This window comes from Anguilla anguilla, chromosome 8 (assembly GCF_013347855.1).
Source record: "Anguilla anguilla isolate fAngAng1 chromosome 8, fAngAng1.pri, whole genome shotgun sequence".
Classification (NCBI taxonomy): domain Eukaryota; kingdom Metazoa; phylum Chordata; class Actinopteri; order Anguilliformes; family Anguillidae; genus Anguilla; species Anguilla anguilla.
In genome coordinates, this window is record NC_049208.1 from 53183484 (window position 1) to 53325740 (window position 142257).

Sequence of the window (142257 nt, forward strand, 5' to 3'; positions counted from 1 at the left end):
TTTTGTCCTAATTTACAGACTCATAATTTCTCTCGCTGGAGCGAGTCTTCAACCCTCTGGGAATCGTAGAGCGTATTCGTTTTCAAAAGGGAAATCTAATTCCTCGTTTATGATTTTCGCGATGTTTTCAGCATGTAATTTGTCACGTTTTTGGTTCGCTGCGCCTCTGGCTCCGTGCTCCGGTTCAGGTTCGCTGGGATTCTCCTCTAATTCCAGACGTAGAAGATCTCCTCCACTTGCAGCTTCAAGGTATGATTTAGCTTCTCTCCTCAGCTTTGCCTCGCGGCAGCAACAGTCCGCCGCTCTGTCTTCCTCCAGCTGTGACGTGTACGTCTCCTCGTGCCAATCTGCAAGTGATCGGCAGCTGCGACGCCAGCACAGGGAGAGGAAGTAACCCGCAGCAAACACAGCTGCTAGAAGGCATCCGCATACCTGTGCAAGAGGGAGGAATCATTTTAAATGCGGTCCAGCAAGTCCAGAGCTGGATGTTTTTCTCAGCTTTTACCCTGTGTAACCATGGATAATTAAGCCCTTAAAAAAATCATGAAGGTTTTTGACGATGTTATTTTATTATTATTATTTTTTAAAAGAAGTTATTTATAATTTTATATAGATATCAGACAAAATAAAGAGCTAGGAGCATCTTGGCATAAGGGTTTCAAGCTGCTCTAGATAGAAATTATGCTTCTAACTGTAGTCTACCTGTACATTAATACAAGTTTTACAGTGGATAAAAAGTAACACAGATGAGAATAATATAGTGTTAACACAGGAATAATCACAATCGTAATCACAAGCAAAATAATAATAATAATAATAATAATGAAAAGGTCACAGGTTTCAGCCCTGGGTTTACATGTTTATTTAAGTATTTGCATGCAAAATTGTGATAAAAATTATATTTAATCCTTTAAAAAAAAAAAGCACAATGCAATTACTTATATATTCCTACTTGAAATTAAAAACACATTTTTCCTAATATTTGAAATGAATTTGGAATACAATCCCTGAAATACTATTTCAAATACAATTTGAACAATTTGAAATACCTGACCTACAACTTGGTCAAATAACAATACCTGAGCTAAAAATGATTTATTATTGAATATTCACTGTTATTAAGTGTTCACTTTGAAGTTATTGTAGGTTTTAGTCCCTGGTCTTTTAAGATCAAAGCATTAGAGGCATGCAAATTTTCGAAGGTCAAGAACTTCGTTTGTTGCCGAACCACCACGTCCATTCTTGCTGGTCATGCACCAGGTTGAATCTTGAGCTCCCCTGTTCCCCCAGGAAGGTGTTAACAAAATGCCATATTAGGACGATGGGCAGAAGATGTTTTCTTTTTTATCCGGTTTTTTTTTTTTTTTTGCTCCAATCGCACTCCAGTGCAGTGTAAACTTCTGACCCACTGGAATTCTGATATAGTGAATTGATTCTGAAATAAATCTGTCTCTAATCGATTGTTTTAAAATTACCTCTGATGTGAACAGAGTAGATGCCCTAATTGACTTGCCAAAAGAAAACGTATGGTAACATGGAATGTGCAGAGTGGTGAAAAACTGAGTTTGAATATCTTTAGCCTAGGTGTATGTAAACTTTTGGCCTCAAATGTACTTCGTGTTTTTTGACCCCGTTGGTCTGAGAATCCTCCCAGGCTCGTGACCCCGGCCTGACCCCGTGTTACCATGGAGCCCGCGAGATCCAAGATTGTGCAGCACTTCATCGTGCTGGAGGAAACCGAACGAAACTTTGAGACGGTTTGCGAACGCTGCAGCAAGAGTGTGTTCACTGTGGGCTCTCTCCAATCTGTATGTCCATATGACGGTAGGGTTGCACTAACATGCCTGTCAGTGCCTTTTTTCTTTTGTAGTTTTTAAACTCTGAACTACAAGAAATGTTAGTATGTCCAGTGTTCATGGCTGGTTTTCTTTGGGCTGGATTTAATCGCTTGGCAATATGCTGGTGATATGCTTGATTGACTGTCTGTCATCACAAGAATGGCAGCAGTTGGGCGGAGTTTCCACTTGATCAATGATCTCAGCCTGACTGATCCCGTTCTGTCGATATCAGGTGATCAATTTTTCAAATTGCAGCAAAGGTACAGATACTATTTTAAAATGCCTTGAGTAATTTTAAATTCTGCTGGCAAAAATTCTGTGTTTCAAACACTTGAAACAAGATCAATTTGAATTCACTTAAAATATTTGCAAATGCTTTCCGAAATACAGTGTCAAATGCATTCAAATACAGTTTTTCCAAATGCCAATTTTCCATTTGCCCTTGCACGCGTTTGGCTAAAAGCAACTGAAGCACTTGAAACAGTATTTTGGCACGGGTCTGAAGGGTTTCTATAAAGGGAAGGAGCTGATATTGATACGCACTTGGGATACTACCATGCCATGCTCCATTTCCAGATCCACTGTGTCCACTGCACGCGTGTCGCTGTTGCATTTGCTGTACAGTAGGCAGGCCACGTACTTTCCGTCAATCAGGAGAATCACGACCCAGCACAGGGCCGCGTACAGCGTCTGCCAGGAAGAGAGAAAAAAACGCCTCGTTTTCTCACAGCGTTCCCCACATCTGCAGCGGGAACACTCGTCTTCGCACCGTTCGCAGCAGGAGCCGCCGTCTGCGCAGCAGGAGCCGCCGTCTGCGCAGCAGGAGCCGCCGTCTGCGCAGCAGGAGCCGCCGTCTGCGCCGCTTTTCTCCTTGACGACGTTGCCCTGCTGAAGGGACAAGTCGAACGCGACGAAGGCAACAGCGGGAACTGAAAAGTACACGCAGACAAAACAAATGCTGTACGCGTTACACCAGCATATAAACATATGCTCCCCCACTTGCTCCGTAATCTGGAGCAAAATCGCCACGGTGATGTTCTGGAGCACGCAGATGATGTTCTTCCTTAAGAGTCTTAAGAAGGACCAATCCATCTTTTATATTTTTATTTTATTCTCTTTTTCGTTGATCTGAGTCCTGTGACTGTAGCTGTCTGCCAGCTCAATGCCTGTACGTTTAACCACCCAATGAGCTTCTTCATGCGCTTTTATGTTCCTTCTGTGTGAGGGGCGTGTCTGAGTGAAGACTCTGCTGAGTCACACCCTTACCACACTCTTACGCTGCAGGTGATTTTTGTGGCTTCTTCTCCTCCTCCAGTGCCTCCAAAAACTGGAAAAGGTCACTGGTCTACAACAGCGCCCCCTACTGGAATATCCCTCCGGTGCCACAATGTTGTGAAACTTTGTCTGAGCAAAGAAGACACAGTAGCCAGTGTATTAGGGGGGACACGGTTTATTCATCCCAAGGATAAGGTAAAAATTGAATGCTGCTCATATGTACTAAAAGAAATAAAAATTACACACAAGAATGCAAAGTGATCTGTCTGCACAATAGAGATGCCAAAATTGCATTTTAAATGGGCCTTTTCATTAAAAAGCTACATAGCATAACATGCTATATGCTGTTATACTGTAACGTAATATACCATAATAAAAATGTAAAATAAAATATTTTTGCTTTCGGTTTGGCTTTTTATTATAATACCATCTTGCACCAGGTGAGTAGCTTGTGTGTCTGCACTCGTGTGTGTGTGTGTGTGTGTAAACTGAAAATAATGGTGTATCCATGACAATGAATTTCGGTGTTCCATTTGGCTGTACAATCAACACTGTGCGACAAAGTATCAAGTTCTGTGACATCACAAAATTCTATGAAGTGCGCAATACTTTTTTCCGTTGAAAAAAACGTCATTTTTGTCATGTGACATTTGTCAAAGGGGTCATGCGATGAATAATAAATCAGGCAAAAGCCACCTTGGACCTCTCAGAAGGAAAATTTGATAGCTAAAGCTTGAATGCTAAAGAGCATTGTGTCATAAAAAAAGACCTTTGCACCTCCCTGGAGTTCTGTGGTAGTGTTCAGGTGGTGGCAGGTGGGGCATACAGATCAACTGGGCTGGGCTGCTTGGAGATACATTGACTGGATGGGGCGTACTGTCAGAGCTATCAATTTTCTGTGCAAGTTTTTTATTTAAATTGTTCTCAGAAAAAATGTCTCTTTTCAGTTTCCCTTTACCCTTGAAAAAGAAATTGTGTGAACTTCCGCATTTGCGTTTGTAGATGACCAAGATGATTTTCCATCCATCCATCCATCCATCCATTATCTATGCCCGTTTATCCTGGGCAGGGTCACAAGGGGCGCTGGAGCCTATCCCAGCGCACATTAGGTTTGAGGCAGGAATACACCCTGGACAGGCCGCCAATCTATCACTGGGCACACACACCATTCACTCACACCTATGGACAATTTAGAGCCTCCAATTAGCCTATACCTGAATGAAACTGGAGTACCCGGCGGAAGCCCACATGGACACGGGGAGAACATGCAAACTCCAAACAGAAAGGCTCAGGCCGGATTCGAACCCAGGACCTTCTTGCTGTGAGGCAAACCACTGCACCACTGTGCTGCCCCCAAGATGAATTTGATAAATAAAAAGATTATTTGAAGAAAGAATTTGTGGAGCAGATGCCAGATTCAATGTGTGTGACACACAAAAAAAATGCAGAAAAAAAGTTGGTAATGCTGGGCAATGTAAAATACTGAAAGAAGTAAAAATACTTATTGATGAAAGCAGTCAAACAATAATGTACATTAAACTGCATTGTAAAACCAACAGGGGGAGATAGAGTTGTGCATCTGACAACAGCTGAGTGACTATGGTGTGCATGTGTAAACTTGAGTATTGCAATCTCCCCCCAAAAAAAAATCCTTATGAGGGAGATTGAATTTGTTGTAACAGAATGAACATTTATCATAATCGACAACTACATGTTTTTTGCGCATAGCATAATTTTATTGCTTCGTATTTTCATTAAAATGTAGAAGAAGTGTTGTGAGGCTGTCACCAGTACATTGCAGTTTTGCATCATCATATCTAAAACAGCATTTACATGCACAGTTGTTGTAAAGACATTGTTTAAATACACAGGTAATTATGATATATATATATATATATCATAATTACCTGTGTATTTAAACAATGTCTTTACAACAATTGTGCATGTAAATGCTGTTTTAGATATGTTATATATATATATATATATATATATATATATATATATAAATATATATATATATATATATATATAACTTGTGTGATTCTCCTAAAATAATCTGGTGTTTATTTCCATCTGTAATTATTGTAAAAGAAGAAGCTGAAACATCAAAGTTAAAGGTTGTACTCTCAAACAAGAAGATTTTGCATTTTCCTTCATAAGCATCTCTGCAATGGGTGATTTTGCGAGCTACAAGCAACAACATTAAACTAGCCTCATTTCTCCATGAAGCATAGTGTAGGTCATGGAATCTATTTCTATGAAAAAGGAAACTGAACAAAACTGCAAAATAAAAAAACCTATTGTTTTTAAATTTTGTTTTATAAAATCAGTATGGCACAAGGGTTCTTGGAATATCATGAATATCAGAAGGTTTGGGCAGGTAATATGGCCGTGTTCATTATGCATGTGTTTATAATGAGCTGCTTTAGCTGTGTGCTACCTGGAGAAGATGTGCAGAACCGTAAACAGGAAGTCAATCACCAGGAAAAGAGCAACAGCCTTGTCATTCATTCTTCAGTCTTAAGTTGGATTTCTCATTCATTTTTGAAAGGAAAAGCAAAGCCCTTCTCTATTATTTTCGCAATTTCTGTTGCATCACATCTAAGATGTCCTCCACCTGGCTGTGTCGCGCTTCTGGCTCCACACTCTGGTTCAGCTCTTTCGAGGATATTCTGTAATTCAACACCCTCAGGATCTCCTCCACCTGCAGCTCCAGGATTTCCTCTGTTCCCAGCTCCATATGGTCTTGGGTTCAACAGTCTGGAGCAGAATTGCCACGGAGATGTTTTCGAATACAAAGATGATGCTCTTGGTGAATTCTGACGTGAAGTCCAAATCCATCATACTCTGTCGGGGATATTCTGTAATTCAGTGCGGGGCCGGCCCTAGGATTTTGGTGGCCCTAAACAATGTTGCTGTGGACCGGGGGTGGGGGGGTGGGATGGTTGATTCTGTCGGCATTACAAACTCTCACCAACAGGGGTTGTGCACAACAGAGTTGTGATCTCACAGTGGTGTGATGACAGTGGGCATGTGCAAAATTGAGAATGGCAATTGCCTCTAAAAACTTACTTGGGAAGTTTGACTTTGTCATAATAGGATAATTTAGCATAATAGAAAACTGCATGTTTTCGTGCACAGATTCTGTAACTTTATTGTATTGTATTTTAGTGAGAATGTCAACATCCAAAGATTACATAGCATTGCATCCAGTGCATCAAGCAATCAAACTTTATTTATGTAGCACCTTTCATACAAGCAAATGCAGTTCAAAATGCTTTCCGTACAAACGCATATGTCATCGACAACAAGGGATGTACGACAAGAATAAAAATGTAAAACAATAAAACAGTGCCCATCAAAATGCAAAATTTAGTTTTAAAAAAAATGCTGAAATAAATGGATGGATTAAAAAAGTAATGAAAGTTCCCAGATACAGAACAGAAAACCTGAAAATAGCCACGCTGAAAAGGTACGTTTTGAGCTCACATTTAAAAATATCAAGACATTCAGCTGCTCTTTGGTCTTCAGGGAGGCTATTCCTGCAACTGTGAGCATAACATCTAACTGCTGCCTCGCCAAAGGTTTTCGTTCTGCAGTTTGGGACAGTTAAAACATAAGAAAAAATGAAACATAAGTCAAATATTTTACTGTCCAACAAGTAAAAAATAAATATATTTAAATAATCAACCCAAACATTCTAAAGAACAGGTATAAATATTTTCAGCCAGTCTCTTCTCCAAAAAGATCCATTTGCAAATGACTCTAAAATTTTCCATTTGCCTTTATATTCTACTCTGCAAGAAATTATCTTGTGATTTAAAAGTAACAACTTTCAAACCTGCTTCATTTCTCTGTGAAATATTGCGATGGTCATGGCATCCATTTCCATGAAAACATACCTAAACCTATCTAAGATTTAAAAAATGTCTTTTAAATTTTGTTTTATAAATTCAGTAAGGCACAGGGGTTCTTGGAATGTCAGGAATATCAGAAAGCTTGGGCTGGTAATATGACCGTATTCATGATGCATGTGTTTATAATGAGCTGCTTTAGCTTTGCTCTACCAGGAAAAGATTTATCTACCTTTTCCGTAAACAGGAAGTCGATCACCAGGAAAAGAGAAACAGCCTTGTCATTCATTCTGAGTCATTCAAGTTGGATTTCCCATTCATTTTTGAAAGGAAAAGCAAAGCCCTTCTCTATTATTGCCACAATTTTTTTAGCACCAAATGTAAGATCCCCACCTACAGCGCCACGCTGTGCTGTGCTCTCTGCTCTAGAGGGTTCTGGGCTTCTGGCTTCAGGTGGTGGTGGGTTCCCGGCTTCAGGTGGTGGTGGATTCCCAGCTTCAGGTGGTGGTGGGTTCCCAGCTTCAGGTGGTGGTGGATTCCCAGCTCCAGGTGGTGGTGGGTTCCCGGCTTCAGGTGGTGGTGGATTCCCAGCTTCAGGTGGTGGTGGGTTCCCGGCTTCAGGTGGTGGTGGGTTCCCAGCTTCAGGTGGTGGTGGGTTCCCAGCTTCAGGTGGTGGTGGATTCCCAGCTTCAGGTGGTGGTGGATTCCCAGCTTCAGGTGGTGGTGGGTTCCCAGCTTCAGGTGGTGGTGGATTCCCAGCTTCAGGTGGTGGTGGATTCCCAGCTTCAGGTGGTGGTGGGTTCCCAGCTTCAGGTGGTGGTGGGTTCCCTGCTCTGGCCTGTGATTCAGCTCTCCTCAACTCTTCCTCACACCATGCATGTCTCCTCTCCGAGCATGTCTTTGCATACGTCCTTGCGAACTTCTCTCTGTCTTCCTTCAGCTGTGACATGTACATCTCCTCGTACCGATCTGCATCGCTTCGGCAGCAGCAAACCAAGTACGGGCTGATGAAATACAACAGCACAGAAAAACCAACCACAGACAATCCGCATATCTGTGTGGGAGGGAGGAACCAGGACAGAAATCATTTAAAATTAGGTAAGACCAGAGCTGTTTGTTTTAATCAGCTATGCCCTGTGTAATCATAAATAAATATCACTGCCAGGACAGCCCCCAAAAGTGCTGTGAGAATCATAGCACTTGGGATTTGAGGTGCTGTAGAAGGAGTATTGAGAAAGTCTGCTTCAGAATTCAGTCTATCTGCATGTTAATACAGGTTTCACAGTGTGCAAAAAGGGAAACAAAACTGGTGTTGCGTTTCCACAGGATCAATCTGAATCAAACACACATTTGAAGAAAAAAGAAAGAACGATGAAAAGGTTACAGGTTTCAGTAAAGGAAAGGGGCTGCTGTTGATACGTACTTTGGATAGCATCATGCCGCGCACCATTTCCGGATCCGTCGTGTTCACCTTCATCATTGTACTGTTGCATTTGCTGTACATTGCACAGCCCAGATACTTTCCATCAATCAGAAGAATCATGCACCAGCAAAAGGCTGGGTACAGTGTCTTGCAGAAAGAGAGAAAACATTTGCAAGAACAGCAATAGCAATTTATACACTTTTTACAGAAGTCTGTAACATCCCCACAGTTTTTGCAGCCCTTGCAGATCTCCATAAAGATGTCGCCCTGCCTGAGGGACAAGGCAAACGCGCTGAAGGCAGAAGCTGGTATTAGGAAGTACACGATGACAAAAGAAACCCTGAACTCGTTACATTCGCAGATAAAAACTGGTTCCATCAGCAGCTCGGTAATCTGGAGCAGAATTGCCACGGTGATGTTCTCGATTAAATACATGAACTTCATACCGAGTTTTAAGAAGGACCAATCCATCTTTATCTTTTTGTTTCAGTTTCCTCTGTATAGCAGATGTTCTGTATCCTGTGTATCTGTCTGCCAGCTCAATGCCAGTAAATCTAAACAACCCGATGAGCTTGTCATGTGCTTTTATGTGTACATTTTTTTTGTTTGAGGGCATGACTAACCAGACTCTGCTGGGACACGCTATCATAGATCAGGCATTTTTGATACTGGCCCCTCCTCCTCTCATGATGGTGCTGTGCTCTCTGCTCCAGATGGTGCTGTGCTCTCTGCTCCAGATGGTTCTGGGCTCTCTGCTCCAGATGGTGCTGTGCTCCCACCTCCAGATGGTGCTGTGCTCTCTGCTCCAGATGGTTCTGGGCTCTCTGCTCCAGATGGTGCTGTGCTCTCACCTCCAGATGGTGCTGTGCTCCCACCTCCAGATGGTGCTGTGCTCTTGCTCCAGATGGTGCTGTGCTCTTGCTCCAGATGGTGCTGTGCTCTCTGCTCCAGATGGTGCTGTGCTCTCAGCTCCAGATGTTTCGGAGCTCTCTGCTCCAGATGGTGCTGTGCTCTCAGCTCCAGATGGTGCTGTGCTCTGTGCTCTCAGCTCCAGATGGTTCTGTGATCTCGGCTCCAGATGGTGCTGTGCTCTGAGCTCCAGATGGTTCTGTGCTCTCAGCTCCAAGAACTTCACATCGAGTTTTAAGAAGGACCAATCCATCTTTATCTTTTTGTTTCAGTTTCCTCTTTATAGCAGATGTTCTGTATCCTGTGTGTCTGTCTGCCAGCTCAATGGAAAAGAGCAACAGCCTTGTCATTCATTCTGAGTCTTTAAGTTGGACATTTCATTCCACGTTAATCTTTCATTTTGATAAATGAAAGGCCCACTCTATGGAAGATGCAACTGCCACTACATCGAACTTGTTACTGGCAGGTTCAGGGTACCTGACTCCAGGGAATGTTTCCTCTCTTCTCAGCTTTTCCTCACACAGTGCTGCCCTGTTCTCTGAGAACTTCGTTGAACACTTCCTTGCAAACTCATCTTTGGCTTCCTCCAGGTGTGACATGCACATCTCCTCGACCCGATGTGCAGGTGATTCTGCCGAAACAGTCCCAGAACAGGTAGATGAAATATAACAGCACAAATCCACCAACCACAGTAAATCCCCATACCTGTGTGAGAGGGAGGAATCAGGTCAGAAATCATTTTAAATGAGGTAAGTCCAGAGCTGTTTATTTTAATCAGCGATACCCTGTATAATCATAAATAATTATCACGGCTAATTCAGCCCTCTACTGTCCTTTTTAGGTTTTGTTTTTTTCTATCCACAATGCTTTTTCCCAATAATATCATTTTTAAATTTTCTGTAGACATCAGACAAACTGAAGTACTATGAGCATCTTAGCATTAGGGTTTCAAGCTGCCCTAGAGGGAGTTTTGAGAAATTCTGCTTCTGATTTTAGTCTACAGTACTGTGGTGTAGGGATGGCTGGCTTAAGCAGCCACACCTGCCCTGGGTCAAGCTAATTAGATAAATAGTTAGATAATTGGCCAGGCTAATTGGACCCAGGAACAGGGGTAGCTGCACCTGTGCGCACTGATTACCTCACTACGCACAGGTGCAGCCACCCCTGTCCCTGGGTCCAATTAGCCTGGCCAATTATCTAACCAATTATCTAATTAGCTTGACCCAGGCTGCTTAAGCCAGCCATCCCCACACCACAAGTACGTTAGTACAAATTTCACCGTGGGAAAAGGGAAACGACCTCTGATGGTACAGTGTTTTCACCGGATCAATCACAATCAATTTTTTAATTAAAAAATTATGAACTATGAAATGGTTGCAGATTTCTATGAAGATGCCATGCACCATTTCCAGATCCTTCGTGTTCACTGTGCTCATGTTACTGTCGCATTTGCTGTACAGTCCACAGGCCAGATACTTTCCATCAATCAGAAGAACTACAACCCAGCACAAGGCTGGATATACAGCCCTCACACAAGAAAGAAAAATGTGTGTTTGTTCATTGTACCATGAAAATCATTGCAGGGACAGTATTTTCTACAGCCTTTCGTCAAAAAGTTATTGTCCCGCTGAAGGGACAAGCCAAGCGTGGTGAAGGCAAAAGCTGGTATTACGAAGTACATCCGGACAAAACAAACCCTGAACTCATCACACCGGCAGGTATAAACTGGTTGCAACAGCTGCTCTGCAATCTGAAGCAGAATCAGAATGGTGATGTTACGGACAAAAAGGATTGTCTTGTTTTCTTGACTTAAGAAGGACCAATCCATCTTCAAATATTCCTTTTAATCTTCTGTTTATCGCTGATGAGCTGTGTCCTGCAACTGTCTAGCAGCTCAATGCCTATGAACTGAAAAACATTTTTTCATCAGTTTTTTTTTTCCAATGCCCTTTCTGTGGTTTTTTGTTCCCATTTTGTTATCAGAACAAAACTTCCAAAATGCAATGCTTGTTTGTTTCTGTTTAGTGCTATGGATATGGCAGATATGTGTGTATGTATTGTTGGATATATAGTTCTGATTATTTCCTTTGAGAGATGGACAATGTAATTTTATCTAGCAAACTTACTCATAGACCACATAATACACTGGCCAGTTAAGTTCTTCCACACCAAATCATTTCTTTGTGGACTTTGCTTTGTGTATGAGGGCGAAAAAAAAATAAAAAAAATTTTTACGTCTAGGTTAGATTACTGTAATGCCCTGCTATCTGGCTGCCCTAATAACTCGTTAAAGAGTCTCCAGTTTGTGCAGAATGCAGCTGCTCATATCTTGACCAGAACTAAGAAGTATGAGCACATTACACCTGTGCTAGCATTGCTTCACTGTCTACCCATTAAGCATAGGATAGATTTCAAGGTTTTGCTCCTGACTTTTAAAGCTCTGCATGGACGTGCACCTGTGTACATTGCCTCCACCCTGCCAACATCAGTCGCCACCTGATGCTCCCCATCACCGCCACCCAGCCCCACCCTTCATCTGAGCCATATCATAAACCTTATAAAACTGACTGACTTGTTGGTCACCAGTCGGCATCCTGAGCCGACCAGAGGAGGATGGGTTTCCCCCTTGAGCCTGGTCCCTTCCAAGGTTTCTTCCCATCTGCCACAGAGAGTTTTTCCTTGCCACTGTTGCCTTAGGCTTGCTCCTGTGGGGGTTTAGGCCAGGGTTGTCTGTAAAGCATATTGTGACAACTGCTGTAAAATACGCTATACAAATAAAATTAGATTTGATTGATTGTCATGGTGAAACAGGAAAGAGACAGCTGGAAAGGTTGCTCCTCCTATCACCCAATTTGGCGATTTCATTATAATTAATATCTTTAATAATAATTACCAAATTAAATCCAATAAATATATTTAATACTTTGGATAAGTGAGAAGTTTCAACTGTTGATGTACTTGTGTTTGTAATTCAGAGAGCCGAATGTTAAGCAAGGGTATCAGCTGTTAACACTGCTGAATTCAAAAATGATTGAATATTTAAACATTTTTATATTTTAAAATAATTATCTTCCCCAACAGAATTTATGTAAGCAGCGCCTTCCAATATTATTTACACCCTCAATAAAGTGACAAAAAGAACTATAAAGAAATGATACATGTACTAGGCTACATTTTAATTCTCAAAAGTGCAAAATAAACTACTTTAATAATGAGTCAATAAGGACTGTGGTACTTGTGGTTTTTTTCTGTGGTTTTTTGTTCCCATTTTGAATTCTGAACAAAACTACCAAAATGCTATGCTTGTTTGTTTCTGTTTAATGGCATGGATATTATACACACACTACATGGCCAAAAGTATGTGGATTCTCGGACATCACACCCGTATGTGCTTCTTGAACATCTCATTCCAAAACCATGGGCATTGAAATGTGGAGTTGTGTCACCTCTTTGATGCTATAACAGCCTCCACTCTTCTGGGAAGGCTTTCCACTAGATTTTTGAACATGGCTGAGGGCAGTTGCTTCCATTCAGCCACAAGAGCATTAGTGAGGTCGGGTACTGATGTTGGGCATGAGGCCTGGCTCACAGTCAACGTTCCAATTCATCCCAAAGGTGTTCAGTGGGGTAGAGGTCAGAGCTCTGTGCAGACCAGTTGAGTTCTTCCACACCAAACTCATCAAACCATGTCTTTATGGACCTTGCTTTGTGCATGGGGGTATTGTCATGCTGAAACAGGAAAGGGTCTTCCCCAAACTGTTGCCACAAAGTTGGAAGCACACTGTAAGCTCATTGTATGCTGTAGCATTAAAATTTCCATTCACTGGAACTAAGTGGTCCAACCCAAACCATGAAAAACAGCCCCATACTATTACGAAACTTTACAGTTGGCGCTATGCATTTGGGCAGTTACAGTTCTCCTGGAATTCTCCAAACTCACATTCAGATTCGTCAGACTGCCAGATAGTGACGCATTATTCATCACTCCAGAGAACATGTTTCCACTGCTCCAGAGTCCAATGGCAGTGTGCTTTACACCACTCCAGCCAACGCTTGGTATTGCGCGTGGTGATCTCAGCCTTGTGTGCTGCTGCTTGGCCATGAAAACCCATTTCATGAAGCTCCCGGCAAACAGTTCTTGTGCTGAAATTTCTTCCAGTGGCAGTCTGGAAGTCAGTAGTAAGTACTGCAGCCGAGGACAGAGTTTTTACGTGCTACACGCTTCAGCACTCGGCAGTCCCATTCTGTGAGCTTGTGTGGCCTACCGCTTCACGGCTGAGCTGTTGTTGCTCCTAGACATTTCCACTTCACAATAACAGCACGTACAGTTGCCCGAGGCAGCTCTGTCTAGCTCTATCTAGTGGAGATTACTACTGACTGGATTTAACCATCATTTGTCTACGGAGTATGGATGCGGAGTATGGATATGGAGTATGATTTAGAGGTGGTGTGAGGTTCAAGTTAGGGTTAGGATTTTGGATGATTAACTGCCTGAACGTTACACATGAAAACTTTGACGAAGACATACTATAACCAACCGTCCTCCATATACGCTTTAATAGGAAGTCTCTTCCTCTGTGTGAATCTCTTTTTTATTCTCTCTCACATATACACATTCCCCTTTCTCCCTCTCTTTGTGTCTTTCTCACACACACCCTTTCTTACACATCTCTTATTTTCTCTCTCCTTCCTCTTTCTTTCCCACATTCCCCTTCCATATTTCCCCTTTCTGGTCATATCTCTCTTCGTATGGTTTTTTTTTTCTCTTGCTGTGCCAGTCAATGATGTGTACATAATTTTCCATCCCACATTGTGTCCTCTCAGTCCCTTTTGCAGTTTCCTGAATTGTATACACCATTTTGGCTCCAAGGTAAGTAAGGCCTGTTTGGAGCCAGATTGAGAGAGGTGGCTATCATAGGTTCAGTTTAATGGCGTATGTATGTGTGTGTGTGTGTGTGTGTGTGTGTGTGTGTGTGCGTGTGTGTGTGTGTGAATCTATGCTTGCGATCATCCTGTGGACAGCTAGAAATTAAGCAGGGTACTGCATCCCAGCAGTAACCATTTTGCCTTCGATTCAGCGTTGGTGTAGGAGGGTCTGTGGCAGCAGGCCGTCTTCCATCTTGGCTCTGGTTTCCAAGTGAACACGTCTTTGCCTGAAGTGTGGAACACAAATGCAGAAGACGTGGGGGCAAATCTCACATGACCCTAACTCTGATCCTGAGGGCTCAAATGTGATGGAGTGAGTGGGAAAGAGGTGTTAGACACCAGAAAGGGGGGAAAAGAAGAAATAAAAAGAACAGTAAGGCACGAGCACTCCACTTGACTTATGCCTTTCGAGCGTTTTGGGCAGAAGCAGAGTATTGCCGTCATGTCTGTGAAGTCATTTTGATGTATTTATATATTTGACAAGATCTGGAAAAAAATAAGGGGGGGGGGGGCGGTGTTGGGGGAAGGGCAGGCTGAGCTAGGAGAGAAGACCCCCCATGGGGAGAGGAACTGAGAACGAGGGAGGGAATAGACTGAATTGATTAGAGAGAAAGAGACTGAGAAAGTAAAAGACGAGTTGATGAACGAGAAGAGACAGAGCACATGAAGGGTGATAGAGAGAGAGAGAGAGAGAGAGAGTGAGAGAGAGAGAGAGAGAGAGAGAGAGAGAGAGAGAGACACACAGGAGAGCGCTTGAGAAAATGTATGAAAGAAAGGTCTCGACTACAGTCTCCTGCAGTCTATCAATATTTGTTATTGTCCTTTGACTAGCAGGTGAATGAAAACTTCACTAGCTCAGTTTGGCAAGTTAATTTTGCCAGCTGCTGAACTCTGCCGAACTGCGCTTGTGAGGAAAAAGAAATCTTGCTTTTTGCAATCTGTAAAAAGTTAAGGACAGACTGATTCACCCCCAGCCAGAGTGGGCGACTGAGTGCGAGAGAAAGAATGAAAGAGGGAGTGAGAGTGGGAGAAAGAAATAGTGCCTTGTAATGAAAAAGGGAGAGAGAAAGAATGAAAAGGTGAGTGATAAGAGCGGGAAATTAAACAAAAAAGTGTGGAAATGACCCTGCGTGTCCCCTGTTGCAGCTCTTAAATTGGGATAACAGCGGAGATCCCCGGACCGGCAGAGACCTACAGTCTTGTGCTTTTTGTTACCATGACGATCCACAGGTACGCGCGCGCTCTGTCTCCAGGAGACGGGGAGAGCAGCGGGTTTCCAAGGGAGGGCTTTCCCACGCAAGGACACAGCAATCCCAAACGGGACCACATCGCCTGAACCCAACCAAACCGGACCGCATCGTCTGTACTGAACCAAACCAGACCACATCGCCTGAACCCAACCAAACCAGACCACATCGCCTGAACCAAACCAAACCAGACCACATCGCCTGAACCCAACCAAACCGGACCGCATTGTCTGTACTGAACCAAACCAGACCACATCGCCTGAACCCAACCAAACCAGACCACATCGCCTGAACCAAACCAAACCAGACCACATCGCCTGAACCCAACCAAACCAGACCACATCGCCTGAACCCAACCAAACCGGACTGCATCGTCTGAACTGAACCAAACCAGACCACATCGTCTGAACTGAACCAAACTGGACCGCATTGTCTGTACTGAACCAAACCAGACCACATCGTCTGAACTGAACCAAACCAGACCACATCGCCTGAACCCAACCAAACCGGACTGGATCGTCTGTACTGAACCCAACCAAACCGGACTGCATCGTCTGTACTGAACCAAACCAAACCGGACTGCATCGCCTGTACTGAACCAAACTGGACCACATCACCTGTACTGAACCAAACCGGACTGCATCGCCTGTACTGAACCAAACCAGACCACATCTCCTGCACTGAACCAAACTGGACCGCATCGCCTGAACCAAACCAAACCGGACCACATTGCCTGAACCCAACCAAACCAGACCAAATCACCAGAACCGACAAACAAGCTGCTAACCAGAGGAAATGTGCGCACACTGTGAGTCATTAGTGAGTGATGTCACACAGGGGAAACGTGGAACTGAGTCTCCTGTCGACCGGAATAACAGAAATATTCCTGAACATATTCAGGAAGGACACAGCTGTTGTGAAATGGGCAAAACATATTTGACATTAATGGAAATGCCATAAGATCTCCCACAGAAACTCTGATTGGCCACTATAAACTCAACACCAATGCAGAGGAATGGAGAGAAACTCAACTAGAACCCACTAATCTGACGGCTGTGTTTCCAGTGAGAGACGCCACCAAATAAAAAGGTTTCCCTTAATGTCCAGGTGTTTAGCTGTGATGGTTTTAACAGACGAAACACATGCACTGAATGCACACACACACGCACACAGGAACACACACATTTGCACACGGAATGACTCAAGTCAACCGTAGTGTAGCCACACACACACCCTTGTAGAGAAATAATCCTGGCACAGGTGCACATACAGGTACCTACCTTATTGAACCTGTGTTTTGTAGTTGTCCAATGACCATGATATGCACTTTTGTACGTCGCTTTGGATAAAAGCGTCTGCTAAATAAATGTAATGTAATGTACATCATGATATTATGTCACTCGTCTTTCGGATGAGATGTTAAACCAAGCTCCTAACCCACTGTGGTCATTAATGATCCCATGACACTTCTTGCAAAGAGTAGGGGGTTCCCCGGTGTCCTGGCTAAATTCCCAACTTGGCTCTCTCAAACTTGCCGCCCAATCATCCCCTGATTTAATTGGCTAAAAAAAAGTTCTCTCCCTCTTCACCTCAGCTAATGTGTGGGGAGCGTTCTGGCGCAAAGTGGCTGCCGTGCATCACCCAGGTGGGTGCTACACATTGGTGGTGGGTGAGGTGAGTTCCCACTCACCACTGTAAAGCACTTTGAGTGTTCAGAAAAAGTACTATATAAATGCAATGATTCATTCATACACTAAACCCATCACATTATATAGTTAACCTTCTCCTGCTCTCAATATGCATGTTTATTTTGAATTTTCTTTGTGCACTGTGTTGCACCCAGAAACATGCACACGCACACACATGCACACACATACACATACACACACACAGATACACACACAAACACAATCACACACATGTGCACACCTGCCCAAGCATACCTATATATATACACACACACACACAGGCCATACACACACACAGATGTACATACAGTAACAAGTGGTGGTACTTTCCCCCTTTACCTTCGGAAGATTTTCATCAGATATAGTTCTGTTTAGGAGACCAGCACCACTGAGTTTTAAATTTTTTTCAGATTTTGCCCGTTGTAACTTTTAGCAGTTATACTAGGGGAGAATTCAACCTGGTAGCCTTGATTGGAAGGCTACACTCTTGCCTCATGGACAACGTAGTGCCGTTTGGCCAGCAGATGGCACTGTAGTGCACACGACAATTCTTGAGTCCAGTTTTCGGTTAAGCTGCACGGTCTGGCATGTCGATCTCTCTTCACCCCAGGCTGGGTTGCCACAGTGTGCTGGGTTTTGGGGTGTGTTTAAGCACAGGCTGATTGAGTTCAGCCTCTGATTGGCTGAACAGACCGCACACCTTACGCCGAGGGCTTTTAGTTAGCAGCCGATTGAAGGGAAAACCCCAAAACCCCTGCTGGCGCTGCCGCCCGCCGGGGCCGGAGTCTGACACCCCTGCTGGCGCTGCCGCCCCCCGGGACCGGAGTCTGACACCCCTGCTGGCGCTGCTGCCCGCCGGGGCCGGAGTCTGACACCCCTGCTGGCGCCCGCCGGGGCCGGAGTCTGACACCCCTGCTGGCGCTGCTGCCCGCCGGGGCCGGAGTCTGACACCCCTGCTGGCGCCCGCCGGGGCCGGAGTCTGACACCCCTGCTGGCGCTGCCGCCCCCCGGGACCGGAGTCTGACACCCCTGATGGTGCTGCCGCCCGCCGGGGCCGGAGTCTGACACCCCTGCTGGCGCTGCCGCCCGCCGGGACCGGAGTCTGACACCCCTGCTGGTGCTGCCGCCCGCCGGGGCCGGAGTCTGACACCCCTGCTGGCGCTGCCGCCCGCCGGGGCCGGAGTCTGACACCCCTGCTGGTGCTGCCGCCCGCCGGGGCCGGAGTCTGACACCCCTGCTGGCGCTGCCGCCCGCCGGGGCCGGAGTCTGACACCCCTGCTGGCGCTGCCGTCCGCCGGGACCGGAGTCTGACACCCCTGCTCAAGAAGATCAAATTTACAAATCAAAGACCCCTGGATTTTTGCCATTTTGGATGATGCATTTGATGATGCTTCACATTTTGAAAATATAAATATGGTCTGGCGTTTGAATTAGGGTTAGGGTAAGGGATTGGGTTAGGAAACCAGGAAGTGTTGGAATTGAGGCAGGATCAGGGTTATGTTGAGGAGCTTGACAAAGCGTAAGGAAAAGTGTTTCTCTTGCTTTTGGATGTTTCAAATGTTTTCACATTTTGGACAATAAGGCTACAGGCTATTGTTAGATTTTTCCAGTTAAATCTATTTTTCAGAATAAATAATTTCAAACACACTCCCGTGAAACTCTCTCATTTAATTGATGAAGTTTAAATTATTTTTCATTCAACTCAAAATGCAAATGACATTTTAATGATTTCTCCTTGGGCCAGAAATATGGTCAAGAGTTTTAATTATGGTTAGAATTAATGTTAGGGTTGTGGTTATGTTTGACGGGTTGGGCTTTTCCCATACAAGGTATTTATTAGGATTCAATTTACACATGATGTACACTATTGCTTTTTCCTAATTTTTTAAAATGTTTTCACTGTGATTAACTTGATATTTCCATGTCTGTTTTGACAAAGCATGTATCTCAAGAATTTAATTCCAAAGCATATCTACCATTAGGATTACATTAGGGAAGACACTTTTCTTTCTCAAAAGGAATAGAAAAATCACATATTTAAGTTTTTTTTTTACTTCTTAGATATAAGACTGGGCACATCTATTGTGCTATTTTCCAGTGACAATTTTAGCATATTTTTTGCTTTTTGAATGTAAGACTATAGGTCTTATGTATTTTGCTGTTGTTACACCCATCCATCCATCCATTATCTATACCCACTTATCCTGAGCAGGGTCACGGGGGGGGGGTGCTGAACCCTATCCCAGCATGCATTTGGCAAGAGGCAGGAATATGGGCAATCCGTCACAGGGCACCCTCTTCATTCGCTCACACACTCATACCTATGGGCAATTTAGAGTTTCCAATTAGTCGGATTCAAACCTAGGACCTTCTTGCTGTGGGGCCACAGTGCACTGCACCACCATGCTGCCCTGGACACTGTAGCCAACCGGTGTGATGCATCGTATTTCACAATTTATGTCCAAGATTACACATGGTCCCCCCGCTGCACCCCGCCCCTCCTCCTGCCCTCCACTGCACCCCACCCCTCCTCCCTCCCCCCACTGCACCCTGCCTTTTTCTCCATCCTTCAACTCTGTCCATCGTTCACTATGAATTTCATAGATTCTATACCTCCTTTTTCACGTTTCTGAATGGTTTCCCTTTCAGTTTTGGGGGAAATTAAAATGTTTTGCTTTTCCACCTCTTACCTCAGCACAATGGCGGCTTTTCACTCCCCCTCCACCCCCCCCCCCCCCCCCCCCAAGGGGGAACAGAACACCGTTTCATGGCTTTACCCCTGCCCGCCCCCCTCCCCCCCACCTCTCTGTGCACCCTGCACATATATGCATACCCTCATTGTATGAATATTTATTTTCATTAATTTTTAAGCTTTCTTGAGATTTAGGATAAATTTAAGCACCTGATCATTACACAGGGGCGAGTAATTCCAGTCCTAGAGGGCCAGTGTGATTACAGGTTTTTATTTCCACCAGCTACACCTGGCTAAGTCAGATAATTTTATTGTGTAAACCCACGCTGGTTCACTTGCAGATTAGACACCAGTAAAATGTTTTTGTGGGAGACACAAGAACAGTCTTCAGCCTATGGAGCTCATCCATTAGTTTTTTTAAAAAAAATTTTAACTTTTGCTAAAATATCAGGTCATACAAATGAGTGGGCTGATTAAATACTCAAGAACTGGCAAGAAATCCAGAAACAGGTACAGCTTTTGTTGTCCACTGCTGTGCAACACCAACCTCAGATGGAACTACAATCACCACTACTGAACTACAATTCCCATCAGTCCCCAGCTCTTTATTCTCAAGTCCAATTTGTGCAAGTGAAGCTGGGAAACTGGAGGACTGAAGGCTCCCAACAATCCAAACATTGTTTCAAAGGTCAAGAATTCATTAAATGTTTTCCGTGCCCAAGCAGCTGTGTCACTTCATAGTGTTTGAAAAACCAAGCATTAATTTTTCCATACACAAGCTAGCCTTCCCGGTCAAAGGTCAGTGTTTTCATTGGGTTAGAATGTGTTCGTAGGGTGACAAGGGTGGCTGCGCCTTGTTCTGTTGAGTCAACCGCTCATCTTCCATCACTCATTCTTTCTCTTTCCCCCTCCTTTTCTGCCTCTCCCCATCTCTCTCCGTCTCCCGCCATTCCTTCCTCCCCTCCTCTCTCTCTCTGAGGAGTGATAGCCACCACACTCGTTCATTTCTTGATGTTCTTCCAATACTGTCCCTGTCTCGTGAAAATGAACAAAACAGAGATGTTCAGAAAGAATCCTCCTGTTCAGTAGCAGTAGCAGTTCATCCTTCCGCTAAAACCGCTGTAGGCAGTGTTAGCGCCGCGCCGCAGCCGGTACAGAACGGTGGTGTAGATACTGTGCTCTACCCAGGGTTGCCAGTTTTTCAAATTATTTGCACAGGTCCGGCTTGTGGACTCAACCGGACAATATCATGTCCGGTACAAGTAACTGATCGAAAAAATGAACGGTAAGTTCTAAATTCTAAATCTGCTCAATCATAAGAAATCACATGCTTAATCATATAAAATCACATGCTTAATCATATAAAATCAAATGCTAGTCCATATGGAATTACATGCTAGTCCGTATGAAGCATATATATATATATATATATATATATATATATATATACACCGATCAGGCACATTAAAACCACCTACCTAATATTGTGTAGGTCCCCCCCGTGCCGCCAAAACAGCACTGACCCTTCGAGGCATGGACTCCACCTCTGAAGGTGTCCTCTGGTATATTTGGAATTCTGTATATATTTGTATCTACTGTATATTTGTATCTGATATTTTGCATCTACTGTAAATTTGTATCTGATTGTGTTACTTTGTTGTCTTTGATGCTGCAACAGTGCAAAATTCCCCCCGGGAATCAATAAAGTACACTACTACTACTTATTACATTATTGGTTTTCATTACATAATTTGAAATGGATTACATTATTGGGAGTTATTACACTAGTGGTAGTTTATTACATTATTAGTTGCTACAGGGCTATAAAAAGCTAACATATTGTTAGAGAGTGAATTATTTTATTAGATTTTAAAAACTCTAGACGGGTCAGAGCTGTTTTGGTGGCACGAGGGGGACCTACACAATACTAGGCAGGTGGTTTTAATGTTCCGGTTGATCGGTGTATATACATACGTATATATATATATATTTATATATATATATTTTTCCAATTATAGACCTAATTTTGAAGAATAAATCCACCTGTCTAGGTAGGCCAATATGTGTTACCATATGGTTCTGTGTGTATATTTAGTATGTGCTTTTGTTTATTTTTAACACATACTTACTGCTCACCTGGCAGATCCCGGTCAACCAGCGGAATGGTGTCAAACAGTCCCGCACTGCACACACTCCTCATAGGCCACTAGAAACCTCAGATTCCATTTCTTCAAACAATGCCATTTTCTCCTTCGTTTTTAAAAAGTCTTCCAAGAATCCCATTCTTCGCTAAACGTCCCGCGTTTTTTTTGTTCAGAAACTGGATCGGAGACGTACGCTTCCAGATGATGACTTTTTTATTTTATTTTGATACATCATCGATGCGCGTGCGTCTGTGGGACATTCCCGCGAGCGCCTCGCCAGCCAGCGCGTGTTTTTCACCAGGTGCATCAGTGTTCCATTTCCTGTAGTTTTCAAAAAACACTTTCCTTTCCCCCAGGAATTCCCCGACGCCAAAATCCAATCTCGCGTATTTTACTTCACAGAGCAACGGAGGACAAAAAATAATCTGTTATGTTCATTTCATGTCGAACTGCGATGAATCTACCAGCTGCGTGAGTGGTCAGTGACAGGGTCCAGATCGTTCCAAACGTGTGGTAAACAACCCCTCCAACTTTGACCCGAATAAAGGTAATTTCTTATTGTTTCCTGGGGTTCACATAAAAAAAAACATATACATAAATATTCATAAACATAGCCATGTACGTACACACACCTGCGTTCACATTCTCATGTACGTACACACAAATATACGCAATACAAAACAAAAATTACAGCAGTAATCCCTTCCCTAAATTAAAACAGCATGATGACGTAAACATAATGATGTAACGTTTACAGTTTAAACCTTGAAATATCAGATATGAATCAGCCAGCAAAACGGTCATTAATAACCAAAGACTCAAACGGTGCAATTTGAAAACCATGCCTATAAATGCTACAACGATCTACTTAAGAAGTCCAAGAGAAATATAATCCAGACTTTTGAGACTCTTGAATTATGGGCTAGGTTACATCAGGTCGTCCTTATTATTATTTTGTTTTTGTTGTTGTTGCTTTAGTCACATATCAGCAGCCTTCAGTGTTTATCAGTTGAATCCTATCAGCCTTTATGGGTGTCATTAATATTGTGATATCAATGTCCGATGCCCTTCAGGGGTCACAAGGTTAGTGAATGACCCAGCCGATTGGCTGGTTACAGTGTGCAATATCAGTCAAAGCGTCTTCAACTTTCTTGGGTCTAAATTCAAGTCGAGTGTTGAACCAAAGCAGAATGACAGTGTTTAACTGATTTGGAACAGAGTCAATTACACCTGACTAACTAATGACCCGGTTAATTTTCAAGACTGAAAACAAGATGCATGTCTTTCACTGGGGAGATAAAGCAGACTGTCCATGAAAGGTGGCAAAATTTACTTCAATCAGCAGCTTCATCAAAACCTCAGTGTATTAAGAGCTGAATTGGATTTTTTTTTTGTTGTCTAAACCCATTAACATAATGGGTATTCCAGGACCAGGAATGAGAAGCAGTGAATGAGGAAAAGAAAAATCATTCATCACACACACAAAAAAAAAAAAAAAAAAAAATATATATATATATATATATACACACAGTATATCACAGTCCAGCCATTTGGGCAGTAAAAAAAAAAAGATTAATTAAGCTTTAAATTATCTCTGCTTGCGACATCATCGTTTTAGTTCAAACTCTGAAAGACAAATTCTGTATATTCTGAAGCTCTATGAATGAGAGGCGTCTTTCAAATGCGCAAAACAAACAATGAGAGAGGCGACGACAAAAAAAGTCTAGCTGTCGTAAATTGTCGGGAGCCGGGGACCAGAAGAGGAGTTCAAAAGATATAGCGATTAAGCGCAGTCCTTCAAAACATATAAAAATTCAGATGTTTTCCATAGTAACACACCACCCATCAGGGAACAGTAAAAACACAGGGAATTACATCAGGGAGAGAGAGAGAGAGTGAGTGAGAGAGAGAGAGAGAAAGAGAGAGAAGGAGAGAGAGAGGGAGGAAAAATTCTTGAAGTATGAGAAAATTTTATAGCTCCCCTCCCCTTTCCTTCCCTCTCTTTCTCTTTCCCTCTCACTTTCTCTCTCACTCTCAGTCAGTCAATCAGAGCCAGAGCAGCCAGACGGACAGACAGACACACTGCCAGGACAGAAGTCACATCATCATTTTTCAGGTATGAACTGTCTTCCTTTCATAACAGGACAGATATTAATAAATATAAATAATTTATTTCAAGTGAAATAAATAATTTATCAATTCCTGCAGATTACTGACAATTAAAAAAGAAATGTCTATTATCACATTATCTATTATAAAAAATATAAAACTTTGCATATGAACATGCAGTTTTAGTAACCAGTTCTCAGGCAAAAGTGTTTCCCAGATTCTACCTAAAGAGTTTAGTAGGATTAATAGAGAGAGATTCACCTGCTGCTCACAAGAGCACTGTCTAATGTATAATAATAATTACTGCTGTATTTATGTATGTGTATGTATAATAGTAATATAATATAAGCTTATTTACACATTGTTGCTCAAATAAAAAAAAGGCATTACATAAAACAAATATGGATGTAAAACCGTTTCGGTGCAATATATTTCCATACAACAGATTGTTGATAGAATACACCTTGTTAATCTGATGCGCTGTAAATCATGTTTGTACACGTATATCTTGCATTTATATCTTGGGCATAGAGTCCGAGGATGAGATCTAACTTGGCTGTTGGATGAGGTCATTGACACCTCCATTTGGACCAGTAGTGCAGGGGGGTTGGAGGCAGGGAGACATATCAACGTTGTAAACAGCCAATATCGGCTCTCTCAGTAATAATAGGATTATTTCGCCATGAGACTTTTGAAAAGCTTTTCTTTTTTTTTAATTCAGAGGGGAAGGTGTTCTTCCCCAATTTCTAACGCTCTAAAAAAAATTCTAACAGAATTCCATCAGCACAGGTGCAACTCCAACCTGTCACAATGAGAAACTGATGCAAAAGGTGTGGGAGGGATGGAGAGAGAGAAGGAAAGGGTACGAGACGTATGGGTCAGATAGGGGAGGGATATCTGCTTTTGTTTGAGGCTTGCGATAGCCTTGGATAGCCAGCCTTCACCTGTGTCTCGATGGTCGCTCACTTTCTGCATGGCAGATACCACCAGAAATATATGAATTCTATTTATTATAAGTTATTTACAATCTGTTATTTATTATTATTTGACAGAGCCTAGTGGTTGTTGATAACAGAGCTAGATATAACAATTATTCAGTTTAATTTACATTCATCTTCTAGTAAGTTTCTGTGGGTACTTTGGCCATATTCACAAGCGTATTTCATCCCAATAAAGCATATTGTATTTGAATTAGAGAGATGGAGAGAGAGAAATAAAAGGAGGGATGTGATTATGAAACTTGGACATGCTTTTCTCTGTTCAGAAGAGATACACTCCGTATGGGACTCTACCTGCAGGTGATTTAGTATACAGCGTGTTTATGAAGATGCGGTTTTGGGTCGGAGCTTTGCCAAAGAGATACTGGGACTCCGGCCCTCCTGTGACTGTGTTCTCCCGGCTGGCGTCTGGGGAGGTCACATACCCGAAACCGCTCCGGAAAATCTCTTATTTAATAATTCAATTAGTGTGATTTCAATTATTATTATTATTGTTATTATTATTATTAGTAGCAGTAGTAATTCCCAGTAATTCTGCACCTTGTCTTCTCTCCGTACATCCCCAGTGAGTTCACCCAGAGCTGTGTTACCTTAGGAGCGCAGAGTGTGAAGAGTGTGAAGAGTGTGAAGAGTGTGAAGAGTGTGAAGAGTGTGAAGAGTGTGAAGAGTGTGAAGAGTGTGAAGCTGGGTCTTTGGCTCGCCGCTGTCTAAGCGGGGGCCGAGCTGATGATAAAAGCGTACGCAGGAAGATATACGGCCTCTGAGGGAAACCCCGCTGGACGCCCCACGCCAGCCAATCCGCGAGCGCCCCTCCGTGTTCCACGCGCTAGGCTTCGGTGGCTTTGCTGTTTGCAATCTTCTCAAACGCCCACACTGCCCGCCCCCCCCCCCCCCCCCCCGAAAATCCGAAGATCGACTTACCTGTCATCTCTTTTCTGAGCTGCTCCTTTGCCCCCTCCCCTCTTTCCCTGTTTTCTGTCCATCTGTTTTCCACACTTAGAACACAAATTTATACCATTTTTTACCCGTTTTCCTATTATTGGCCCAAGTCGGCGACTGAATGGGCCCCTGTGGCCTGCACTGCAGAGTAGACCACGGTCGCATTTAAAAGCCTCCGTCAATAGCACCATGCTGTCTTTGAACAACTTGGCGGTTTTTCAGTAGGAGAATTTCTGAAGTAAACTGCCGTTAATCACCTTTATCTTCATCCCTGTAGACTTAACTGTTGTGGGGGGGGGGGGGGGGGGGGGGGGGGGGGGGGGGGGGGGGCGGGGGGGGATTGTGTGTGTGTTGTTGGATGAACTCTTAACTCTTGAATGACTGATCATAATTTTGAATGGCTGGTTCTACTCTGGAACAAGAGAATCAGCTGCTCCAGTTGTAATCCGGTTTGCCAGTCTAGTGGTGGAAACACAAGGTTGAAACCCCCTTGCGTGGGACCATGGGTGGTAGGGTTGTCAAAAACTTGTCAAAAGTGGACACCATCCATGCACATGGAACCGTTCATGGACCTGTCGGAACCAATCATGGATGGGGGGAGGGGGGTCCAAAAAGTAACAGTGGAGACAGAAAAAATGAATTTCAAACTGGCAGTCAAATTTCAATCAGTTATTCAGACCGGACATTTATATCGACAGGTCGGGGCCACAAACCGGACCTGTGCAAATAACCCTGGCAACCCTAGTGTGTGCCGTTCCACAGACAGAACCCTGCGGAAGCCAGCATTCCGTAGCAGAACCCGGGGGGCAGTGGCACTTCAGTTAGGCAGAGGGATAAAATGTGGTAGGCGATCTGAGCCAAGAGCAGACAGGCCCAGCAGTAATCCACACAAGGCTCACCGGTCGAGGTCGTAGGTTCAAACCGCAGGTGTGAGAACACTGCCCTGCTGTTTGAGTCCTTGGGTTGGCCAGCGGCTCAGTAAGCCCAACGGCTTTGACTGAGACCTGTACCCACATTAAAGAGCTCATTGTAAGAGGGGAGCAAACCTAATGTCAACAGCTCCAAGAGCTCTTTATTAAGATGGAGACTTGAATGTGTGAAGTCAGCAACAGTTGCACCTCTGACCTCTCAAATTTTACCTTTCAACTTGGACGGAAAAAAACACTGATTATATTTTTCATTTCGCTGATATATTTTATGTTCCCACGCAAAGTTTAGTTTTTAATCTTCCTAAATACTGCTAAAGCCTTCCCCCCTTTAGTCATGTGATGCAGGCTCATGTGCTGGTTGGTCCATGGATCAGATTACAATAAATTATCAGGGTCCGTGTACTGATAATCCTATAGCGCTTGAGCGTGTGACACTTTTGTTTCACTTTTGCTTCTTTTTCCTCTGTCTCTCTTTCAGGCCCATCCAAATTGGGCGTGCAGTTGGGCGAAAAGAAGAAGGAGCGCATCAATTTTTCTGTTCGCTTCACTCCTCTGTTCAAGATTCCCCCCTGCACTCCACCACCACCTCCTGAATGAATCCCTGAATGAATCTTCATTTACAATAGGAACCCTGCCCCTCCCCCCACTCCCCCATACTCAAAACGCAAACTAAGGCTGTCACCTCCCATTTAAGAACCATCCTCTTTAAGAACACTTCTCTTTCGTCACTTCCTCCTGATCACAACCTCTTCATTTTCACCCCATCAGAGGTGACCTCACCCCACTACTGCCTCCCCCTTAAAAATGGGCCTCTTCCCAACCCTGGTCCTCCTGCTCCTTCCTTGCCCCGCCCTCCTGACCCCACCCACAGGAAGCAGGCCCTCGGGGGCCCGCAGTCCTCCAGAATCCTCAGAGACAGCCCCAATCCAGTCCCCTCTGACCCCCCCAAAACCTGCCCCTGACCTCCCCTCCTCCGGCAAGCCCTCCCAGGATGTCAAGCCAAGAGCCGCCAGGGATGCAGGCCCCTCCCCCAACTGCACCCAGCAGCAAATCAGAGTCCTGATTTCAGAAACCAGCATCCAGAAGGACACGTCTGGGAAGGGGGAAGGGGATGGTCCCACCCTGGAGCTGGAGCCCGGATCACCCCTGGTTCTGACCCACCGAATCAGCCTGGTGCCGGCGCCGGGGGCCTGCGGGGGAGGGTGCGAGGCGCAGGTCGCCGCGTTGCGGGAGCGCGTGGAGCGGTTGGAGAGAGAGGTGTCTGCCCTGAGGGAGAAATGCGGGGACACAGAGGGGGGCTGCTGCACCTCACAGCAGAGCACCGGTACGACCAAATGACTGATTCACTGATTCACTGATTCAATTACTGATACATTAAATCATTTTCCAACTGGTTGACTGATTCATTTACTGATACATTAAATCATTTTCCAACTGGCTGATTCACTAGCTGACTGATTCATTTACTGATACATTAAATCATTTTCCAACTGGCTGATTCACTGGCTGACTGATTTATTTACTGATACATTAAATCATTTTCCAACTGGCTGACTGATTGACTGATTCATTTACTGATACATTAAATCATTTTCCAACTGGCTAACCGACTGACTAATTCATTTACTGATACACAACATAATTTGCCAACTGACTGATTAATTTACTGATACACTAAATCATTTTCCAACTGAAAGTCTGATTCACTGATAGACTGCTCTATTTACTGTAACACTAAATGATTTCATTCTTTTGACCGACTGATTTCGCTTACGGATATACTAATTGCTTTACTGACTGTGTCACTGACTCATGTACTAATTCATTTAATGATGAACTGCACAACTGATTTACTGGCTTGAGTGACACATATATCAACTGATTTACTGATTGACTGACTGAATGACTGACTCCCTGTCAATCTTTTTTACTTCAAATCCATTGAAAGCGACTTACACAACTTAAATAGCATTAACATTACCATCCATTCATACAACTGGATATATACTGAAGCACTACAACCTTTAGGTTACAAGACCAGTTCCTTACCCATTATACTCCACTGCCACTCCCTTTTACCGTTCTCATTATCTAGGAACTAGAGACGAGTTCCATGCATCCCTCAATTTATCTGTCCACAGTCTTCAGGTGTATTTGTGTTAACATTCATCCCAGTCAGGGGTGTTAGCACAGATTCCCCTTAACATCCATATGGCCAACTACCATATTCCTTCCATGTTCTGTACTTACTTAGTTATGTCCTTATTTCTGGTGCTATGAACTAGTTTATGACAAGACTAAGAACAGAACATACATTGGCAAACCACTGGCAAACTGGAGTGGCAGTCAGTGATTAGACACTGTACTACACTATCAAAACGTATTAAAAACAACACAATGTGTCATTTTTTAAACCCACCTCCATATCTAGTTAAGGACAACACTTTGTGTTACTGTCAACACAGTCGGTGTTAAAAATTGTAATGCGTCAATTCTATATTTTTAACACAAAAGTAGTAACTGTCACAAAATCGGTCTAAAGTAACTCAAAAGTAGTAACGCAGTGTGTTGGATATTAGCACGTCTTTTTTGAGAGTGTAGCCTCTCTCTCTCTCTCTCTTTCTGACTCTCTCCCTTCCTCCCTGCCATTATTTCTCCCTCTATTTTGCTTTATTTTCTCTTTCTAATCATTTCTGTTTGTCTGTCTGTCTCTCGCTCTCATAGGTGTCCACTGCACCATGCAGCCAGGGGATTTGTGTCCGAATGACTGCAGCGATCAGGGCCGTTGCGATCAGGGCAAATGCATCTGTTTCCCAGGATTCAGTGGCCCGGATTGCAGCTCCACCACCTGCCCGTCAAACTGCAACAACCGAGGCACCTGTGTGAATGGCCAATGCGTGTGCGAGACCGGCTTCACAGGTTCAGATTGTTCTGAAAACTCCTGCCCCAATAACTGCAATAACAAGGGACAGTGTGTTAATGGGCAGTGTGTGTGTGACAGTGGATTTATGGGGACCGACTGCTCTGCCAAATCCTGTCCCAACAACTGTAAAAATAACGGCAAGTGTGTGAATGGCAAGTGTGTGTGTAACAGTGGATTTACGGGGACCGACTGCTCTGCCAAATCCTGTCCCAGTAACTGCAGTAACAGAGGTCGATGTGTTAATGGGCAGTGTGTGTGTGATAGTGGATTTATGGGTACCGACTGCTCTGCCAAATCCTGTCCCAACAACTGTAACAATAACGGCAAGTGTGTGAATGGCAAGTGTGTGTGTAACAGTGGATTTACGGGGACCGACTGCTCTGCCAAATCCTGTCCCAGTAACTGCAGTAACAGAGGTCGATGTGTTAATGGGCAGTGTGTGTGTAACAGTGGATTTACAGGGGCCGACTGCTCTGCCAAATCCTGTCCCAACAACTGCAACAATAACGGCAAGTGCGTGAACGGAAAGTGTGTGTGTGACACTGGTTTTACTGGGACCGACTGTTCTGAAAAGTCATGTCCCAACAACTGTAACAATAACGGCAAGTGTGTAAATGGCAAGTGTGTGTGTGACACTGGTTTTACTGGGACCGACTGTTCTGAAAAGTCATGTCCCAACAACTGTAACAATAACGGCAAGTGTGTGAATGGCAAGTGTGTGTGTAACAGTGGATTTACGGGGACCGACTGCTCTGCCAAATCCTGTCCCAGTAACTGCAGTAACAGAGGTCGATGTGTTAATGGGCAGTGTGTGTGTAACAGTGGATTTACAGGGGCCGACTGCTCTGCCAAATCCTGTCCCAACAACTGCAACAATAACGGCAAGTGCGTGAACGGCAAGTGTGTGTGTAACAATGGATTTATGGGGACCGACTGCTCTGCCAAATCCTGTCCCAACAAATGCAGAAACAAAGGACATTGTGTAAATGGTCAATGCATTTGCAATGATGGATTCACAGGTCCAGATTGCTCTGAAAAATCTTGTCCCGACAACTGCAGTGACAATGGAAGGTGTATAAAGGGCAAGTGTGTGTGCAACAGTGGATTTACAGGGACCGACTGCTCCGAAAAGACCTGTCCCAACAAATGCAGGAACAAAGGACATTGTGTAAATGGTCAGTGCATTTGTAACGATGGCTTCACAGGTCCAGATTGTTCTGAAAAGTCCTGTCCCAACAACTGTAGTGACAATGGAAGGTGTGTAAAGGGCAAGTGTGTGTGCAACAGTGGATTTACAGGGACCGACTGCTCAAAAAAATCTTGTCCCAACAACTGTAGGAACAGAGGACGTTGTGTTAACGGAGAGTGTGTGTGTGATACCGGATTTACAGGCACTGACTGTTCCGAAAAATCCTGTCCCAACAACTGCAATAATAATGGCAGGTGTGAGAACGGCAAGTGTGTGTGTAACAGTGGATTTACAGGGACAGACTGCTCTGCCAAATCCTGTCCCAACCACTGCAGTGACCAGGGCAGGTGTGTGGATGGTAAGTGTGTCTGCAATAGCGGTTTCACAGGGCCAGACTGCTCCACCAAATCCTGCCCCAGTGACTGCAGTGACCAGGGCAGGTGCGTGGACGGGAAGTGCGTGTGTGAACCGGGATTTTCAGGGCAGGACTGCTCTGCTAAATCCTGCCCCAACGACTGCAGCGACAAAGGACAGTGTGTGAACGGCAGGTGCGTCTGTCACCGTGGTTTCACAGGCCCTGACTGCAGCCAATGTGAAGAGGGTTTTACAGGAGAGGACTGTAGTACAGGTGAGTCATACTGTAGGTGTTACCACTGGGGTCCCAGTGAGCACAAGCCCAAGCCTGAATATAGACGAAGCGTCTAGGTGATATATACAATGTAGACACTCTGGTGAAAAACCGGCCAGATTTGGTTTAAATGTGAAACCGGCTAAGACGTAAACAGGCTATATCGGGGTGAAACAGGAGCTAAATTAGGGATGAATTGAGCTAACCTAGTCCATTTATGTCAAAACATGTCAACCTAGATTTCCACCTATCTAGACGTCTCGATTCCATCTATATTTGGGCTTGTGCTCACTGGGGTATTATTCCATATTGCTACTATGGGTGTTATGTGTAATCAGTGATTTTTTAAACGAACTGTACTGTGGTTGCATTTTTCTCCACAGTGGAAAAGTAATGGTCTTATTTATCGGTCCACATAAGCTACACTTTATAGTAGTACCACCTCATTGGGGGGGGAGTTGATGAGCTCTGCCCTCCTGTCATTGGTTCACTGCTTGAAATGGAATTGCTTCCTCATTGGTTGAACTGTGACCAGGCCTTCCTCCTTCTCACTCTCTTGTGGTGCACAGCTCTCACTGGCGTGTCCCAGCTTGGTACCAGGAATATAACCGATTCCTCCGTCACCATGTTCTGGACCCCGCCCTCCATTCAGTATGATGTCTACTTCATCACCTTCACCAGTAAGGTAACTCCACTCTCGCTGCTCTCTCCAGTTGGATTTTGTGGCCAGCTGTCACCTGTGGTCACCTGCCTCATTTTGAATCAAGGCACAGATGTCACACGGCCCTGAAGTGTGCACCGTTGCCTGCTGTCACCCTTTCTCTGGTGATGTCATTTCCTGCTTGTGAAACATCAAGTTCAGCCGTCTTAGTCACTGAAGCTGCAGCCAATAACTGCAGCCACGCTCGCCATAATCATGAGCAACCGGGCCTGTACCGCATTTTTATGCATGTCCCTGTGCATTTTTGGATGATGTCTTTTGCTCAATTAATGATCAGCCACACCTGTGTGGTAGCCTCTGCAAGAAGCTAGTAGCCATTTTCTCAGGTGTTTCTATGCTTCCAGTAAGTGAGTTTTTTAAACTCATGAGGCCAATATTCAGTACAGCCCGCAGGGCTCTACACTCCCAGAAGAAAGGGTTCCAAAATGTTCGTTTGTATGTTTACAGAGGAACCCTAGCTAATTTAGGAGGATCTTTGTCAGACCAAATGGTTCAGTCTGGGAGATTTCACACTTTTCACACCTACCGTAGAAGTTTCCATTAAGAACTGAAAAGGGGTCATCATGGAGACAGCCCAAAGAACCGTTTTTTTTTTTTTCCTGAGAGCTTATAGTCCAGCAAGCTGCCCTAGTGTTTACGCTTGGACGTCCAACACTATACGAAAGGATGTTGACCTTTCAAATTCGCTTGAGACACCACAGCTTTTAAGCATGTTTTCTCGATGACTACTTCATTTCATTCTTGGGGATAATATCTCATTTGTTATTTCCTAATGCTAAGAGTCAGAAACTTTTATTCATTGGAAAGCATGGCAGGATATTATTGGGAAGATACCTCCAAAACCAGTTATGCATTCTGTCATCAGGCATCAAGATTTAAGGTTTTTACAGTCCCCCTTTCGACACAGATTTTTATTTCTCTCAACACTATAGGGCCCAGATCTGGGTCAAACACGTATTTGTTTTGGATTCAAATACTTTTCTATGCTTTACTGATCTTGTCTGGTGTATTGAACCAATGAAATACTCTCAAAAAGTGCCAACCCCACCCTTCTGCTCACATTTGCATGCTCAATTACACCAGGCAAGATCAATAGAGCTCAGAAAAGTATTTAAATCCTGTGGGGCACTATGCGAAAATCAGGATGAAGTGGTCTGGCTTTGGCATGTGGGAAAACGTTTTACGAAGGCTGATCATTCAAAACTGACACTGAGCAAAAAGGTGATGCTATAAGTCCAGGTCCTCGCTACAAAAATTACACAAAATATATCCATGTTCTCTCTCACACTCCATTTATTAAATTTTGTTCAAGCTTTAAAGATTTTCACCTTGTGGAACTCCATAGCAGCTTGCGTAGAGGACAACAAAAGCTTTATTGATACTGTAAATGTGGAAAAACGTTGACATTTTGCCAAAGGAAATGTCTGAGGACTTTTGACTATTTTATGTCAAATGAGGGCTAGTGCTCCAACCTCAAACTCTACGAATAGTGGGTCTGTTAAAACTGGAGGGAAAAAATAGCTCCTATGTTTGAATTCAGAGCTTTAGTCACACAGGAGTCGTAATTATAAAGAACACATTGCAAGGAAACTGAACTTGAAATTGCTTGCAATTGAGCTTGCAAAAACTCACTAATAGCAGTAACAGATAAAAATAAAAGCCATCCAGTTGGCCTTGACCTGATTCCTCTTATTACTTGGCTTATGGTTTCAATTAATGTGGAAATATGGGAGATAAAACTCAGGAAATACGTTCATCGTTACGACGGCAATTTACTCATTTGCAATTCAGACATTTGGTGACTCACACTGCTGGACAAAATCAGTAAAACATTTGTTTGATCCCCCCCCCTTTCTCCCCCAATTTTTTCCTCCCATATGTGGAGACTGCAGTTGTACGATACTCTGGCATCACCACTGGCTTTGCTCATCTGGTATCGAGGGCAATGCATCAGTGACAGCAACCTGCATCTAGCAAATTGTAACAATTACATTTTTAAGCCACCATTCACATATAATGCCAAGATTTGGCCATTAAACCCTTGTAGGCCTCTCATTTGCTGATAATGAATGGAGTATCCAGCACTACATCCATCCTGTACTTGCATAAACCTGGATATATTCTTTTAAAAAATACCTCAGTCAGAGCTAATACCTGTACAGTTTCCATGTTGTGACTGGACATTGGTACCTGTCCTTTGGGGTTTTCAGGCTGAACTTAATTCTGTATTTATATACTGTTTAGCTAACATGTGTTCCTAAGCTTTGGAGAGGAGTGATGTGATTATTATGGATAATGAAAACTGTTCACTTATGGTATGCAGTACTGTACTATCAATGTCATACTAGTATGTCTGGGTACACTAATCTAATAGAGAACTAGAATGTGCTAGAATGTGAGCGGACAGAATTCAAATGTTGAATGAGAGAATTTGAATGAGAGCATGTGAGGGAATCAGAATGTAAGAATTAGAATGTCAGCGTGCGGGAGAATTAGAATGGCAGAAGCAAGTTTTTAGTTAACCAGTAACAGTGATGAGAATGTTAGAATTCAAAAACATAAATCAGGTGCTCTCCAGTGGAGTACAGAATCCCACCCAGCATGTGCGTGCGTACACACACACACATACACACACACACGCATGCACACACACATGTACATGCACGCATACACACACACGCACGCATGCACACACGCATATTTCTCCCCTAGGTAAGAGGGTGACAGAGACTTCAAAAAGGGAGCAAGACCAAGAGGCAGAAAGACAGAGTGACAGACATAGGAAGCAGGGAGAGAGTGAGAGAGAGACTGGCAGACAGACAGACACTGGGAGAAAGGAGGGAGAGAGAGTCACAGTAGGTTACAGAGCTGCTCAGTTTGGACTAGGGCTGTTTCCAAGAGCACAGACACAAACAACAACGGACACATTCAAGGAAAGAATTGCAAAAAAGAAAGAAAAAAATGCAAGAAAGAAAGAAAGACAGACAGCAAGCTCAGTTTTTTTCCACCCAATGGGGTGGGTGTGAGAAAAGATCAGGGCAGGGGGGGAGGCATGAGGACAAGAATGTTCGGAAATAACTAGACAATGACAATGGAGAGCTAGTGATGATGAAAACAAAGAGAGATAGACAGAGAGAGAGAGATGGGAGAGACAGGAGAAATAGAAGGAAGAGAGGTAGAGAGAAAAAGAAAGAGAGAGATAGGGTTCTGTCAAAATACAGAAAACTAATGCATACTGGACATTGACAAGTGAGTCAAATTAGGGAAATCACCTTCTTTTATTAATATTACACCCTATACAACACTGGGGTAAGAGACAAATTAAATGTCTAAAATATTAAACTGGCAAGGTTTAAGAGAGAAAGGGTGTGCGTATGTGCGTGTGGTGTGCGTGTGTTTGTATGTGTGTGTGTGTTGGAGATACAGATGTGTGGTGTTAGTTGCTAAGGACAGTGTAAACATGGCCAAAAACATGACTCTGGCCAGGGGGATGACATCATTACAGTGCAGATGGAACCCAGAGAGAAAGAAAGAGAGAGAGAGATAAAAAGAGATGGAGAGAGAGGGAGGAAATTGTCATCTGACAATTTATCTCATTCATCTGACAATTTCAGGAATATTTTGGGGGAGAAATGAGACAGGGGCATCATTCTCAGATCTGTGTGACACAGTATTCAGAGATGAATTACTGTACACTGGACGGTGTCAGGGACCACCAAATTTATGCACAACTTTTCTTACTTTATGAAAGAAAGCGTAATAAAATTTGCATAATTCAAAAGAAAGTCGAAAAGAAAAAAATAGTCTACAGTAACTGAACACAGTGCTCCACAGTTTGAGTTGAGAAAAACACAAAAAAAAGTAACATAGACCTCTCAGTAATATCAATGGAATTTAACACAAAGATTCTGGAGAGATTATTCAGACGACCCCTTATGTTTTCAGATTCCATTACAGCAGGGCTGCCCAGCCCTGTTCCTGGAGATCTACTGCCTGTTGGTTTTCACTCCAACCCTAACAAAGCACACCTCATTCAACAGCTACAGATCCCGTTGAGCTGCTATTTATTTGAGTCAGGTGTGCCAAATTAGGTTTGACGTGAAAACCTACAGGAGGGTAAAATGGCCATGTGCCTCCACCTCCTCTTCTTCACCATTATTCCACATCTATTCTCTTTTCATTTTCTTTTGTAATATACTATGATAGTATGCTTATTTATTTCAATTGAGATAAGAGTTTTAATCCTCTTAGTATCCAAGGTTTTTATATTGTTCACTACAGGAAGATTTGGTAATGTTCATTTGAAAACCATGTTTATAATACACTAATTGTATAATTAAGATGCCATTCAAATTTTAACCAATCAATAGTGTCTGATTAGTAGGCTGCTAAACAGAAGTTGAAATTAGTATCTTTTCTGAATGTTCAAGACCGCCATCTCTCTCATTTAGAAAGGACGTGCTTTTCAAAATTATTTATTATTTACCTGTTTATATGATTTGCTTGTACTGTATTCACTTAGAGAACTACTGAAATGCCAGAAAACAGGGATCACTCTAAAGTAGATATAAACTCAAGACGACAAGAGGACGCAACCGAGTGGCCAGAGTGTGTTTTTTGGGATTATGTTACAAACTGAATGCCCGTGTCTACCGTGTCTCGCTCTCTCTCACTCACACAGAAAGAGGGAAATCAGAAGATAACTTCTAAAGTTGGTGGCCGGCTCACCAGCTACACCCAGACCGGATTGGCTGCCGGGCAGGAGTACGATGTCTCCATCAGGGGAGAGAAAGATGGGAAGATGGGTGCGGAAAGCACCACAGAGTTCATGACCTGTGAGTCTCACTGGAAACTGTAACTTTAGGCTGTACTGTCTGGCAGACATTTTGGCTCTGTTCATTATTCATAATTTCATTAGCTCTCCTAGTTCACAACCTGTGTGTCTGACTGTAAATTTGGGGGGTTTCATGGTTTGGTTCCCTTATCGACAGTCAATAAAATGTATTAACTATGTTTTGCTAAAATCCCCATATATACCTTTTACAAATGCATTAAATGTTTCCCCTGGATGGTAATGATTTCAGCATTTGTTCATTTTTCAATTCTATTGTATTCTAATTTCAGTGATTTCTGGACCCAAAAACCTCCGTGTTGTGAAGACAACTACCACATCAGTTATCGTCCAATGGGAGCCTCCCTTGGCGGATATTGACAGGTACCGCCTCTCCATCTCGGCCAGTCAGAGTGAAGGAGGGGAGCCAGGCAGGCAGGAAATGACCCTACCACCCGAGAGAGACTCCGCCCACATCACCGGTTTGGAGGCGGGCCGTTTGTATGACATCACTCTGGTGTCTGAGAAGGGGATGAGCCAGAGCCAGCCAATCAAAGTGGAGGCTATACCTGGTGAGTCCTTCAGTCACTAATGTCACCAAGGCATGTCAGAATCCACCCATGATGGGGAATCTAATGTAGAGTCAGCCTTTTGCGAGCCAAGAGCAAACACATCGAGTAGTGCAGATGGCGCCCTTGGAAGTTGGCGCATAATTTGCATACGGTGTGGGAAAGTGGAATCAGGGAACCGCCAGTGGTCGGTTATCCAAATCACATCCACTTTCCAAGTGGAATTCTGCTTCAGGTTGCCAGGTTTATACAAAGTCCTGTCTGAGATTTGTCAGGTCATGGGGAGGCTTGCGCACGGATGCGAAAGCGTTCTGGAGTTTCTAATGCACGGCGTATGTGGATACTGTACGGAAGAGCAGGTGTTGTATGGGTGATACACAGGGGTTGGGGCTATATGACGATCCATCTGGGAATGATTTACCCCGACATTTCCTCCCGCCGTCCTGAGCGATGAGCTTACATCACGCATTATGTCTCAATAATCAAGGGGACGGGATGAATGAAAAGAAAAAATTAAATGAAAGAGAGAGGGAATAGAAAGAACAGAGAGATGAATACAGGTGGAAGAAAGCTACAAAAAAAGCTAGTTTTTTTATTTAAAAAAGCATATCAATGTCCAGAATATGTTTTTAATTGAAATCAATTTTTAATTGGTTACTCTTAAGGCTGTCATCATTATTTTAGCAATATAAATAGCCTACTTATAGTTGTAGCATACAGTAGCTATATCATGAGTAGCCTATTAAAAAGGAACGCTGTAACCCACTTTCTTAATATTTGATAAGGTTCAAAATGCATATTATATTTAGCGCCTGTAATGCAGTAAAAACAATTAACTGAAACTGAGAGAGAAAGGAGGTGGGGAGAGGTACTGAGAGATTTTGAACAGATAGAGGAAGCCTGAAGGGAGTGAATGAATGTGAAAATTAAAATGAACAGGAATATTTATGGGGATTTAGACACAGGAAGTCCACGTGGACCACAGACTAATTCCTGGGCAAAAGACAGAAACTTCCCTCTCTGACTGTTCTGTCACTGTGCATATCAATAACCCCCCTTATCCCTCATGAGATCAGGGTTTTTCTGAAGGCTGATTCCGACGTGGGACCTGACTGACTCAACGAAAGAACCTCTCCTTTTCTTCTCCCAGTAGGTCTGAAGAGATTGTGCCTACAACGTTAACGTGCACTAACGTGATTGCCGGTTTTGCAGGGTACACTGTGGACTGTCTGCACTGATTGGCTTGAAGGAGGGGAGAGACCCTTCAGCATCGATGCTGGGATACATGCAAATACAAGCGCACACACTCACTCAAAGGCTTGATTGCTCTCTGTCCCTCTTGCTCTTTCTTACTGGCAAATACCACTACGTCCACACCAAGTATAAAATGAAATAAGTTCACAAATATTTATTTTATAATGTCAACATAATTCAAATGTCAGACTAAACTGACCTTTTTGTTTCAGTGGAGCATTTTTGTGCAGAAACATTATTTGGCAAAATTTTTCCACTATGGCTTTTCTATGCTTATATGTAATTAACTTCTTACATATAGCATATCAATTTTCTTCATAATTATAACCTGTTATAACTGCGTACTTACATTGCATATTTGTACCAGTCGAGTGCCTGAACATAACTATGTTATGAAAGCAAACTATGAAAAACAAAGCTGAAGTTTGCCCTGCACAAACTGCCACAAATGGTATCGACTGTTTATTCTAGGGACAGGAGAATGAGGTTTCCAGAATTCCATTCTGGGCAGAGCTACTGGGTGCTGCCAATCACCAATTTGTATGAACCAATCAAAGGACCTCTCACTCCTTAGCAAAAACAACATGGCTGGTTCAAATCAGCAAGTTGTTGATTTATTTTTGAACCCATTTTGGGATTCATGAAGCACCACTGCCCCTTTACTACCGCATGCCTCGTCAGATACTGTTTATTCATTGCTATTATGTTCATTTCAAATTTTAGCACCTACTGCTGTACTTAATACAAGAAACAGGGTTTCTTTCCACGGGCCAAATAACAGGCTGAAGCTAAATAACTAAACAGCAGGTTTGTCATTCCAGCAGCCCGTCCCCTGCCTACAGGGAAAGCCACCAGCTTAGATACTGATGCGACCGTGGAAACTGTGACCGTGGAAGTAGGGTCGGAGGGGGGCGTGCCAGGGAAGACAAAACCAGGCGAGAATGTGTTCTACAAGAAAACTGAGCAGGAGGATGAGCACAATGCCGATGGGATGAAGGTGTGGAGAGGCCATTTAGAAAGAGACAGGGAAGGAGACGGCGACAGAACCGAGGCGGACCTGCGCCCCATGAGAACTGGTTCCGCAAATCCGCAGGACAAACGCGAAGACGGGGCCAGGCCCAAACTGCCAGGGGGACCACTCGTGGCCAAAAAAACCAAGGTTCCGGGTTGGGCACATTTAAACGGCACCAGGCCAGTTCAGGGCAAGGCTTGGCAGAAGCAGCCAGGAATCAAACGTCCAGTGTTCGGAGCAAAGAAGATGATTCACACAGCTGGACCAAAACCCAGACAACCCACCCTCATCACACATGGGGCAACCTTACAGACTGATGCGGGGAAGAGACCCCTGGAGGAATTAAATGTACCTGAAGTCGGAACCGACCATACCTTACACAATTCTCAGGGAAGGGGTGGGAACCAAACACCCTCAAACCAATCACCAGTTGGCTCTGAAAGTCATGCAAATCCTGAGATAGGCAGAGAAACTGGAGCAAGGAAAGAGGCTGTGAAGCAGACGACTATGCCTAGGGGAAATATCCCCCACATCAACATTAAAAAGAAGGTGAAGGTGGGATACAGGAGAGTGAATGGTACTGTTTGGATGTTGGGAAAAAAACCAGGGTCTGAGGGTGGAGCCAGAGGAGCGGGGCACAGGGAGGGGGATGGGGCGGGGGTGGGTGCAGCCAGTGGACTTGAGAGAGGCGACCATGCAGTTGGGAGTGACATTAACATCACGACAGACATGGCTGGTTCAGACTCGAGGAAAAAAGGCAGGGATGATCATGAACCTCAAGGAGAACCATTAGTCAATGGCAGGGCACAGGGGCAAATGCAGATCACCCAGACCAAAGAGTCTTCTGAGCAGCAGGAAGCTAAGGACAAACAGCAGGAAGCCAAGGACAAGCAGCAAACCCCACTCTCTGCCCTACCCACAGCTTCTTCTCCATCCCTTCTCCCAGCATCAAGACTGTCTGAGGACGAAAGCCAAATCAACCTGCCTGACCAAACTGGAATAGCAAACTCCCAGGAAGGGTCCAAACAATCCCTGGCCCCGCCCAGTCATACCACAGGTCCCAGTACCCCTAAAAGCGAATCAGAGAGTGATTCACAGGTATATTCCAGAAATCCAGAAGACAAAGGGGGTTCCCTGGAGAGTGTGTCCATGAAGACTGATACAGGTACAGACCCTGATGGACCTCGAGATTCACATTCTGGAAACCAAGGGCTGGAAGACAAAGGGGGCTCGCTGAAGAATGTGCCCATGACGACTGGTACAGACACAGACCTTGATGGAACTGCAGATCAACATTCTGGAAGCTTAAGGGAGGAGGACAAAGGGGGCTCCCTGGAGACTGTATCCTTGACAACCAAAGCTGACATGACCCATGAGAGTGCAATCCCTAATGGACTGATGGATTCCAGCGGGGATGAGGGGAAGAATGGGGTGGAGGGAGGGGGGAAAACAGGGAGAGAGGGGAAAGAGGGAGGTCCACTGAGGCCAGGGCACCCTCATCTTAGGACCCCTCCCCTTCGCCGTCCTCATATAGGTCCATTCCTCAACAGGACTCGGCCAAACCAGGGTGCACCCCGTCGTCCAAACCAGGGTGCACCCCGTCCCCCAAACCAGGGTGCACCCCGTCCCCCAAACCAGGGTGCACCCCGTCACCCAAACCAGAGAGTACTCCGTCCTCAAAGCCAGGGTGCACCCCATCACCCATCCCAAGGTCAGTACCACAGACCCAGGGCGCCCAATGACCTCCACAGACAACAAGGTGGTTACAGTCCAGAAAATACAAACAGTACAGAAACCAGAGTGAGCCCCAGTGAACCAGCCCTCAGAAACAACAGCTCCAAAGTTAAAGCAAGGCAGCAAGGTTATTCCAAAATAGGCCGCAACATCACCTCCACCCAGGTACGCCCAAACCCAAACACGAGCCCCTCTAAACGGGTCGGCTTCAGAAAGGCGGTCATTTATTCCCCGGTTGGCACAGGCGTCCGAAAGAATGAAACAGATCTGGGGGGCAGTGCTCCAAGAACGGGCCCAGGCTTCACATCTATTGAGGCACAGAACGTCACCTCTAGGGGGTTTGTCCTTATCTGGGAGGTAACATCTGGAATCTACCAGAACTTCACTGTGATCCGCAGGGAGTATGGAGGTAAGGGCGGGACCCAGAGGGAGAAAGAGGGGGAGAGAAAGGAGGAGGAAGATGAGGAAGAGGATCAAGTGGTGGATGAAGGCAGACTAGGTAAAGATCAGGGCAGGACTGAAGATGGAAGCAGGAGTGAAACCCACTTCCCCGCCAGACCACACGAGAAGACCCCAAAATTCACCCAGGTCCTCCCAGGCTCTGCCCGTTCCCTCCTGTTCCAGGACCTCGCCCCGCAGACTAACTACTCCCTGATGCTGTCCGGTACAGGGCCTGGGTTTCGGTCCAAAATCCACCAGTTTACAGTCAGCACAGGTACCCACCCCCCACTCCCCATCTCCACTCTCATCCCTTCCCTTCCTGGCATCCCCCACACCGCTTGATTATATATTTTGGGATCAATACACCACAAAAACCTGATTTTAAAAATAATGCCTGTTAAATCATGAGGACCATTTTACATATTCCACATTGCACACTACTATATGTAGACTTTCATGCATATATGATCCATTACATTTCATGCATCATATAATGTTTAAAGATCTTGCAAATATAAATACATAGAAAATTAGTTATACATGCCATATAAAAGTGAAAAGAGTAGATATTTAGACATTCATAAAATGACCCCCTCACGACTATAAACTGGTAACACTTCAGAATATGGTTGTTATTCTTCTCTGATAAAGATTAATAATTAATAATTGCATTCTTTGAGTAATAATTGCATTACACATAATCAAAAATGTACTGTTGTTTTTTAGTATCTTTCCTCATTTCCAGTTTTTGATTGACATGATATGTCCTTGACAACAACTGGTAACTAGTGTGATCTCTAGCTGCCAGCAATAGGCAACCTGCAAGATCTCTCTGAGAACGGGTAACCTATAGCATCTTTCACTGAGAACAACTCGCAACGTACAGCATCTTTCACTGCGAACTGGTGTCTCACAGGTGCCCGGTGAGTGGCTTGGGGCATTTATGCAACTCAAACTCTAGGTGACTTTCACACACCCTACCTCAGGGGCATGAAGACAATCCATAAGCCATTACTAATTATGTGTATCCGACAAATGCAATGCAATTTGGTAACACACTTACTAACAGTAATTAACACCAGTCAACCATCAAACAATTACAATCAATGATGCAGGATGCAGTTGTTAATAACTTATTCAGCATTTATAACTGTGCCATATTATGAAGCGTTACCATTTTGTCAATTTATAGCAACAGGTGCATACCAGCTGTTTCCTGAAATAATATATTTAACTTCAGGGATTATTTTTTGAGTTGAAAATTATCCAGTTTTGACTGAGTCACAGCTATTTTAGGAGTAAGCATGTTCTGTGTGTCTGTGTTTGCGTCTGGTAATTGTTGCTTATTCACGTGTTGTGTTGCTTTCATTTTGTGGTTTCAATGGCACTGGAAGACCACGGCTTTCAATTAAAGCACTTTCACACAGACAGTGCCACGCTTTAATTAATCAAGATTCATGTAACAAACAATTAATCCTGCTGCCACTGATTAATTGAGATTGCACTGTTGTGTGGTGTGTTTAACCCTTTGTCTTCTGAACACATCTGTTTCGTACAGAACTGTGATGAGTGCAACTCATACTGGGTACATTGTGAAGAAACACACTGAGATTATCACACTACAGGGACAGCGATACTGAGCACCCCCTAGTGGAGTGGAGGCACATTATCTCAGGATGACAATATTGCATATTCTCTACCTAATCAAGTTGGTGCTTTCTCAAACCGTTGGTTCTCAACCCTGGTCCACTGGACCGCAAGTTTTTGTTTTTACCTCAAAATCAGCAACCAGTTAAGGTCCAAGAAACCACACGAGGCAAGCTAACTAATCAGCTGCTTTAATTGTTAAATGAAGTTCTGAATTGTATCTAGTACCGGCATAGCCTGTGGGTCACCAGGGTTGATAACCATGGCCTCAAACCATAAGGACATATATCAGGACTCTGAATTCAGGATAAAGGAAGCATCCCGTAACAAGCAAATTTGAGGAATTAACAGAAAGGCTATAATTAGAAGCTCAACATAGACAAGTTTCAGGCTCTGTTTTACAATGTACTGTACTGTTATACGTCACCTCCAAAAAGATCCATGTGCCTCACACCCATTCCATGAATATTAATGATCATTAATATTCATGAGGACCTTTGTGACATCCCTCACTCTCTTATTCCTGATCTGATCTTCTCTCTCTCAGGGTTAGCTTACAGTCTGCCATCTTCCCTGCCTCTCCTCACCATCCTCCTCAAACTCAGGGTAAGACCATGGTTGGCCCCAAAGGTTTTTTTTTTTTTTTTTTTTAATCAGTGAAAACTGCTACCGATGAATCAATTAACTGGTCACCTGCTGACCTAAATATTGATTCATATTTTTTGTGTTTTGAAGTCCATTAATCCATTGTCAGTGAATGGAGTTGTTTTTTTATTTAAAAATAATTTTTCCCCAGGGTTGAAAATCTGTTGGCCACCGTATATCTTATACCTATTCATCATCTCTGTTATACTCCCTTCATCACACAATTTGGTTGCGATATTTAACCTTTTTATCTGTTTTTTTTTTACATATTCAAATTTCACCATTTTTTTTCACCATTTTTACATTTTAAAAGTAATTATTTTTCCTTCACTCATTCCTCTTCCATCCATTTCATTCTTCCTTTCAGGACTGAAAGACCAGCTCAGCATCACTAATATCACGTGATCATTTTACCTTCTATTCTACTGTGTTCTCCGAACAGGATCAGATCAGTGGCATTAACAGCGCCAACAGCACCCTCTGTCTGTATATGCTGTACATGTACCATATAATGTACTGTATATATTGTATATATGAATGGACTGCACATATATACATATGCAATCATATGAATACTAACAATCACGGGCAATGCATAAGTGTGTACTGTATGTACGTGTATACTGTCAACAGTATGAGGGCCCCCTGGTGGTCATGTCAAAGTCTTACGTCTTAAGTCTTAAGTCTTAAGTGTGTGTGTGTGTGTGTACCTCGTATGTGTGTGTGAGAGAGAGAGAGTTTGCTGTGGTGAGTGTGTGTTTTCTGGTGTATGTGTGTGTGCTTGTGGTATGTGTGTGTGTGTGTGTGTGTGTGTTTGGTTCCTACTTCTCATCCACCATTCTTCCTTTCAAGCCTCTCACTCTTATCTGTCCATCTCCTGGCCTTCCCTCTCTGTCCCTCGCTTGTGTCTTTCTTTCTCTTTCTCTTTCTCTCTCTCTCTCTTTCACATTCCCTCACTCCCTCTTCTCTGCTTCATCTTCGCACCAGGCCCTGAGCCACCCTCTGACCTCTCCTTCAGCAACGTGACCGAGTCCTCTCTCATCGTCTCCTGGGCCAAGCCTAAGAGCCCCGTGTCTGGCTTCAAGGTCACGTACACAAACACCAGAGAAGGTAAGAGTCTCATCTCTAGCTTCAGGGTCACCTACACACACCAGAGAAGGTAAGAGTCTCACCTCTAGCTTCAAGGCCATGTACACACACACACACCAGAAAAGGTAAGAGTCATATCTAGCTTCAGGGTCACCTACACACACACCAGAGAAGGTAAGAGTCTCACCTCTAGCTTCAAGGTCACATACACACACTCCAGAGATGGTAATACTCTCATCACTAGCTTCAAGATCACGTGCACATACAAACACCAGAGAAAGTAAGAACATCATCTCTAGCTTCAAAGTCATGGGAACACATACAGGTACATGACTGATTGAAAGTCACAGATGCACCAGTCAACAATGGTCAAATTTTCATTGTAGTTCAAAGTTTGGTAGACTTGTGGAATACCGCAAAAAGTTTGATGCCATCCAGCAGCAGACAAAAACGTGCCTTTGTTGTCTTCTTATTTTTACCCACAATGCACTTCCCTCTGTGCCCCAGGGGAGCCCATCTCTGTGGCCGTGGACTCCAAGAATTCCACTGTGCCTCTCTCTCAACTCTCCCCTGGCTCCACCTATGAGGTCAGTGTGATTTCCCTGCTGGGATTGGATGAGAGTGACCCAGTCAAAGGCCTTGTTGTCACACGTAAGTAGCCTGCTCTTTTAGCATCCCGCTCCTATTTTCTTAGCTTGTAGTTTGAAAACTCAGCTCTCCTTTCGTCATTTATGCCAATGAAGTCACTCTGTTTTACAAAGCAACATGACCAGACATCTGACACAGCAAGCGAACTAAATAAGACACAGAGGCAGAGACGTGAAGTCACTTAACAGGGTGTGGCGCCACCGCAGTCCCTGAAACTGGCCACTCTAAAACCCAGGTAGAAATTTGCAATGTCACTGGTGCGCGTAGCCAATGCGCTTTGAATGAAAGGGCACACATCACGAACCTGGAGTACACACGTCTGTCTTCTGCCATTTGCAGATGAGGCCTTTCCCCTCCACATTCCTCCCTGACATCACCATTTCCGCCTGGGAAACATCGGCGCGTCCAGCCATTTTTTGGCGTCGAAAGCTGACACTAACCTGGCCCCCATAATCACCCCCCCCCCCTTCTTTCTGGTGAGATAATGCAGCTTTGCTAGCTGTAATTATCAAATACCAGGCCTGTCCAGCATCGCTACACTTGACTCCATGCATGCCGGAATTCGCAAAAATTGGACCGGTCGTCCGCTGAAATTAAACACCTGTGTTGCAGCCGCTGCAATTGTTATCCGACCTGTACTTTACTGCCGTTTATCCAGAGGGACTTGCTGTTCACACACAAGTGCAAAGCTCTGGGATTGAAGTGCAATTAATCCCCCAGTGGAGGAAAAGTACTTATTCTTCTGCCTAGTTGGCTTTGCAGAGGTTAGGTCAGAATAGTGTTCACTGTGAACTGTGTTCTTGGCTAGAAATAGCTGTACAAAATAAGTATTGTACCTTACTGAACCTGTGTTCAGCAGTTGTCTATGACCATGAAATGCATTTTCTGTACGTCGCTTTGGATAAAAGCGTCTGCCAAGTAAATGTAATGTAAATGTAATGTACAGTCCTAACACGGACAGCCTCAGTCACTCACGAACTACCACAGAGCTTAATTTGTGCACGGTTTCATTAAAAAAACCACATTCTATAAACTCAACCAAAGCACGCCAGTGTTCTGGGGAAATGTTACAACATTGATGTTATGACAATGCTGAAACATTGTTTAAAAACAACTGTGCATAAAGTAAGCTCTGTTGATGCTAGTGAGTAACCGTGGCATTATATTTGGAAAGAGACTTTGTTGTTGAGTTTTTCTAATGTAAACCTAATTTTTTTGGCAATTGGAGGCCACAAAAGCTAGGGAACCATTGAGATCCGTTTTATCAGGGTGAGCTGCAGCAGATATCTAGAAAACTGGGTAAGTGGAAACGTACCTTAATTCCAGTAAACTGCCTCCTTAATGAGCATTAAACTAAGAACCACAAGCTATGAAAATAAAAAAGGACAACCTGATCAGGTGCAGGGGAGGTAAAAGGTGTACTTAAGTGTTGTTTCTTCACTGCATATAAAAAACAGGTTGTTCAGCATAGTACTTTCTATCAGTTTGAAAGGTCGGGATATCATGTCCTTGTAATATTTATGTCTCCATTGGTTCCTTCAAAGAGGCTTATGGGTTTATGGTAGTTTGGTTGTAGGTCAGAACATTTCTCAAAGCATGAGGCCCCCATAGATTTCGTCCCAGTTCTCCCCAAAAAGGCTTCTTAATGAAACCACACAAGGTTTAGATTAAGGAAACAGGCAGTCAATTAGCATCCTTAGAGACAGCAGAAGGGAAAACCCAAATAACAAACACATGCTTGAGAGTACAGGTTTTCTTCTATACCAACCCCAACCATGCAGTGCTCAATCTATTTATTTCAGTGACACAGATTTGTTTCTCTCTAACTTCTCATTTTTGTTCATTCCAACACCCCCGTACCCTTCTCCCCCCCAACCCCCCCCCCCCCCCATACCCCCCCCTGCCCCCTCCAGTTCCTGACCCACCCACGGATCTCCGCGCCATCAATGTCAGCCACAACAAAGCCCTGTTGCTCTGGAGACCGGCCCTAGCAACCGTGGACAGCTACATCATTGTTTATGGTTCAGAACAGGGTCTGTGACATCACAATGCTGGACCTCCCTAACAGTTTGTGTCTTAGTCATGCTTACATCACCCTACAGGAGGAAAAAAAAAACCCTTTCTCTCTCTCTCTCTGGACAACACTATAAGGATAAGACTAACAAATAATTATAAGTAACAGCAGTAAAAAATAGTCAGAACAAAATCTATTGCAGTGAACAGAGGCTAGGGGTCGCGGCACTCTCGGGCTGTGGCTACCTGTTGTTCTGCTATGTTTTCAGAGCACCTTTCCTTTCCCAGGAGGTTTGATGTTCGCTCTGTTGCAGATGCTCCCTCCCTCCCTCTCTCTCCCCCTCTACTTCAGTGGCAACAGAAGTCACAGTCACAGGGTGTTGTGTGCAGAAGGAGAAACTGAGATTCCCCCGTTTTTTATGCTGGTGTGGTTTTGGATTGTGGTTTGATTTTTTTTTTTTTTTTTGGTGGGCTCACCATATAATGAATTACACTCATTTCATTTTCTATCATGGCCGTGGTTTAAGTTGCAGTGCAAATATTAGATGTCAAAAAGCATCTCCTCGGTCCACCTCTCCCCCCCTCATTCTCACTCTCTCTCCATCTCAGCTGCGGATGTGAGAATCAAAGTATCAGGTAACGCTGCAGAGCACCAGCTGAAGGGCCTGCGGGGCGCCACGCAGTACAGCGTCACCGTCGCCAGCCAGCTGGGCGGCCAACAGAGCGCCGGGACCTCCACCGTCTTTACTACTGTGGAAGGTACTGCACACACGCGCCCACAACCACAGGCACGCACACACACGCACGCACGCACGCACACACACACGCACCCACACACACACGCCCACACACACACACACACACAGACACACCACACACCGCACACACACCACACAAACACGTGCGCATATGCGCGCACACGGGCGCTGGCTGCACATTAAGCAACACTGGGGAGCGCACGTGAAACTAGAGAAAGAGAGAGAGAGACCCTTTTCCGCCAGAGTGAGCTGAGTCACCAACCCAGTTACTACAGAACCGCCAGAAACAACCCACCCTTGTTTACAGACCAGCGAGCTGAGAAACAAACTTAAAATAGGAGACAAACGTCTTTGCTAACCCTAAGCAAACCTCCGATGAACCCAAAAGGAAAATACGCAACATCCATTCCAGAATCACTGCTTCAATCCCAAATAAACAAAAAACAATGCTTGTTATGCAACCAGACACGAGCACGACTTTCTCTGTTCCCAGACTGCTTTAGGATGAACCACGACAGTTATCGGCAAACGTTAGTGCTTCTGAACACAAAAAAGGAACACGAGAACAGGTTCTGCAGTGACAAAACATTAAAAGTAATTAACTATTTAGTACCAGCAACACCGAGAGTTAACAAAGTGATTGCCTTCCTGAAAAACGAGCGACCGTCCGTTTTCTCAATTCACTTGCACCCACAGCCAGCCAGAATTTGATTGAGGCCCATGTGGATATGGCGTGCCTATCAAAAACAGGCTGCACGAGAATGCAAGTCTAATGGACATACCGTCAATCTCAAATGCAACGCTATTGATATAGCCTAAGTAGGCAACGTACTTCACATAACATTGTCCTGTAAAAAAAAAAAAAAAAAAAAAAGAGAGAAAGAAAAAACTGGGGGGACTAGCACCCCCACTAATTTTATAAATATTAAGGCGTCATCCAAACCTCTCACCAGCGCCAGTAAGCCTGTATGCACACACACTCTAGCCCCATCTAATCACTCCCCCTTCTGTTTCGAGTTACGCTTAATTGTGGCCGAATCCAATTCTCTCGACTAGCGGACTCCAAGGCGCGTTTCCCGTCAAGTCCACAAGGGCCTAAGGCTGTTATAGAAAACATCTAGAAAACATTACAGAAAACATCTTACAGTGCGGGCACTCTTGCATGGACATTTTGCACGCTTTATCTAGCTTCTTTTTAAGTCTGCATCACAGCCAAATTAAGACAGAGGGAATTACCCCAAATTTAGTTCAGGTCCAGGGGGTAGGCTATAATTTGAAAATAAAAATACTACAAAGGAATGCTCTTTCTTTCCGTGATGGGCCGAATTGATTAAGGGCAGCAGCCCATCAACCCATTTTATTCCTGTTTGTTACTATAGCAGCAACTGCCCGCAATTTTTTCCCTAAACTTCAAGCACTTGTTATGCTATACCATTTATCCAGTTGCATGTGCTAATACAATAATTTCCCACTGCTGCGCATGAGATATTTGTTAATTTAAGTATATATATGTACATATATTACAGGCACAAAATGATGCATGGGGCGCAGTCTAACATAACTAATTAATTTGTTGATATCTGTGTAAAAGATACAGAACGCAAAAAATTATCAGAGTGTGTATTTCTTCTGAAGTGATCTGATCACTGGCATCATATATAGACAATGTTTCCAGAATTACAAAGCTACCAACGCGGTGCTTCTCTTAAACAAAACAATCAAATTATGACTCATTAACTCGTATACAATAACCTGCAATTAGACATTCATAGCATCAAGTTCACTACTCTTTGGTTTACTGATCAGACAAACGTAAGTATTCCATCGTGATATATATATATAGCCTATATATATATGTATATATATATATATATATATATATATATATATAGTATCATAGTGTACATTCTACTACTCTTTAATATTACCTTTTAATATCTTTGAAAGTCGGCAACCATTAGCACGGTACTCTCGCATTAACAAGTACTCTCGCATTAACAAATCATGCAAAAACAGTGTTTTTAAGGATAACAGATAAACTCTTAATCTGGTGCTCTTACTGCGGGACACCCTGCACTCTTTCTGTATGAAAACGAGGCTATATTAAGGGGCAGAGTATGTCATACAATTATAAAGGCTATCACATTAATCTAGTTATTAATATTGATCTTCATTAGTCTACTGATGCTATCACATGAATCTAAAATTATTTATATTAATCTCCATTAGTGTACTGATGACAGGCTGATTCACTAACTACCGACATACAGAATAAGTAGCCATTCTGCTGGTCATGGATGGCACGTACTCGTTGCTGCTATGTTACGAACTGCACCGATACACATAGCACGAGTCCCTCACTTCTTGGTGACCGTTAGCTAAGCTAGGCTAGCTGCTGTGATGTGCTACTATAAACCAAACTAGCGGTTAGCTAAGCTAGAACCAAATAAATGAATAGTAAATTATCTACAGCTAATTCAACAAATCAGTGCTCTAGTCTGCTAGAGCTGATGATAACAATACAAACAATACAAGTTTTATTTTATATTTGCTCCACAGTGACATTACTACATTGTGTGTCTTGTGAATGTAACGTTAACATGACTTGTTTCGTCAGCGATCGCCATTTTACTGTCGTTGCTAGTCTAACGTGGTTATGCTGAACTACGGTCAAACTCAGCATTTCCTTCCTTAAAGATTACCGTTACGATTCACGCAAGTGTACATTATATGATTAGATTCGTTTTTATGATCCACTTACCTGTGTAAAAGATACAGAATATAAAATATTATTACAGTGTGCATTTCACCTGAGGTGATCTGATCACGCGCATCACACATTTACGAAGTTTCCAGAGAATCACAAAGCAACCAATGCGATGCTTCTGAAATACTAGGCTTATTGCGCCCTCTGTTGCCCATGCGGAAGTAGACCATCTTTTGCCTGTGATAATGTAATAACATTCGTTTCTATACCTTGACAAGAATTTAACAAAAAGAAATTAAACGGGCGCCTCTGTTTACAGTTTTGCTCACAATTTCAACTTAGTGTTTTGTTTATAGTTTTAACTAATGGACAACCCTTGTACTAAACGGCAGCTCTCATAAACTGCACAAAATGGGCGTTAGTGTGTAGGCAAAATGATTAGGAGGGGAATTTGGACAATATACCCAAAAGTATCTGGACACCCCTTGGTCTGGGTCTGTTTTTCCTGGCTAGGCCCCTTAGTTCCAGTGAAGGCAAATCTTAATGCTACAGCATACAAGCATATTCTAGATGATTCTCTGCTTCCCCAACAGTTTTGGCAAGGCCCTTTCTGTTTCAGTATGACAGGGCACACAGCGAGGTCCATATGGAAATGGTTTTGTCGAGAATTATGTGAAAGAACTTGACTGGCCTGCACAGAGCCCTGATCTCAACCCCATCAAACACCTTTGGGATCAATTAGAAAGCAAACTGCGAGCCAGGCCTAATCACCAAATCAGTGCCCAACCTCACTAATGCTCTTCTGGCTGAATGGAAACAAATCCCTGCAGCAATGCTCCAACATCCTGTATAAATCCTTCCCTGAAGAGTGGAGGTTGTCATAGCAGCAAAGGGTGGACCAACTCTATATTAATGCCCATAATTTTGTATGAGATGAGATGTTGGCAGGTGTCCATATACTTTTGGAGATGTAGTGTTCTTATATAATAGCTCCACTCATTCTTTCCTCCCTCCTTCCCTTCCTATCTGTAATGCCACTCTCCTTTCTTTATTTTCAATGTACTCCCTCTGTCACTTCCCTCTTCTCTCTCTCTTTCCCTTTCCTTTCTGTGTGTTTGTGCGCCGTCTTTTCTGTAATTCATTGTGTAAGATACACACTCAGACGCATGTCACACGTCCGTTAGTGCATTATCAGTGCAGTATACCCTATAGTCTGATTTATACTTGGTCACATGACCCTTTCGACAAATGCCGCATGACAAAAATGACGTATTTTCAACGGAAAAAAAGTGTTGCGTGACTTTTCTTCAGTGTCATGCACCTGTAGAATTTTTTTTCTGTTGCAGAACTTCATACTTTGTCGCACAATGTTGATTGGACAGCCATATGGAACACTGAAATTCATTGTCATGGATACGTCATTATTTTTGGTTTATCTGAGTGACAGACTGCCTTCTTTTTTCTGTTTGCATCATTTTTTTGAAACAAAATTATATATTAATTTTATTCCTCCCCTATTTCTGAGTAATTTCACCTGGCGCCGCAATGTTTTCACAGACGTAAACATCAGCAGTTTGCCGTCTCATTACCACAGACAACAGAACCCTCTCCACAGCCCTTTGCTGAAGTTTAAATGTAAAATGTTGTGCGACACTTTTTCATTTTTTGTCGATGTCTAAATCAGGCTTAATGTGAGCTGCGGTCTTCCTGTGGCTGTCTGTCTGTCCGCCTTTCAGCAACCGATGAGAGAGGGGGGGAGGGCCCACGCAAGCTGACAGCCAATAACGTGACCCCGCGCTCGGCTGTGCTGTCTTGGAAACCACCCTCCGTGGCAGTGACTGGCTACAAACTGACCTATCAGACGGCAGGGGAGGAGGCGAAGGTGAGACACTCAAGAGTGTGCAAGAGAGAGAGAGAGAGAGAGAGGATATATTGAGATTTAACGTGAATTTGAATTTGAGAACCATGGGGTGGGGGGTAAGGGGGGGGGGGGGGGGGGGCAGGTGAGCGGACAGGTGAGCAGACAGCTGGATCACCTGAAGCACGATCGTTTTCCTCTGTGCTCCTACACCCCAAAACAGGAAGTGACCCTTGACCCCAGCGTGACCCAGTACAAGCTGACCAGACTGTCTCCAAAGTCGAAGTACACAGTTCACCTGCGGGGAGAGAGGCGGGGTCAGTACACTTCACCCAGCTCAACGGAGTTCACCACTGGTAAGAGCTCGATTAAAACAAACTTATCCTTTCCTCTTTTTCCTCTGATTTCCCTCTCTCTCTCTTTCTCTCTTTTTCATTACATTAAATTGCAAGCATTCAGCAGACACTCCTATCCAGAGCGACAAATTCACACATTCTACACAGCATTTACATTGCATCCATTTACACAGCTGGACATACACTGAAGCAATGCAGGTTAAGTACCTTGCTTGAGGGTATAACAGCAGTGTCCTACCTGGGAATCGAACCTGTGACCTTTGGGTAGGGAACAGCTCCTTACCCATTACACTATACTGCTGCCCCAGTTCTCCCCTCCACTTTAACTTTTACTCTTGCTCTCCCACTCATATTCAAATTCATATGTGCTTTATATGCATGACAAGTTGACTTGTGTTGCTAAAGTATCAAGATACATTAATAGCATTAGCCACCATGCCAATTGCTTATTTTCACTCCTTACTGCCACCCAACGAAGTGAGGAAGCGATACAAGGGCAGAGGAATCGCGGAAACGTGCATCAGACATTAAACGTATATCAAACGGAATGTCTCTGTTCAGTCAAGCGTCAGTTTCAAGTGCCGTCAATTACATTAAATGCAAATGCAAATGAGAAATTGTGTTTCTCTCTCTCCCCCCCCCCCTCCCCCCCAGGTACGTTGCGGTTCCCCTTCCCCTCAGACTGTTCCCAGGAGCTGCTGAACGGGATGCAGGAGTCGGGGGAGGCGGAGATCTTCCTCGCGGGGAAGCGCGGGGGGGCCGTGCCGGTCTACTGCGACATGGAGACGGACGGGGGCGGCTGGACGGTGAGGCCCCGCCCACAAACACGCCCAAATTCACACACACACATGCACAAACACAGACACACACACACACACACACAAGCAAACACACACACGCAGACACATACACGACCATACACATGACCACACGCATCAACACACACACACACAGACACAGACACACGCACACACACACATATACACACATAGACACATACAGATGCACACACACACACACGCACAAGCACGTAGTGATGTGTAAAACATCTGTCCGTGTGTGCGCGTATGTATGGCTGTGTGTGTGTGTGTGTTGGTGTGTATGTCTGTGTTTGTGCATGTGTGTGTGTGGGTGCGTGTATGTGTGTCCGTGTGTGTATGAATGTGTGTCCGTGTGTGTGTGTGTGTCTGTGTGTGTGTGTGTGTGTGTGTGTGTGTGTGTGTGTGTGTGTGTATCTGTGTCTGTGTGTGTGTGTGTGTGTGTGTGTGTGGCTGTGTGTGTGTGTGTGTGTGTGTCTGTGTGTGTGTGTGTGTGTGTCTGTGTGTGTGTGTGTATCTGTGTGTGTGTGTGTGTGTGTGTGTGTGTGTGTGTGTGTTCCAGGTCTTTCAGAGGAGAGTGGATGGCAGGACAAACTTCTTCAGGAGCTGGAAGGAGTACAGTGCGGGCTTTGGAAGTCTTTCCGGAGAGTTCTGGCTCGGTGAGATTTATCCAGCTCAACTTTCATTACATCTTGGTGATGTCACTTGTTTTTCTTCCCAGAGTCTGTACTTCTACAGTCTTCTCTCCTCTCTTATCTGATACAGCCTTTTAAAAATGTCTGCTGTGTATGAAAATCTATATGTTTTTCTGAACAGGAATTGTGTGTATAAACTCAACCTGTTAGTTATGACCACAACTGTTTGGTTATATTTGTGCAGTGATTTTATTAGCAAGCAAATTCATCATATAAAACTTCAGGACATTCATATGCATTTTTATGACGGAATTCACCACTAATGTTTAATTTATAATCAGAGGTCAGGATCACCAGTGAATATATTTATGACTGTGGAACCCGGAACTCCCCGTAGTAATTACAAATAAATTTCAAGCGTTAATTTGTTGTTACGGTAAGCCATGTGTTTCAAAAGTTGTGATATATATTTTAAGATTGCGTAACATATGCTATGAATCTTAGCCAAGCCCATAAATACTGTTGATGTACTTTGGACTCTAATTTGTTACAGATGGCGTCGACGGTGAGTAGCACCGTACATCAAACCATCTGCTACTTGGAAAAGAGCCGCTGTATGAAACAAATGTTTAGGCTACATTTGTATGGACATCCCAGTTTTGCTCAGCGCGCTGTAGGGATTTTAACTGAGGAATAGGACACAACCTGTTTCCCACGAGAAAGCCAATCAGTGCACGTTAGCAGCAGAAGGCTCTGTTTCTGGGTATCCCTTCCGGCACCTTTGCCTGAAATCGCGTGCGTCTCTGTCGCCAGGCAACGAGCTGCTTCACAACCTGACCAGCAAGGTTCCCATGGCAATGCGGGTGGACCTGCGGGTGGGGGCGGAGTCAGCCTTCGCGCAGTACTCCTCCTTCTCCGTGGACACGCAGAGGCGGTACTACGCCATCAGGGTGTCTGGATACTCCGGCACTGCCGGTAAGGGGGCAGGGCTGGGGGTGTGGCTTGGGGCAGGGCTGGGGGTGTGGCCAGGGGCAGGGCTGAGGGTGTGGCCAGGGGTGGAACAAACAGTTTGATGAGAATAAAACCTGGAAAGAAACACAGTAATAATTTGTACAGATTTACCTTGATCGTGCTACATACATAAGAATGTTCTACACAACTCTACTCCTTCTCTCTCCTTCCTACCCCTTCTTCTCTTCCTTCATCTTCCTTTCTTCACTCTCCGCAAACCCCTCTCCTTTGCTCTTTCCTTTTGCTCTCCCCAAAACCCTTGTCCCTTCCTTCTTTCCCCCTCATCCCTCCCTCCTTCCCTCCTTCTGTTCTATCTACTGTTCATTCCCTACCACTCTCTTTCACCCCTCTCCTCTCTCACCCCTTTTCTATTCCTCCTTTCCTCTCTCCCTCCTTTTCCATTCCTCCTCTCACCCCTCCTCTATTCCCCCTCTCCTCTCATCTCACCTCTTCTCTATCCCCCCGTCCTCTCCCCCTTCTCCATTCTCCTCTGCTCCCTGCTGCCCCCTGCAGGGGACTCCATGGCATATCACGACCAGCGCCCGTTCTCCACGTGGGACCGCGACCCCAACCCCTTCATTACTCGCTGCTCCATGTCCTACAGGGGGGGGTGGTGGTACAAGAACTGCCATGAGGCCAACCTCAACGGCCTGTACGACACCCACACCAACCACCAGGTGAGTCTGTATAAAATAGCTCTCTTTGGATCAGACCTTTTGATTGACTGATTGATTAATTGATTGATTGATTGACTGAATGATTGCGACAGAACAGAACATGTCATGTGACTGACATATAATGATGTGTATAAATGAACTTGACACAGCAGAAAGCCTGAGGAGAGAAATGCATTTCCACTGTGGCACTTGGTGCTCAGTGTTCAGTCAGCTGAGGCATGTCATGTGACCTGTCGTGTTGGCTGTCTGAATGACCCTCCGTCTGTCCTGACCCCTCATCTGTCCTGACCCCTCGTCTGTCCTGACCCCCTGTCTGTCCTGACCCCTCATCTGTCCTGAACCCCCATCTGTCCTGACCCCTCATCTGTCCTGACCACTCATCTGTCCTGACCCCTCATCTGTCCTGACCCCCTGTCTGTCCTGACCCCTCATCTGTCCTGACGCGTTTTGCAGGGGGTGATCTGGACCAGCTGGAAGGGCAAAGACTTCTCCATCCCCTTCGCCGAAATGAAGATCCGCCCGGCCTCCTTCACACCCCCTGCTCAGGGCTAGGAGGGAGGGAGGGAGAGAGAGAGAGAGAGAGAGGGAGGAAGAGAGAGAGTACATGCACACAGACACGATGAGGTGAAAAGAAAGGGAGTGACTAAAGAAAGGGAAAAGGGAGAGAATAAGAAAATGGTGTTCCTCGATGAAAGAATGAGGATCAACCAAAGAAAGTCAAAAGTGCAGAATTTCCCTACTGAGGCCCAGTATTGAAAATACTTTGAACTCTTTGTAGGGACTAGTAACACTCCTGTACGTTACTTGACAATTTTAAAAACAAAACAAACAAAAAAACAAAAAAAAAAAACAATCGTCCACTTTAACCTTCAACAGTCACGAAAAAGTAACCATTTCATTTTATGTGTGCATTTTGGCTTTGTATCACTGAAAATTCTCAGGAATATGTGGGAGTGCTTTTTTTTTTAGTTTTACCAGGCCCAGGCGAGTTAATATGTTTCAAACACATACTTGACCCTGCTCTGGGCTGACCAGTATTTCAGTGGACTGTGCAAGGTATAGCCAGACACAAATACCTGCTTTTATGCTTAAAACGACTATACCAGAGTTCTCCGGTCTGCCCAGAGCCATATTATATTATACTGGACCGAGTTTCAGTTGGAAAGGGGTTGAAGTTAGGGGGAACGCTAAAATGAGTTAGAATTTATTGCGGGGGATGTTGGGGGAGGGGGTTTGTATTTCAAAATGCTCCCATTGGCCAGCGGTGCAATATTGGAAAATCAAAACAGTGCCTGAATATTTCGAAGTGGATGGATCTGTATTTTTTTCATTCGTCATGTATGGGAGCTGGACTTATATTGTAACAATAAGATTGCAATAAACCACCACATAGTTACAAAATTATATAAGTAAATGTAGATATGTTAAATGTTTTTATAACACTTTGATATATGCGTATCTGTTGGTTTTTTTAATGGTCTAAAAGATGTATTATTGTGACTAAGTGTCATTTTGTCAAATGTAATTTAATTTTTATTTTTTATTTTTACATGTAAATGTTTTTGCTATGCGATACCGGAAGGAATGGGTGGCTATTTTGTGCCTCGCGTTACCAAACCATAATATTTTTTTCCTCAAATATTCATCTCCATCACAAGAAAATATTCATTATTAAGAGTATATCTATCTAACCAATAGTACCGACACGGAAATTATCTTAACATCTATAATCATTATTAACAGTGAGAAATCTGTAAAAACATGAAACGGTACGTCCAGCTTCATTACAGTAATCACAAGATAGATTCACAATATGTCAATAAAATGGTGTCATCTTTCTGCCATGTTTTAGTGTGAATTATTGTGTGTGCGCGCGCTAATATGAAGTGATCGGGGGATTTCTGATTGAGAAGTAGCCTATTTTATCAATTACATGCCGAAAGGACAGCACTGTGCATAAGTTATTTGTCGTAACACCTAAAAAAGAAACGGGGTTCACAATGGAATAATATTGTTATGTTTAACAGCTAAGTTCGTCACAGAGTGTATACAGCACTTACTAGGAAATGCAGGCATTTAAATGTTGAAACTCAGAGAAATACAAAATACTCTTCCCAACCACCGTGTGTGAATCCGTTTAATCGTGAATCAGTCACGGTGGGTTTAATTTAGGAGTGTACGATAGATAGTTGATGACAGATCTTGGTTTGCAGACCTTGTCCATTTAGCATTTGAACCTTTAATTCGCTTTTCCTTGGGTGAATCATGTGCCAAAACTGAAAGTGAAAGATACTTCAAATGTGAAAACGCGTCCGCGGATAAAGCCTAAAACGCTGACACGTCCAGCAAACCGAGTCATACAGCGTTACGGCGTCAAAACCCTGGGTATTAATAAAATACGAATTGGTATCTTCCCTCTATTTGCATCGATTCGTTATCTGAAGTTCATCAAACCAACGCGGTGAACGAATTTAACCTCCTTTGACGATGATACATACGGGAAGGCCAAACTACCCTCCTACTGGCGGTTTTTCTTTTGAGAACACCCGGAGGTGAGTAGCATTTTGTGCGATCGAGAATTCAGGAACAACCCGATGGGGCATCAAGTGTAAGTGAATATAACATTTATGGCTACTCGCAGCGAGATGTGCGATCTGTATTGATCGGTATGGGTAAAATAAGTACCAGTGCCCTGTTTAAAGTAGGCTAAATAGCCTACTTTTGTTACAAGGCCTATGCATTGCTTACTATTTTGGCACAGGTGTGGATGGCTGGATTGTTTTGCAAAGACGTAGGGCTTCTCAATGCTCAGTAATAATATATAAGTTCAGTAGGTTTAACCTGTACAATTTGAAGCGTAGTTATTTCTGTTAACTGAATTTGTAAAACATTTGCATTGAAACATAGCATTGAAACATTTTAAGGATGAAAGAGACACATAGCCTATCGGTAATCAATACCCACCTGTATGCACATTCATGGACTGCATTTTATATAGCGCTTTTATCCAAAGTGCTTTACAATTGATGCCTCTCATTCACCCATTCACACACACACTCACACGCCAATGGTGAAAGGCTGCCATGCAAGGTACCAATCAGCATGTTGGGAGCAACTAGGAGTTAGGTGTCTTGCTCAGGGACACTTCAACACGCCCAGGGCGGGGGATCGAACCGGCAACCCTCCGACTGCCAGACAGCTCTTACCTCCTGAGCTAATGTCACCCCATATGCACATGCCACATGGAGGAAGATGAGCACAAACTTAAAAAGATGAAGAAAATTTGATTTGTAGCCTGTAACTAAGTATTTCAAAAGTTTGTTTGTTTTTTTTGTTATGTATTTTGTTATTAAGCGGACAGTGTGCGTCTATAGAGTTATCTGTATAGCTCTATTTTTCAGTTTATGACAAAAATTTTTAAATAAAGATGTTCAGATAACTACGATTAGTCTACTATTTGGTCAGGACATTTTCACTGAATGTGCGAGTGAGCGGTGTAAACGTGTGACATGTGCTGTTTTTCCTAAAGAAATACTGTCTTGGAAAGCAACTTGTCAGAGGTGGGGTACAAAGCTCCCAAAGCCAGGAAAACCGGAACCACTATCGCTGGAATCCTTTTTAAGGCGAGTTGAAAGACTTCTGTGAAACTGGCGCCCCCTTGTGGTCATTATAATACACAATTGACGTTTACATTTAAAGTTGGTTTTGTTTAGCATTTCTTTTTTCATGCGTTCACTTCTGAGGATTTTCTTGGTGACCAAGTGATTCCTTGTGTTAATATGAATGTCACCATAACTGGTTCTTTATATCTCCTCCCCCCCCCCCCCCCAGGATGGAGTGATACTGGGAGCGGACACAAGAGCCACAGATGACATGGTGGTTGCGGACAAAAACTGCATGAAGATCCACTACATTGCCCCCAATATATAGTGGGTAGACCACCAACACAGAGAGCACTGACACAGAGAACACGGGCACAGAGAGCACTGACACAGAGAACACGGACACAGAGAGCACTGACACAGAGAACACGGGCACAGAGAGCACTGACACAGAGAGCACTGACACAGAGAACACGGACACAGAGAGCACTGACACAGAGAACACTGACACAGAGAACACGGACACAGAGAGCACTGACACAGAGAACACGGACACAGAGAGCACTGACACAGAGAACACGGGCACAGAGAGCACTGACACAGAGAAAACTGACACAGAGAACACGGACACAGAGAGCACTGACACAGAGAACACTGACACAGAGAACACGGACACAGAGAGCACTGACACAGAGAACACGGAAACAGAGAGCACTGACACAAAGAACACCGACACAGAGCACTGACACAGAGAACACTGACACAGACAGTACTGGCACAGAGAACACTGACACAGACAGTACTGACACAGGGAGAGCATTGACACAAAGAGAGCACTGACACAGAGAACACTGACTCAGGGAGAACACTGACACAGAGAACACTGACACAGACAGTACTGACACAGAGAACACTGACCCAGGGAGAGCACTGACACACGGAGAGCACTGACACAGCAAGGGCACTGACACAGGGAGAGCACTGAAACAGAGAACACTGACACACAGAGCAAGCGCTGACACAGACAGTACTGACACGGGGAGAGCACTGACACAGACAGTACTGACACAGAGAGAGCACTGACACAAAGTAGTGACACAGACAGTACTGACACAGAGAACACTGACACAGAGAGAGCACTGACACACAGAGCAAGCGCTGACACAGACAGTACTGACATGGAGAGAGCACTGACATAAATTAGTGACACAGAGAGAGCACTGATGCAGACAGTACTGACACAGAGAGCACAGACACAAAGCATTGTCACAGAGATAGCACTGACACACAGAGCAAGCGCTGACATAGGCAGTACTGACACAGGGAGAGCACTGACACAGACAGTACTGACACAGAGCAAGCACTGACACAGAGAACACTGACACAGAGTACTGTCAAAGGGAGAGCACTGTCACCTGGCCGCCGACAAATTACAAAACATTTCTGCCCGAAATACAAATACTTCGAATTCTCAAAAAAACAAAAAAAACAATTACACTTTGCAGTTAGTTTTAAAATTACAGGGTAAGTAAGTACAAGTACATTTTTGTACTGGACCCTGGTGATGTAACTGGAATGAAAAGTTAAACTGGTGGATTGTTGGAGAGGCCGTCCGGGACAGGCCCAACCCAGCCGCGTGTTTCTGCTGGTCGGGTCCCCTCGGAATACATCGGACGTTTTTTTGGCGCGCTCACGAGTCACGCTCCGGTCCCTCTGTCTCGCGTAGCTGCTGCGGGGCGGGCGTGGCCGCCGACGCTGAGGTCACCACCCAGATGATGTCATCCAACGTGGAGCTGCACGCGCTCAGCACGGGCCGTCCGCCGCTGGTCGTCACGGTGACCCGGCAGCTGAAGCAGATGCTGTTCAGGCGAGAGAGGGGGAGGAGGGGGAGGGGGGGAGGAGCAGAGAGGGGGGAGGAGAAGGGAGGAAAAGGGTGGAGAGAGGGGGAGAGAGGGAGAGGAGAGAGGAGGAGGCAGGGGGAGAGAGGGGGATGTGGCGGGAGGAGGGAGGGGGAGAGAGGGGGAGGTGGCAGGAGGAGGGGGGGAGGAGGGGAGAGGGAGATATAGAGGGGGGGAGAGGGGAGGAGTACAGAGGGAGGGGGGAGGAAAGAAAGAGAGAGAGAATTACTCTTAGGATTATGAAATAAGAAGAATAACAACAGTGAAAATAATAATAATAATAATAATAATAATAATAATGATGATTTATTACAGGTATCAGGGCCATATTGGCTGCTCTCTCATCGTGGGTGGTGTGGATGTTACAGGTTCCCACCTGTACTGCGTCTACCCGCACGGCTCCACCGATAAACTACCCTTCCTCACCATGGGTACAACCCGCCCCTCTCCCTCCCTTACTGTCTCTATGTGTGTCCGTTACCTTCGTCACCATGGGTACAGCCCGCCCCTCTCCCACCCTTACTGTCTCTCTGTGTGTCGGTTACCTTCATCACCATGGGTACGGCCCCGCCCCTCTCCCTCCCTTACTGTCTCTCTGTGTGTCCGTTACCTTCGTCACCACGGGTACGGCCCCGCCCCTCTCCCTCCCTTACTGTCTCTCTGTGTGTCCGTTACCTTCGTCACCATGGGTACGGCCCCGCCCCTCTCCCTCCCTTACTGTCTCTCTGTGTGTCCGTTACCTTCGTCACCATGGGTACGGCCCCGCCCCTCTCCCTCCCTTACTGTCTCTCTGTGTGTCCGTTACCTTCGTCACCATGGGTACGGCCCCGCCCCTCTCCCTCCCTTACTGTCTCTCTGTGTGTCCGTTACCTTCGTCACCATGGGTACGGCCCCGCCCCTCTCCCTCCCTTACTGTTTCTCTGTGTACTGTGAGTGCACTGTGAGTGCATTACTGTCTGGTTGTAATGTAATGTTAGTTTCTGTTATAGTTTGTAACACAGTGCCATGTGCTCTTGTGCTGCTGTAGGTTCTGGGGCAGAGCCAGCCATCTCTGTGTTTGAGGATCGCTACAAACCGGACATGGAGGTCAGATGTGACCGTTTTCTTATCGTATCGTATGATTATAGTGCAGTTGTCTTAGTTAAAGGAAATGGGTTTCGTTTTTTGTGTTTTTGCTTCTGCTTATGTCATCTATCCTTTCATTTCTTCCTTGTATTTCTCTCCATCCATTCATCCATCCATCCATCCACTTCTCTCTCCCTTCTCTCCACCTCCCTCTTATATGTACTTTTATCTCTCCTTCCTTGTCCACCCCCACCTCCCCCCGCCCCCCGCCCCCCTCCCTCCTCCCTCAGATGGAGGAGGCCAAGCAGCTGGTGCGAGACGCCGTCACTGCGGGAATCTTCTGTGACCTGGGCTCCGGCAGCAACGTGGACCTGTGCGTGATCACTGAGGCGGGGGTGCAGTACCTGCGGGCGTTCGACCAACCTGTGCAGAAGGGGTGCAGGTGAGTCCCGCCCACCCGCCTGTCGATTGGTCGCCCCGGGCTGTTCCATTGGCCAGGGTTCCGCCCATTGATTGGTCGCCTGGACGCGGCGTGAGGCATTTGGTTGGGCACAGAAATGGCTCAGGCAAATCCGTCAATCACTATGATTTCAAAAACCAAACTACCCTTATTTGTGCATTAGCTCTCTTTCTCACTTTGTCTCCCTCTCTCCATATCTCTCTTTCTGAATCCTGGTCTCTCTTTCTCAATCCTTCTCGCTCTCCCTCTCTCAGGCAGGGGACGTATAAGTACAAGCCAGGCACCACAGCTGTGCTGTCGGAGAAAGTCACCCCTCTCACCTTGGACATCGTGGACGAGTCTGTCCAAATGATGGGAACCCAGTGAGACAAGAAGCACAGAGAGATGCTGCTCCCCCTGCTGGTGAAACTATGGAGCAGGGAGAAGGCAGAGCTGCCAAACAACTACACTCCCACCGAGTAACAGAAACTGATACAGACAGACGGTCACACATTACCTGCATGTTTACACACATGCACACACACACACACGCACATTAACGCACAGGCATACACAAAAATGAACATGCACACACAAGTTCACATACACGTTCACAAGAGAACTATACTTTGTTTGAGCTTGTTTGTTCCAGTTTCTTATTGCTTTTGATTAAATAAATGGAATTTAATATTATTTGTGAATTATATGTTTGTTGTGACCAAAACTGATATCCAAATTTAGTACAATACAACGGGTTAATCATAAGTGGTGTCTGTAACTACAAGTTAGAATTTTTGATAACTTAAACTGAGAGTTTATGGCAATAACAAAGTTTATAAAGTATTATTTGGTAAGTATTAACATGCCCGTACATAGAATACAAACTGAAATCAGAGATAAGTTAAGGGCATTTAAACTGTACTTTTAATTGGCATGTTGACTGTCCAATGAACGGTCAGATGCGCCACCACGCCTTGTATTCGTCGTAGTAAATAAGTTACGCCTGGCGCTGATTCAAGATCAGCCCGAGTCTTTTGCATAACATTATTAGTGGAAGGCTGTGCGATAGGTGAAGTGATCCTGGGTCGATCTGAAGCCCAGAAGCTCCGACTGGTTAAAGACCTTTCCGATTGGGTCCGAGGCGCCAGGGCAAGGGCCAATCACACAGGGCGCTTAGACGGCGCATCATTTGAACACGTCGAGTTCGCTGAACTTCCGCATGCTGCGATGCTAGCAATGTAGCTTGCTGGCACAACATTAAGTCACCCCTTTGGTCTCCTGGTGTAATTTTTGGTAAGTTAATCACCATATGCTGCTTTATTCTGTCTGCATAGCGCATTTTGAATGTCGAAATAGCGTCTGAAGTGTGATGATCTAAATGCGTTTGCTAAGAAAGTAATAGTTAGCGAGGATGCCAACCTTTATCGCGGACCGCAGCGTTAGCTGTGATGCAGCTTGCCAGCTGTCTATCCTTTTCAGTAAACTTAGTTGCCGTTTTTTATTCTAGCTAACCTGTTCGTTGGGATGTATAGCAAACGGATATGCATACATATAACGTTAGATGGCTAACGATAAAATAGCGAACGTTTGTCAGGCTATTTTATAACGTTTTGTTTGTTCGAGCGATTCTGTTTACACAGCTAAATAACTTACCGTTACATTTAGACTAGCTACCACTGTGCACGGCTACCAGAGCACCATACACTGTAACGTTACGCGTCACCTGACTTCACGAATTAATGCGTTTGTTGACAGGAGGTAATGAATCAAGAAGGTAAATTCCTTTGTGAAATCAGGTGGCGTTGCGCATCGTTGGAGCAAATGCATGCAGACTCTGCATCCTGCGGGACCTGGAATTCAGTAGCTGCCAGAGCACCACCATTGACATTAACATCCGGAGCTAGCTAGCTAGCTCGGTTACCGTTACCTGCCTGTGAACACTCAGTTAATGTTATTTGATCACACCGACACCAAACAAGCAATCAAATGGTTGACATTAGTTGCATAAGTTGTATGTTGCTGTGGTAGCCTTGCAATGCGGTTGCATTTAGCGACGTTACACCAAATCACAGTGGTAAGTTAAGCTACGTCGGAGGTAGCTGTTGTTGACTCAGGAAGCGGAGTCCCAGAGCAGCAAGATGTTTACTGCTACCGTACGTAGACAAATTTTGTAGAAATAATATTGGGTTGCGTTGAAATATGTGTTTCAAAAGTCTTAGTTTTTTTTTTTTTAAATCTTAAAATGAAATATGTTTCACCTATCATCACATAATAGCGCTAACCTAAACTTCGTGTCCAACATACATTTTAACGTTTCCATGCATTATGTTAGATGCCGAATTAATTCCCCCAAAAAACTCTTCAAAACCTCTCCTCTTCACTTGACTCCCATACAAATTTCTCACAATTTGGCCCTCAGATCTTTTTTTTTTTTTTTTTTTTTAATCCTCCATCTGTCATTGTCTCCCATACATTTTTGCTTTTTATTTATTTTTTATTTTTTATTTTTGAATCCCCTACATTTGGAGGTTCTTCCCCAGTCTGGCAACCCTGCTCTCCTTGTGCCCCCCTCGTCCGTCTCTAAAGACAACGTCGCGCCCGGCACATCGGGAGAATGCGCCGTTCCAGCGGCAGACGAAAGGCCGGGACACCTCGGCGGCGCTCCCCACCCCCGCCTTCGCCAGCGAGAGCGGGCAGACCCGCCCCACCACGTAAGCGACGGTGTACCAAGCTTGCGGTGAATCGCTTCTGGCCTCTGGCTCTCCAGCTGTGATTTTAAGTATTTGTCCCAGTTAGAGCGCATGCATATAGAAGCTATATCCGAGCCATTGTCCGATTTTATCTCTACTTGTGTGTGTATATACCTGTACGTGTCTCCACCAATCTGTGCCTGTATGTATATGCCCATTTATATGTGTACTTACTTGTACGTGTGTCAGCACTTGTGTGTTTGTGTGTGCTGGTACCAATTAATTTCTCTCTACATCAATGTGCCCTCCCCTCCCTTGTCGCCATAGCGTCAGCGGGCTCCCCAGAGAGGAGGAGGAGGAGGTTTCGGCCCGGCACTCGAGCCCTAATGGAGATCCGGAAATACCAGAAGTCCACCGAGCTCCTGCTGCGGAAAGCGCCCTTCTCCAGAGTGGTACTGCAGCCACCAAACTCACGCGCACTCTCTCTCTCTGTCTCTCTCTCCCTGCCTCCCTCCCTCTCTCTCACTCTCTCTCTCTCTGTCTCTCTCTCTCTCTCTCTCTCTCTCTCTCTCCCTCTCTCTTTCTCTGCTCTGGCACACAAGGCCACCGCACACGCTCACTCACTTCTCCCTGCTTGCTGTCTGCAGGTTCGGGAGGTGTGCCAGACCTTCAGCAAGCTGCACCTGAGGTGGCAGGCCATGGCCCTGCTGGCTTTGCAGGAGGTACGCTAACCCCGCACTGCTGTGTGCCTGCAGGGACACCGCGCCATTTCAGCACTGACCGTGTCACTTTCTTTTCCTTTGGCCCTGAATGTGTCACTTCCTTTCCCTCTGGCCCTGAACGTGTCACTTCCTTTTCCTCCTCTGGCCCTGAACGTGTCACTTCCTTTTCCTTTGGCCCTGAATGTGTCACTTCCTTTCCCTCTGGCCCTGAACGTGTCACTTCCTTTTCCTCCTCTGGCCCTGAACGTGTTACTTCCTTTTCTTCTGGCGCTGAACGTGTCACTTCCTTTTCTTCTGGCGCTGAACATGTCACTTCCATTTACTCCGGCCCTGAACGTGTCACTTCCTTTTACTCCGGCCCTGAACGTGTCACTTCCTTTTACTCCGGCCCTGAACGTGTCACTTCCTTGTCCTCCTTTGTTGCCCCCACCCCCACCCAGGCTTCAGAGGCCTTCCTGGTGCGTCTCTTTTCTGACGCCAACCTCTGCGCCATCCACGCCAAGCGCGTGACCCTATTCCCGCGGGACTTGCAGCTCGCTCGGCGGATCCGGGGAGTGGATGCCCTCTGAGGGGGGCGGAGTCAGCCGGTTTTTAAAAACCTTGCAGGGGGTGGGGCAGGGGCTGGCCCTCTCCCACATCTGTGCACCCTTGCCACAGACCTGCAAGTTTGATGTGTATAGTTTTATTGCATGTTTTAAGAAATGTTTTATTCCGAAAACTGCCTAGAAATTTGCAGGTATTTAAAAGTAAGCAATTCCTGCTGCGAAGCATTTTGAGCCATTTCAGGTCCTATGAGAATCGGGTCAATGTTGCGATTGCAGTCACCAACAAAAACATGGTTTTTATTTTTTAAAACCTGGAATGGCTCGCACTGCAGTGGATCAGGAGTGATATAATGGGTGCTGTCACTGAAGCCATTATAAGAGGATGTAGGTTATCTTACGAGATGGCCAACTTTGGCCAAGATGGCTTCTTTCAGAGGTGCCCATTGTGGCATTCCAACACACCAAGGACAGCACTTGTTTGCAACACTCCTCCGTGTTAAATTTAACCGTTGAAATGATACAGTGTGTAAATAAAATCATAGTTTTTATATACATTTTTTTTATTTTTAATCGCAGTGCAGCGCTGTGGTAATGTTCTGAACCTTTGCCAGATTGTATCTATCTGTGAGGGGTGTTTCTTGGGGTGTGGAGACCGACCCAAAAATGTGTTGGCGTGTGAGTGTGTTTGAGATTCAGAATGAAGATCTGCCTGAAATTTGACATGTTTTATTTTTAAATTTGTGTGTAAAAATGTACTATGAGTCTAAAGGTCTTCATTTATTGTGTGTCTAATGACAACTGAAGGTTCTATGGCCTTTAATGTGTATAATGCATAGTGCACATAAATGTGCACTGCTATTTTTATTACATGAATTTTTTCTCCTTTCTGTTAAATTGTGTTTTTTTAAGAGGACGTTGTAATATTTGTAAGTTATTTTTTTCCGATTTTATGGTTTTATGTGACAATAAAAACAAGGTTCAAAAATTGTGGCTGTGAGTTCATTTACTGCCTTATACGGTGTTGGGTAACCAGCATAAAAGATGCAACACAATGGAAAGTTTGCTTGATGGCCTCAATCAGCCATTGATTATTTTGGGCTGAATTCAAATGCTTGTGTAAATCATAAATACTGAAAAGCATAAAGCAGTTTTTAAAATCGGTAATTGCAAAAATCTTTTGTGGAATGCTGAGTGGAAGATCACTCAGAAGTTCCAATGGCAGTTGAGGTGTTTTAGGCTCAAATGTCCAAATCAGTATGATTTTTGAATGAGTAATTCAAACGCACTTCCTCTGTATCTCCTCCACAACACTGAGCTGTTTAATACAGTCTTATGTTTATGTGTTGATAGGTACGGAAATGCTGTGGTACAAATTTGCCTTTAAAATTCAGCTTGAAATTTATCTCTGGTTATGTACTGCTGCCATCTTAGAGCCATTGCCTCTTAAGTGTGTGTGTGTGCGTGCATGTGTGAGTGTGTACGTAAGTGTGTGAGCGTGTGTGTGAGGGTGTGCGCGTGTGTGAGTGTGTGCGTGTGGTCTTTGTCTGCCCATCTGTGTACTTTCAGCTCTGGGTGGTGTCTCCAGCAATTCTGTCTTTTTAATTGGCCCTCTGGGATTGTGGCTTTTTTTTTTGTCTGGGGCCTAACCCCACCCCATTTTGCCCCTTTGCAGCCAATCAGAACTCCCCCCCTCACCTGTCTGGCCACACCCCCTGGTAGAGCTGTTTACAGGTGCATTGTGACATCAGGGAATTAATACTAATGGGAGTGGAGGTGAGCAGCCAGACAGTTACCCAGAGAGATGAACTGGAACTAACAGCATCTTAAATAAACACGTAACAAGCAGCTGTGCTAAGCTGTCGGAAAACCAAGTGCTTTTTCCACAAAGGAACGAGGGACAGGACTGATTTTATATGCTCGAATGGAGACTTACGCTGGAAAATGTGGGTGACTGAAGGTGTCCATGCATATGCCAGCAAACTGACCAGTGTTTAAGGAGCAGGCTCTGTGGTGGTTTTGGAAGTTGAAGGAAATCCACCTGCTGTGTCGTGCAGTCTGAACTTCCCGGAGAAACGTAACAATCTCCGAAAATTAATAAAGGTAAGACCTTGCCGTTTTTAAATTTGTTTTTGTTTTTTGGAGTAGACGGTTAGCGACAGTGGTGCTGTATGCTGCATACGTTGTCTGTGTGTGAGTGTGTGTGTGTCAAAAATAAGTTGATGAAATTCACTTTAAAATAAATGATTGCATTTTAATGCAGACCCCTACACCCTACTACAGCATACTTTAAACCATCTCCTGTAAATTTATGTCCCAAAATGCCTCTTGTCAAAAATTAAGATTCCTTAATTTAGGAAGTCAGATTTGTTCCAGTTGGATTGAATGGAAGAGCCATCTGTTTGTGGGTGAGTTCTGCTGTAATTAGGGGTTTTGGTGGACACTGTTTGAGACGGTAGAAATTTCTTAAGCTTATTTGGAGCTGGTCCGTGTTTCAAGGTCTGTTCCTGAATGTACCAAGACATTCAGCAAATCACGTCCCCTGGGCCTTCCCTAGCCCTCTTCCTCCCAAAATAGCCTGTTTCATGGAGAGTAGTTTGTGTTAAATGACACCCCTCCCCCCCACCCTCCTGTCTCCCCAGGGCAAAACCCCTCCAGTCCCCTTCCCACCAATCCCACCCCCTAGTCCTGTGATGTCAGAGGACAGCACCCTTGAAGAACTGCTGAACAGTGGTTTCCCTGGCGACCAGGGGCCACAGGGGACTGAGCCTGTACCGGAGGGGAGGAGCCCTGCCGTGATGGATGGAAGCCCCGCCCAGCAGGTAAGAGGGCTCCGCCTCCTGCCTCACCCTGCCTCGAGCCTGGGCAATCCGCTTAGACTCTGGAACCTGTGATGTTTCTCCTGGAAAACGCGCGTAGACATTTTGTCTTGTCCCCTGAGTTTAGATCTGCTGTCACTGCACACTTCAGGGGTGTAGATTCAACAACAGGCTGGTGAACCAACTAGTGAACTTAAACAGAGCTGGCAGACAACACCAGGGGAAAGCCTGCCCCCAAGTGGCTACAACTGCAACTGCAGTTGTGACATGAAGCCAAAGCTAATGAATTCAGCATCAACCCTTCCTTAATGGACCCCCTGCACAAGCCTCTTCAGCCTCCTATTTTAGAAACTATTTGTGCCTCACACTTAACCATGCGATTTACCCCCCCTCACTCTCACCTCACCTCTCACCCCCCTCACTCTCACCCCACCTCTCACTCTCACCCCCCCTCACTCTCACCTCACCTCTCACTCTCACCCCCCTCACTCACCCCATCTCTCACTCTCACCTCTTACTCTCACCCCCCCTCACTCTTACCTCACCTCTCACTCTCACCCCCTCACTCTCACCCCACCTCCTCTGACCCCCCTCCCCCCCTCTCACCCCAAACCCCCCCACCCTCCTCTCACCCCAAACCCCCCCCCTCGCCCCCGCAGTCCCCTGCTTTGTCCCTGGAGGCGGGGTCCTGGACCACGTTCTGCGGCGGCTGCGGGGGGCGTGTCTGCGATCGGGTCATCCTATTGGCCGCGGGGCGGGTGTGGCACGGGGCGTGCCTCCGCTGCAGCGTGTGCCAGTGCGAGCTGCAGTCTCACGCCTCGCTGTACTGCCGGGACGGAAAGATCTACTGCCAGCGCGACTACTGCAGGTTCGCGCCCCGCCCCACCCCTCCTTACCGCGCCACGCCCTAGTTCCCATTCACACGTTCAGATTCATACTCTGACGGGCTGGTGTCAGACTTCACACTGTTTCAGAAAGGCCCCGCGAGTATAAGGGGGCGGCCTGCATGAGAACGGAAGGTTACGGCACAGTTAAGTAACAATTCCGAAAACTTAAAGAGTCCCATTTGATGAAGTTTGCCGTGATTAGTTTAAAAATACAGAACGGCCAGAACAGAAGTGGGCAATGTGGGCTGTGTCTGCTCCTGGTTGTCATGCCAACTTCTGGCCTTAGCTACATTATTATTCCCTAACATTTACACCACCTGGCACCATCTTAGCTACATTTCTTTATTAGTGGATGAATGACAGGTGAAGACTTCTGTCCCTGTAAGAAACATTTTACTGGGATCTAATCTGCAAATGATACAGCCAATTAGCTCATTTAGCCAGGGTATTTGGGGAAAACAAAAATCTGCCCCTCGGTCTATGAATTCAGTTGTCCTGATGGCCAGAGGGATATGAGCCTCCCTGGATCATGTGACTGATGATGTCACCCCCATTCACTAAGCAGTTGCCCACTGTTGATTTTAAATAACCTCCATTTCCAAATACGTTGCAGTTTCCAGATTCATTTTGCTCTTCCCTCAGGCTGTTCAGTGTGGGGAGGTGCGCCCGCTGCTCCCAGCCAATCCCATCGTCCGCTCTGGTCATGAGGTCTGGGTCGCTGACCTTTCACCCTCAATGCTTCTCCTGCCAGGTCAGTGGGGCGTGGCATCGCGTGGCAGAGAAATGGCGGCTCGGCTCCGTCCCGTGGGGCAGAAGTTCTGAGATGTGCCTTCAGATTGTACCCGAAGGCCAAAATCACACCTTCGCTCAGATTTAGCTGTACTACACCTGTAACGCTTCATAGTGCAATAACAAACATATCGACAACTGTTTTATACATCGTGAAAGGCACAGTGACACCGGGGTGTAACGGCAGTACCAAGACTCTCAGGATGCGGCAGGTGCTCTTATCCAAAGTGTCTTACACACACGAAGATTGAAGAGCCAAGGCCAATCAGCGTCGCGACAGACAGCAGGCAGCCAGTACATAACCGACAGCATGACACTGAGCACCAGAGCGGGAGTGAGAGGAACACAGAGCACGTCTGTTATTATCTTCCGGAGTGTGTCACTGGAGGCTTCGCTAACCGGCCTGTGGGCAGAAGCCGACTATAAGCACAGAACCACACATTCGATCGGTCGATCGACGAGTAGATGAATCAGTGAATCGTTCCGCGGTTTCCATGGTTCCGCTCTCTCGTTCTCACTCTTCTTGTGTCGCTCACTCTCTTTTCACTTTATTGTTTCTGTGCGCACGCTCTCTGTCTCTCACCCTCCCCTTCTACCTTTTTATCTCTCTCTCTGTCACTCACTTGCTCTCTCTCTCTTTCACTCTCTTACCCTCTCTCTCTCTCTCTCTCACTCGCGCTTCACATTCCCCCCGCCTCCCCCTCGTTTGCTTCCACATTGATTAGTGTGAGAGGCTGAGAACACAATTACCAAGAGCCTGTGCCCCCCCCACCCCCCCCCCACTCCACCCCACCCACACCCCCCAACAGGTTATAAATAGAGAACAACAAAAAAAGTCAGTTAAAGGAATCAAGGGGGAAAAATAGCCTACATAATAAATAAAAACATTTAAAATCATGGCATTGGAGCCAAAGCAAAGGGAAGCATTTTTAAATGTATTTGTTTTTTTTTTGTCCCTTGAATAATGGATCCGTGGCTGCAATATATTATGAAACCAATCAATCAACGCGGTGCCCAATCACGTGCCACGGAGAGTACGCAGGTCTTCATTCCGGCCAATCACTTCACCCGCTGATTTCCCTCATTAGTCCCCTCCTCTCCGGCTGAAGGTGTGTTAATTAGTGACATCAGCGGGTGAAGTGATTGGTCGAAATGAAGACCTGCGGCACGTGATTGGGTGCCACTTAAGAAGTGCACTCTATAACTACCTGAAGCCACTGGGAGTCCTGTCCACTGTGCATCTATATTTTTCAGTATATGGGGAGCTCCATAATGTTTGGGACAAAGACATATTTTTTTTTTCTTGATTTGGCTCTGTACTCCACAATTTTAGATTTGTATTCAAACAATTTGCATGAGGTTAAAGTGCACATGTTCAGCTTTTATTTAAGGGTATTTTTAAACACACTGGTGTCACTATGTAGCACTTTTTATACACAGCCCCCCCCCCTTCCAGGGCACAATAATGTTTGGGAAATATTAATGTTATGTAAATGAAAGTAGCCATGTTTAGTACTTTGTCGCATGTCCTTTGTAAGCAATGGGTTTTTCTTCATTATGGTGATAATTCTTCAGTCAACAACTACAGAGGTCTTCCTCGGCCTACCAGGGTCTTTGCGAGTACTGAGCCCACCAGCGCTCTTTCTTCATAATGATGTTTCAAACGGTTGATTTTGGTAAGCCTAAGGTTTGGCCTGTGTCTCTGACTGTTTTTTTTTTTCTTAATTCCATAATGGCTTCTTTTAGTTTCATTTGCACAACTCTGGTCCTCATGTTGACAAACATCAGTAGCAGACTCCAAAGGCAATCAAAAGCCTAGAATCAAGACTAGATACTGAAAGCCCTCTTGTATCTGCACGAAGGAAGCAACTGAACATACGTGACTAATCAGAAACATTTGCGATGCCAAAATATTTGTCCAAAACATTTTGGTGCCCTGAAATGGGGGGACTATGTATTAAAAGTTCTGTATTTTCTACATGGTGAAGCCAGTGTGTATTAAATACCCTTAAATAAAAGCTGAGAATGTGCACTTTAACCACGTGTGAATTGTTTGATTACAAACCGACAATTGTGGTGTACAGAGCAAAATCAAGAAGAAAAAAAATTATTTGTCCCAAACATTATGGCGCTGACTGCATAAGTTGTTTTGACCTGTCTAAAATGGCACATGTCTGGCTTCCAGGAGTGTGACGTCACTTTGCTCCCGGGAAATCTGTACTGCGCACGGGGGCGGAGCTTGTACTGCCAATCACACTACCAGACAGAAGGGAGGACAGGCCCGCCCGTCCCCGACCGACTCAGGCAAGCAGACAGAGAAGGTGAGGACATCTTTTATTTTAAAGGACATGAATTTGGGGGCTACCTGGGCAAGACATTGAGCTAGCATGTGGACTGCCCCCCACCCCCCCCCCCCCCCCCCCCCCCCGTTCTGGTATCGAATCTGAACCCTTTCGTGTCAATCACACACCCACAGTCTGAATTCCATCTGCAGGTTAATTTAATAGGAGCTCTTACGCTCCAACAACTTACAACTTAGGAGAATGAAATCAGTGCATCAATAATAACACCAGGCCTGGCTAACAACATGCCTAAACATATATATATATACAGTGTTTCCTGTGGAATTGATCTCTTGGTGTGGTGGTGGGTGTCCGAAAGGAGGGGGGGGGGGCGTGTAGCAAAGGCAAAAAAGTTTAAGACTGTGAAAACATAACCTCTTGAGACTTCTTAAAGGTTTTTTTTTAAATATCTAAATCTATCTTATAGCTCTGACGAGCTCTTGATACAAGGAATAACAGTTTGCAAGAGCTAAAAAGTAGTCTTAGATGTACTTTAAAACCATAAAAGGTTTGTTAACCTTTGTATTGTTTGTAAATATTGAAGCAAAATAGGCCTGTATTTTGAGTTATGGTGGCATGAGAACAATTAAAAGAGCACATTGTCCATCTAGAAGTTCTATCTTCAAGAATAGAGCACTATATAACCAAAATTGATACTCAAGAAAAGTTACATATTGCACTTTAAAAGGGGCACTTCTGCTAAATTAACTCAATTACCATGACAAAATAGTACTTAGAATGTTTTATCTTTTTATTTAACAATATAATTTGAGCTGAGTCCACATTCAAAGCCCTCTCTCTCTGTCTCTCTCACACTCAATGACAGAGTTTACATGCATTGTCCATGCAAAAAAAAGGAAAAAGTGAGAAAAATGGCTTTAAAGATTCTGTTCTGTTACATTCTAATTCTACTGAGAAGCATGATACAAAATTTCCTAACTAACTTAGATGCTTGATTAATGTCTTTTTTATTAGCTAGTTTTATCTGTATTCATTTCTGGACACTGCAGCAGCTTGTGAGACTGCTCCTCTCGTTATAATCATAATCGTCATTAGAATGCAGCCCTCTTTGTCAGCTGTAGCAACTGTAGCCTAACTCTCAGTTTTGCTAGCTCACTACATTCACAAAACTTTAAAAATAAACACTTTCCCTTTCGTTTTCATGGGAAAAAATCACCATGTTGTAGTATGGAAATGGAAGTAGTTGAATCACTCAAACATTTTAAATGCCCAAATATATATATATATATATATACATATATATATATATATATATATATATATATATATATATATATATAATTCGCGCTGTTTTGGCGATTTGCCAACAATTTGCGTCCGCGACATCTGACGGGCTTCTCCAGGCCACCATTTTAATCAGATGTACCATTATAACAGTAGCTCTAGATTTTAAAAAAAAATGGTAGGCACGTAGCCTACGTAGCTCAACTGGAACAGGTTCCGCTTCGGCTCAAACAAACACTGTTTATTTTCAGATAACGTTACATATTTATCAGATTTATTTTTTACTTGTCCGATCAGACAACTGCATGAGGCATTCCACTTAAACAGAGCTGGCAGACAACACCAGGGGAAAGCCTGCCCCCAAGTGGCTACAACTGCAACTGCAGTTGTGACATGAAGCCAAAGCTAATGAATTCAGCATCAACCCTTCCTTAATGGACCCCCTGCACAAGCCTCTTCAGCCTCCTATTTTAGAAACTGTTTGTGCCTCACACTTAACCATGCGATTTACCCCCTCACTCTCACCCCACCTCTCACTCTCACCCCCCTCACTCTCACCCCACCTCTCACTCTCACCCCACCTCTCACTCTCACCCCCCTCACTCTCACCCCCCCTACATTCACAAAACCTTAAAAATAAACACTTTCCCTTTCGTTTTCATGGGAAAAAATCACCATGTTGTTGTGTGGAAATGGAAGTAGTTGAATCACTCAAACATTTTAAATGCCCTAAAAAAAATATATATATATATATATATATATATATATATATATAATTCGCGCTGTTTTGGCGATTTGCCAACAATTTGCTTCCGCGACATCTGACGGGCTTCTCCAGGCCACCATTTTAATCAGATGTACCATTATAACAGTAGCTCTAGATTTAAAAAAAAATGGTAGACACGTAGCCTACGTAGCTCAACTGGAACAGGTTCCGCTTCGGCTCAAACAAACACTGTTTATTTTCAGATAACGTTACATATTTATCAGATTTATTTTTTACTTGTCCGATCAGACAACTGCATGAGGCATTCCACTTGCCCGAACAGAGTTAGGATCCGCCAGTTGTCATTATCGAATGATAGTTAACGCCAGTGCTTCAGATGGGCAGGAGCTGTCGGGACTTGTATATGAGTACCGACTCTTCTTTTGATTACCAACATTAATTTATTTTAAACAGTATGTATTTTGAGGAGTAGGTACCGGCACTTAATTGGTCCAATTAAAACACTGGTTAACACTATGGTATTTTTTGTAATATTTGAAGCGTCGCTACCTACATTTTCCTTGTCTTGGCTGAAGAAAAAAAAGTGACGCTTTGACAGACAGTGCGACATTCGCGCGCTGCAAGTCTTCCGACCGCCTCAGAAAGGAGCAAGCACGGAGCGCGCGGCCTAGGCTCTTTTTGAAAGTAAATATGTGGACGCAACAGTATGGATTGGAAAGCGCATTTAGGCAGAAATATTTAGAAAGTTTAACATTTTTAATTTATTAATTTAACATATAGGCTATATACAGTATATATATATATATATATATATATATATATAACATATACCTAAATGACACACATATATATATATATATATATATATATATATATGTATATAAATTAAATATATATTTAGCCCTGCGATAGATTGGCGGCCTGTCCAGGGTGTATTCCTGCCTCTCGCCCAATGCACACTGGGATAGGCTCCAGCACCCTTCACCCAACCCTGCTCAGGATAAACGTGTATAGATAATGGATGGATGGATGGAAATATATATGCAAGCTTAGCTGGCGCAGAGTGGAAAGAAGCAGTAGAGGCTTCATGCAACGTCTTTCGAAGCAGCACACGTTCTTGCCAGCTTATGAGCTCGGTTTACCAATGAAACAGGCCATATTTGGCGATAATGGAGTGTAAGTATTATTTTTAATACAGCCCTGAAGGTCATTGGTTGGTTGGTGGCAGGCAGGGTAGTATATATTCCATGTGCAAACGTTTTTTTTAAAAATAAGCTCTACAAGCAGGCATAAAAATAAAAGTAGTCATTAGAAATCAAAATGTGACCAAAAATGGCGACGGTGAGCCATCTCACTCTGCAGCTGGAACGGGGGAGGGGGAGGAGTCGGTCAGCAGCCCCGAGCCCCGATTGGACGAAGGGCCCGCAGGGGGGCGGGCTCGGGGGAGGACCAAGCGAATCAGGACGTGTTTCCGCAGCGAGCAGCTGAGGGCCATGGAGTCCTACTTCGCCCTCAAGCACAACCCGGACGGCAAGGACTGGACCTGCCTCTCGCACCGTACTGGCCTCCCAAAACGAGTCCTCCAGGTTGGTCTGCGCTCGCCCGGTCTCAACACCACCCCCCCCCACCCCCTCACCCCCCCAGGCGCTGTCCCTCTGCAGCAGGTCAATGGATGACCAGGTGTCCTCTCATTCGTCGGTTCCGCTGAATTGAGTTGGATGAGTTGGCTTGGATCGCCACCTCCAGGTGGAGGACCGCATACGCAAGATCATGATCCATCTAATAACGCTGGTTTATTAGCAAACCATTGTTTTCTTTGCTCTTTATAAACACTCAGGTGACCCCCTGCAGTTCTGTTCCTGTCGGGCTTAGCTACAGTATATACAATAAACAGAAATGTCTCTTGTTGTCTTCTCTTGGCTTTTACAACCACTGACATGATTTCTCTCTTTCTCTCTCTCTCTTTGTCACTCTCCCTCTCTCTAACTCTCTCTCTCCCTCTCTCACTCTTCCTCTCCCTCCCTCTCTCTCTCCCTGCCTCCCTCCCTCTCTCTTTCTCTCCCTCCCCTCTCTCTCTCTCCCTGCCTCCCTCCCTCTCTCTCTCTCTCTCCCCCTCTCTCTCTCTTCTTCTCCCTCCCTCCCTCCCTCTCTCTTCCTCTCCCTCCTCTCTCTCTCTCTCCCTGCCTCCCTCCCTCCCTCTCTCTCTCCCTCTCCCCCTCTCTCTCTTCTTCTCCCTCCCTCCCTCCCTCTCTCTCCCTCCCTCCCTCTCCGTCCCTCCCTCTCTCTCCCTCCCTCCCTGCCTCCCTCTCTCTCCCTCTCTCTCTCTCTCTCTCTCTCTCTCTCAGGTGTGGTTTCAGAACGCCAGAGCCAAACTGAGACGTTCGCTTCCGGCGGACGATTCACAGAGCAACTCCCCCGTCGCCCCTCACGCTGACGCCATGGCGACAATGCCCGCGTCCATGGCAACCTCCCAACCGTCGCAGGCTCTCCAGACCAGCACCATCGACCAACTGGAGCTCTCCCTGCTGACCGCGCCCCTAAGCGTCACGCCTCAGAGTCCCATTGGCCAGCCCGTTGGATATAAAGACTCTTTCCTCCTGGACTACAATTCCCAGAGTCCACCGAGGCTCTCTCCGTTAATGACCCTCGACTTTGGGGAGACCAGTGCAGGAAGTGAGGGAGACTGCAACAAGACACCTCACCAATATTACTGTTAGTTGCTTTGATAGTATTAACCCTGTGTCCATCCAATTTAATCAACATCATTCTCGGTTATCCTAATAGCAGCTACGATGTCCTGACCATTTGGACCAGGCATTAAAGACCACAGACTTCATTCGGATAATAGTAGATGCGTGCAGTGATAGAGGACTGTGGTGAACTGAGCTCTGCTAAGATAGACAGACATGTAGGAGCAGATGTAGGTAGGGAAATTATCACTGGTGTGTTACTGTGTCTGTGAGAGTGGATGCCTTTGTCTGTAATACCTTTCCTTCACTACAGCTGGAACCAGGCTGGCTCATTATACCCCTTTCCCACTGTAGAGCTGGAACCAGGCTGGCTCATTATAGCCCTTTCCCACTGTAGAGCTGGAACCAGGCTGGCTCATTATACCCCTTTCCCACCGTAGAGCTGGAACCAGGCTGGTTCATTATACCCCTTTCCCACTGTAGAGCTGGAACCAGGCTGGCTCATTATACCCCTTTCCCACCGTAGAGCTGGAACCTGACTAGCTTATTATACCCCTTAATTTTGGAACAAGGTAACTCATTGTGGCCTGGTCCCAGCTCTAAGAATAAAACTGTGTGTCTCTCTACAGAAATAGTGCAACAGAACGCCACCCTTTTTAATTATTATGATTGCAGAACTTTTCCTTATTTCACAAGGTCACTGTATTCCTGATCCTTGCCGCGTAGCTTAGTGAAGTCCCCCCTCGGTGTGTCCACAAGCTTTTAATAAACACAATTTACACTGCTGTCTCATTCTCGCGTTCTCTCTCCCTCGCTCATCATTTTTGGATATTTACTCGTTTATTTTACACAGTAAATGCGGTTAGTGCTATAATGGCCATTTTAATCTATGGTTTTTACCACAAGTGATTTTGATGAGGGTTCCTTGTAACTTTGAAACATCTTTTAAATTCTTGATTCTTGAACAGCCTTGCTCAAGGTAATGACAGGAATGCCCCAGCTGGGATCTAAACTTCTGAGTCACAAGCCCCTGTTCCATCACCGACACACTCAATCCACACATTGAACTGCTCTTTGAATGAAGACCGTTGCTACGACGACTGTAATGCAGTGACGCGTGCCTGTTTGTGATGAAGAGCCCGTGGAATCTTGGAGAACTGGAGGAACCTGTAGTTTCCTTCTTTTCCCTCACACACATGACTGTTTATACACTTTAAATTCTACTGTTCGGGTTACATACAGCACTGCAGTATCCAGTGACAGAGTTAGACAGTGTGTAGGTAACATACTGCACTACCTACTTTCCCAGATGTATACTGTATTACCCACTTTCCCAGATTTATACTGTATTACCCATTCCCCAGATTTATACTGTACTACCCACTTTACCAGATTTATACTGTACTACCCAATTTCCCAGATTTATACTGCACTACCCACTTTACCAGATTTATACTGTACTACCCGCTTTCCCAGATTTATACTGTACTACCCACTTTACCAGATTTATACTGTACTACCCACTTTACCAGATTTATACTGTACTACCCACTTTCACAGATTTATACTGCACTACCCACTTTCCCAGATTTATACTGCACTACCAACTTTCCAAGTCTCCTCTCTATCTTAATTCTCTATCTTTCGTTCTTCAACATTCTGTCCTTCAACTGGTCTACCTCTCAGTTACGTTTTTTTCATTTCCTCTCTCACTGCAGTGTTAATGTACTCTAGTGTCCAGTCAGTCAGTGTGTATATACTGTATTAGCCCTCTCTCAGTGTAGTGTTAATGTACTGTAGTGTCCAGTCAGTCGGTGCGTATGTACTGTATTAACCCTCTCTCTCAGTGTAGTGTTAATGTACTGTAGTGTCCAGTCAGTCGGTGCGTATGTACTGTATTAACCCTCTCTCTCAGTGTAGTGTTAATGTACTGTAGTGTCCAGTCAGTCGGTGCATATGTACTGTATTAACCCTCTCTCTCAGTGTAGTGTTAATGTCCTGTAGAGTCCAGTCAGTTAGTGTACTGTATTAACCCTCTCTCTCAGTGCAGTGTTAATGTACTGTAGTGTCCAGTCAGTCAGTGTCTATGTACTGTATTAACCCTCTCTCTCAGTGTAGTGTTAATGTCCTGTAGAGTCCAGTCAGTTAGTGTACTGTATTAACCCTCTCTCTCAGTGCAGTGTTAATGTACTGTAGTGTCCAGTCAGTCAGTTAGTGTACTGTATTAACCCTCTCTCTCAGTGCAGTGTTAATGTACTGTAGTGTCCAGTCAGTCGGTGCGTATGTACTGTATTAACCCTCTCACTCAGTGTAGTGTTTATGTCCTGTAGAGTCCAGTCAGTCAGTGTACTGTATTAACCTTCTCTCTCAGTGCAGTGTTTATGTCCTGTAGAGTCCAGTCAGTCAGTGCGTATGTACTGTATTAACCCTCTCACTCAGTGCAGTGTTAATGTACTAAAGCGTTCAATGTGTGCTAATCTCTCAGAAAAATGTTAGTGATTGAATTATGCAAAATGATGAATTCTTTTTTTTTTTTTTTTTTTTACCAGACCTCTCTTCTCAGAATGAGGACTGTGTGCAGGATTTGTCTTTGCCAAGGGGAAATACTAGAAAAACGTTTTTTTTCCCCCCCCCGCAAATTCCTCTCACGAGGAAAATGCGATTTTTGCTTTCACAACATTCCAGTCTGACACAGTCATGAAGGACGGCTGGTAAAAATGAACAGGCGAGGTTCACACTCACAATAGAATGTCTACACTGGGTTTTGCTTCCCCCCTTAGAGATGAACTTATCAATGGAAACATGACCTCTGTGATTTAAAAAAAAAAAACCACCCAAGAAATCTTTTCACGGTCACCCATGATAATTGGCCACTTAGATCACTCAAATCAGTGCTGTTTCCAAGTTTGAAGAATGCTGGTGCCATCACAGCAATGACTTGTGCGTCAGAAGGGTCATCCGTCCAATCAGACACCACGGGCCAAACCTGTCAGCCAATTTGGAAGATGAATCCAACGGGGTATTTAAAGAGTGGGTACCAAAATAAAGGGAAAGAAGTTCTGAAAACGCTACAAGGTAATTTAAATTGTGTCTTTGTGGTGATCTGTTTAACCTTTATAAGAATTTTTTGTTGTTTTTGTTGTTGTTGCAAATGTCTTTTCCTTATTTGTATGCATGGGAATTAGTTGTTTTTGTATTTGAATTGTTTCTCATTTTTTAAATAGTGTCTTTTAAAATAATAGATAAATAGCTACACATGGATTAAATTTGAATAAGAAATATTTCTTGAAAATGAGAATTTCAGCATTATATTTCTGAAAGTGTCCAAAATTTCCATTTAAGACTTTAATATTGTGTCCTATGTGTTTCCCTGGGGAGATTATATTTGATGATGTTTACATGGCTGCATGATTGTTTGCTTGTGTGTATGCTTTCCTGTCAGCGTGTCCGGTTGTTCATGTGCACATCTGTGTGCGTGCGTGCATGAGTGTGTGCATGCATGAGTGTGCGTGCGCGCGTGAGTGTGTGTGTGTGCGCGTGAGTATAAGTGCGTGCAAGCATTCATGTGCGTGCGTGAGACCCCATGTGTGTATTTGTGTTCTGATTTCTACTGATGCAGTTATAAATGTGAATAATTGGCTGCATAGTCTTCCTTAAAATTTCCATTTAAGACTTTAATACTACGTCCAATGTGTTTCCCTGAGATTACGTTTGATTACATTTACATAGCTGTGTGATTGTATGCTTGTGTCAGTGTATCTGGTTGTTCAGTTGCATTTTTTGTGTGTGCGTGCATGCATGAGTATGTGTGCGTGCGTGCGTGCGTGAGTGTATATGTGCGTTTGTGTGTGCATGCGTGTGTGCGCGTGAGTGCGTATGTACGTGTGTGACCCTGAGTGGAGAATTTGTGTCCAAATTTCTACTTGGTGCCGTTATAAATATGAAAAATTGGGTGTATATTTAAGACATTAATATTATTGTAATTGCGTTTAACAGAGGAGATTACCTGTGAGTTGACAAACTTTCCATTTGGAATAGTTTCTAATGGCCAGCTGGTCTCCTTACAAGTTAGAGTCCTACATACATAAAATGTGGAATGGATGAATTTCTCAGATCTTGCCTAATGAACCCACTCCTGTCTGCCTGTTATTTTTATTCATTTATTCACTTTTATTTCGAGCTAACAGATGACACCAGCTGCCTTCCACCTTGGATTCTCCCTACGGACACTCTCTCTCCTCTCTGTCGCCCTGCTGGCTCCCCTGCCGGGCCTCACAGCCCCAGTCCGGCCCAGTGTGGAGCACCCTGGCTGGGAGGACGCCCTACTCCGGCTCCAGGCTTTGCTCGGCCTACCTGGAACAGCCTGGATGCCACGGGACCCGTCTGGAGTGCTGCAGCCTAACGGGCAGAGCGACGGTCTGTCCCTGGAGCACGACGAGGAAGAGGAGGAGGAGGACACCAAGAGGGCGCGGAGGGAGGACTGGTTAAGGAAGTCCGTGGGTCAATTTCCAGAGCGCCCCCTGGAGACTGGTCCCCATATGGCGGTAGGAGAAGGAGAAGGGGCAGAGAAGACCAAAGCTCTGACGTCCATTGCAGGGGGTCTTCAGGCCATCAACAGACAGAAAGGGGGATTCGGGTTCCGTTTTGGGAAAAAGTGAGGGACAGACGAGGAGAGAAAGAGGATGGGGGGGTAAGAAATAGGGGCGGGGTTACGGTGGGGCAGAAGCGGAGGGGTCAGAGAGTGGAGGCTTATTCAAGGTGTGAGATCACAGATATGTGATTAGAATGTTCTTAACTGAACGTTCTAATGTTGATGTCACAATCACTGCCGGTAACTTAAAGCAACGGAGTTCTAGAACACCGACGTAGAATTTTGAATAAACTTACTGGAAAAAAAACAAAGGGTTAAATAGATCACTAGCTGGGTCTGAAAATAAGATGACATAGAGCAGGTCTCGTTCATCAGCAGGTTGGAAAGAAAGGATGAAAAGAGGAGAAAGAAAGAGTGAGAGGTAGAGAGAGGGAAGAACAAACTACAGGAAATGGCAAAACGTGGGAGAGTAAAAAGGAAGAATAACATTAAAGATAGAAAGAAGAAATATGTTGAAAGGAAAAGTTCATAGAAAGAACCCAGATAAAAAGGTTGATGAAGATGAACGGATGAATGTATGGAAGAGATAGAGAAAAATGGAAAGAAAGACAGAGAGTGGGAAAGACAGATGAAGATGGATTTTCTGGGTAAAAATAGGGTGAAACTCAAATCCTGGATGGCCACAGGATCTGCTGGGTTCTGGTGTGTTTCAAAACCTAAGAGCTTAATTTAAGTCACTAACTGACTTTATTTCCAAAGACCAAATTACCTGCTGATTTGACAGGAAACCACAAAAACCTGCAGACATTGTAGTTTTTTGTTTGTTTTTTTTTTTTTGTTGGTTTACCTGTCTATGTTCTTTCCATGTACAATGTGTATGTAATATTACAGAATTGCAGAAACAACTGAATAATAAATAAACACATTGTTTTTTTGTATAGCATCATCAAACAAGTCTACTCTGGGAGTCTTGTTGTGCTGGTATATTGGTGGGGTTTCTCTGAGGTAGGGGGTTACTGAAATATGCAAAAGATCATAACAGGAGGGTTTTTTAAAATCAGTTTCAATAAAAGGTAAGTTCGGCTAATGTACATCTATTTCGTTTATTCTGAAAATTCGGTGGCGTGTCACTCTATCACCGCCTCTTTCCATTAACAAAAAAGACCAACCAACGACAACAGAGGACGCACAGCCTCTCCAAAGCTCTCCACTGGTTTTAATGAATTTGTCCTGTAGATCTAAGTAGGGCCGTTTGTCCAACTGTGTCCATTGTATTCTGCCGACTTTAACACGCCACTATATAGGGTTGGTATATATCAGTACCATTTTGATATAGGCCTAGTACAACTCTAAAACATTCGATAAGTACATGCGCTTCCGCGTGCATATTAACCGCAACAACAGGTTCCAACCTCTGTCTGGGACTTTCGCCTGACAACTACTGTCGCGCGTATACAACTGCGTTTGATTGGATATAGGCTAGCCATATTGCTGCAGAAGCGGAGAACTAGCAGTCATAACGCGGATGTGTAACTGAAGATCGGACGAGGCTGTCTGTCTGTTATATAACCTACCTGGATCGGACGGGAAAATAATTTTCGTATCTTTTCGGAAACACTCAAGTCCCCACTCTGTACTGTTTCCTTGGTTTATGGATTGGGAAATTGGTGCGAAGATGAAGTTGAAGATTATCCTAACGCTGTTCTGTGTTTTTGGCACTGTTCTGGGCGGTAAGTCGACAAAAACGAAAGTGAAACATAACGATGTTTTCCATTTTAGACCTAAAACTAAGCTTTTACTTTAAAAATATTCTCCATCCGTATCGAAATGATTTATCAGAATGCTACAGAAGAAATTTACTCATTGTGTACTACTTTTGGACATATACATATAGCCTACCCATTGTTGCGCACTTGTGACCGGATGTATTGATATACGACGTTTAGGCCAATTAATGCGTTTATATCGTATAACACATGTTGAAACCAGTCTTACGTAAATGTTATCGGATTGATTAACTAAAATTGCTAAATAAATTATCTAAATTGCTTCTTGAGTGCGCACGCTTTTGGCTTTACGTTAATTTTAATTAACGTATTAGTGTGGAGTAGTTTGGTGCAGCGCAGCTTTAATGCCTGATCGTCCATTTATCGGCCTATCTTTAGTTTTTCAGTGTCTTTTGCAGACATCAGAAAGCCTTGAAATGAAATGAAAGCAAAGCATTAACCTAAAAAAATATCCGTGTTACTTTTTGTAGGTTATACCAAAATCCTAAACTTTGAAAATGTAGCCTATTTCGTACGACATTTAGCAAATGAAGGTCACGAGTTAATTTGTTGAAACACGGTCTAGACAAAAAAGACGACTTTTTGTGGGTTTTCTCCTGTTTAGATAAATTAATTTTACAGCAGCGTTCTGAAACAGTTATCGCTAAGAAAGTGTGAATCGATAGCTATTGCTTTTGATAGCCCTTGAATTCTCTGAGGAAGTTTTACATAAGCAGCTCTCACTAGCCCAGGCACGTTTAGGCTGAATAACTAACAAGAATGATAAATATCTGATCGTGAACCACAACATTGACAGTGTTGACTGTTTTCAAAGTTAGAATTTTATTTGGAGTATCCTGTAGAAAATGGCTCAAATTATGAAGTAAGTTCGTTAATGTAATATAAAAAGTCCATAAATAAATACAATCAAGTACCCATTTTATTAAAATTCATGAACTGTGTTTTACATCCACCGACTAATCTTTGTAGGCTATATCGTTCTGTTTAAGGGAACTTGATGGACTTTGAAAGCTGATCTGTACTTTGAGTCTTGAAACTTATCAGAATTACAGACAATGCAACAGTAAGGCTTCAGTTTTATGTCTTTGATGTGTAACTACGAAACCACTTCGCTGAGTCCATAGTTCATGGGCTGTTCGTTGTTGTGTGAAGCTCAGGTGTCATGTTGACAGAAACCATTGGGAACGTGGATTCTGGAACAAGGCAAATGTATGTTGCCGTTTACTACTCGTGGTATTTGAAATCTTGAGTAAAATTCTGATAGGAAAATAATCCCTGTTATCCAAGCATTTACAGAGCACAACAGATATTGGCTTTTCCAGGGTACTGTACTGCCACGATCAGGATATGAACTCTAAAAAACGTGTTGATATACAAACACACTTTATGTGTTACAAATGGAGACTGTTTAACACAGGCTGTGTTAAAAGTCACAGAAGGTGTTGTTCTTAACTAGAGGTGGAGGCGTGTTATTAAGTGACGTCACGTAATTTGCGGCTTTATCTGTTCAGAGAGTGCATGGGTGCGGTTATACGTTATGGTAGGAATGCGGCAATGGCCTACATGAAAACTGAGTAAACGTGTAAACAACCTCCTTCTAGAGACGCCTAAAGAAACTATAAAGATGGACAGAAGTGAAAGAAGTGTGAGGATGAGAGAGCAGAAAAAACGGATTTGTTGACAGAAAAGGCAGCAGTGAGGCCTAAACCTGTGCCTCCCAGACTGGACAAATGTTTTTGTTTCAAATCCGGTGCACATATTTTGGGACTTATTATTCAGGGACATATCTGCAAAAAAAGATTAAAACAACAACATGTCTATTATAGATACAACTAGAATGTAGTACTGTGTACACTTCATAGTGGTCGAGTTGTGAGGAACTTCACCGCGTAGCTCGTCGAGTCCGTCTTGTCTCTTCTAGTGCGCGGCGGACAGTTTGGACCGATCATCGTTTCCGCGTCGTGATAGCATTGAGATTAATGCGCGCGGCAGATGGCACTTACCTGCAAACTACTGAGGGTGGGCGTGCACATCCAGTGCTGACTTTCGCACGCGCTTTCCTGAGGGGTAATTTTGTCATCAGCACTGTTGTTGCTGTTGCTTTCGTGTAGATACATGTTTGAGAATGTGTATTAATTTTGAAGCCATTAATTTGAAGCAACGTATTTAATGAACTGGAAATCACAACGACCAAAAAATTATGTGTATAGTTGTGAAAAAAATAATGGCAGGCATCATGTGTTGCATTTAAGAATGTTACAAAAATATTAAAATGGAACACAATACTATACACAAGTCAAATTCTTAAAAAATAAAATAAAATAAAATGAATACATCTGAATAATACACTGTGACCTGTCAAGGATTCATCCTTGAAGATTGTCAACAATGTTAAAGAGACAATATGAAACCAGGTAAAAACACCACTGGAACATTTATTCAAACATTCCAGGAACATTCTGGGGACCAAAAAGGTTTATCTTGTTAAATAAGAACGGATAAAGCCTAGCATTTGCTTGAACTGGTCTCTCAATGTTAAGGGACACCCTTACGGAAAATCACATGTTCAGAAACCACACGTGGGCGCCCAACATTTGAAGAGTACACATGTAACCTATGTTATTTCAAGTCACATGTTTTGTTCTCACAGGAATTTGTAGTTCAGAAGTCAGTGACATGTCAAAATGTGAAGATGCAAATGACTCAATGCAGCCTTTTTTCTTTTCACATGTGGAAATTTTAATTCACATATGAAAAAAGCCAATCCCACATGAAAATGTCCAGTTCACGTGGGAAATTTTATCAATGTCAATATTTTAATTTCACATGTGATGTTTGTTTCATAAGGACCAGATGTACTCCAGTTAGATTAGTCTGTTTGAGGATTGTTTTTTTGACGCAGAGGTGGTGATAAATTGCTGGGCAGATCTGTCAGCCAAGCATCATTTCGATTCCCAAACCACTTTAATGCAAACCACACCCTGTAGTTGCCAGCAAGCTGTCATTTTGATCAGCCAATCAGCGCTCTCATCGCGTTGACCAACAAAATCGATTTTGAACGTTTGTTGCAACTACGGGGTGTGGTTTGCGCTAAAGTGGTTTGACCCTTGCCTACACTGCTGCCAACAGGACAGCCCCCATCTACCTGCAGGACATGACTCGATTCTATGTGCCTGCTCGACCACTCCGCTCTGCGGCAGCAGGGCGCCTTGTAACCCCTCCCACCCGCCCAAAGGGATCACAGAGCTTCTCCACCCTAGCTCCCCAGTGGTGGAACGAACTCCCCGTCGCTCTCCGAACCTCCCCCTCACTACCCATCTTCCGCCGTGGCCTGAAGACTCATCTCTTCAGACTATACCTAGACTAACCACCACCACGCTGTATATTTTCACTCTAAATCCCCCCCCCCCCCCTTTTTCATGACACTTGTTACATGTTGCCCCATCCCAGCACTTTTTGGTATTTTTGGTAAATTTGTATTTGTCCTAATACTGTAGCTTATTCTTCTGCCTAGTTGGCTTTGCAGAGGTTAGGTCTGAATAGTGTTCACTGTGTGAACTAAACTGTGTTCTTGGCTAGAAATAGCTGTACAAAATAAGTATTGTACCTTAGTGAACCTGTGTTCAGCAGTTGTCTATGACCATGAAATGCACTTTTTGTACGTCGCTTTGGATAAAAGCGTCTGCTAAATAAATGTAATGTAATGTTTGGGAATCAAAATGACGCGTCAGCTAATGGCAGTCACTATCTCTGCTTGTCTCCCCACCAGAGATTCACAATCTTCATTACATTTACACCGCCCTTTCAAAGCCCATCAGTCAACCAGGAGTCTATCAGTTCGCCGCTATGGGAATTCTGGACGACAGGCCGATTGACATCTACAACAGCGAAGAAAAGGTCAAGAAGCCGTTGCAAACATGGATGAAAGAACATAACGAGAAAGACTACTGGGAGAAAGGCACACAGTCCCGCAGGAGCAAGGAACAGTGGTTTGACGTCAACGTCAAAATCCTGATGGAACGCATGCACCAGAACAAATCAGGTGAGACAGAGAAAATCAACATTCCTCCTTAACTTTCATTTGCAAATGAACACAAGAATTGCACTTTTTATATGTGAAGCACCTCGTGGACCTGGTTTGTAACTCACTCACTCACACACTCTCATTCACACGCACTCACAGACACACATGCACACACATACACACACATACACACACGCACACACGCACGCACGCACACACACAAACACGCACACGCACACATACACACAAACACACTCACACACACTTAGATTTAGCAGGCTGAATATTCTCCACTAGGGGGAGCTGTTAGCACTCAAGTAGCTGAATGGTGCTTCGCATCAGTGACGTGGTGTGTTCTCGTTTCTTCACAAACCCAGGTTGGTGAGTTACTTTTAGCAATTGCTAAACTCTAAAATGGCTAAAACAATTGCTAAAATAGCTTTTCCTTTGGTCAAATTTAAGGACAAAAACACATGTTCTGAGGTGTCTGCTCCACTGATTTTCACCAAGGAGTCTGTAGATCGGAGCAGGACTGTAAATGTGATTGGGCATTCCGAGACAGAAATTAGACAGAAGGGGGAAAAAGAAGAGTTTTACAATTAACACATATATAGCAGAATCTAACTAAAGTGTGAGTTGAGTGGTGTATTAACTATCATTATCATTTTTCTTTTATAAAATAATGTATATCGGATGCTCCTTCTAGTTAAAATCGTGATGCTTCCGCAGAATTTAAATAAAGTCTGTGGCTGTACAGCCAAAATATTAGACTGCACAGACCAGCCATGTTTTGAGGAGTCCATTCTCTTGCTTCCATCACTGGTGTAAATGAATGAAAACACGGCTGAATGAGGCTAGAGCATTGTCAGGTTGCTGTGTTCATGCCGTGCTGTTATTTTTCAAACGATGTCCATTGAAGGCTGTGTTAGCCCTTTACGGTGTGATGTTGCAATTATGTGATTTCAGTGTTGGTAAATGGCAAATGGACTGCATTTATATAGCGCTTTTATCCAAAGTGTTTTACAATTGATGCCTCTCATTCACACATTCACACACCAACGGTGAAAGGCTGCCATGCAAGGTACCAGCTTGTTGGGAGCAATTAGGGGTTAGGTGTCTTGCTCAGGGACACTTTGACACGCCCAGGGCAGGGGATCGAACCAGCAGCCCTCCGACTGACAGACAACTGAGCTATGTCGCCCCTGTTCTTAACTAAACATTTTAATGCTGATGTAACAGTCACTGCTGGTAATTTGAAAGCAGCGGAGCGGAATTCTAGAACACTGACTCAGAATTTTGAAAAAAAATTAAAAAACTTTCCAAAAAAAAAAAAAAAAAAAAAACACTCTTCAATGGGTTAACAGCCTCATTCCTCTCCAGATCCAGATGTCCATATTCTACAGTGGATGCATGGCTGCCGGGTGGAAAAGACAACTGATGGCAAGCTGAAGTTTCAAGAGGGTTTTGACCAGTACGGCTATGATGGCGAGAACTTCCTGTCCTTCGACAGTGAGAACATGGCGTGGGTGGCCCCTGTCCGCGCAGCTGAATCCACCAAGAAGAAATGGGACAACGTGCCTATCCTCAGCCAGTACACCAAGGGTTATCTACAGACGGACTGTGTGCACTGGCTGGAGAAATTTCTGAAGTACCAAGAGCTAGATTTCAAAACTTTCTGTAAGTAATGTTTAGCCAATGGCCCACTAGACAGAAGTTGATGCCAAGTTGTAAAGGTAGAGCAAAGTTGCTTAACGTGCAGCAGGGGGAGCTAGAGAGCACTAAGTCATGGATCTCAGCTGACTGAATCCTCCCTAAGGGTGGAGCCACACATCCTCCCATAATTGGTCGTAATAAAATTTGAATTGGGGTGACAGTTTACACGGCGCATCTTTAATCTGATTGGTTATCGCGCCGTGTTCCCCATCACTTCCGGTGGCTTCGCCGGCTTGCCTCGCGTCGCCAGCTATCCCAGTGTGCCTTGCAGGTGCGCAGAATCGCCTCTCGTAGAAGGTAAATGGAGGCAGCGTCAGTAGTCAGAGAAATTTGCTTGTCGTTGGAAGATGTGTGGCTTCACTCGAATCTTTGGCAATGCCATTGGCAATAGTGTGTCAGCCAGCAGGGCTACCAGCCAAAGTTGGCACTGGCATAGTCAGAATTTACCCTAAGCCATGGTGCCCATTCACACACTAGAGCAGCGCCTTGACAGGGTGATCCATGCTGCAGGTTTTTTCTCCTCACTAGGAAGTTTTAACCTTGCTTGCTTGCTTTTTGGAAGTCCAGGCCTGGTTCCTGCCCCATTTTCCTTCTGCTCTCTGTAAAGCGTCTTTGTGACAGGCTTTTGCAAAAAGCACTACACAACATAACATTGAATTGAACAGCCAGACACGATATAATGAGGTCCAGGGTCATGAAATGTGGATCATACCATTCCATCAGCTTCTGTTATATGAGCTCACTCTGTTCTTCCTCATCCTCCTCCTCCTCCTCTTTCACAGCTCGTCCTGAGGTACATCTTTTTTCAAAGAAGTCCACCAGCCCTGACTACCGCACCCTGGTGTGTTTGGCCACCGGATTCTACCCCAAAGATGTGTCGGTAAACATCCTGAAGGACGGTGCGCCATTGGCCGAATCGGACGGGGTCGCCTCTTCGGGGGTGAGACCCAATGGAGAGCATAAGGAGACGTACCAGCTGAGGAAGTCGCTGGAGATCAAGGCATCAGACACCTCAAAGTACAGTTGCAGAATCCACCACCGAACCCTGCAGAGTCCGATCGAAGAATCCTGGGGTAATCTTGGCCTATCAATGTCAATTATCCCATTTTTACAGGCTGCTTCCTGTGACCGCTATCAATGCACCTTCTTCATGGATCAGTATGATTTCAAAGCTGAATGGATCCATGTCCCAGTATTTCAGCTAAAATCTAAAACTAATTGGCAGGGGAGTCAACCCAAGACCTTTTGCCTTCCTCTACGTTTGTATCTCTGTTGGCACAATACCAGCCCATGGAGTGCATTCATACACATGAAAAGTGTCTGAAGATGTGAACCAACCCGCAGGGCTTGTGTGGTTGATGCTTATTAACTCCTGTTTCCAGCGACGGTTGTGGAGCGAAAGTAGTCAGGGAGGAAAACTTTCCTTTAAACTCACTGGTCATTGGTCTGGACCTGTTTTCATTCATTTTCCTTAACAAGGATTAACAAACCCATGTAAAAAATAAAAAAAATTTTTTTAGTTCTCCTAATGGTGTAATTGAGGAGAACTGGCTATATCTGATGGTGTTGAGTACTTAGTAAATTATTCGCTGAGTAGTTCATCAGGGTAAATGAATGAAAGTAGGTTGAGAGTAATGATCAGTTTGAATGGAAGTTTTTTCCACGCTGTCTATCTGCAGCTCTACAACCGACGCTGCCTGTTTGTGTGTTGCAGATGGAAAGTGCCATAACTGTGACGGTGACAACACAGGCGCCATTGTTGGTGGCGTTGTTGTTTTGCTCATCGTCTTGGCGGCGGTGGCTGTGGGCCTGTACTTTCTGCGCAAGAAAAATACTGAAAAGGAAAAAGGTGGGACTTCTGCACCCAGTCATATTTTTAACATTGCGTTTTTTTATATTCTCATATTCTCTTATATTTAATCATATTTTCAGTAACATTTTTGAAAGATAAGAGTGACAAGGTGAATACCTTTAACTACCAGACATGTTGGCGATCATTTTCGATCAGTTCTGTGTCCACAAGATGTCTAAGACAGCCCTGAGAGCAAATTCTACATGATTAAAAAAAAAAATGGTTAAGAGGCAACAAAGAATAACAAAGTATCTGGAACCTTCCTGAGTTATGCCACTGTCTTTTTAGCTGCCCAAGCTCATGTGAATGGACTGAACCAACCTCTGTGCCCATTGGCAGTGAATGGTGAGTCATTTCTACTGTACTGCAGATGTTAAGCACTAGTTGGAACCCCTCCTCTGTGTGGAAGTTACAGAAATATTAAGTGATTGTCAAGGGATATTTAGACGATGTGGTTTAGCCCTAAACAGGATTGCCGCTTTTGTGTTTCTCACAGGAAATGGCCTAGTTTGTGAATCTACAATACCCAGTCCAGGTAAGTGAGTCCACTGACAGAATTTACATCTGCACAAAAACATTTTTGGGAAGGCATTGAAGGATTTAGAATACGCTATTGAACACTGCCATTTAATGTATTTCACTGCTTTTCAGAAGTAAAATCGGAGACAAAAGGATCAAACGGCTCTTTGGGATCAGATGATTCTGGTAATGTTCACTGCCTTTTGAGTATGAAAATGCACGAAGAAATGATTTTATCAGATTTAATGTGTGTGCAGGAAATGAGTCTGATTAAGCACCTTTCCTGTTCTTCCAGGGAAGGGGTCCGCTACCTCTGATGGATCCGAAGAAGAAGTGAATGAGCCCTTGGTGCCCAATGGTAAGAAGCCATTTAAATTATGCAGTGGTCCAGCCGCTCTCCCAAGATCTGCTTTGGCTGGCCGTCAGCTCAGCCGTACGTATTCGAAGGGAGGGGATTCTTTCAGCATGATCTCCCTTGCCCAATTGCACAAGAGCGCCACCTCTGCTCAGTTGGGTGCCTCCTTCTAGCGGTTTGAAACATATGACTGAGTATTAGAAAAACTCATTTCCACTGTTTCATCTGTATGAGCATCAGTACCGTTAATGGGGTGGCTTTGCACCGTAGATGTTGCAGGTTCAAATCCTAAGTAGGACACTGCTATTGTACTCTTGAGGAATGTACTTTATTTGCATCTCTACATTTCTAGCTGTATAAATGGATGTTAAATAAGCAGTGTAGTTTGTTCACAGTAAGAGTGTTCGCTAAGCAAGTAAATGATGAGAAATGCACTCCTGTGACCTGCTATTCTCTTTATCACCAGGCAAACAGCAGCCACAGCTTGAAGCCATTAAAGTAGTGTGATGGGTTTGGTCTGGTGAGTCTCCAGCACTGGGCTGGTCTAAAATATCCTTATCTTTATTTAAAAAAATTTAATTAAGTTATTTACTGAATTATTGTTTAAAAAAACATAATCAGTTTATTTCTCTCTCTCTTTCTCCAAATTTTAGGTGGAAAAACACATACCTCTGACCATGACCTTTCTATGCAAACCTGTTTTGATCAGCATTTTTTACCATTTAAATGATTCTTTCTGATAGCTGTAAGCTGTATGCAGTAAAATCAAATCATCCAGAAGCCACTCACCAATAATTCAGGAAGTTTTAACCTAAAATTCAGAGTAAAATGAAATGGTGCAATTGTACAGTGAGGTAGGTGCCAGTTAGACACCTAACCAGGTAGAAGATCGACCTGACCACATGTACAGCATGAAATAACAGCAAATTGTACGGCTATTTTACAGCTATAGCAGTGCGCTTTTTATATTTCTTTTAATGATATCAACTGACTGACTGACAGTCTAAGCAGTAAATACTGCATTACATTAAGCTTAGAATCTTCTCTTAAGCGTCAAGTTGCTTAGTACACAATGGGCCTCATTCACAAAACTTTTCTTAAATTATCGTTACTTTTGTTCTTTAAAATGTTCCTATATGGGATTCATGACACATTTCTGTGAATATCCGAGATAATGAATGTGTACGAGATAATGAATGCTGACTGTTTTTAAATTTTATGTGCAACCCAGTTCGTGTGCTTAGCATAAGGAAACAGCCATGAACACAGATAAGAAAAAAATTATGATCAATTGTGATCGTACACGTTTCGTGAATGAGGTCCACTGTGTCCTTGGAAGTGTGAGGAGAGAGAATAGAAAGAAATATTTTAATGTTTGGGGTTCAAGGTAACTCTTGAATTTTTGTGTTCTTAGCAGCCTTTTCATTATTCTATCACAAGTAGTTACTAGTTTCCTGGCAATTAGCAAAATAAGTTGTGAATGATTTAATTATGAAATTCTGCTCAATGAATTTGTATTTAGGTAAGGATTTAAATAGAAATTGATTGCAATCTTGTTTCAGCCATGTGGACTACAAACAGGTGTGTAAATCAAAGTGATTACGCAACTATGCTCAGAAAATATGTATTAAAAGTAATAATGTTTTCTAGGGAAGGTATATTACTTTTTTAATTTGTTCCAGAAATTAAGTACTAAATTAATACCTGACCTGAAGATAGCGTAATTGGCTCTTATTGGTAGTTCCTCACCTGTTAGCTTGTATACTGGTGGAATGGAGTTTGGTCTTAGAAAGCCATCAGAACATGGCACCATTTCACTCAGAGAGGAAATAAGTAAACACCTGTGAATCTTGTAGTCTCATCTAAGTAAAATCATTTGAGTGCAGTTCTTTTCTGAATATGCTCATTATATTGTGTTTTCAACCACTTAGTTTGCTGCAGAAGCAGCTTATGAATTTTGGCACATTGCTTGTTGCATTTAATACTGAAGACTTCTGTCAAAAGGGGATATTTCTCCGGTGTGATTTCCACTATCCCTTTCCTTTAAAATTAACTTTGAAACCGACTATTGTGACTATTCACAAACAAGTTGTACAGATTAAACTTACTATTTGATGTTTACCTTTATGTTTAATAAATCTTTATTAAAGTGAAATGAAAATGTGTTGTGTGTTTCATGAGTATAATGCAGTAATATCAGCTATTGTCTCATCTGTTTCCTCTAGTATGCCTGGTAAAGGAGAGCATTTCACCATTTATTGGGTGGTGTTATATACACCTATATGTGCTTGTTGAACATCTCATTTCAAAACCATGGGCGTTAATATGGAGTAAGACTCCCCTTTGCTGCTGTAACAGCCTCCACTCTTCTGGGAAGGCTTTCCAGTAGATTATGGAACATGGCTGCGGGGATTTCTTTCCATCAGCCTGAAGAGCATTAGTGAGGTTGGGCACTGATGTTGGGCAGTAGGTCTGGCTTGGAGTCGGCATTCCAATTCATCTCAAAGGTGTTTGATGGGGTTGAGTCTAAGTTCTTCCCCACCAAACTCGCAACCCAATGTATATGGACCTCACTGTGTGCCTGAGGGCACTGTCATGCTGAAACAGGAAAGGGCTTTCCCCTGAGTGTTGCCAAAAAGTTGAAGCACGCAATTCTGTACAATGTGATTGTATGCTGTAGCATTAAGATTTCCCTTCACTAGACCTAAGCGGCCTAGCCCAAACCATGAAAAACAGCCCCAGACTATTATTCCTCCTCCACCAAACTTTACAGTTGGCTCTATTCGGGCCAGTACAGTTGCACTATGCAGTCCACCAAACACAGATTTGTCCCTCAGACTGCTAGATGGGCTGCTCTCCTTTTAAAAACAAAAGTTATGTAAAGTTGTTCATAGTAACTTCATAATATGAATTTTAAAAACTGAAGATATTTTTAAAAATTTGCTGGGGACTGGTGAGAGGTTATGCGATTAACCGGATTCTGCTCATTACAGGAGTAAAATAAAGAATACTGAAACAGGACTACTCACATTAAAACAATGTATTTTATTCTTCCAAAGCATTATCTCTGACCATCAGTATTAGTTTCCTGACAGAACACCAACCCCATCCTCCCCCCAGATGGCACTTCAATAGCTCATTATTTAAAATCAAAGAATTTCTCCCACTACTTCACTGACACAAAGTGTTACTCAAAACCAATAACACTCCTGGAATAACATCCTGAAACGTATGGGAAACTGCAAAAACTGTTGTGAGAGTAAGAATAATATCACACTGGATACACAAAAAGCAAGAAGAAACAAGAGAACAAAACGAGTTGAAAAGATTGGACCTCCTGGCCTCTCAGACACCTACCAATTCGGTCACTAAAGACCTCATGAAAACCAAAAATGACCTCAATAATACATTTAGTGAAAGAAACTGAATATGTACTTCTCAGATTCAGACAGCAACATTTTGAAATAAAACTGGTAAACTCTTGGCAAATCAAAACATCAAACCAAGAAATCCATCCATTTACTTTTGATCGTTGACCCATCAGGAAATACAAGGCAAAACCCCTCCATAACCAATGACACATTCAGAGCTTTCAACTCAAGTCTTTACTAATCATACGGAAGTACCTCACCAGAAGAAGCTAAATCATTTCTGGGGAATGTCTCCCTACCTAAACTAACCAAAAACAATTATATGAGCAGTTTTGGACCTCTCCCTTTCACCTCTGTTCTTCAAAGTGATATCTGAAATTTAATTAATTTTGCCACTGTGCCTCATCAAACGAACACTGACTATCTCACGCTCATCTTGATACCAAATAAGGATCACACTTAATGCACCAACCACCAACCCACATCATTAACACAGACACAAAAAATATAAGCAAAGCTTTATCAGTTTATCAGACTCAAATCCATAATCTTGTTACAAATACACATTGATCAAACTGGTTTCATTAAGGGGAGACATTCCTCAGATGACACAAAAAGATTGTTCAACTAGATCCACTCTTACTCCATAACAATACCCACCAATACCCAATGTCCAATACCCACCCTTCATTATAGCATCCTTTCATGCTGAAAAGGTGTTTTCCTTTCTCTTCACCTGGGGGTGACATAGCTCAGGAGGTAAGAGCGGTTGTCTGGCAGTCGGAGGGTTGCTGGTTCGATCCCCCGCCCTGGGTGTGTCGAAGCGTCTCTGAGCAAGACACCTAACCCCTAATTGCTCCCAACGAGCTGATTGGTACCTTGCATGGTAGCCTTTCACCGTTTGTGTGTGTGTGTGTGTGTGTGTGTGTGTGTGTGTGTGGGAGGCATCAATTGTAAAACCCTTTGGATAAAAGCACTATATAGCCTAAATGCAGTCCATTTACCATTTACCTTCCATAACCACTTTGGATCCAGGCCAACTGGATAAAAACACTATACAGCACTACACTATTCACCAACTGCATCTGATATAACCAATGGACATACTGTATATCAAAACCATTTCAGTTACAAAGAGGCCCTGGACAAGGATGCTCAATATTGCCAGGACTGTTTGCACTATTCATCGAAAAAGTCTGTATGCAGATGACATCATGAACCCCTTATCCTCCCTTCTATAAGTCCATAGTCTGATTAGTAACTATAGCAGAGTGTGGGCTACTTCATCAACTGGACAAAATCTGATATTCTCCCTACATCCAAACTTACCTGGGATGCTGAAGTTGGGGTCTCCCCCTTTCAACATATAGCAAAGTCTATTACATACCTTGGAAAACCACATTTCACCAAATTTAAAGTAATTTTCCAAATTCAACAATGTCCACTTGCTACAAGAAGTAAAAAGACAACCTGTAAAGGTGGAATATACTTCCCTTACCTCTCTAATTGGCTGAATTTCCTCAGTTAAAATGAATATCCTCCCAAAAATCAACTATCTATTTACTTGCCATGACTCCTGTCACCCTACCCTTGGGCTGGTTCTCCTCTCTCAACAGTGCAGTTACCCCAATTTTACTGAAGCCAAAACAACTGGGATGACTTGGGACCCCAAATTTCTTCCACTACTGTCCTCTCACACAAGTTACTGGATATCCAGTACTGGACAAACCATGCAAATTCACCATGGCTAGATACTGAAAATAGTTTGGTTCAAGAATTGGGCATCGGAAATCTCTCATTCATAGGCTAATCCATAAAACCCATAACTGCAACAAGGACAATAAGACTGTCAACACCACCTTAACCGCTCGGTGGAAATCAAACTAAATTTTCCATCACAGCCTCTCAACCGTCCAATCGTGGCACAACCCCACATTTTCCAACATGGATTCAGAGAGGAGCAGTGCTGGCTTGCTCGTGACCTTTGACCTTATCTAAAGAAAATATAACATACCAGATCACTGCTACTTCCAGTAAATCCATTTAAAAGAAGTCATAAAGAAAAACAATATCAGAAACCTTAATAACACCCCTATATCTGAAGCTACAGTCCCTCAATCTTCAAAAAAATGTTATCTTAAATATACAAAATTTCGGCATCTGAAGATATCTGAACAATATTAATTCCCATCGAGAAATGGACCACAGGCATAAATAACCCACAACCTGCTATCAGTTTGCTTATGCAATGCATGTTCTATGACATGTAATTCCAAAATCCAACTAATACTGTATGAAGTCCTTCGTAGAACCCACATTACCACCCACAAACTCTCGCTGCATGGGTTTCACCTTGAGCAGATAAGACGTTTCTGTACACATCAGAATTCATTCTGCTGCTTGTAGTAAGCAGTTACATCATTACTGAAAACAAGTGAGCCAGTACCTGTGGCAGCCATACATGCCCAAATTATAACACCCCCACCACCAAGCTTCACAGACGAGGGGGTGATTTGGGTGTCGAGATCCTTATGGCCTCCACACTTTGCTCTTGCCATCACTCTGATGTAAGCGAATCTTGGTCTCATCTATCCATAAAACTTCTTCCAGGGATTCTGCAGGCTCTTTTAGGTATTTCTTAGTGAAACTGCAACTTGGCCATCCTGCTTCTGCAGCAAACTAAGTGGTTTGCATCATGCAGTATAGCCTCTGTTGTACTGTTCCTGAAGTCCTGAAGTCTTTGGCAGACAGTGGTCACTGACACATCCACAACTGCCTCCTGAAGAGTGTTTCTGATCTGTCGGACAGCTGTTTGGGGGGGTTTCCTTCATTATCGTGAGAATTCTTCGGTCATCAACATTAGAGGTATTCCTTGGCCCACCAGGCCCTTTGCCAATTTTTGGCTCACCAGTGCTCTCTTTCTTCTTAATGTTCCTATCAGTTAATTTTGGGTTTGGCCTACATCTCTGACTGTTTTTTTATTATTTATCATAATGGCTTTCCGGACTTTCACTGGCACAGCTCCGGTCCTCTTGTCGTTAAATGCAAATATCAAACTTGCAAAGGCAATGAAAAGCCCAGAATTAAGACTAGATACTCAAAGCTCTCTTATACCTGCGCTAAGGAAGCAACTGAACATAACTGACTAATGAGAAACACTTGTGAAGCCATTTGTCCCAAGCATTTCACCGCCTGGGACTATGTATAAAAAGTGCTGTAATTTCTACATGGTGAAACCAGTGCGTATAAGAATACCCTTAAATAAAAGCTGAGAATGTGCAATTTAACCACATGTGAATTGTTTGATTACAAATCTACAGTCGTGGAGTACAGAGTCAAATCAAGAAAAAATATGTCTTTGTCCCAAACATTATGGAGCTCACCGTATATAGTGAATGATGTACTGCTTCTAAATTTACATGTATATCTATATACATGTTATGTTGCACCATACATTGTATTTTATACTGTCGTATTGTCTTAAAAATTTAATAATAAAATAAAACAATGGTTGTTCTTGTTCCATTGTTCAGTAAATATAAAAGAAATACAGAGGCATACAGAACACATTTATACAGGTAATGCATTTTTATAAACAGTATTTTCGGCAAATGTATATACAGGTTGGCGGATTGCAGATTTATATTTCCTCCATTCATCCTCCTGCTAGAGGTCATCAGGTAAGAAATGCGTGTGTGTGTCAAAGTTTCTCAAAGTGGCAAAAACAATCTTTTTGCTACTTTGACAATTACCTGATCGGTCAATTGCAGCATGCTTAACTGCAGCTTGAACCCCAGGTTTAAACCCAGGCCACGGAACCACGTCACAACTGGAACAGCTGTCCAAATATGCGAAATCAGGATTAACTGTTGCAATTGTAATGCAGTTCTGTGGTGTAGGGTTTAAGACTTAGGCTTAAACTCCAGCTAAGCACGAGTTCTCTCATGATTCGGTAGTACCATGGAGATACTCGGTATCTCTCGTCTAACACCAAGTTTTAAAGCAAGTGTTTGCTGCCCTCGTGTGGCAAATATATACAATACAATATAATGATATATTTTAAAGAAAAACGACCTTTTCTCCGACATTTTTTCATGTCAGTTTAACTGATAGAGTTATCAGTTGCAAAGAATGTGTTTAATTATATTTTTAAAGGGAGTGATTTCATTTTTTTCTTTAGCTTTTCAGAAACGTGCCATTATTATTGGTTATTTATCTTTAACAAAACGGGAAAAAATCAGAACTGATGTTAATAAAAGACGTTAGCACAAATGTATTAATTCAGCCATTCAGGTAACGCATTTTGTCTTATTTTTCAACCCTGCTTGGGGAAAGTGTTTTCGCTGTAAACATCTAACTCCTCTACCATGTCATTCTTAAAACATCACATTACAATGTACACTGTGTGTTCACAGCCAGACCCAGAGTGGTTTGCTCTAATCTACTGGATTAATTTGGAAATACTAATTTACTGCCTAATGATTGATCTATGAATTTCCCAAAATAGGATCTGAACTGCAACTGTTAGATTGACTGTAGTACGTGGACGAAACGGTTTCATTATATTGTTCAGCTGGTTGATTATTATTGGTCAGTCGTCGGTCAAGAAACGCTCTGTTGCACTCAGCAACCTTCCCCTTGACTGGCGGAAACGGAAGCCGCGAAGGACAGGTAGGTGCAGAATCGCTTTAAGTCAGAGGGGCGGTTCACGTCTAGCTGTGAGTTTTCACTTTTTTTCCGTAAACAAACATGGCGGCCGCGGATCCCCGATCCTCGAGTGACGGCGACCCTGCCAGCAGAGGTGGCTTCCCGGCCGGCGAGAATAGTAACGACCCGGGTGGGGCCGGAGGTAGTGGCGGCGAGAGGGAACGGGAACGCGATCGGGCCACGTTTGAGTGCAACATCTGCCTAGACACAGCCAGGGACGCCGTCATCAGTTTGTGTGGACACCTGTTCTGGTAAGTGCCAACACTTAAAACGATTAGCTAGCTAGCTTTACCTTGCTAGTTTGCATTGTGAAACACTCGCATGCTAGCCGTGTTGTCTGAGTTGAACGAGCTTGTCACCAAAAAGGCTCTATCAGTTAACCTGTCCACGTAGCTAGTCGGTGAACTACCCATTTTCTTTATTGGCTAGCTAGCACCTAGTGCTGGTACAGTAGTCGGCTCATTTGGGCTGAGCAAACTAACTAGGTGGATGAACCGCTGCTGGAGTTTATGGAGCGGTGATGTCCAGCGGCTGTTGCTGCGAGGAGACTTGCTAATCATTTGAACTTGTCGACTAGATGGTCAACGTTAACCAAACGTGCAATATGGCACGCAGCTGACAGTCTAGCTGTGGAATAGTTGGTTGGCAGTAAGGTAGAAGGTCGGCTGCTCGTGTAACTTGGTAAAGCTAGCTAACGTTAGATTACGTTGTGTACTGAGCCACAAACTGGAGAACGACATTAGGCTTTCCAGTCGTATTAGCTTGCTAGATAGATAAGTCAGCCAGCTAATAGAGTATCTAAGACAACAACTAGGGAAATATTATCGGTTACCTCAAATATAAGGCGCTTAAACTATCTGATAGAATCACCTTACTTGAAGTGCCCATGTGTACGTAAATGTTGGCTAGCTGGTGAGCTATTAACTTCTAACTGATAACTTCTTTCAGATGACGAAACTGTGCGCATCCAGTAATTGTTTTACATGTGCATTTTTAAAAACATAGACTATTTTTTAGAGAGATGATTGATGCCTCATTCAACTTTCGCTGTAATTTGGTACAAACGTACAACGTGCCCTCGTTACCTGGTATTGTGGTACAGTTGTGCATGTTATACTTTGGCGACATTGCGGCTTAGAGCGCTTCAGGTCAAGTAGATCATTAACAGACGAACTTCTGATTTGTAATAGCCTACGCCTTGCATAGCGGTTAAATTATTATTTTTTTGTATCAGATTAGCGGCGGTGTGTGCATAAAAGGTAGACCCAGTGTTAGACCCCTTCACGTACTAAAGATATGCACTAAATAGTAGGCAGCGTGCTTAGTAGGCAGTACATATTTGTAATTAGGAAGCTGTTTTGGACGCGGCTGTATTATTTACTTTAGACTCCGGTGAAATTTTATCCCCAGTTCATACTAGTTTGAGCAATTCTGGGTCTGACTTAGTGCACTAATTGGACCCTCCAGCAGGCACATTCCTCTCAAAGGCTACGTGTATAGCGCAGGTCTTGGTGCCCAGTTCCGATTTTTTTTTTAACCTATATCCTATTTTTGTTTACATCTACCTTTTAAAAGTGACTCATATCCGATACCTGTGCTCCCACAGTTTACACCTGAAACAACCCGCATGCATGCACAAGGGTTTGGTTACCGATACTGAAGTAACCGATCACACCGCCTCAGCCACATTGCCATATGACACAAAGCGAGACAGAAATAATAATTCGAGCTGTTGCCTTTTGAAGCGTCTTAGGTCCGCAACCAACATCTGTATTTTGGCCTATATCGACTCTTCGCCCCACATACTTAAAAGGTATGTAACCTTGGTACACATCCACGGGCCTGAGCCTTTGTCCTCCATTTAATTTCTTTGAACATTTAACTTTACCAGTGGAGAGTGGTTGTGCCCGTAATTCTGTTACATGTAATTCATATGTGAAAAAAGTATGAGAACATCGCATTTTGAATCGCGTGCCAATCGGGAAATTCCAACCTGTGCATTTAGATGAGTCGCATTGGCAGATCAGATTCCTACTGGATTTATTTCCACATATGAATGTGGCTCAAAACGGATCAGAAAATATCCGATTCCACATGTTTTTTTTTCCTGTTTACATGTTCATAATGCATATCAGATCTTGTGCCACCTATGAGCAAAGAAGTCCTGTTCCTTTTCCAGTGTGCAGCATTGCTAGGGCAATTAAATGACTGCTAGTGACAGATTTTAACAGACCCAACATTTCTGTCTTGTAAATCAAGTACCCCTAAAGTAATTTTTAAAATTTAGAGTGAAAATAAAGTCAGTCCATCGGAGAACTATAAGGAGGGTATCTAGGGGTACACAAATGGGACATAATGGCTTGATTTTATGAGAGGAAACTACAGCAAGCTGGGAAAATGGAACAAACAGACAGCGTCATCAGCTGTAGTAATGTGTTGAGTCCAGTTGACCCATTTCTGGTTTTGCAGGTAAATTAATAAGGATATCATGCATTGTAGAATACCTGCATGCTGCAAACGGGTGTGTCTTGGCAAAATCTTTAGTGTTGGGTTTTTTTTTTTGTACATTCTCCTGGTCTGCCTTTCACATTCAGAAACTCTGCTGAAGTTAGGCATTTTTGTTTGCGTGTTAAAAGGTGCATGCTTAGCAGTTTCACTCTGTGGTGGAGGTCTGTACCTGGTCATACACAGATTAAGGAAATGGACAAGGCTAGCTATTGACCGTCAGTCAGCCACGTTCGGAAATGTTCACGGTCGTATTGTACAGCCTCTATTCAAAATGCTGTAGCTCTAGAGATGTTTGCTTCCCATGTTGAATGCCCCTTCTTAAGTCACTGTGGTTAAAAGTGTCTGACGAATGATTAAATTGTAAGTGTGTGTGTGTGTGTCTGTCTCACAAATACTTGAGGCTTGTAGGGACAGACCCAGGGGGTTAAAGGTCAATTAGTAGGCTTTCCAATAGGTAGGAGGTCATTAAAGCTTGGGGTGATGAGGTGATCAAGCAGTGGGGGTCGGAGGTGCACGGTGAGCCAATTAAAACCCTGCGGTCCCCGGGCAACGCGAGCGCTTCCCGACCGTTGTACCGGAAGAACATTTAGGCCTACTGTTGACACAGCCTCAGTGCGTCGCTTGCTTTTGAGAGAGGCGCGCAGTGCAGTGGCGGTGTGCCACGAGATCCTGTAAATTAGGAAAGCGTGCTGCGGAAGGAAAGAAAGGTTGGGGAACGATGCGCTCGAGCGGTGGTTCTCAAACTGGGGTCCCTGGCCCCCCTGGGGGGGTCCGCGGCCCGTAGTCAGGGTGTCTGTGAAAAATTATATATACTACATTGTTATGATAGATTTTGTTAAAAATTAATTAAACATATATTGTATACATTCATTAGTATCGTATGAAATATGAATGACAAACTCGTAGCCTAATGTGAAATTATTTGTTTGATACGTATGTGAGGGGGTCCTCAAAAACGTTCTCCCATAAAAGGGGTCCTGGGGGGGGGGGGGGGAATTTGAGAACCCCTGCGCTGGCGAAATAGGCTTACGCGCTGCCCTGTGGGGATGTAGTCCGTGGGGCGCTGGCGCACTTTCTCCATACCAGACAGTGGGGCCCATCCATGCCCTCAGCACGATGAATAGCCTACAAAGGCTAAACACATTGTTTATTTTTTGCTTTTTTTTTTGGGCCATATTTTAAACTGAATATTGGCAATAAACAGTGAACATTGCAAACATTAATAGTGGATTACTCTGAAGTCAGATTAGTTTCATAATTCTGTCTGCATGATTTGTTGTTCTTATGATGTTAAACTTATGGATCCTTTTTTTGGCGAAAGATTTCAGACTATTTCACCCCCTAAGGCCACATACGTTTGGCTGTACAGGACAGCGTTCGGAGGCATAGCTCTCACTGTTGATAACTAGTACTGGTAGCCTGTAGACTAGCTGCATGAGGAGCTAATGTAGCAACAATAACCGAGGCCGAGGTGGGGTTAAGCAAAGGTCTTTTGAGAGCCTGGTTCTCAAAATAATGAAACAACCTTCGCGAAACCTATTTCGGTCACCCGGATATGTCTGTATTTAATAAAATGACCGTCTTTTTTTTACCTGTAATCTTGCTGAAACCTGGTTTGATCCAGCTGTTGTCTTTCGCTCTCTTCTTTCTCTCCTCTTCTCTCATGTCTCCTCTACCTCGAATTGCACTGCTAGCAACAACCGTTGAACATTACAAAGATAAAAGTGTACATTCGCAACTTTAGCAGGCCAGCTACCAGTTTGACATGAAACTTTACAAACGAAATGGCTTTCATTCGGCTGGATATATATTTCGCCACACAAGCTCGATAGCAAAGGTGTAGGCCTATATAATTAGCTTTAAACATTTTACTTAATGCTTGCTATTAATAATTTTAAAATTTGCTAACAAGCTAAATGTCCTTGGATAAAAATGAATGCCCTGATACCATGAGCTCGATAAGGTAAGCTAATGAACGTAGACTACATGAAATACTGGCTAACTTATTTACCTTTGGTCAGTTAAATGAAGTGATTTTTTTCTCATTCTATCGTTTCGCTTTCTGATCCTGCAAGTCTGTCAATTTAGTCTTTACAAAGACTAAAGTTAGTTCTATTGCGCTTAACACCTCTTCCGTTTTTTTTAAACAAGCTTCTTTAAAAAGCCGTTAAGTCACCTGACCAAAAGCTGCCGTCAAAAAAAAAAATTGTTTTGTAACTAATTTTTTTTTTTTAATAAAAAAAAAAGCCAAATAAATTAATTTTACTATCTTACATTGAATATATCCAGTAAAATCTTACATAAATAATGTTACCCTGAATTTGATAGAAGAATTTAATTAGATTTTTAAATTGTTTTTTGGATGTAGTTTTTCATGACTTTGGAGCTTCATTGCTCATTGGCTGCATAAGGTTTTGAATTCCCAAATATGTCTCAGTATTTTTTACAGTCTCTGCTCAGTTTATATGATGACGTATGCATATATGAAAAGGCAGACACTGACTTTGACAAACTATTCTGTGAATCTACTTATTTTGCTTGGGAAATTTTTGTTTGCACTAATGTAAATCGTAAGTCGTAGCCAAAGACGACCTAGACGTCGAACCTGTGACTATATTGAATGGCCATGACGTAATATTAACATTTTCTTTTTGTTTTTTTTCCCTTCTTCTTTTTGCATAGCTGGCCCTGTCTCCATCAAGTAAGTATATGATGTGTTTTTATTCCTCGTTAGATTCGCGGGGTAATTTCATGTAGTTGTCGTTTTATTGTGATTGTGTTAAGCTGTAAAGTTTGTGACGGCTGTGTGGGCCCTTGCAGTGGTTGGAGACGCGACCCAGCAGACAGCAGTGTCCCGTGTGCAAGGCTGGAATCAGCCGAGAGAAAGTCATCCCCCTCTACGGCCGAGGGAGCTCCAGCCAAGAGGACCCCAGGTACGCTGCGCGTGTGTGTGCGCGTGTGCGTGTGTGTGTGCGCGTGTGTGAGTGTGTGTGTGCGTGAGAGTGCGTGTGCGTGTGTGTGTGTGTGTGTGTGTGTGTGAGAGTGCGTGTGTGTGTGTGTGTGAGTGTGTGTGTGAGCGTGTGTGTGTGTGAGCGTGTGTGTGTGTGAGAGAGTGTGTGTGTGTGTGAGTGTGTGTGTGTGTGCGCGTGAGTGCGTGTGTGTGTGTGTGTGTGAGTGTGTGTGTGTGTGTGTGTGTGTGTGTGAGTGCATGTGCGTGTGTGTAAACATGCACATACGTGTGCGTGTCGGCATTTCTCTCTCTCTCTCTCTCTCTCTCTCTGTCTGTCTGTCTGACTGCCCATCTTATCTGCCTGTCTGTTTGTTCTCTGACTCAGGTAATTACAGGAAAAGCAGGGGGAACCAGGGGAGCCAGTTTCATTCAAATATTGAGAGATTAGACTTTATCGTGCTGCTCCACTCTCCGCCAGCGCACACCACAGACAACTGAGGCCAGGCCCGGGTCAATTTTTATTCAAAATGCACTAGGCCAGGGATTTTCAAATCTGGTCCCTTTCAGCCAATAGGATCTGTGGCAAGTCAGTGACATTAATGAATCAATTAACTATGCACAACAAGAAAACCATCAGTACTGCCACACCTGAGAACAAGATTTGAGAATCTAATGTTTAGACTAGTGCAGATTTATGAAGATGATTTTTATTTGTTTTTTAAACTTTTTTCACAGGCAAATGACTGTTTTCACAGGCAAATGACAACAACATTTTTCTTTTTTTTCTTTCATGCAGTTGAACAGGTTTAGTCAGAAACATGTTTTAGTTGAAAACTCCTCAGGGTTCTGCAGGAGCTTGTCTGATTTTATTATTATTATTTTAAATGTATAAGTGCTCACAGTATCTCAGGAGTTTAGGTATTTGAAGCACGCATTTGACTCTGGGTCTGGGCCAGACGGGCTGGTCTGTTGAGGTTGTCGCGGTGACACTGTGAGGTCACAGGCAGGGGTTCTGACAGACAGTTCCGCCTCTCCTTCCGCAGGTTAAAGACTCCGCCCCGGCCTCCAGGACAGAGAACAGAGCCCGAGGGCAGAGGGGTGAGTAGACTCCGCCCACCCCCCCCCCCACCCGTCTCTCTGTCTGTGCCACGCCCATTCCCCTCCCTTCGCTGGCCACGGTCCTGCTCTGAGTCATCGCCCCAGGCTACGTACAGTGTGTGTAAAAGCAGTGCTGGCGCATGTCACGCGTTAGCGGGCAGTCTGTCAGCCCTGGCGAACCTACTTGATTGTGTACAAAACTGCAGTGAGCAGTAAACGTTGTGTGAACGTTGTGTGAACGTTGTGTAAACGCTGTGTGAACGCTGTGTGAACGTTGTGTAAACGCTGTGTAAACGTTGTGTAAACGTTGTGTAAACGCTGTGTGAACGCTGTGTGAACGTTGTGTAAACGCTGTGTAAACGCTCTTGCCTTTCCTGTGTTTCCCCAGGCGTTCCAGGGGTTTGGGGACACCGGCTTTCACATGTCCTTTGGGATCGGCGCCTTTCCCTTCGGCTTCTTCACCACAGTCTTCAACACCAACGACCCCTTCCACAGAGCAGGCACGCTCGCCCCCCCCCCCAACATCACACACCATCCCCTAACCCTAACCCTAACCCTAACCCAACGACCCCTTCCACAGAGCAGGCACGCCCCTACCCCTCAACATCACACACCATCCCCTAACCCTAACCCTAACCCTAACCCAACGACCCCTTCCACAGAGCAGGCACGCCCCTAACCCCCAACATCACACACCATCCCCTAACCCTAACCCTAACCCTAACCCAACGACCCCTTCCACAGAGCAGGCACGCCCCTAACCCCCCCCGATCACACACCGCACACACCACCCACCCCCCCGACATCACACACCGCACACACCAACCCCCACCCCATCCCACCCCACCACGGCAGGCATTACACACTCCTGCCTGTAACCTGTGTATTCACATGCACACACACACACACTCACACTCATGCACACACACACACACATGCTGTCACCCTCACAGACTCACAAATGTCATTTTGTTTCCCCCCCCCACCCCAGATCCTCACTACGCTGGCGATCACCAGGGTAACGGTAACCCCAACAACGGCAACAACTGGCAGGACTCCCTCTTCCTGTTTGTGGCCATCTTCTTCTTCTTCTGGCTGTTGAGCGTCTGAGAGAGAGAGAGGGGTGTGGTGGGGGGGATGGCACACGCGCACACACACACACACGCACACACGCACACACGCACACACCATGACTGAACAGCTGACCCGGGGGAATCGCGGTACAGTGCCACCGTACTGAATCACGGGGAGGTGGGGGTTTGCAGCCACATGGGAGTGCTGATCACTGATTGGTCGGATCTGAACTGAACCCAACCGGACAACAAATTACTCTTCTGCTCTGTCCCCCCTACTGTGAAAGTGGAGATGTTTCTGAAGAGGAAGTCACTGCAACTCGCTCCTCTGCTGGGGGGTCCCCCTCTGCTGGGGGGGGGGGAGGGGGGTCCCCCTTGCTCAGCCACACCGAAAACAGGGGAAAGGGGCGGGATTTGAGGGCAGGGGGCGGGTCCTGGGTCCAGCGAATCGCATGACGGACACTAAGAACGAGGGAAGCAGATCCTCTTCGACAGTCATCCCTGCTACCTGCTGGTTTCTCTGCACAGTGGCCACCTGTCCAATCGGGGTGGGGGTTGGGAGGAGGGGCTTAGGTGAATGACCAATGACGTGGGAGCGGTGTGGCTTGTTCTGTTCTGAGAGTGTCAGTATTGAGAGGTAAATTTTATGACAGTGTTAAATGAACAGAAATGTGTTATTTTTGTGTCGCGGTGGGGGGAGGGGGTGTTTTGGAGTGTCATCAGGAGTTTGATGATGTATTATTCATCACCATTATGGAAGTCAGTTGGCTGTGTGTGGGGGAGGCCTTTTGCATTGTGGGTAATCGGTATCTAATGACACTTCTCCGAGTGCTCACTCCCTCTAGCAGTAGGACAGCCAATCGGATCACTGCACACACACTCCCCATGGGACAGCCAATCAGACCACTGCACTCCCTCTCCCTGTGAGACAGCCAATCAGAACACGGTACTCCCTCTCCCTGTGGGACAGCCAATCGCATCACTGCACTCCCTCTCCCTGTGGGACAGCCAATCGCATCACTGCACTCCCTCTCCCTGTGGGACAGCCAATCGGATCGCTGCACTCCCTCTCCCTGTGGAGCAGCCAGTCAGATCAGATCATGATATTGGTGGAACAAGAAAGGACCGTTTCTGTTCCGGTCTTAAAACGTACAGGAGGAAACCGATTGTTTAACCAAATTTTCAAATTGGGATGGGGGCAGGTGTGAAATAAGTCTGCACATGACAGAATGACCCCCCCCATCCCACCCCATCTTTCTCATGGGGCGAGAGAAGAGCTTTTTGTTTTCACTCTCGCGCAAACTTTAAACCAGGAAGTGGCACGTTCAAGTCTGGCCGAGCACGCAGCGTCTGAAAGAGTTAAAATTTCACCTGCGGATGGAAAAGCAGGAGTTCAGCAGAAAGGTGACGTTTTTTTTATTCTGCGTGTTCGCAGTGTGGAGGCGTGCGGTGTGCGAGGGGGAGAGGAGAGGGTGGTACGGCACCGTTCCGCATTGGTGACCGTCCAAATGTCAGGTCTGGCTGTTAAAAGAAAGCTTATTTAAAGAAAAATATATATATATATACATTACTGACATCAAACTCGATGTGATCCTAACGATAGTCATATTTCTAATACAGTGAGTATTCTGATCGTGTTTGTGTGCGCGTGCGCGTGTGTACACATGTACATACACAGTGTAAATGGTGACTTTGTGTTTTTTTTTTTTTTATTTTGTGAGAGGTGTCGTCCGAGTTCTGTGACCCCCTGCTCTGACCTCCGGGGGCTTTTCCTCGCCTCCCCCGCAGTGCACACTGGTCACGGATTGGTCGGTACACCCCTGTGTGTTGCAGCCTGGGCCCAATGAGAGTCCAGCGTGTATGTGTAAGAACAGAGTTTTTTTTTTTTTTTTTTAGACTTCAGCCATTGGAGGGAATACATCTCTGTACGATTCGCTCACCTTTCTCGACGCGCGCACACACACACACACACACACACACTCGTGTGTATGTTGACTCCATAAGGTATTAATAAATATAACAGAAAGAGGACTGGATGAACATTAGAGGAGGAGGGAGGGTGGGGTCAGTGGGTTGTCATGGTTATTTACAGGTATTGGGTTTTCTCCCCCCCGATATTACTTTTTTCTTACTTTTTTTTTTTTTTTTTGCATATCTGTCTAATCAAATCGGATATTTCTATTTCATGTCTTTTGTGACACTAAAAACGAAAGAAAGTGCTTCAAATCAAAAAAAAGTCCAAAACCAGTTGGAGAAAGTGGTTAATTTCAGAAAAAGCAGAACAATGCATTTTTCCTGCAAATTAAATAAATGTTTAATACAATCAAGTGTGGCCTGGGAACTTTCCGCGTCTGTGTGCGTTTGAGAAAAGTTGTCTTCCTGTTCTGCATCAGGGTGTATGAAATTTTATTTGTTTCCCTTTATTTAAAGTATGAAATGTTGCCTCTGCATCATGTTCAGCTCTGTATCTTCATTAGTGAATTGGGCTAAGCACCTGGAAGAGTACCTTAACATACCAGACTGTGGGACCCATCCACACACTGGAAGAGTACCTTAACATACCAGACTGTGGGGCCCATCCACACACTGGAACAGAGCCTTAACAGACACCAGACCATGGGACCCACTCACACACTGGAACAGAGCCTTAACAGATACCAGACCATGGGGCCCATCCATGCACTGGAACAGAGCCTTAACATACCAGACTGTGGGGCCCATCCACACACTGGAACAGAGCCTTAACAGACACCAGACCATGGGACCCACTCACACACTGGAACAGAGCCTTAACAGACACCAGCCCATGGGACCCACTCACACACTGGAACAGAGCCTTAACAGATACCAGACCATGGGGCCCATCCACACACTGGAACAGTGCCTTAACAGATACCAGACCATGGGGCCCATCCACACACTGGAACAGTGCCTTAACAGATACCAGACCATGGGGCCCATCCACACACAGGAACAAATGCTTTAACAGATATATTGGTGTGGGTGAAGCAACAGTGAGCTGTCAATGATAGCATTGCATTTGTTCTCTAACACAAGGCCAGTATGATAGGGTTGCTTAATCATGTGACCAAGAGGCTCCTCCCACTTTGGAATGAATTCAAATTTGCAATTTCATGAATGTACTACAATTAGTGATGTTCAGAATTTTATTTGCTCATTGCTCTTAATAAATATATATTTTATCATTATTGCAGGTTTCTACAGCAAAATTGTTATTTTCTGTATAAAAAGGGATTTCAAAAAAACAAAATCACACATACACACTACTGTACCGAAATATATTGGGGTTTCTTTTTTACCTGGCTATGAAAATGATTTGGCTCCACATTTCAGTTTGTTTTCAGTTATTAAAAACTGGCCTGTCTATTCAATATAATTTTAAATTATTTAAAAACCAGCTCTTTCAAGCTGCAGTTTTTGAAATTGTAAAATAAACACATTCTATAAAATGTACAGTTTCTTCACATACACCTGAATCAGGCCGATTTAGAAAACATTTTTTACATTGTTGCTCACACATCATAACAGCTGTCCTCTCGATCACTGTCACTCATACATATTCAGTTGAGACTCCAGTTCTGTGAGAAATGTATCAACATGAAAAACAAATACAACGACTTACTTTTATGACTTGTGCTGGAAAAAAAATAACGGTAGATACTTGGCCCATCTGATATCGTTTAAAACAAATAACGCAATCTGTATAATGAACAACTATAAGCGCTGTTGTAAGCTGATAGAACACTTGAAAATTAACTCCAGGGAAAGTTTCTGGTTGGACGTGCCAGGCATACATCACGTAGGAATGATATGTAATGGGCAACCAATCACTTTCACTGAGATTTTTTTTTGTGAGAAACTCTCTAGGATCCTTGCTTACACAGTGAAGCACACACAGTGGATAAGGGCACTTCTGCAACTGATGTCCCAGGTCAGTATCCTCCTTGCTGGTGCTCTGTGATTGGCTGCAGACCGTCCCAGAGGACAAGCGTGATTGGCTTCCCGGCAGCCCCCAGAGGGTAAGCTGAAAAGTTTCTGTGGTGCTCTTTGATTGGCTGCAGAGTTTCTGTGGCTACGTTCCAAACTTGGAGAAGCCCGCCTTTTTCATGACGCAGTAAAACAATTAGCATTTTCTTTTAGCATTTTTTTAAAAGTGCAAACAGACACAGACATGTAAACTTATAACACTCCAACAGGCAGGAGAAAGAAAGGAGGGAGAGGAACAGTGAAGTGAAGAAAGATAGAGCGAGCTGTGAGATGACCATGATGCCACTTTACCCATAGGAAACAGAGGAGCCCCAATGGCAGCTGGTGGACACTTACTGGCTCCTTCCTGATATCTAGGAAATACAACCAGAAAGCATCCACCAATCACCTGCAGCCACTGTTGAGTTGATCGTTACCAATGGACTCTGTGATTGGTGGAGCTCCTCTCTACAGTTTTTTTTGTTTTTTGTTTTTTTGTTCATGAGTTAAGGTGACATCACAGCCGTCCCAACCCTTCGGAGTTATCACAGGGGCGGAAAAAGAGGAGGCGGGGGGGGGGGGGTCTTTTCACCATCCATCCTCTTCTCAGTTGCTTTTCGCCACTTTGTTCTTCTTGTTGAGGATGCCCATCAGATTCTTTGACATGTAATACGGCTTCTCGACACTTCCGTCGTTTCGCTCCAGGTCTTCCACTGCAGGAGGAGGGGCCCCAGGGGGTGAAACAAGCACAACCTTAATCTGCGTACCTGTGTGTCTACCTGTGTACCTTAGACCTGTTCAGCTTTGTACCTGTATGACTGTACAACTGTGTACCTGTGTACCAAAGACCTGTTCAGCTTTGTACCTGTATAACTGTACAACTGTGTACCTGTGTAATTGTACAAATGTGTACCATTGTCATTTTAGTTTATTGTTTTTGCCTGGAACCCGAGAGGGGGGAGGGTGAAGTTGTCTGTTTATTTCATTTTCATGTTGGTATGGGTGCGCTCTCTCTCTCTCTCTCTCTCTCCCTCTCCCTCTCTCTCTCTCTCCATGCGGCAACCAACAGTGTTTCCTGGAACTGCTGCACCTCCCTCCCAGGGGTGTCACCCTGGCGTGTGACACTGTACAACTGTATACCTGTGCAACCACACAACTGTGTACCTGTGTAACTGTAAAAATGTGCACCTGTGTAATGTCAGAACAGTGCAATCTTGTACCTGTACAATTGTTTAACTGTTCATCTGTAGAACTCTGCTGCTGCCTAACTGCCTGTACCTGTATAAATGTGTAACTGTACAGGGTTCAGCTGTTGAGCTGCGCATAGGTGTGTACAGACCACAAAGGTCACCTCAATGCTTCCCCTAGTGGCAAGCAGGAGCACTGCACCGTAATTCATGTCAGGGCTGAACAGGCAGGCGAACACAGTTAATACGTAACCGCCGTTAACTTCGACATCGGCTTTTTCCACCTGTACAACAGGCGAGCGGGCGGTGTGCGGTTGTCGCGGTGTGCGGTTGTCATGGCGGCAGTACTCACGGAAACAGAGGAAGAGCGTGTCCACGCACATGTTGTAGACGCTGAAGAAGCCGCTCGCGATCAGGTAGGTGCCAACCACCACGGTCTGCAGGACGGCACGCAGGAATAAGACTTAGTGGCGATCTGATCAAGGCTTTTAAATTCATAAAAGGGATTAACAAAGTGAACTACAAGAGACTGTTCAGGCTTGAGTTACTGTAGTAGAACGAGGGGGTATAAATTCAGCACAGATGTTAAGAAGTATTTCTTCCACACAGAGAGTAGTCAACTGTGTGGAAGAGCTTGCCAGGCCATGTAGTAGAGGCAGAAACACTGGGGGTTACTCAAGGCCAGGCTTAGTATGGTGCTAGATGCTATGTAGTTTGTTTGTAAACCGATCGTGTGAATGCTTAAAGTGTCCGTGAATGCGCATGCTCTGTGAATCGTTGTCTGGCTTTGCTGAATGCCACTTTTGGCATATAATGGATCAAACTTGATTTAATTCTATAAGTAAACTGCAAAATTTAGACACAAATTCATGGTGAATAAATGAATTTCGAAGAGTAAAAGACAACAGTGGCATTGGGTTTTAGCATGTTGCTATGTGGTCATTGCTGTAAAACTGCTCGAGCTCGTCTTCTGTTGTTTAATGACTGAAGGAGAATCATATTCCATCGACACTGCTGCCCGTCATATAAGAACACTGTCAATGCAAATACTGCACACACAATATGACGCACGTTTGGAGATGTTTACGTAAATTTGTATTGTGTGGTCGAACCACGGATTACGCAAGTTAGAATGATGAAGTTAGCTTGAGTTTGGGGTGTTGCGCATGTCAAAAAAGTTATCTTTTGATTACATGCTTGCAAATGTAAAGGCACACTTTAATCAGATCAATGTACAGGTAAACAGTTCCTTTGGAATCTTGGAATGAATGTATTTAAAATGATGAAATATTCTGCATGCAAATGTGGCTAATGTACTGAATACTGAAATGGCCTGTTTTTTTCTGGAGTGACCACCAGGTACAGTCAGACATACATGCACAAGGACTTACAATGATGGGCACCCAATAGTAGTTAAGCTGTTGGGCATTGAAGGTGTCCCCGGGCATTCTGATTCTCCCAGAGAAGAAGAAGAAAGCCAGCACACCTGAGGGGGTAAGGAGGAGGAGTTAACCGACTGACCAACCAATCATATCACTGTGTCTAAGGTCCAATGGCAACAGCAAAGTTGCTATTTGAAAATCAAACAGAAAGCATTGAGACAATATTATATTCATTAATATTACTAATATTACAATTTTAACCCAGTTCTAGCACTAGCCTTAAAGAGTATATTCGGCCTGACATTACAAAGTTGTATTCAAACACACTGTATGCGACAAAACAGAAACCTCAGAAATGGCAGGAATTTAAAAAATGAAAAACTGAACACTACTAATTGCAGTTACATATCATTAGAGTGGCAGCTGAATGAACTGATGGCCAATTATTTCTCACCGACTCCTCCCACAACCAGCAACTTCCCAAAGAACAGCAGCAGGTCCGTCACTTTATCCAGCACCACTACCCTGGGGGCAGAGAAAAGGTGTGTCAGGGAAACAAAACCCCCAGAAAACTTTGGTTCCGCTAAATCAAACACAACCAAATTGCACTCTGGGAAAAAATACTTATATGTCCACACACACACACACACACACACGCTCACACGCACACACAGACACACACATATGCACACACACACTCTCTCACACACAAACACACACACACTCTCTCACACACATGCACACATATGCACACACAAACACGCTCACACACACACACACACACACTCTCACACACACACACGCACTCTCACACACACACACACACACACACACACACACACAGCAGAACCTACCGGATGATGTTCCGCATTAGCAGCAGGAAGGCATTCTTCGCCGACACACAGAAGTTTTTTCCATATATGGCAACCTGTCAATCAAACAGCAGTGGCGCGGATGAACCATGTGACTGAGTAATGGATGAGTGACAGACTCGGACATAGACTGAAACATTTTACAGCCAATGGATAACGTACAATAATGCACAAGTCCCTAAATCCTGTAATAAAATGGACTTGATTGACTGAGACACTGACCCACACTGACAGGCAAATGTATAGACTGATTCAGACACAGGACAGACAGACCATGATGTATGACAGACGGACAGACAGACAGACTGACCATGATGTATGACAGACAGACAGTCAGACGGACAGGCTGACCATGATGTATGACAGACAGACAGTCAGACGGACAGACAGACAGACTGACCATGATGTATGCATTTCTGTTGAGAAACTTGATGAATTTCTCCAGACACCAGAAGCAGCACTTCAGGCAGCACATGACGAAACGAGCACAGCCATTCTGAGCGGCTGCAGAGAAACACAGCGACTTGCATCACAGAGGTTCAACTGAGAATCGCTATGGTTACAGCGACTTGCATTACAGAGGTTCAACTGAGAATCGCTATGGTTACAGCGACTTACATCACAGAGGTTCAACTGAGAATCGCTATGGTTACAGCGACTTGCATCACAGAGGTTCTACTGAGAATCGCTATGGTTACAGCGACTTGCATTACAGAGGTTCAACTGAGAATCGCTATGGTTACAGCGACTTACATCACAGAGGTTCAACTGAGAATCGCTATGGTTACAGCGACTTACATCACAGAGGTTCTACTGAGAATCGCTATGGTTACAGCGACTTGCATCACAGAGGTTCTACTGAGAAACGCTATGGTTACAGCCACTTACCTCACAGAGGTTCTACTGAGAAACGCTATGGTTACAGCCACTTACCTCACAGAGGTTCTACTGAGAAACGCTATGGTTACAGCCACTTACCTCACAGAGGTTCTACTGAGAAACGCTATGGTTACAGCCACTTACATCACAGAGGTTCTACTGAGAAACGCTATGGTTACAGCCACTTGCATCACAGAGGTTCTACTGAGAAACTCTATGGTTACAGCCACTTACATCACAGAGGTTCTACTGAGAAATAGACTGGTTCGACTGAGAATCAGAGGTTCTGCTAAGAAACACAGAGGTTGTATATCAGTGTTTCTACCTCTAAACTTGTGGTCCAAATATTCCAGTACGATCCGGATGAACTGGATGATCGTTAGGATCAAAGCCCCGAATGCCAAAGAGCCCACGTGGTATCTGTGCAGATGGAGTGAGAAAGAAAGAGAAAGAGAGAAACCGAGAGAGGGAGAGAAGGGGGAGGAGGAGAGAGAGCACGAGAGAGAGAGGCAAGACACCATTACATTACATCACATTTTATTTGGCGGAATCTTTTATCCAAAGCGACGTAAAATATGTGCATGCCAAAGGTCGCTGGAACTCCTACGGAGTTAAAATTCACATAAAGTATCTGTTATCCACAGCTGCGAACATCAAGTCTAGCTCACACGGTAAAAACACTGTCTAAGGGAGCATAGACTCGTACATAAACACCACCACAAACTAACTGGGTAGCCTAAATAATCAACACGTTCGGTATTCCAGGAGCCCAGACCCTGCCTGTTTTTGGGCTTGTCGTCAGCTCTCGAGGCGTCCACAGACGTCACCGACCGCCCGAGGCGAGCTCGTACTCCCTTCTCGTCTCACATCGAGACCGTTAGCACGTTAGCACATTAGCCACATTCGCTCGAGGCTGCCTGAACCCCGCGGAGACGAGGCGACGGCGCCCCCTGGTGGCAGCGGTCCTCACCGTAGGCAGCGCATGAAGGACTGGGAGACGGGGAACATGGGGATGTCCGAGGGCTTGTGGAAGGCCCAGTAGTAGGAGGCGAAGGCCCCGGCCAGGGTGCACTGGCCCAGCGCGATGACGAAGTTGACGCACCAGAGGAAGGCCAGCACGTTGTAGATCTGCAGGTTGAAGAGGTTCCGCTGGAACAGGCCCTCGTTGTTGTACTTGATGAAGATGCAGCTCGCTGACGGGCAGGTGCGCTGGTAGGCGGAGGAGTTGAAATTCTGGGAGAAAGAAAGAAGGGGTTGGGGGGAAAGGGGGACGAGGAAAGCGAGGAGAAAGGTAGAGATTATGGGGAATTGGGAGGAAACTATCTCCAAATTCCCCCAAACTCTCCTCCTTTTCCCCCACAATCCCCTCCCATTTTCCTATAATGTCCTCCCATTTCTCTGTAATCATCTCCCATTTCCCCACAATCTCCTCCCATTCCCCCTCAGACTCCTCCCATTACCATAGTCTCCTCCCATTCCCCCACAATCCCCTCCCATTTCTCTATAATCTACTCAGACTCCTCCCACCCCCTGCAGACTCCTCCCACTCCCCCTCAAACTCTTCCCACTCCCCCTCAGGCCCCTCCCACTCCCCCTCAGGCTCCTCCCACTCCCCCTCAAACTCTTCCCACTCCCCCTCAGGCCCCTCCCACTCCCCCTCAGGCTCCTCCCATTTACCAGTGGATTGCAGGACTGCGTGCCGTTGATGGAGCTGCATTCTGCTTCAGTGGAGTCCAGGGCCACAACTCTGTACATGGGATCCCCAGAGGTGGCCAGGTACCTGAGCGTTCACTGGGTCAACTCACATAACGGGGACATGGAGGGCACTGCCCGGCTCACTGACACGGCACGGCACGGCACAGACAGCCGGAATACCGCCCATTACTGACACACACCACAGACCAGCACATGATGGCATAAAGACACGCGTAGAAACGCAGAGCGCTCAAAACTGCAGGCTGGCACTCATGCAAGCACACACACGCACACACACGCACACACGCACGCACGCAAACACGTTAGAGGATACAGTGCAGTAACTCCCCAGTAGGCCACACACACCACCAGCAGGACGAAGGTGATGAGGGGGTAGACCAGCGATGACATCATGTGACTCACAGCCCTGCGGACAAGAGGAGCACACAGTCAGTTCTGATGATGACGTCATCGTCATAGTCACTGTTGAAGCAAGAGCATCATGCAGGTGGGTGGTGGTTGAGGCGAGTTCCTCCCCTTCACTTCACTGTAAAAGCACATACAAGCATGCTGAAATCATGGAATGGAATGGAATATAATGTGATGGAATGGGATATAGTGTAATAAACTGAATGGAAAGGAATATAATGGAACTGAATACATGGAATGGGATAGAGCGTAATATATTGAATGGAATGTAATGGAATGGAATGGGATCGAGTGTAATAAACTGAATGGAAATGAATACATGGAATGGGATATAGTGTAATGAATGGAATATAATGGAATTGAATACACGGAATGGGATATAGTGTAATGAATGGAATGGAATAGAATATAATGGAATGGGATATAGTATAATAAACTGAATGGAATGGAATGGAATATAATGGAATGGAATGGGATATAGTGTAATAAACTGAATGGAATGGAATATAATGGAATTGAATACATGGAATGGGATATAGTGTAATGAATGGAATGGAACGGAATATAATGGAACTGAATACATGGAATGGGATAGAGTGTAATGAATGGAATGGAATGGTAGTGCAGCAGGGAAGCTCGTACTTGCTGGACTCCTTGATGAGTGCGATGGCGATGAGAATCCGCTTCCGGAGGAAGATGAGAAGCAGGAGCAGGATGACTTCCACCACGGAGAGGATGATCACTGAGGGAAAAGGCGAAGAGGCAGGGTTACATTCTGTCTGTACCCACCAGGAGAGAGAGAGAGAGACAGACAGACAGATGGATGGATGGATGGACTCACAGAAGGCCAGCCAGGTGTCTTTGATCTGCAGGTACACAGAGAAGTTGGTGGTGAAGCCCACTTCCTTGTAGGTCAATGCGGAGGTTTTGAAGTTGTCATACTCCCAGTAGCAGTGCCATATTCCTGAGAGGAAAGAATCAGGAAGTGAGAAGCCTGTATGGGATCACAGTACAGACCCACACAGACACACCACACAGTACAGACCAACACAGACACACCACACAGTACAGACCAACACAGACACACCACACAGTACAGACAAACACAGACACACCACACAGTACAGACAAACACAGACACACCACACAGTACAGACCAACACAGACACACCACACAGTACAGACCAACACAGACACACCACACAGTACAGACCAACACAGACACGCAGTACTGACAGTGTGTGTTGCTCACCGTAGGCTATTACAGCCAGCACTCCCACTATGAGGACCCAGATAATCACCGCAGCCGTGAAGCGCAGGAGCAGGAGGAACATCATACTGAGCAGCATGGCGATCAACAGACCTCTGAGAGAGAGGGGGGGGGGGGGGGGGAGGGAGGGAGGAGAGGGGGGAGAGAGAGAGGGGGGGGAGGGAGGGAGGGAGGGAGGGGGGGGGGAGGGAGGGAGGGAGGAGAGGGGGGAGAGAGAGAGGGGGGGAGAGGGGGGGAGAGAGAGAGGGGGGGAGAGGGGGGGAGAGAGAGGGGGAGAGAGAAAGGGGAGAGGAGGAGAAAGGAGATGAGAGACGAAAGGAGAAGAGACAGAGGGGAGGAGGAGGACAGAGGAGGAGGAGGAGTAGAGAGTAAGTAACGTAGGATTGGTGGATGGGGTGCAGTAGTGGGCGTGGCCAGTGGGGCAGTCTGGTTATAAGAACACTGGGACCACACCAAACACAAGCCAAGGACAAAGAACTGAATGCTTCCAGTGTATAATCATATTTATCCCCATTTAGGAAAATATACAGATTGATATTTTAGTATATATGAACATCTGTTCATGCTTTGGGACTTTTTGTCCTCTAAAAATTCCATTAAGCAGTTCTGGAGTGTAGAGCAGGGCTGTGGAATCTGTCGACCACCAGGGGGCAATGTAGAACAAGATGTTCTCCTTCTCTGGTAAGGGGATTGGGGGGAGGTGGTGGTCAAAGAGCAATGACCTACTACTCACATGAGGATCCAGGGCCAGGATGAGGCAAAGTCCTCGAAGATGCGAACTCCCACCTCCTCCGCGTTGAAACCAGAAAACAGGTCACTAAGCAGGAAGTGGACAGTCTGGGGTGTTAGCGCACGTTCTAAAACAGCACTATTCTACAACAGCACCATTCTAGAACAGTTCCATTCTAAAACACCAGTATTCTACAACAGCGCCATTCTAGAGCAGCGCCATTCTAGAACAGTACCATTCTAAAACAGCACCATTCTAGAACAGCAATATTGTACAACATCACCATTCTAGAAGAGTACCATTCTAATACAGTACCTTTTTACAACAGCACAATTCTAGACCAATAGCATTTTAAAACACCCATATTCTACTACAGCACCATTCTAGAACAGCACACTTCTAGACCAACACCATTCTACAACACCATTCTAGAGCAACACCATTCTAGAATAGTACCATTCTAAAACAGCACTATTCTATAACAGCACCATTCTAGAACAGCAATATTGTACAACATCACCATTCTAGAAGAGTACTATTCTAATACAGCACTTTTCTACAACAGCACAATTCTAGACGAATAGCATTTTAAAACACCCATATTCTACTACAGCACCATTCTAGATAGTGAATCTGGATATTCATAGGTGTTCATTCGATAAAATAAACACGTCTGCTTTCAGAAAAAATGAGAGTACAGGGTGTGTTGAGAATTTCAAAATACTGTGCCTCTCTAAATTTGTAACAATATTGTCCATCCCTAAATATAAATCGATTGTGACTTTATCCATTGTGGCATTATTATTAGCAGAAATATTCTGCCAGAGCTACTGGGGAATTGCAAATATACTGACTAATTCCTGTACTGCTGCTGACTAGTGTTATTATAAATGCTCCGTTTGATTAATTTAATGGCCTCTTGAGAAAGTCAACATCGCATTAGTTTTGCGAGTGTTTAAAAGAATGTGGGAAAACAAACAGTGGATCTCATTAATCACTTCATGGTTCAGATACAGCTGTTGTTAGATAAGGTTCTGTGCCTTAATATTAGCAAAACTTTTGCAGTTACCGAAAACCTTTGCACTTTTCTTTCCAACCAATCAGATGCCTTCTTTATATTGTTTCAAACGACATGCTTTTCGCCATCAGTACCGACTACTGGCACTAAGAATACAGACAGACTGGAAAGTTAAGCAGATCACTAATGGTACTAGGAATACAGACAGGCACTACAGACAGACTAAAAAGCAAAAACAGAACACAAGTAGCACTAGGACTACAGACAAATTAGTCACCATTAAGACAAACATCACCAGGAGAAAATGGTGGTATCTAAGACTAACAATAGTAGAACAGCAACTCACGAGCCATACTGTGGATTTCTGAATGTGAGAAACAGAGAGAGATAAAGAGTTCACGCAGAGGGTGATATTATAGTGTGTGTGTGTGTGTGTGTGTGTGTCTGTGCATATGTGTGTGTGTGTGTGTGTGTGTGTGTGTGTGTGTGCGTGCGTGCATGCGTGCATGCTTGTGTGTGTGTGTGTGTGTGTGTGCGTGTGCGTGCATGCGTGCATGCCTGCCTGTGTGTGTGTGTGAGGGTGTTCGTGTGTTACAGTGCTCTGCATTGTCTGGTTCGTTTACCCACATGTGGTTTGCGGGTTTGTTGTGTGCAGAGAGCATTATGGGTAAACAGTGGTGTGGGAGAGTCAGAGAGCCAGAGCAGGATGTGCAGGAGGGGGCGGGGCTTACCCGGTGGCATTCCGGATGGCGTTGGCCGTCTGGTTGGGAGAGGACATTCCCGGAAGGATGAAGTCTCCCGGAATCTTGCCCAGAGAGCCAACTGAGGGCAAGCACCTTCCCAACACTGAGAGAGAGAGAGAGAGAGAGAGAGAGAGAGAGAGAGAGAGAGATGGAATACAACCACAACACCACACGTATTTACCTATACACAAACATTTACACACGCGCACACAAACACACACACAAACACGTGCACACACACTGTTATATTATGCTGATTTATTTTTATTGCAACTTTTTACTGTTAGTTATTGTTACTATGTATTGTTACTTCTATTGTTTTTATTTTTGTTTTTATACATTGCCATGTATCTACCAAGCTTTAGCAATACAAATGTACAAATTTGTCATGCCAATAAAGGGAATTGAATTGAATTGAGAGAGAGAGAGAGAGAGAGAGAGAAAGAATTTTAAAAAACCCTTTATTTGGATTACAAAATGATAACAAATTCTCAAAAATAAAAAGTAATGAACCAGCAAACAAAGACAATTAAATAAAATTAGTAAGGAGGAGTTGTTGGTGGAGATAGAGAACAAATGAGAAGGCACTGTGACATATTACTACAACACCTGCAATAGTGAACAATTTAATTTAATTAAAATTCAAATGTGCTTTATTTGCATGACAAGTAAACTTGTGTTGCAAAAGCAATGGGACATACAAAATGACAGACCCCTACAACCAGAAGAGGGGGAAGAAATAATAAAAGAAAAGAGTAACAAGCCCCCCCATACACATATGAAAGTATAGACACACACACACACACACACACACACATACATATGCACACACATACCTAGGTTAAAAGACACTTAGTTCATAATGCAACAATTTATGAATCAGTATTAATAATGAACACAGAAGATATTTTGTATTATACCACCATTTAGTCCACACTCTCTCTGACTGTAATTTGTGGCAGGCAGAGACATGCTGGGCTGCCACCTCTATTGCGCCGTCCTCTTCCCCCAGAAGCATTTTTAATTTATTTGGTACGGATAGGTATTCAATTTGATTAATCTGCGCAGTGAATTTGGCAAAATGTTGATTTCTGACTGAGAGGTACTTGAACACACGTCAGTGAACCGTGGTGTGGGACACTGTAACCGTTAGCTGTCCCGCAGGTAGCTGCGCACACACTGTCTGCAAAGACCGGAAGACAAAGTGTTACCTGACGATGAAGGAATGGTGAAGAAAGGACAAAGCTCTTTCTCAACAATCTCTTTGACGGGCTGTGAGAGAGAGAGACAGAGAGAGAGAGAGCGGGAGAGGGAGAGAGAGAGAGACAGAGAGAGAGAGAGCGGGAGAGGGAGAGAGAGAGACAGAGAGAGAGAGCGCAGGAGAGAGAGGGAGGAGAACCATCCGTTAGCATTTAAGCATACTCTCTAGTCTTTGATCAAACTAACAGTTAATCATGTATTAAACAACAGAGACACATTGAGTAAATTCACACACACACACACACACACGGGAGCATGCATGACCGTGCACGCAAACACACCCGCGGACACCCAGGAACGCAGGAACGCAGGAACAGGTCTTTCTTGAAAAATGCATTTTATTTCTCAGTGATAACAAACACAAACATGTAAAAAAAAAATTTTAAATGATACAATTCACACGCATGTTGGCACACTCACAAACACACATCAGCACACACAGATGCACTCACAAACCTACATCAGCACACACAGATGCACTCACAAACACACATCAGCACACACAGGCACACTCACAAACACACATCAGTACACACAGATGCACTCACAAACCCACATCAGCACACACAGATGCACTCACAAACCCACATCAGCACACACAGGCACACTCACAAACACACATCAGCACACACAGATGCACTCACAAACACACATCAGCACACACAGATGCACTCACAAACACACATCAGCACACACAGATGCACTCACAAACACACATCAGCACACACAGATGCACTCACAAACACACGTTGCCACACGCGGGCGCGGAATGTGGCGTACCAGCTTGGTGGTGGCCAGGTTAAGGGAGGGCACGCAGTACTGTGGTCTGGGAAAATCCTTCGCCTGAGCAGTCGGGAGGTAGAACTCAGGAGACAATACCCAGAATTCAGTGGGGCACTGTTTTACACACACCTGCAAAGAGACATTTTTTTATTCTTGTGGGCAAGTTAAACACTTAAAAGGGACATGAACAGAGTGAGAGAGTGGCTGACACCTTCACTTCCAAGGACACTGACACACTGAGTCACTGACGCATTGAGACAGAGACACAGACACACTGAGTCACAGACACACTGAGACAGAGACACAGACACACTGAGTCACAGACACACTGAGTCAATGACGCACTGAGACAGAGACACTGACACACTAAGACAGAGACACACTGAGACAGAGACACAGACACACTGAGTCACAGACACACTGAGACAGAGACACAGACACACGGAGTCACTGACACACTGAGTCACTGACACACTGAGACAGAGACACTGACACACACTGAGACAGAGACACAGACACAATGAGTCACTGAGACACTGACACACACTGAGACAGAGACACACTGAGACAGAGACACAGACACACTGAGTCACTGAGACACTGACACACACTGAGACAGAGACACAGACACACACTGAGACAGAAACACAGACACACTGAGTTACAGACACACTGAGACAGAGACACAGACACACGGAGTCACTGACACACTGAGTCACTGACACACTGAGTCACTGACACACTGAGTCACTGACACACTGAGACAGAGACACTGACACACACTGAGACAGAGACACACTGAGACAGAGACACAGACACACTGAGTCACTGAGACACTGACACACACTGAGACAGAGACACACTGAGGCAGAGACACAGACACACTGAGTCACTGAGACAGAGACACTGACACACTGAGACAGAGACACAGACACACACTGAGACAGAAACACAGACACACTGAGTTACAGACACACTGAGACAGAGACACAGACACACTGAGACAGAAACACAGACACACTGAGTCACAGACACACAGACACACTGAGTCACTGATACATTGAGACACAGACACACATGGGGTAAACTGACTTGCGTTGTGGGACACTGCAGGCCATTCAGGGCGGCTGCCATGATGTTGGTTGCCGTGGCGCACTTTATGATATTGAAATAAAACACGCTGTTCTTCTCTCTGTCAGAAACACAAGGGGCCATAACTGTGACACTCGGCGGAGGCTTCCGGAACGCCAGAGCGCAGTCACTCAGCACAGCACACGCACGCACGCTCAGAGAACAGACAGGTCAGTTTACTTGTTCAGTCCCAGGCCGCAGAACATTCCGGTGGAGTTGCGGGGGTAGAGGACGTGGCGAGGGTCACCGTACAGCCAGGCTGGACAGAGGAGAAGGAAACAAATGCATGTGAGGGCATGAGTGTGTGTGTGTGTGTGTGTGTGTGTGTGCGTGAGTGTGTGTGTGTGTGTGTGTGCATGTGTGTGTGTGTGTGTGTGTGTGTGTGTGTGTGTGTGTGTATGTGTGTGTGTGTGTGCGTGAGTGTGTGTGTGTGTGTGTGTGTGTGTGTGCATGTGTGTGTGTGTGTGCGCGTGAGTGTGTGTGTGAGTGTGTGTGTGTGTGTGTGTGCGTGTGTCTGTGTGTGTTTATGTGTGTCGGTATTTTTGTGTTCAAGTGTGTAAGTGTGTAAGGGTGTCTATGTGTGTAAGTGTGTGTGTGTGTGTGGATGCGTGTGTGTGTGTGCGCATGTGTGTGTGAATCTGTGTGTGTGTGTGTAAGTGTGTGTGTGTGAATCTGTGTGTGTGTGTGCGCGCACGCACGTGCGTGTGTGTGTAAGTCTAGAGCACACATTATCAAGATAACCTCATTGTCTATTCACTTTTGACCTGTTTCCAATTTTATGTTTGCCTGAGATAAGCCAAGAGCTTTCTACAAGGGGCCTAGGAGATAGAGTGGGAGGAGCTAGGAGATAGAGTGGGAGGAGCTAGGAGAGAGAGTGGGAGGAGCCAGAAGAGAGAATGGGAGTTGGGACAGGGGGCATCAGCAGTAAATGAGGAAGTGAACAGAGTCATTTTGGGATGTACCATCTGTACCATCCTCTCACACACATTTATATGCACTGCAACTCTACCAGCGCTGACAGGTACAGAGAGATAGTGAGAAGGAATGAGGGAAGGAGGAAGGGAGGAAGAGAGAGAGAAGCTGCACCGTTGTGTAGGGACAAAACATAAACTTACCCATAATTCCCACCACCAGGTATCCTCCAATGGCAGCCATGAAGAGAATACAGCAGATCACATCTGTGCAGCTCCTGAGAGAGAGAGAAATAGAGAGAGAGAGTAAGTAATAGGAGCAATCGCAATACAGTAAAATCATTTAGACCAGAATCCAGTGAAATCATTTAGACCAGGATTCAGTAAAATCATTTAGACCAGGATCCAGTGAAATCATTTAGACCAGGATCCAGTGAAATCATTTAGACCAGGACCCAGTGAAATCATTTAGACCAGGACCCAGTGTAATCATTTACACCAGGATCCAGTGAAATCATTTAGACCAGGATCCAGTGAAATCATTTAGACCAGGATCGAGTGGATCTGCAGGGGAAGACTGAAGCGGACGGGAAGGGGTGGGACGGGGCGGGAGGACACTCACCTGTTGTGTATCGGCCCATTGAACGTGGGATCGTGCTGGGCTGGATCCCCTGCAATGAGAGAGGGAGGGAGGACATATTTACCTCCAAAGACTTTGCCTGTTCCAATAACATAAACAACATGCAAAGCGAAATTCTGTCCTTGATTCAATACCCATAGTGTGACAACGCTGCCTTTGACAAACTGCTGACACACGCGTTCACTACTGTACTACTGTACGAACACATACGCGCACACACACTCTGCACACACACACAAACACACGCACACTCCCCACACACACACACCATGTGCACACACACACACCTGCCACAGAATGCACAGCAGCTACAGACAGAGGGTGTGGAAGCACTATTCCTATGCGGACTCAAACAGGATGTGCTGACACACGTGCTGACTGCTCTCCCCACAACTCTCTGTGTGCGTACCTGTGTGTGTGTGTGTGTGCGTGTGCGTGTGCATGTATGTGCCGTGTGTGTGTGTGTGTGTGCATGCGTGCATGTGGTGTGTGTGTGTGTACATCTGGTGTGTCCGTGCATGTGTATGTGTGTACGTGCATATGTGTGTGTTTGTGTGTGCATGCGTGCGTGAGTGTGTGACCGACTTCGCTGGAATGAGGCTCAAACGTTAATGAGTGAAGGGACTAAAATGTTGAGGAAGTTAAAGCTGAGATTTGAAGGAAAACTCAATATGACTGTGCTGTTTTACAACTGTGCTACAGGACCTTGTTAGCTGGAATAAAAACTATCTTCCTGAAAGACAGGGAGACAGAGAGAGAGAGACAAATAAAGAGAGTGAGATTTATTTGAATTCATCTACTTTTTCTTGCACATTGATTTCAGGCTGTTTTCTAGGCCGTGTTCAAAGCTTGTTCCAAAAACACTCCCGGAAAAAAATTCAAATAAGTCGTTCCAGTGATGCATTCTGAATGTGAAAACAGAGGCAAATTCACTTTTGTTCTCCTACATTGTAGTACTCTGGATTAAAGCTCCTGATAAAAGGAGAGAGAGGGAGAGAGAGAGTGTGTGAGGGAGAAGAGGAGAGGGGTAGAGAGAGAGAGAGAGAGAGAGAGAGGGAGAGGGAGAGGGAGAAGAGGAAAGGGGTAGAGAGAAAAGAAATTTGAATTTAATTTAAATTCAGTGACGGATGCAGATAGCCCTGGAGAGGGAGAGCGAGCCGACGCACGCCCTTGTCCGGAGCGATTAAAACACTCGAGCATTTCTGGAAACCACCCGCCCACCACTTCCTTATGGTTATCTGAAACCTTCCGCCAACATGCTATCTACTACAGTCGAGGTAATTGAGCTTTTACTGTCCCCTCATTGAAACTGTTTTGCAAAGGAACCTGAGAGTAAGTGCAGACAAGTCAACACGCAACAGCACACATAAAAACAGATAACCTATTAAAAATGGATAAACCTGTATAGCGATAAAGAATCTGTATAGTAAGCTGCCTGACCTCCCCGGTGCATCTCATCGAAAAACAAAGCGTGACTTGGCTGTTACATAATAATAATAATAGTAATAATAATAATAATAATAATAATAATAATAAATTGATATTGAGGTCCAGGTAATTAACAGAAACTAGAATAAAAACAGGGTGGTGACATTGCGGTTTGGTTGCACAAATACCCTTAGGAGACAAGGTGTGTGAGAGAGAGTGAAAGAGAGAGAGAGAGAGAGTCAGTGAGTGAGTGAGTGTTTGTGTGAGTGAATGAGTGAGTGAGAGAGTGAGTGTTTCTGTGAGTTGGTGTGTGAGTGTGTGTGTGTGTGAGAGAGAGAGAGAGGGAGAGAGAGAGAGAGAGAGAGGGCGAGAGAAGGAGAGAGAGAAAGGGAGTGGCAAACACTGAAAAGACCACAGAGGTGAAACCAGTTTCTCTGCATGCGTTGTGTCGCATTACAAAGGGACAGTAAGTGGTGCTTCACCAGATGAATCACATGACGGCAGCCGAAGGGTCTGGCTTTGTTCTGTGAGATCTGTGACCTCACAGCAGTTACCTTTACTGCTTCTGCTAGGGTACACTAGCATTCATTTTTACGAACTAAGAAGCTGGAACAGCTTGACATAACACAGGCTGTTACTCAAAGTCTGAACAGCAGCCTGGTTTTATGTACGTATATAAGCATAAAGATACGCGCCCAAGCGCAGAAACACTGCGTTTAATATACTGCGCCTGCACAGCTACGAAATGCCACTTATTTAAATATGTTTTGAAATGCGAGGAAACGTCGAAGCTGTCCGTGTCATCGCTCCACGGCGTATCAGGAAGTGTGCGCGTGTTTGTTTATGGAACAGGAAGTCATCCAACCCTGCACTTCAAGGTTAACAAGTTTGCAAGCTGGACTGAAAAACTGATGACCCCCATGACTACAAACACAATTTATAATTTAATATTAACAGTGATCGGCTTAATGGGGGGGGGGGCGCAAGAACATGCTGCGTGTGTGTGTGTGTGTGTGTGTGTGTGTGTGTGTGGGTGTGTGTTTGCGTGTGTGTATCCAGGTGCACTGTAATCTTTTCTCAGAATAATAAAGCGATTTTCATGAGAATCAGATGGGAAGTAAAGATTAGGACTGAACACAAGTGACACAAGTAACATGAGTCAGAGATAAAGTATCGGCATAGATTCAACCATTCCACTACAGTATATACTACATACACACTGACTGAGCATAACAGTACATTAACACTGCACTGAGAGAGGGTTAATACAGTACATACACACTGACTGACTGGACACTACAGTACATTAACACTGCACTGACAGGGAGGGTTAATATACTACATGCACACTGACTGACTGGACACTACAGTACATTAACACTGCACTGACAGGGAGGGTTAATACAGTACATACACACTGACTGACTGGACACTGCAGTGAGAGAGAGGGTTAATATACTACATGCACACTGACTGACTGGACACTGCAGTACACTGGGAGGAGGAGAAAGTAAGACAGAAAAAATCGCACCAGCTGAAGCACCTTTCGAATGAAACTGAACGAAGAGACCGAACAGCATCTCGCCACCTCTTCTCTCTGCTTGTAAAAAATTAGCCGCGGTTCTATTTAGGTCTTAACAGGTGACTCATTCAGAGACGGGTGTGTCACGACCAGGTTACGATGGTACAAAGATCAGAGGTCAATGGGGAGGCTGTTGGGGGGTGGGGGGAGCGGTCAATATACTTTCTTTATCTGTAAACTCCCCAGTGCTGATTCCTTAACATTATTCATGCACCCACCCATGTCCCACCCCCCACCCTGCCCCTTTAATTTCTTGAGATTGAGGGGAAAGTTTTAAAAACACAAAATTGAAATGAAGGCCTCAAAGAGGAGCAACGATTTCTTTTCTCCCCATCCTCAAAAATTGCTACTTTTTTCTTCATATTCGAGCTTTTAACTTTTAACTCAGGCTGGGAGTAGGGGTGGGGGGGGGGGGGGGGGGGGTTTCCTTACAGAAATTCAATATGCTTCAACTGATTTGTGAATGCATAGCTATCTGAAATCGGTAATAAATTGCGCATTTTCCTCATGTTTTGAAGCACTGCGATCTTTATCTGACCCTGACGATACGTTTTATGTCGATGCATTGTGGTATATCCCATTTCCACAAAGGTTCAGCACAATTGAGAAGGTGGAGCCCTTACAGTCAGGATACGTTCAGATTACAGGCTGAAGAGGCCCAGATATATATATATATAATGTTTTTTACTTGCATGTGACGCAGCTCTGATTTTTTTATGAGCTGTGTGAACACAAATCAAATCTTCGCCTGTCGGATTTGGGCCACTTCTGTTTTTTTTTTTTTTAACGTCGCGCTTCATTGCGCAGTCGTAGATTGTCGGTGTTTTCATTCTGGTCATGTCCAGAACAGTTTACTTGCAGCTGACTTGCCTAATATTGAGCATACAAGTACACTCAATAGCTGACTTGCCTAATATTGAGTATACAAGTATACTCAATAGCTTACTTGTCTACCATTGAGTATACAAGAATACTCAACAGCTTACTTGCCAACTATTGAGTATACACGAATACTCGATAACTTACTTGCCTACTATTGAGTATACAAGTATAATCAATAGCTTACGTGCCTAATATTGTATACTCAATAGTAGGCAAGTAAGTTGTTTTGACCATGTCTATTCTGTTTTGTCTGCAATGGCTCACTTTTAAAAAATGGAGGAGAACAAGTATTTCGTTTTCGCACGCGGGTTCTTTCAGAGCAGAGGTCTGTTCTCACTTACGTCACACACGAGTCATTTATAAACATGAAGCTGATGCTATCTATCAGAAATCTAAACTAAAATTAGACCCGATTCATCATTCAGATGAACTCAGATATGAAACGTTCCGGAACATTATGAACATTCCATCCCTCGAGGAGGAAGTTCACCGAGCGTCTGTTGGCCCAAGTTTTCCGTTCCGTAGGAGGTGGGCGTGTCGCGCTGAGGGCAAGTGGCCAGCGGGATAGCGCACCGCCAGGAGTTAAAGTGTGTAATTGGCCACCGTATAACGATCACACCTTTATACTGTGGGACATAATAGAAAAGGAACTGGACTTCCTTATCCTAAAGGTCACGGGTTCGATTCCCAGGAAGGACGCGGCCGTTGTACACTTGAGCAAAGGTACTTAACCCGCATTGCTTCAGTATACATCCAGCTGTATAAATGGATGCAATCCAAATGCTGGGTAAAAAGTTGTGTAAATCGCTATGAATAAGAGCGTCGGCTAAATGCCTGTAATCTAATATAATCAAATCTAATCCTGACCTGCAACTTTAAAAAACACTCTTGAATACACTCTGAATTAATAAGAGAGGATGCTTGTCCAAACCTTTGCGGAAGAAGCCAAAGAAGACTAATAAATACTAAAGAAGACCAATAAATACTCTCCTCCACCCAGGTGCAAAAAGTCATTGAAGTTGTTTTTTTCTTTTTCTCCAAAACTGAATTCTAATAGCTGTAAAATGCTCAGTGGACTGGCAGGATTTTACAGCAATTAGAGGTCAGATTTGGAGAAAAAGAAAAACAGCTTCAGTGAATTCCGGACCTGGGCTCTGATTGGACCAGACTGGCTGATCAGGAAACAGTGGAAACATGCTGCCTGTGTCACAACCGTATCCATTAGGAACTAACAGGGGCCAAGGCTGGTCCCAGAACAGGGCTCACATTCATAAAGTCTCACAGTCCAGGTTGCCGATCAGGGCTTTTTAGCCCTTTAAGATGTGAGGTCACAATTACGCAATTAGAATGCTCTCAACTTTAACATTCTAATTCCGACGGAACAATCACTACCGGTAATGGAGAGCGATGGAGTTCCACCAGAACACTGACGTTGAATTTTGAAAAGGAAAATAAATAAAAAAAGAAATAAAACCCATAACATTCTGAAAAACCCACTCTTCAAAGGGTTAGCTATGTTTGCCAGGTCAATTTTCTTTTGTCAGATGGGCTTTGCAGCTCATAATGGCTAAGGTTAGCATATGGTCTGGGGAAACCTGATACTAAAATGGAAAACCAGTCTGGATCCCAGAGGCCTCCTGAATAGGCCTACACTTCGATCTCCGGGGTATAAAATCAGCTGAGAATAAATTAAATAAATATTTCGAACTGAGCTGAACTCCTGAGTCTCCTCTTCGTCAAAGATCACGTGACACAAGCCTCCAACCCACCACTTACTCCACTCTTAATTCTGTGCAATCGCGTAGGACTGTCACATTGCATGTGCCCCGCGGAAAAGCTGTGTAACGTGTTGCCACACACACGCACACACACACACACACTCTAAACACCACCACCATCCCTTTTCACAAATAATTACAAATGAACCTCAGCGGTGACATCGAAGGGCACTATGCAAACACGCGCTCTGCCTTTAATGAACTGGTCTTCTGTTGTTGCTGGCTGCTCAATTCACCGTGTGAAACTGTGTAATTGATGTAAATACTGTTTTTACACTCTTTCGTTGTATGATTAATCCATGACTCCCCTAATGATCATAGCTGGTCATGCTGATCAGTCAGTCTCAAAGTTTGTGTTTTCAGCATAATAATTTTAGACTGGACACTTTTTTCCCCACAATAAATTGTGATTTGGACACGTACAGTAAGCAGGATTTTTAAAAAGGAGGACAGGGGCCGGCAGGAGGGTATAATGAACACAATACTAGACAATTTGCTTGTTCATATATGGAACGACCGAACAAACCTAACCGGATATTTGAGCTCGAATTCTCTTTAACATTCATATTTTATATGTATTATACAGGCTATAGCTACGTCTCTTTTGAACTAGCAAAAAACTTTGTTTTCCGCTTTTATAACAGGTGGATTAATAATCTTCTAGGCATAACGATTAGCTACTCCCCAGGTGAAACAAAATATTATAACATTCAAATATTCTTCAGCACACTATTTTTGGGTAGTTTTGTGCCAACCATTGTCAAAACAAAAGAAAAAACAACAAACAACATCCCCATCAATGCAACTGCGAAGAAGGCTACATCCCAAGTCCCTACATAGTCCTATAACTGCATTATAATTACGGTTTAATTTAACACGAAGTTTATACAACGCAACTCTTCCTAGACAAGCGTTAGTCGCCTTCCAATAGCAGACTAGCAACAAACAAATTTGTAAACGCAGATTTCCATATAATTAACATAAATAGTTAGCTCGTAGTCAACTGGGATTACTTCAACCAATAAAGAAAAGACGAGAAATGGCAGTTTTAAATAATTGCATGAAAAGGTATTATGCTGCCTAGCTTCATAGATGACAGTAAAAATCAAAATGTATAAACAGGTTATTACGACAGAACTTTAACATCAAGCTTGCCAGCCAGTCAGCTAAATTAAGTTCGCTAGCCCTCAAGCAATCTGGCAATCTTCACGGTTTACTCATTTTGTTTAAAACAACTCACCATATTCCGACTTGTCCTCGTCCGACTTTTTGCCCATTTTCACCTGTTATTCTTAATACTTCCTGCTCGTTTTGTTTGGGGGAGACTACGCCAAGATCCGTTTAAAAAAATAAACTTGCTCTCGGTTAAATCTCTCCAACTCTTCCCGTTTATTTCCCCGTTCACTGTTGCCAGGTGCAACGTCACAGGTGCACCTGCCTTGGGATGCACACCTGAGTGTACTTTTACAGTCTCTGGGGTGTACACGCCGCAGAACGCCTTTCCTTACCTGCGTGATATCGTGACATACGTGCCCCCTGGCGTCCGATAGGCGCCATTGTCTGCTGGGGCGTTCGTCACTTTACCGTCAAAGATGGACGAAACATGTTGACAAAGATAGGCCTACGTTACGATACATTTCTAGACATAATGCTAATCAGTGGCCGATCGCGTTCGTTGTTAGGCCTACGTTTACAATAACATAGCTTGGTAACAAAGACATAACCCATCACAACAGGGGGTATTATTTTGTTTTGTATTGTTGTTTATATGTCAGAATACACTCATGAAGTGGAAGCTAAATGTATCCCAAAGCTAATACATTAAATCCAAAATTGAAACGCTTCCAGTCAAAATGAAAACACGAGGCCACACTGCAAAATGATCGGAGTAAACAATGAAACAATTAAAGTGAGTCAAAATCATAAAATATTACAACACATAACACACGTATATTTTAAAATGAAAATGCAGAGTGGCATTCTTTCGGTATTATTATCAGTTGCTGCCAAACGGCACATGACACGTAGAGGACACCTTAATGTCATTTTAAGAATAGCCCACTTAAAGTACAAAGACTACAACCATTTGAAAATGACAATATTTGGAAACAATGCGAAATTTAAACGTGTTAACAACGTAAACAACTGTATGACAGACAAGCAGTCTCAGAGGCTCTTGTGAGATTTTGCACAGGTGGCACTGACTAGATGCTTTTTCATAAGGTGAGGAGGACATTGAGTTGGTGGCTGATCCCGTTGGATCAGAATCAAACTGGGCGTAGACACCGTTGAATCAGAGGATCAGAATAGAACTGGTGGTCTATCAAAATAGACACAATGGCTTCAGAGAACAGAACTGGCAGAAGGTTGTGACCTCAGATATGATGTGGAAGGTGTCCAATCCCTTTGTGCTTTTTTTTTTTTTTTTTCAGTAGGACAGAACTCAGAGCAAGAGAGGGTTGAGGGACTATATCGGCAGGTTTGGGGACGGAACAGTTAACAAGGGTGAGTCCGAAGCTCTGAAGCCTAAGAAGAAATCATTTTTACTTTTTACCCGTTGCGTTACTTCCTGGTTCTTACCTGCTCCCCATAGGTTTCTATTGACTCCACATAATACATAAGGAAAAAATTCCATTTACAAAAAACAAAAAAACAAAACAGCCAATATTTTATTCTTCATTTTTATTCAGTTCTTTGTTTTTAATAACAGCAAGGTTAAGGCAGGAGTTCACTTTTTTTGGTAAAAAAAAAAAAAAAAAAAAAAAAAAAAAAAAAAAAGAACAGAGCAAGTAACCTTAAAATCATCAACCGCATAATCTGCAAGCATCTACACATCCTACTTCTTGCCCTAAAAACAAAGGCAGCAGCCCATAATAAGGCCAGCCTTCTAATACAGGGTGCGGTGGCACACCGCAGGACATCATGCTGCAGCGCCATTTATTTTTAAAAAGACCGCCAACCGCAACACAGCCTGATATGTACGACAGAGCTCAGCGCAGGCCACAGGAAGGCACGATGTCATCAAACACACGCCACCGCGGCCCTGCAGTCGCAGCCGTTGCTCCGCATTCTTTACACGGAAAGCTCCGCCTCCTTGACCGTTGGCAACAAGACAATTTTCAAATTTTTCAAATTCTTCTGGAGAATTCATCTAGGGGCTTCTTGACCAACGACAACACTGGTGGCGATGGGTGGTCTGTACTGTAAAGTAGCAAAGTGGCTAACGTTAGCGACCGGAACCTTCAGTTTGTTAAGAAACAGAAAGAATGGGGGGGGGGGGGGGGGAAAAACAGAAGCTGAGTTATCTGGTGAGTTTAGAGAATCTGCAGTGGCACTCAGTACATTAAAAAGTGGCACAAAATCTGCCCTCTTTTTCACGTGGAAGTGGTAACAGGCTTAATGTCCTCTCATTCCAGGGAACTTCCACCCAGAACAAAACAAAAAACAAAACAAAAAAAAAAAAAAACAGCTGACACAAAGGACACAACTGACCAACAGGGAGATATGGAGGGGCACACACACTCTCACACACGTACACACACTCACACACACACACACACGCACAGGTCAGATCAGGCCCCAGGAAGAACCAGACTCGGGCCCGGGAGAGGCCTAGGCCTAGGAGTTTCCTAGCATGGCCAGCCCAGGATCGGGCACGGATTCCGGGCAGACCTCCAGGCGAGCCAGCCTGCTCTGCTCCAGGGCGATGGCCTCCGCGGAATGCTTGCATTTCTCCGAGCCGCACTGGCAGGTGAAATACTTGCTCTTGATGTCCCAGAAACGGTCACCGTAGTCGAACCTGGCACGGCAGGGGAGAAAAGGAGAGGGTCTCAACTCCAGAACTATATGTCAACACTTCAGGAAAAATTGTTAAAAGATACGAGCATGCTGCTATAGTCTTATTTAAAGAAAACAACCAACATAACTGCTTAACAAACTACATAAATACAAAAAAAAAAAGATTTTTCTCCCATCACTGGTATAATTGAATAAGGTTTTATTCATTGTTATTTTCCTAAATGAGTTTAGCTGTTGGTTCTGGGGGGTCTCACCCCAGCTCCTGCCCCATCAGGATGTCCCGCGAGCTGAAGAAGGCGATGCGGGGGAAGCGCAGGTCCTGGTGCAGCATGAACACGCGCACGGGGATGATGTTGGGGTCGCACAGGTGGTTGATGAAGCGGCTGATGTTGCCGTAGTAACGGGCGTCGATGCAGTACACCTCTCCGTCCTGCGGGAGCCAGGGGGCGAGAGGGCGGAGATACATGTGTTCAATGCAACATGTGTATGTACTACAGCTATTATGACATCATATACTATATTAATTGTATATCGTAACTACAGCTATTATTACATCATATACTATATTAATTGTATATTGTAACTACAGCTATTATGACATCATATACTATATTAATTGAATATCGTACTACATATTATAACTGCTTCAAAGACTTGAAAAGCTTCTGAGCAGAACGTAAGTGAGAGATACTGATGGTCAGGTGTGAATGACAGGAGTGAAAGTACGTTGGACACGTGTGTTGGACAGGTGTTATTCGACTGTTTGAAGGACAGGTTCATTGGACAGGTGTGGTACCTTGTTATCCAGGTCAAAAAGGTAAGAGTCGTCCTCTCTCACGTCAGCCTCTGCGTCCGAAATCAACTCTCCCACGTACCTGCACGTGTGAAAACCAAGGGCTACCTCACACTCCGGAACACACGTGTGATATAGGGGATACTCATATAGGCAGTGTGCTATAGGGGATGCTCGTATAGGCAGTCTGATATAGGGGATGCTCGTATAGGCAGTGTGATATAGGGGATACTCATATAGACAGTGTGATATAGGGGATGCTCATATAGACAGTGTGATATAGGGGATGCTCATATAGGCAGTGTGATATAGGGGATGCTCATACAGAGTGTGATATAGGGGATGCTCATATAGGCAGTGTGCTATAGGGGATGCTCATATAGGCAGTGTGATATAGGGGATGCTCATATAGGCAGTGGCATATAGGGGATGCTCATATAGGCAGTGTGATATAGGGGATACTCATATAGGCAGTCTGATATAGGGGATACTCATATAGGCAGTGTGATATAGGGGATGCTCATATAGGCAGTGTGATATAGGGGGTGCTCATATAGGCAGTGTGATATAGGGGATGCTCATATAGGCAGTCTGATATAGGGGATACTCATATAGGCAATGTGATATAGGGGATACTCATATAGGCAGTGTGATATAGGGGATACTCATATAGACAGTGTGATATAGGGGATGCTCATATAGGCAGTCTGATATAGGGGATACTCATATAGGCAATGTGATATAGGGGATACTCATATAGGCAGTGTGATATAGGGGATACTCATATAGACAGTGTGATATAGGGGATACTCATATAGGCAGTGTGATATAGGGGATGCTCATATAGGCAGTCTGATATAGGGGATACTCATATAGGCAGTGTGATATAGGGGGTGCTCATATAGGCAGTGTGATATAGGGGATGCTCATATAGGCAGTCTGATATAGGGGATACTCATATAGGCAATGTGATATAGGGGATACTCATATAGGCAGTGTGATATAGGGGATGCTCATATAGGCAGTGTGCTATAGGGGGTGCTCATATAGGCAGTGTGATATAGGGGATGCTCATATAGGCAGTCTGATATAGGGGATACTCATATAGGCAATGTGATATAGGGGATACTCATATAGGCAGTGTGATATAGGGGATGCTCATATAGGCAGTGTGCTATAGGGGATACTCATATAGGCAGTGTGATATAGGGGATGCTCATATAGGCAGTCTGATACCGACTCGCAGATAAAGCTGCCCTGGGGGATGTCCTGCAGCGCCCGGACGCCCCATCCCATCTTCTCTGTGCGATAGAGCTGCAGCCGCACCCTGGGGGGGGGGGGGGGGGGGGGGGGGGGAGATGACAGAGAGAGAGAGAGGTAGGGAGAGAAAGGGGAAGAAAGAGGGGGGGGAGAGAGAGAAAGAGAGAGAGGTAGGGAGAGAGAGAGATGAGAGCATCGAGTTACATGAGGGTTATGCGCACATGCACACACACTCACTCTCTCACACACACTCACACACACACTCACACTCACACTCACACTCACACTCACACTCACACTCACACTCACACACGTACTTGATTCCAGCTTGCACCACCCTGTTCTTGCAGGTGCGGAAGCAGGAGCAGGCCAGGTTGCACTCAAAGATGAGCGGTGGCTCGATCTTATTGAACTCCTGCAGCAACCGCCGGTCCTGGGGCAGGGAGAGAGGGGGGGAGGCATTTCAATATGATTTCAGATTCAGAGAAAAAAGTTTTGGTGTGGGAGAATCACACTGACAAAGAGAAAGACACATTTACACTTTTTTTTTTTTTTGACACTTTTTTTTTTTTTTTTTACCTTGTCATACCAACAGCGGATGCTGAGCTGCCCACACAGGCAGTTACTGGAGGAGCAGTCATCTGTGCAGCTGCAGTGCTGAGGGGGGGGGGGAGAGGGACGGGGAGAGAGACAGACAAAGACAGAGTGAGATTTATTTTAACTCATCTACTTTTTCGTGCACTTTCATTTCATACTTTGAGTGTCTCGACTGCGTTCAAGGTTAGTTTCGAAAACACTCCTGAAACATTCAAATGAAGTGTTCCAGTATTACGCCATATGAATCTGAAAATGGACGCCAATTCACTTTTGTTCTCCTACATCGTAAAAAAAAACTTTGGATTAAAGCTTCTGATAAAAGTAATACCGTAGTTTAAAAGCACCAGTAAGTGCTTAACCCTACAGTTTAAATGCGTAATGTGGTCTGTAAGAGTACCTGTAAGTGCGTAGTGTTGAAGTCTATAAGGGTACCTGTAAGCGCGTAATCTTGTGGTCTATAAGAGTACCTGTAAGTGCGTAATGTTGTCTATAAGGGTACCTGTAAGTGCGGAATGTGGTCTATAACAGTACCTGTAAGTGCGTAATGTGGTCTATAACAGTACCTGTAAGTGCGTAGTGTTGCAGTCTGTAACAGTACCTGTAAGTGCGTAATGTTGTGGTCTATAAGGGTACCTGTAAGCGCGTAGTGTTGCAGTCTGTAAGAGTACCTGTAAGTGCGTAATGTTGCAGTCTGTAAGAGTACCTGTAAGTGCGTAATGTTGCAGTCTGTAAGGGTACCTGTAAGCGCGTAGTGTTGCAGTCTGTAAGAGTACCTGTAAGTGCGTAATGTTGCGGTCTATGTTCATGGTGGAGGTCTCGCAGTTCTCGGAGATGTACTTGTAGTCGGAGGGGCAGCCCTCCTCATCCACCCCATTGACACAGGGAATCGGCACATTCTCATAACCCTGAGCTACATCACTACAGGGAGAACACACACACTGAGGGGTCAGTACAATCTATACACCCCGTGTGTTATTAACACGGAACTGAGAGAGGGGGTTAATACAGTCTCTACACGCTGACTGACTGACTGAACACTACAGAACACTAACACTGCCCTGAGAGAGGGTTAATACAGTCTC

The 142257-nt window shown here is 44.3% G+C and overlaps 9 protein-coding genes across 15 annotated transcripts in view; 7 read left to right on the plus strand and 2 right to left on the minus strand.

Moving 5' to 3' along the window:
* The first annotated feature begins 24017 nt into the window (after nucleotides 1-24017).
* Nucleotides 24018-58974, plus strand: LOC118233604 (tenascin-X-like). Of its 4 annotated transcripts, none has more exons than XM_035429392.1 (18): nucleotides 24018-24112; nucleotides 27450-28295; nucleotides 29696-31711; nucleotides 32281-32396; nucleotides 37114-37267; nucleotides 37557-37835; nucleotides 39908-42547; nucleotides 45553-45675; nucleotides 46162-46305; nucleotides 48216-48335; nucleotides 48925-49074; nucleotides 53517-53662; nucleotides 53862-53994; nucleotides 54649-54800; nucleotides 55375-55471; nucleotides 56261-56422; nucleotides 56972-57135; nucleotides 57589-58974. In XM_035429392.1, exons 2-18 carry the CDS (start codon nucleotides 27776-27778, stop codon nucleotides 57685-57687), a joined length of 7215 nt encoding a protein of 2404 aa, XP_035285283.1. In that variant the 5' UTR covers nucleotides 24018-24112; nucleotides 27450-27775; the 3' UTR covers nucleotides 57688-58974. The 4 variants fall into 4 exon arrangements, 3 of the variants coding, with proteins under 3 accessions (XP_035285283.1, XP_035285284.1, XP_035285285.1); XM_035429393.1 differs by having other exon boundaries at nucleotides 39911-42547; XM_035429394.1 differs by lacking the exon at nucleotides 39908-42547.
* A 314-nt stretch (nucleotides 58975-59288) lies between these two features.
* On the plus strand, nucleotides 59289-64832 carry psmb10 (proteasome 20S subunit beta 10). Its single transcript, XM_035429396.1, has 8 exons — nucleotides 59289-59687; nucleotides 60665-60758; nucleotides 60967-61064; nucleotides 62464-62604; nucleotides 62951-63066; nucleotides 63663-63721; nucleotides 63991-64142; nucleotides 64415-64832. Exons 1-8 carry the CDS (start codon nucleotides 59623-59625, stop codon nucleotides 64524-64526), a joined length of 837 nt encoding a protein of 278 aa, XP_035285287.1. The 5' UTR covers nucleotides 59289-59622; the 3' UTR covers nucleotides 64527-64832.
* A 73-nt stretch (nucleotides 64833-64905) lies between these two features.
* LOC118233606 (histone H3-like centromeric protein A) lies at nucleotides 64906-69084 on the plus strand. The gene is made up of 5 exons (XM_035429397.1): nucleotides 64906-65432; nucleotides 66668-66850; nucleotides 67157-67281; nucleotides 67477-67551; nucleotides 67992-69084. Exons 2-5 carry the CDS (start codon nucleotides 66754-66756, stop codon nucleotides 68118-68120), a joined length of 426 nt encoding a protein of 141 aa, XP_035285288.1. The 5' UTR covers nucleotides 64906-65432; nucleotides 66668-66753; the 3' UTR covers nucleotides 68121-69084.
* Nucleotides 69085-69876: 792 nt separating this feature from the next.
* On the plus strand, nucleotides 69877-79968 carry LOC118233108 (LIM/homeobox protein Lhx9-like). 2 transcript variants are annotated; one of them, XM_035428465.1, is made up of 7 exons: nucleotides 69877-70196; nucleotides 70736-70915; nucleotides 71572-71780; nucleotides 72442-72550; nucleotides 74774-74909; nucleotides 78265-78488; nucleotides 79248-79968. In XM_035428465.1, the coding sequence occupies exons 2-7, from the start codon at nucleotides 70787-70789 to the stop codon at nucleotides 79617-79619; spliced, it is 1179 nt and encodes a 392-aa protein (XP_035284356.1). In that variant the 5' UTR covers nucleotides 69877-70196; nucleotides 70736-70786; the 3' UTR covers nucleotides 79620-79968. The 2 variants fall into 2 exon arrangements, with proteins under 2 accessions (XP_035284356.1, XP_035284357.1); XM_035428466.1 differs by lacking the exon at nucleotides 69877-70196 and adding an exon at nucleotides 70331-70501.
* Nucleotides 79969-82146: 2178 nt separating this feature from the next.
* On the plus strand, nucleotides 82147-85076 carry qrfp (pyroglutamylated RFamide peptide). Its single transcript, XM_035430998.1, has 2 exons — nucleotides 82147-82667; nucleotides 83780-85076. Exon 2 carries the CDS (start codon nucleotides 83780-83782, stop codon nucleotides 84248-84250), a length of 471 nt encoding a protein of 156 aa, XP_035286889.1. The 5' UTR covers nucleotides 82147-82667; the 3' UTR covers nucleotides 84251-85076.
* A 604-nt stretch (nucleotides 85077-85680) lies between these two features.
* On the plus strand, nucleotides 85681-96588 carry LOC118233833 (major histocompatibility complex class I-related gene protein-like). Of its 2 annotated transcripts, none has more exons than XM_035429841.1 (11): nucleotides 85681-85913; nucleotides 89740-90012; nucleotides 91381-91671; nucleotides 92490-92780; nucleotides 93422-93556; nucleotides 93848-93904; nucleotides 94056-94094; nucleotides 94211-94264; nucleotides 94374-94436; nucleotides 94900-94953; nucleotides 95087-96588. In XM_035429841.1, exons 1-10 carry the CDS (start codon nucleotides 85835-85837, stop codon nucleotides 94938-94940), a joined length of 1323 nt encoding a protein of 440 aa, XP_035285732.1. In that variant the 5' UTR covers nucleotides 85681-85834; the 3' UTR covers nucleotides 94941-94953; nucleotides 95087-96588. The 2 variants fall into 2 exon arrangements, with proteins under 2 accessions (XP_035285732.1, XP_035285733.1); XM_035429842.1 differs by having other exon boundaries at nucleotides 85780-85913; nucleotides 91375-91671.
* Nucleotides 96589-102004: 5416 nt separating this feature from the next.
* rnf5 (ring finger protein 5) lies at nucleotides 102005-112467 on the plus strand. The gene is made up of 6 exons (XM_035431512.1): nucleotides 102005-102762; nucleotides 107702-107720; nucleotides 107840-107952; nucleotides 109013-109067; nucleotides 109456-109567; nucleotides 110059-112467. Exons 1-6 carry the CDS (start codon nucleotides 102554-102556, stop codon nucleotides 110175-110177), a joined length of 627 nt encoding a protein of 208 aa, XP_035287403.1. The 5' UTR covers nucleotides 102005-102553; the 3' UTR covers nucleotides 110178-112467.
* A 1111-nt stretch (nucleotides 112468-113578) lies between these two features.
* On the minus strand, nucleotides 113579-136212 carry slc44a4 (solute carrier family 44 member 4). Of its 2 annotated transcripts, XM_035427800.1 has the most exons (23): nucleotides 135968-136212; nucleotides 129040-129088; nucleotides 128622-128695; nucleotides 127687-127765; nucleotides 127468-127567; nucleotides 126373-126504; nucleotides 125544-125604; nucleotides 124321-124435; nucleotides 123936-123953; nucleotides 122575-122658; nucleotides 121824-121936; nucleotides 121413-121535; nucleotides 121214-121313; nucleotides 120477-120569; nucleotides 120125-120227; nucleotides 119418-119680; nucleotides 118773-118867; nucleotides 117969-118072; nucleotides 117551-117624; nucleotides 117151-117221; nucleotides 116706-116800; nucleotides 115667-115751; nucleotides 113579-114840 (listed from the first exon to the last, which is right to left on the minus strand). In XM_035427800.1, exons 1-23 carry the CDS (start codon nucleotides 136002-136004, stop codon nucleotides 114734-114736), a joined length of 2175 nt encoding a protein of 724 aa, XP_035283691.1. In that variant the 5' UTR covers nucleotides 136005-136212; the 3' UTR covers nucleotides 113579-114733. The 2 variants fall into 2 exon arrangements, with proteins under 2 accessions (XP_035283691.1, XP_035283692.1); XM_035427801.1 differs by lacking the exon at nucleotides 123936-123953 and having other exon boundaries at nucleotides 135968-136211.
* A 1792-nt stretch (nucleotides 136213-138004) lies between these two features.
* The window catches only part of ehmt2 (euchromatic histone-lysine N-methyltransferase 2), a 19930-nt gene continuing 15677 nt past the window's right edge, over nucleotides 138005-142257 (minus strand). The window contains exons 23-29 of the mRNA XM_035431039.1: nucleotides 141949-142093; nucleotides 141158-141235; nucleotides 140896-141011; nucleotides 140559-140645; nucleotides 139322-139400; nucleotides 138780-138955; nucleotides 138005-138526 (exon numbers count right to left, since the gene is read on the minus strand). Coding sequence (XP_035286930.1) covers nucleotides 138346-138526; nucleotides 138780-138955; nucleotides 139322-139400; nucleotides 140559-140645; nucleotides 140896-141011; nucleotides 141158-141235; nucleotides 141949-142093 — 862 coding nt within the window. The 3' untranslated portion in view covers nucleotides 138005-138345. The remainder of the gene's footprint in view (nucleotides 138527-138779; nucleotides 138956-139321; nucleotides 139401-140558; nucleotides 140646-140895; nucleotides 141012-141157; nucleotides 141236-141948; nucleotides 142094-142257) is intronic.

What these genes read in the sequence shown, in the direction of transcription:
- LOC118233108 (XM_035428465.1), top strand. Translation starts at nt 70,787, where the DNA reads ATGTCAGAGGACAGCACCCTTGAAGAACTGCTGAACAGTGGTTTCCCT. An exon ending in TGCCAGCGCGACTACTGCAG is followed by an intron (nt 71,781 to 72,441) that starts GTTCGCGCCCCG and finishes CTCTTCCCTCAG; the next exon opens with GCTGTTCAGTGTGGGGAGGT. An exon ending in TCCCAAAACGAGTCCTCCAG is followed by an intron (nt 78,489 to 79,247) that starts GTTGGTCTGCGC and finishes TCTCTCTCTCAG; the next exon opens with GTGTGGTTTCAGAACGCCAG.
- qrfp (XM_035430998.1), top strand. Translation starts at nt 83,780, where the DNA reads ATGACACCAGCTGCCTTCCACCTTGGATTCTCCCTACGGACACTCTCT.
- slc44a4 (XM_035427800.1), bottom strand. Translation starts at nt 136,004, where the DNA reads ATGGGCAAAAAGTCGGACGAGGACAAGTCGGAATATG. An exon ending in CGAGGACAAGTCGGAATATG is followed by an intron (nt 129,089 to 135,967) that starts GTGAGTTGTTTT and finishes CTCTCATTGCAG; the next exon opens with GGGATCCAGCCCAGCACGAT. An exon ending in TACTGGGGAGTTACTGCACT is followed by an intron (nt 120,228 to 120,476) that starts GTATCCTCTAAC and finishes GTGAACGCTCAG; the next exon opens with GTACCTGGCCACCTCTGGGG.
- LOC118233833 (XM_035429842.1), top strand. Translation starts at nt 85,835, where the DNA reads ATGGATTGGGAAATTGGTGCGAAGATGAAGTTGAAGATTATCCTAACG. An exon ending in CATGCACCAGAACAAATCAG is followed by an intron (nt 90,013 to 91,374) that starts GTGAGACAGAGA and finishes ATTCCTCTCCAG; the next exon opens with ATCCAGATGTCCATATTCTA. An exon ending in ATCTACAATACCCAGTCCAG is followed by an intron (nt 94,095 to 94,210) that starts GTAAGTGAGTCC and finishes ACTGCTTTTCAG; the next exon opens with AAGTAAAATCGGAGACAAAA.
- rnf5 (XM_035431512.1), top strand. Translation starts at nt 102,554, where the DNA reads ATGGCGGCCGCGGATCCCCGATCCTCGAGTGACGGCGACCCTGCCAGC. An exon ending in TCCAGCCAAGAGGACCCCAG is followed by an intron (nt 107,953 to 109,012) that starts GTACGCTGCGCG and finishes CTCCTTCCGCAG; the next exon opens with GTTAAAGACTCCGCCCCGGC. An exon ending in CAGAGCCCGAGGGCAGAGGG is followed by an intron (nt 109,068 to 109,455) that starts GTGAGTAGACTC and finishes GTGTTTCCCCAG; the next exon opens with GCGTTCCAGGGGTTTGGGGA.
- psmb10 (XM_035429396.1), top strand. Translation starts at nt 59,623, where the DNA reads ATGATACATACGGGAAGGCCAAACTACCCTCCTACTGGCGGTTTTTCT. An exon ending in TCTTTTGAGAACACCCGGAG is followed by an intron (nt 59,688 to 60,664) that starts GTGAGTAGCATT and finishes TTTTTCCTAAAG; the next exon opens with AAATACTGTCTTGGAAAGCA. An exon ending in TCGCTGGAATCCTTTTTAAG is followed by an intron (nt 60,759 to 60,966) that starts GCGAGTTGAAAG and finishes CCCCCCCCCCAG; the next exon opens with GATGGAGTGATACTGGGAGC.
- LOC118233604 (XM_035429392.1), top strand. Translation starts at nt 27,776, where the DNA reads ATGGGCCTCTTCCCAACCCTGGTCCTCCTGCTCCTTCCTTGCCCCGCC. An exon ending in CACCTCACAGCAGAGCACCG is followed by an intron (nt 28,296 to 29,695) that starts GTACGACCAAAT and finishes TCGCTCTCATAG; the next exon opens with GTGTCCACTGCACCATGCAG. An exon ending in CCAGTTTACAGTCAGCACAG is followed by an intron (nt 42,548 to 45,552) that starts GTACCCACCCCC and finishes TCTTCGCACCAG; the next exon opens with GCCCTGAGCCACCCTCTGAC.
- LOC118233606 (XM_035429397.1), top strand. Translation starts at nt 66,754, where the DNA reads ATGCGCCGTTCCAGCGGCAGACGAAAGGCCGGGACACCTCGGCGGCGC. An exon ending in GGGCAGACCCGCCCCACCAC is followed by an intron (nt 66,851 to 67,156) that starts GTAAGCGACGGT and finishes TTGTCGCCATAG; the next exon opens with CGTCAGCGGGCTCCCCAGAG. An exon ending in AAGCGCCCTTCTCCAGAGTG is followed by an intron (nt 67,282 to 67,476) that starts GTACTGCAGCCA and finishes TGCTGTCTGCAG; the next exon opens with GTTCGGGAGGTGTGCCAGAC.